Source organism: Biomphalaria glabrata, chromosome 4, assembly GCF_947242115.1.
Source record: "Biomphalaria glabrata chromosome 4, xgBioGlab47.1, whole genome shotgun sequence".
NCBI classification, from domain to species: Eukaryota; Metazoa; Mollusca; class Gastropoda; family Planorbidae; genus Biomphalaria; species Biomphalaria glabrata.
The window spans coordinates 42,216,253-42,338,909 of NC_074714.1; the positions used below are offsets into that span (position 1 = coordinate 42,216,253).

The following is a 122,657-nucleotide window of genomic DNA, read 5'->3' on the forward strand; positions in this document are numbered from 1 at the left end:
CGAGGATGGAGCAAAGTGTGTTCTTACAAAGTTGTCCCAATGGCTTACTGAATTTGAAAGAGACACAATTCATTTATTGATCGAGGCGTATTTTTAATCAGCAGCTTGGCTTTTAAGTTAGTGCATACGCCCCTGTTATGTGCGCAAGTAATTTGTGAAAGACGTTTCTCCAAGTTGAAATGTCTAAAGAATAGGCTGTCAAGCATCATGACAAGAAAACGTTTGATACAGACTTTCTATAAGAAATTGTTTTGGATACTAATCAGTAATTAATCAACATTAGTGAAATTAGTTTATTGTTAGCGAATTTCTTATCACTTGATTCCTGATATGTTAACTCTTTCTCTCCTAACTGACGATAGCAACGTTTATTTGACCCCCATCAGTTTACATTTATTTTTGGTTTTATCAACTTTAATTTGTGTTATATAAAAAGAGCACGCATTCTTCTATAATTCTATACCTAATGTAACATTTCTTGATGACATGCAAAAAAGTTATTGAAGTTTAATCATAACAGGATAGTGAAACACAAATGAGTTAAAGAATAATTCAGTCGAAACGTGGAAAATAATTACGGAGAGAAAGAGTTAATGTAGACAGTTGCAAGAACTTTAATTATTATGAGGGCATGTACCAATAGATGCACATCATAATGGCAAGCAATTTGTGTGCCGGATCGTATGGTTACCTACGCCAGGGCCGATTTCGACACCCAGTAACCCTATAGCTGTATAATAGCTCTATAGTTAATCCTAAAGCGTTGCTGTTTCTCCGACATTTAATCTCCCCTCTTTAAATTTTTTTTATTATCGATGATGAAGCAGTGGCAGCTCAACTTGACAATAGCTTTGAATAGACAATAAAAGCAATATTCCAATTTAATTTCTTCCTCCAGGCTCAAGTATCTGTAGCTACCGGTACATCAATTTGTGAATCCATGGGAGGGAATGCTGTAATAATAAGCGAAGACAGAATTACTCTCCGTGTTACTTCTCTTGCCTCGAAAAAAAAAAGTTCCCGTTTACCTCGCTGAAATGGCGTAATGTTTTCTTAAATTAGAAATACATGTATTACCATAAGAAAATGACTAAAGTACACTACAGTTAGAGTTTAAACTAGATTTATAGGCAGGGGCGGACTGGCTTAGTCTGGCTATATGGGCCTTCGGGCAAATGCCCGGTGGGCCGCTACCCCATTGGGTCATTGCTTGAATACCAGTACATTTTTAAAAAAGATTTTTTAATATTCTCTTTAAAAGTGGCACTCTGAGCATCGTGATTAAAAAAAACATTTTTAATCTTTAAAGTCTAATACTAATCTAAAGCATTGTCCTAATTACCCAAATATCCTTATATAGTGCTTCTAGAAGAAGTTAATTCCTAATAGCCTACAATCTGTTCTAAATGATAAACTAGAATCTTAAGGCCTTTATTTCTTATAGAGATATGGAATACACGTTAGTGTGGATATATACAGATAAACCTATAAAGGGACCAACATTGGTTTGATGGAGTTGTATGATCTCAAGTTGGCCTTGCTACGAAGTCCTTGATAAATCACAATTATTAGGCTATCTTGAACAGTGTGGCAATGTGTTGATTGCAGTCAAAACCCAAAAGAATAGAAAAGAAGGTGCAGAAAATAAGTAAGATAGAAACAACTATTATCTTATCTTATAATATACAGAGGTTACTTAAAAAAAGATGATTACATCCTACGCGTTATGCATCTAGTCTTGCATGTTAACCAATGACTTAAATTCTGCCAAGTCACTGGTTTTCCTGGCTGGCTCAGGAAACAAACACATTCCATGCTTAAATAGCACTAGGGAAGAAAGAGCACTTGCACAAATTGGTCATGGCATATGGAACGAGGAATGTGCCTTTATCTTTGTGTCTTTCTGAGTATTTTATTAGTTTTTTTTTTTTTGTAATTGAAGATTATGGTTCTGTGTTTTATGTATAATTGATACATTACTTTTAAGTCTCCTAACCCTAAGGCTTTCTAAATTTAGTGATTTTACTAAAGATGTTACTCTAGTCAAATGCGAATATTCGTTTATTATGAATCTCACTGCTCTATTTTGTGTGTTTTATTCTAATGTTGCTTTTTTTTTTTTTGAGTTGAGGAGTCCTATTGCGGGAATCCTGTACCTTTAATGTAGTAAAGTTATTGTTTTCTCACAAGCACCATCCATATGGTGACAGTTATTTTAATTTTAGGAATAGCCTAAATTATATTATGGACTACTACAGAAGGAAAAACTATTCAAATATGTTTAAGAAAAAAGACAAAAAAGGTCCATAAAAGGTATCCCATAATTCTGAACACCTTACCAAAAACAGCTGCAGAGTGAAAAAAAATGAACAATGGAATTTCTAAAGACAACAATAAAAAAATCTATTGTCATCTAGGAAATGGAGAAAAAAAATTAGAATGGCCCCTTTGAAAGGAGAAGATAACCTAATACATTATTACAATGAAACTAAAACAAACACTTAAAATAAAAGCTGCATGAAACAAAGACATATCGCTTAATTCAAACCAACCAAATCGAGCCTATATCAACCAGAGTTAATGTCATTAATTGACATGCAAGACCAGATTTACGAACGGGCGTAATTTTATTAAAGGAGCGTCTTCAACTTACAAGATAAAATGTTATATCTATTAAACTATAGTAAGTTATTTATAAATATATATATATATATATAGATTGTTCATTAAAAAAAAAGAAAAGGCAAATTTGTCCAAACAGACTGCATATACAAAAAAAAGTTATCGCTATAATGAAGATAGAAAAATGACTTTTTAAATAGAGTCAAATTGCAACACGTTAAAAAAAAACTTTTGTTTAACAACCTTTTAGTCTGTTCTGTTCAAAATGTATTTTTAAACATTAATTTTATTTCTCTCTGTGGAATGTTCCTTCTATATTATTATCAGCAGGATCGATATGGTAACTATACAGATTTTCCATTACCCTGGCAAAGTTCAAGGACTAATTTAAATCATTTAGCGCTGGTAAACTAATGAAGTCATTTGATTGAAGAGAATAATAAAAGAACTATAATACTTTTAGGAACCTTTATGACTATCGACACTCTTTCAATATCCTTTTGTTTTCGCAGACAAAAGATCAATACAGACCAGCAATAAATTTTAAGATTAGACTCTCTCTCTCTCTCTCTCTTACTCTCTCTCACACTCTCTCTCTCTTCAAGGGAGTCTGGTTGAAGACTTACTTCCACAAAATATTTATAGATATTGATACCTTGAGAGAGGTATGAAGGAAAACAAACTTTTGTACAGAGAAAATATTAAACAATAAAATTAAAGGACTAAAAAAAAAAAGGATTGTAAAAATTCGATCTATTTTTGTTTTCTACTAAAGTTATAATTGTCAACACAATCCAATGGCAATAAAATCATTAAGTACATTCAACTATTTGATAAAAACATTTCACATGTGACATGTAAATTTTGAGTCAGTCTGTTGTGAATGTACATTTTGGTTTTCCATACTTACAATATGTATTTGTGTAATTCTCAAATTGTAAGATAAATTTCCTGATGGATAATAAAGATTATTATTATTATCATCAAATACTCGAATGCGATCTCTGCGCCCGCTTTCTGAAGACTCTAACAGTTCCGCTACCACAGGGTTCAGTATCATCGCTTATCTTCTATAATAAATTTATTAAGTTTAAAATTTTTTTACTTAGTAAAATTTTTTTACATAATAAGAATAAAAAATAATGTATCAATAATACATAAAACATTGAATCATAATTTACAAATACAAAACCTTACAAAAAAGGCCTTCTCAGATTTATTTCTTATTTCACATGCTAGCACTAATTCGTACAAGTGCTCCTTATTCCCTAGTGCCTCTAGAATGGAATGACTTGCCTGAATCAGCCAGGAAAATTAACGAATTAGCAGAGCTTAAGTCACATGACTAGATAAACACATATTTCTCTTTTGAAGTGACGTCTGTTATATATAAGATAGATTTTAAATAGGTACCTTTCAGATGACCCTAAGGAGCTTTTCAACAATAAAGAATTCATAAAATAGGGTTTTAAAATTATTTTTTTTTAATCAACTCTGTATCTAATGTACACGTTCTTTCTCCTATTCTTGGATCAAGTTGCAGTTTACACAGCCATTCACTGTGTCCATGACAACATAGGAATCAATAACAAAAAATAGAAAATATAAAAATACATTAGTCGTAATTTTTTAATTTTTGTTTTATATAACGACAGTGAGGACTGCTAAACTCAGGGAGATAAACTTAGTGCAAAAAATTAGGTCGTTTGATAAAATTTTAAAACTAAAAATATAGTTTAAGCCTACTATTATAAGTACTTGGATAGCTCAGTGGCTAAAAGTCGGTTCTCCTTCGAGGGGGCTCGAATTGGAATTGAGACTCTATCAACATTTGTAGCACGGAAACCTTCTCCCAGATATCCCCTACTCCCTTGGCCCACAAAAAAGATTGGGCCATTTCTCACTGAGCACGCTGAGCTGCGAAAGGCCCAAACAAAATTAATTAATAAACAATATTTCCAACCGCACAAATATATTATTAACCCTTAAAACGCGTGTGGTAGTTTAGCCTCTAAACATCAGAATTGTTATTCCATTTTGTATGAACTCATTGTAAAACAGCTCAGCACTTTAAGGGTTAATAGTGTCACGTAACATAAAGCAGCTGGTGCATTAGTTTATTTTTAGATTGTATTCCTGCAGCGCAAGGTCATTTAGAATAATATCAAATTATTAATGCTTTCATTGGTTGAATATTTGCATCATGACAAGTTAATTCCAGACCATAAAAGGAGCGGTGGAGAAATTCAAGGGAGTGAGAGAGGTGATTGGTTGTTTCCAAAGACGTAGATGGTGAAACGTATTTAAAGGAAGGAGATATTCAGTTGGGGGCTTGAACGACGACAGTAACTTTGTTTAATTAAATTGCATTGTACAGTGTGTATATCATTATAATTATGTAAGTGATTCCAAGTTCCAGAATTATATTTATTGTTAAAGGATCTCATTTTGTTTCAATGTATAGTTTACCTTTGTATCTCCGACATCACGAGATTGTTTGAGTGTCCAGTCACTATTGAAAAGGAGAGAAGTATACCAAATTAGAACATTCAAAACGCATTGTCTGATCAACACAATTTCATCGTAACATCCAGACATCTTTGTCATCTGGCACTCTAAAGGTATCATCACATCTAGCACTCAAATATATCATATATGTCATCACAGTTAGTATAGATCTACTAAAAATAATTTATCTAATCAATTCAAAATAATTGATGCAATGTCACTCAATATAAAATTAGTTTTTTTTTTAAAGTAGCCTACGTTTATATTTTCCTTTATTATTATTATGATTATATTTTGTTGTTAGAAAATAAACTACATTGTGGGAAGTTTGGCTAAAATTACAATTTCACAAGTTGTACCCAGATGTTAAGCTGCTAGTCTGTCTCGGTAGGCCTATTGTTTGAACAGGTTCCCACATTGGTGATAAGGTTAGGGAAAAAATTTATTACGACGTGAAATCAATAAGCTAGATGTCATTGTGTCATCGGGGGTAAAGTCTGTATATGTAAATATGACATTTTAAAGTGTATTTGTGGGGTAACGCCCTGTGCGACCCATCTTATATTTAAACTATAAAAAAGATAAAAGATTCTTCTATCATGTTTCTCTTTCTTCTACAATGTAAGATATATTTACATGACTGACTGACTGATTCATTCATCGCTAATTCTCCTACTTGCAAATAACGAAAAAAAAATTAGCCTGTTATTACTGACCGTGTAAACAGAACAGCTAAGCAATTTTCACAATAGAAACGACAGCCGTTAAATTTACCGAAAATGATTTTTTATTCACAATTTCGATTCAATATGTTAATTTATTACCGAAATATAAAAAAGTACAAGATTAGACTTTCTTACGATTGTAAGCATTGTTTGAAATCTTGTTGTGTTTAACTAGCTTTTTGCAGACATTGTTGTTTTTGTCAGTCAAACCTGGGACAGTGTTCATGTTTTTATAAGGCTGGCATAGACTGAATATGTGTTTTTTAGTGTAAAAAGTTATAAAAACACAATGAAATGTAAGTATAACCATATTCATTTATGTGTTGAGTGTTGGATTAAACATAAATACTAGCATTCTTGAGTGAGAAAGTCTACGATCCCAGAGTGAGGTAAAAAGGGATGGGTACGATCAAAAAGCAGCACAGAGCTTATGAAATATTTTAGTATTGAATTAAGAAGCGGAAAAAAAAAGTCATTGAGTGTACATAGAATTATTTGTTTGTATGAATGTGACGCTGGGGGAGGGAGAAAGTATTACTAGAATACTCAGGCAAGAAGTATTTGTTTGTATGAATGTGATGCTGGGGGAGGGAGAAAGTATTACTAGAATACTCAGGCCAGAAGTATTTGTTTGTATGAATGTGACGCTGGGGGAGGGAGAAAGTATTACTAGAATACTCAGGCCAGAAGTATTTGTTTGTATGTTGGGGGGGGGGGCGTTCTAATTCAACGTCACTACAAACGTCACATTCTTTGGCCTAAATTATGTTACGAGAGCGTTGAAATGGGGGGCGGGGGGGGGGGTGAAATTCAGACCAAAATATTATGTGAGCGTTCGATGCGCTCGATGCTATAAAAATGTCTCTGTCCAAAAGACATTATAGAGCCTTTCAATTATTTCGAAAAAGAACTGGAAAGGCGAATAATAATCAGAAATTGATGTAGGACTATTTTTTAAGGCGTATGGTGCGAGGGCCAAACGTATTTGTTTGGAGGGTGGGGCGTTATAAAGTGAACAGTTTCAATTCGACACAGTATATGCTAAAATTCTTGTTTTTTTTTAAAGTGAAACAAGGATTCGCAGGCCAGAAGTTTGTTTGAAAGCGTTTCAAAGAGGGAAGGAAAAAAAAGCAATTTATAGGATGGAAAAAAATTAATGGGCGTAGTCGGTGGGCAAAGCTAGTATTTTATATTTGTGTGTATGTTATAGTAAATCGCATTACATTTTTTCCGCTTATTTTTTGTCGAGCGATTCTTTATACAATAAAAAATATTATTTAAGATTAAAAAAATAGTATCAAATATAAATTTAATTTAGGCTACATTAGTTTAAAAACATACAATACATAAGAAACGAATTGTTTTAACTCATAAGTGTCTTTATGAAATGGCTAGGGGCTGGCAAGGCGATATATCCCTTCTGGACCACTCTATACTGTCACCATTTTTTTTTCAAGTGGAGGGGGGAACTCTATTACGGGTACATTAAAAGAATCAATAAATAATTTTAAGTATTATATATAATTTAAAGTTTATGGGGAAAATAGACCAATCCTAGATCCGTCAGTGTCTAGACTTAAGTTTATCCAATGGTAAAACGCATGTCAGACAATGTCAACTCTTTAGACAAAAAAAAATGTATGACATAAATAGAACAAGCATTTAATATAATACACTCTACTTATACCCCATTACTTTAAAATCTGATAGCGCTGTTGACGCGTTTATACATTAAGCATTTCCTGTATTTGCCAGGCCTGTCTAACCACAGCTTTAATCTAAAAGAGGTGACTTGAGAGATATCCCATATCCTAGGACATGCATGTGTAGTAGAAGTAGGAAGTCTAAACAGTCTTTTTGTTTCTTTTCATTCTAAAAGTTAGTTACATTGCTCATATCTTTTTATTGTCTTTGATATTGATGTAATAAATAGAGACCAAAAAGGAATTTTACTGCCGAAGACTGACTTAGACGGCGAAAAGAGAGCCTAACACTGATGCCAGGGGCGTAGCTAGGAATTTTCCATCTTTTGGGGGCCCTGGGGCTTGATCTCTTTGGGAGCCCCTGCATTTTCGTAATATTTAACATTTAATGTAAAAAACAGTAATTTGGGACCCCCTCAAGTGGGGGCCCGGGGGATTTTCAGATTCTTCCCCCTCATCCCCCCACCCTAGCTACGCCACTGACTGATGCACTGATGTGGCAAAATATGTAGGTCGCATCTGAGACTGCGTAGCAACCTGAAATACTGCTCTTTTCTTTAATCTTCGGACTCAAAGACAAGCCTTATTAGTATTATTATGTTAGAGACGAACGAGTATTCATTCTCTGGCACTGCCAGGGTCGAGTTTCGTTAAAGGGAAATAAAATTCACAGTAGTCCCTTTAACAGTTTCCACTGAGGTATTTTCTGTTGATGTGGCAGATCTGCAGCAGTACTGCCATCTGACAGGCAATGAGAATCTCTCTAGGAATGTTAAGGGCCTTGAAGGTATATATGAAATCAGTTGTTATTATCCCCTCGGTTGATATAACACTGGGATATATTGTTATTTTAGATAACTTCCATAAATGCTTAATCTCCAAGCCTAGGTTCCCATATTTTCGTTGTTTTTCTATCTCAGTTTTTCTTAAATTATGAGACAGTGGTACGGCGATGTCGATAATGGTAGCGTTTTTTTTTTCAGGGCGATTGAAATCTACCGTTTTGTCGGTCAGAATAGGCCTATCCTATTACAGCAGATGTTCAGTAGACTCGAATACCTCTTTGGCGAGTATTTATAATAAGGCGGAGTATCCTTACCGATCAAATTGTTTGTCAAAGTGCTAATGTATAATATTGCAACTATTAACTTTGCAACTTGGTTAAGGCTGATTCTGATAGGGCTGAACATCCTGCCATAATATGTATGATGAACTCACCCACATTTCCACATTTTCGGCATTTGTCGACAACATTGAGTTTTAGGATATGCTTCTCGTAATTGTATTATTATTATTATTATTATTTATAAAAAAAAAAGAGCGTTGTCCTTATGATACTTATTATTTTCTGCAGAAACAGCAATGATATTCAATCACTTTTAATCACAGATGTTTTCCACTTCTTTGTGTTGTTGTACTTTCTTAATTTGCCTAAACTCAACTCTTCTGTTAAACTCAACTCTTCTGTTAAAGCTGAACATTTTTTTCAATTGAACAAGTTTGTCAAGTCTTGAAGTTGTCAACCTTTGCTTGTTCTGTACCTTACTCTGCTACTACACTCACATACCTTTCACTTCTGCTTACCTCCCTTCGTTGTATTTAATGAAACTGTATTCATATATTGTAATATTGATTCGTTAAAGTTTCAATGTGTACATTCTCTATTCCATTTTTTTTTGTTATGCGACAAGAAAAATAAACAATAAATTAGTTTGATAAAATGTATGGCTAAGATTCTTTTTCAACACAGTATTACAGCGGGAAAATCAGAAACTCGCTACAGCGACCAAGACGGAGGTCTACAAGCATGTGTTCTCAGCACGCTTCTGTACGGCAGTGAGTCATGAACTACTTACACAGAGCAAGAGAGGAAACTAAACTCATTTCCCTTGCGCAGCCTCCGAAGGATCTTGAAAATCACAAGGCTAGAGAGAGTGTGCAATACTGAAATCCTTGCGCGAAAGGGTCTTCCAGCATCTTTACAGTCCTCAACAAGGCTGGCTTGGTCATGTTCGCCGGATGGATGACAATCGCATCCCGAAAATCATTCTTTAAAGGCAACTCGTGTCTGGCTCAAGAAAAACTGGTAGCCCCCACCTCCGTTACGTGGATGTAATCAAACGGGACCTAAAAAAAAGTGAACATTGAAACTGACTTTTGGGAAGTCGTAGCCCTAGACCGCACTACGCGGAGAGACATTGTCACCAAGAAAGCTATGGACAGCAAAAAAACATGGGCAACAGAAATAGATAACTTTTATATCATCTATCTCTCAGATGGTAATAATCATTTTGTATAGAGGGATTTTCAGAAACTGATTAACATTCCCCCATATTTGGTGAGTTTAGATTCGATTATTTATGCATATCCTCGCTGTCCTCTCCAAACTTTTTGACTGTCTTCTATTAATCGTAACATTAAACGTGTCAAGAAAATTGATTGATTTAAAATTTAAAAAACCCACAAAACTTTAGCATCAAATTCAGTTAAGTTTTCCCCTTGCAGCCACTACTTCTACATACAGAAGGTCCTTAATAAATGCGTCAAATATAGAACAGTAGACTGAAAAGAGAAAGCACTCTATGAAAAGGGGGCAAATCAAAGCACCGCCGTTTGAAACCGTTAACACTATTTTATGACCCGCAATCCAATAAAAGAAATGCCCTTTAATGCTGCACGGATCGACATTAAAAATAAACAAAAGAATAAAAGAAACAAAAAAAGAAACGCGTAGTAAATCTAAGTTGTAATAAGATCTGCTGGAAGAGAAATATCGCATTGGAACTAAAAGGCGATACAAGTTTGGTACGTTTCCACAACAGAATGTCAATACATACAGAAAAAAAAAAAAAAAACCTTCCTCAACCTTACTAGGGCTTCACACCTGGAGAGAAAATCTCTGGAAGTAAAATTAATTGTTTGCCCCGAAGTGGGGGTGGGGTGGGGGTGGAGTATTATATATATATGATGTGAACGGCAAGTATGACATCATCATTTTACGTTTTTTTACCCTCATATCATTATACTACACACATATACACACATACACACACATATACACACATACACAATTAACAAAAAATATATGTGTGTGTTCACTATATAGATTGTCTAGACATCCTGACAAAATTTAATAGACCTTGCTTTTAATGATTTAACTGTATGGAATTTAGCTCTAGTGATATGAAGGGAGAGTAATCCTTGAAGGATTACGGCACGACATGGCCTAAATTGTGCCGATGTGCCTAAAACTCAAAACTAATCTAAACTAAACAAAATTTAATTTTAAGAAGATTTTTTTTTAAATTATATCGGACAAACCGGAGTTTTCCTGTGTGGCCAATTATTTTTTAAAAATATTTTACAAATTTAATGAATAAAAAAAACGTCATCGAACGGGTACAAACACGAGGATTCCGGGAATAAAAACAAACTTAGCAACGTAGATCAATTAATAGAATATAAGGGTTCTTGGCGTTCAGTCGTAAGGAGCATTCCTTAACAGACGTAAATTCCTAGAAATAATTCTTTCTAACCAATCCCTCGTGCCCATCAGTCACGTGATTGGTTCAGACCTGCAATCTGTGGGGAAAAGTTTTCACTTCTTTAAATTGCTTTTATATATTTTTATATTATACAGCGAAGGAAATAAATAACTTTATTATTAACTATCAGGTGATGTACGTGATATTAACAAACGAACTGCTTAGTATACCATTCAAAATTAAAAGGGAAGGAGAACTCGTCAAACATGGAAAAAAAGTTAAATAAAAAAAAAGAATATTATTTTCAAGTTTTTGCTTTTTGGCTATCTTCCGTTAGGATTTTGGCTACAATTTAAAAAAAGTATGGAGGGGTTATAAAATACTATTACAGAAACTCAACAATACATAAAGCTTCTAAAGTCTGTGTCTCCCATGTAGAAAATAACAAAGTAATGTTCATGTACTTTAATTAATAACCACACCCTTCCTTTCCCGGTTATTTTAAGACTTGTCTTTCATAAACGCTTACCAATAATCCAGTTGTTTGTTAAACCCAAACACACACACACTCACAAAACTGTCAGCTTATATTCCACCGCCTCTCCCCCACTCCCGCTGCTGTTCATATCTCGCAAAGTACTCCAGTCTTTAGGACTTAATGTAAACCCACACCATGTTCCAAAGAACTTAACTATCTCTGTCAATAAAACAGTTCGCCTGTAAGCGTATGTCTAAGTAAATAAACAGAGCCGAGACTTAAGGCGTTGAATACTTCACACTGTCGTAAATTTCTTTCAATCCATTTGTGTGTGTGTGTGTTCTTGCTGTTCTTCTTAAGGTGATCCCCCCCCCCTTTCCATCCCTTGTTTCCCCTATCTGCACCTAACTACCTCCCAAAGCATTGCCAAGTTTATCATTTATTTGTAGTTAGTTATGGTCGCTAGGAGGCGGAGCCCTCAGCTGATTTATCTCCGGCACTAACTTGGGAAGTGGATCGATGGTTACCTCGACTAACCAGGGAGTAGACTGTTGAATTGATCTGTTGATGAGATACCAAACATGGGTACTAGACTTGTTTACCTTTCAACTGAAATGTTCAAAGTAGAAAAAATGCTTACAATTAAAAGTGTTTACAGAGTACAGTTTAAAGAACAGTCAAATTGTTAAACTCATGGAGTGAACACGGGGAAATAAAGGATGGAGAGAGAGAAGATGGAGAGACAAATAGAGAGAGAGAGAGAGAAATAGAGAAACAAAGCAACATATGGGGAAAATAGAAACTAAGACATACAGTAAGTGAGGGAGACAGAGAGTAGGAGAGAAAGATAGATATTTTGAGAGAGAGATAGAGAGAGATTGAGGGGGGACAGAGAGAGAGAGAGAGACAGACAGACAGACAGACAGAAAGAATGAAATAGTCGACAGACAATTTATCACTATCATAGACACTATGAGAATTAAGATATGAGACAGTAGGTTTACGTTAATACTCTCATCATATGTAGCCTAACACAGCACTGTGACAGCAGGACACATAACATAAAATCTAGATACAGGTACAGAAGTATTTAGTGTTTCTAAACTGTAGCTGCTACAATAACTTGTTTAGTCCATAGTCCCTCCCACCAGTATTTCTGAGAATCCCTGCTAATACCGTGACGCAAGCCCCTCGTACCAGAAGTTCTGAGAATCACTGCTAATACCGTGACGCAAGGCACGCAGTGAAAACGTTTGACTGAATTTGGCTCCCATTCTTGAAGTGCGCTGAACCATTGTTGCGGCTCTGGAAAACTGATCTGCTGATGATTAATCGCGAGCGGCTGTATACCTGTATTGATTTAGTCATTCTATGACACTCTGTGACCCGTACACTTCATGTCCTAACAATGAGTGTCACACGTAATAGAAGCCAAAAAAAAAGTTTTTCTGAAGAAATTCTTAACTAAGATAGATGGCGCTGCTCTCTGAGCACTTCACTTGCACGCGACAGTAGTTATACCGCTCTGTGCTAAAATAAGATCTTAAAATAAAAATCTAGGCCTATATAAAAAAAAACAATGTCGCTGTGACTTGCACTTTGTTCTATCTCTAAAATATGTATAAATTCTTCTAAAATGTCTTACTCTAAGTTTGTGAATGGTTGTTTGGTCGTGTGATTAGCGCTCTAGAATGTAATTTGATTTATCCGGGTTCGAAACCTGTCTCTGCCATCTCCCGACGTCAGCAGGACTTTCGAGCACAGATGAATGGATAATTATCGCTGAGCCTGAAGGGACATCCAGAACATGTCAAACAAACAAACAAATAGTCCAGCGTTTAAACCTGCTGGGGGACTAAATACTCTAAAGTACTTTTGTCTTTATTTTGATGGCTTAGCTTTCGAACCGAGGAGTCACGGGCGAACATTTCATTGAATTTTGAACTTCGGGAAGGGACGTCCTGAGATCACACAGCTTTAACAATTACCTGGTATTAGACTTTAAAAGCGTGTGTTTGCTGTGGTAGTCACATGACGTCCTCGTGAGAAAGAGAAGAGTTCTACATCATATGCCCCCTACCCGCCCACACAAACACTGCAAGGTCTAAAAGGGAGACTTTACTTTTTTCCTACTTTTATACATTTCTGTACTAAGTCCAAACGCTGAATTATGTAAACTTCTAGATATGATTTAAAATATTTTAATTTTACTAAGTTTAGAGGCGCCATACAATTTACCGCTTGTGTGTGTGTGTGTGTGTCTTTTTTTCTTTATTTCAAGAACAAACAAATGTATCATTCGTTATGTGAGTAGCATTGCCCAGACCACAGATTACACACTCATTGAGCTGAGGATAACTCAGTACTCAGACGGACACAAAGTCTGAAGCACTGGCGGATCCAGGGGGGATCGCCCCCACCCAAAGGGGCGGGGCGGACGAATTTTAGTATAGAATTCATACAATTTGTATACGAATTTATTACTTATGTTAATAATATATACTAATTATTTATATTTCAACCTATTTTTAAGATTATTTTACCCCCCCCCCCTCTAGTATGTTGGCGGATTTGGTGGGGTCAAGAAGGGGCAATGGCATCAATCCCGCCCCCCCCTTAAACTTTCGAGTGGGAGGGGCGGTCCAATTTATTTGTAGAGATCACAGCTTGCTAACAGAATCATATAAATATCTATATGATTAGAACATGTTATTGATCCTTATATTGTGTCATTCCCCTGTTGGCGATTGGGGGGGGGGGGGCGAATACCTCTACTGCCCTTCCCACCCTTTGAGTGGGGGGGGGCGGTCCTACTTTTATGGAGAAATCATAGTTTGTGAACAAAATTAGTTGAATATCTATATAATATAAGCTAAGTATTGATATGTGAACCTATCAAAATTTATCATTAGTAAATATAAATGAAAAATGGTTATACCTGGTGGGAGGGGCGATACATGCAATCGCCTACCGCCCATCGGACTAACCAATACTTTTTCTGTTTGTAATATAGTTAGAAATTACAAAATAAAAAAAAAAGAATATTCTGTCACTAATATAATTTATATATTTTGTAAAAAAAATTAGGTTCCAGTACTCAGTGATAGATTGCCTAAATTTTAACTATTAATAAATAAATAATAAACGTTAAAATACAAGAAAAGTAATAACTTTTTCCCCACATTGAAAAAGGTGCCGGTACACCGCCGTACCGTGCGTACCGTCACAAAAAAGGCACTGCTATAAATTAAATTCTTATATCGAGTCGCCCTCCCATATTCTTTAATGCCTAATGCAATCATTAGCAGAAATTATAAAAAGGAGCGAGGATTGTTTTCACTCTACTGCCCCTTTTACCACATGAATTGATCATAATTTTCTAAGAAAGTCTTGGCATTGGAAAATTTAGGATTCATTCGAAAATTTTCCGTATATGAGTAACGATTGAGATGAGTTCTGAACCCAAATATTCTTTTCCTAGTAGCCTTTCTCCAACCTTTACCCAATCTGATATTTTTCTAATTCAATAAATTTGGGATTATAGCTCACAATTTACACCTCAATCCTAACAAAGTTGCAAACATGCCTATTGAACAAAATGTATCACTTACAAATGAGCTTTTTTTTTTTAAATATTATTTTTTGAATAATTTTTTTTCCCGCGGCGATCCTAAAAGCCTTAATCTAAATATGTGGGGTATCTTGAAATCGATTTATTTGCAATGTATTAAGGGCCTATAAATTCATATTATAATATTTTCCAAGTAAAACATTATTCAAAGGGTCCTTTTTTAATAGGATGAATAGTGAGCTGTAGATGTAAGGAGAATGCGTTTCTACAGTAACGAATGCAAGAAAACTCTTTTGGCGTCGTGGCTTCGCCCGAACCCCGCTGATGAATAATGAGCTGTAGATGTCAGGAGAATACGTTTCTGCAGTGAAAAATGTAAGAAAACGCTTTTGGCGTCAGGGCTTCTCCCCGAACAGCACTGATGAATAATGAACTGAACATGTCAGGAGAATGCGTATCCGCAGTGAAAAATGCTAGAAAACGCTTTTGGCGTCAGGGCTCCGCCCCTAACACCACTGGGGAGTCTTACAGCGCTCCTCCAAACCCCCAAGCTATCAAGAGAAAGGCCTCAACGTGACTGGTTTGTTTTTTTTTCGCCGAAGGTTGAGAAGCACTGCTTTTTTTATTCTCTCTCTCTCTCTCTCACACAAACACACACACATGTGTATATATATATATATATATATGCTGTACTCACGTATATGCTTAGGGTTAGGATTTACTGGGCGTTAGGGTTACGGTTTGGAAAAAAATCGAATCCCCCCCCCCACTCCAAAGTTTTGGATCAGCTATTGGTCTGAAGTGCTTATTTGTTATGATCGCATTCTTAAGTGACTTTAAATCTTGGACTCAACAGAGTTGGTAAGAGAGTTCAAGCCAGAGAGTTTATATGCTTGAAGAAGTTTAGCTTTCATTCAATGCTTGACAAATGAGGTATTTTACAACAGGGCTGAAAATTGGAATGGTTTTAAAAAATTCCGTTTCCACGACACTTACCCACTCACCCTTAAAACTTCTGTTCATTCCCTTATTATAAAACCGTCGTGCAAAGCCCTTTAGCTTATGTTTGCATTTAAAATTACTTGGTTACTTGCGTAACTTAGAAACGATGTAAACTTCAGACTTGGAAACTAAAGTCTTCACATCTTTCATGTCTCAAACTAATAAACTAATGTGCTCTATCGTTCTCATAGCTTACTTCCCCTTCTCCTCTTCTTGTTATAAACAAGTGATTATCCAATGATATACAATAATCCAGCCACCAAATTATAGATTTATATTTACATAACTATAGTAACAAAGGATTTATTATTGATATATCAAAGTATTTTCCTAAATCCATTTTATCATTATAAAAAAACGAGACATTGTTTGCTCTGTAACTTGTAACTTCCCTTAGGGTAAACGTAACCTACGCTGTTTCCAGAGGGACTAGAAGGGTTAAATAGTGCAAGTGTGACCCTTTTGACACTCTGCATGAGTGTAGTAGCTCAATAAAACAACTTTTTATGGGAAAAAAATTGCACTGAATAACTCGATATTGAAGTTTGGTTTCAGACAGGAATACAAACAGATTTGGAGTTCTTAGGTAGAAAAAACAACATTATTGTAATCAAAACTCTGTGCGACACTTCGTTTAATGTCCATCACTGCTTTCAATGTCAGAGAAGCAAGAGACACTATTAGAGTATTAGAAAGCTTTAGTGTGAAGTAATTGCAGTGCAAGGAAAGATAGTAACTAATATAGTCAATATAGTAAGTGTAGGCTACTTTCAGATAACTACAGACGTTGTTCTTCCCGTCTATGTACATTATATTATTATACAGTAATGCACATTTCAAACTCTTCTGAACGAGTCCTGTTTTATGTTTTGTTTTCTCATATCAAAACAAATGTTTATGTTGATATTGATTGTTAATGTTGATATTGATTGTTAATGTATAGAGTTCAACGTTTTGTTGAACTACTAATAATACAATTAGAAGAATATCTTTTAATCAAAGGCAACAAATAATATATTTATTTACCCTACTCAATACAATAAAAGTCTAGTCTAGTTATCATGGGCGCAGCTAGGGAGGGGGTTGAAAAGGGGGGTTCAACAGAGGGGGGGGGAGTGGAACTTTGTGACTGATTTTTTGCTTTAATTTTGTTTATTTAAGGTGAGATTTTAATATTAAAACATCACTTCCCTATCGTAGCCAAGGGGGGTTTTGAGTTTAAAACCCCCTTCCAGTGAGTTTTCTGGTTAAAACCCCGATCTTCTATAAAACAAAACAAAAAAAATAATACTGCAAACGACAATCCCCAAATTCCGAGAGCATAGCTAAGGAAGATTTTGATTTTAAAACCCCCTCCGAAATTTTGTTTACGATAAAACCCCATCTTCAATATAAGACTAAAGCATACATCCGTCATCAGATTCTATGAGCATAGCCAAGAGGAGCTTTGTGTTTAAAACCCCCTCCAGCGGGGTTTGAAGCTAAAAACTACCTCTTCAATATAAAAAAACAAATTACACATTCAAAATTCTATGAGCGTAGCCAAGGGATTTTTAAGTTTAAATCCTCCTCATCCAGAGGGCTTTAAATTAAAAACCCTCCAGATAACTTTGACTTTAAAACTTCCTCCACAGGGGTTTGAAGCAAAAACCACATCTTCAATATAAAAAAAAAAAAGCAAATTACACACTCAAAAATCTATGAGCGTAGCGAAAGGGGGTTTTGAATTTAAACCCCCCTCTAGCGGCGTTTGAAGCTATAAACTACCTTTTCAAAATAAAAAATAAGCAAATTACGCATTCAAAATTCTATGAGCGTAGCCTAGGGGCGTTTTGAGTTTAAACCACCCTCCTCCAGATGGCTTTAAGTTTAAACCCCCCACCAGATGGTTTTGAGTTTACAATCCCCCTACAGATAGTTTTGAGTTTGAAAACCCCTCTCTTCAATATTATTCTAAAGCAAACTACAGTTATCAAATTTTGGGGTTTTGAATTTGTAAAAAAAAACAAAAAAAATCAGAGATTTTTTAGTTTATCCCCGTCTCTCTTCCAACAGATGATTTTGACGATAAAACTTTGCATTTCTATATAAAATCTAAAGCAAACCAAATTCCAAGAGCGTAGCCAAGAGAGGTTACAAATTTCTACCAGTAGCTGGGCTCCATTAATTAAGGGCAGTGAATAGTCATCTGCTGAAATTGAAAAAAGACTAAATGTGGCTCAACAAAGATAGCTAAGACAAATATTAGGAGTCAGTTATAGAGATCAGGTATCAATCAAGGAAATCCTATGTTGAAATGGAAATCGATCCTTAAAAGCTTCGCATGAGGTTTGCGGGACAAAATGACAAAATGAATTACGCATACTAAGAGTTGCGATGACATGGATGCCATTACGAGGAAAGCGCAAACAGGGACGTCCTAGTTCAACTTGGTGCCACACTTTCATGGAGGTCCTAAGAGCAGTGGACACCAGATGGAAAGTTAAGACATTGCCAGTTTCAGATTTTTGTGGAGGCAGCTTGCCGCCCAATGCGGCGAACGGCGTGGGAGGATCTAAGTCCTAAGTAAATAAAAATAGCAGATTAGGTTTTTGAACTAAAACTTTTAATACCAGAAATAGGAACTAAGTCCTAAGTAAATAAGAATAGCAGATTAGGTTTTTGAACTAAAACGTTTAATACCGCCTCGAACCCAGCTGGAGGAGCTTTCAGCGCTACCCCAGAACCCCTTGCTGACAAGGGCGGGGTGTATACAATGTTTCCACTAAATCCATGAAGAACATTTTCTAGGGTACAATAAATAAACATCTACCGAAAGAATGAAGGGTCAGAATGTTATAAAGATTAATTATATATATACACACACACACAAACACACAGACACACATATATATATATGGAAAAAAAAAAGGGGGGGGGGGAGAAAAAAAATCCTGGCTACGCACATGCTATTTATAGTTCTAGTTTTTGACTGCTATTGGGGATTTTTTCTTCTTCTAGTTTATATAAATATATAACACAAATCAGACTAGAATCTGCCTGCATTAATCCTCGGCCCACGTGATTGGGCAATGAAATTCTCGAGACCGCAAATGTTTTCATACATTGGTCCGTTTCCCACCTAGAGAGTCATTCGGCTATGGGAAAGATTAAAGAAAGTGTTGGAGTGTGAAGGACTCGATTTCTTTTCAGTGGAGATCAATCCCCCACGGAGCTATCGACTTCTATTGTCACGCTGGAACGTTTATTTAGCTCTCAGCCTAGAAAGGCATGTACGTTTCCAGTGGGTTAATAGACACACATTCCTGAATAGCACCTTAATCTTTTCATATTGTATAAATATCCTTCTCTTTCAAAAAAAAAAAATCCCCCCTAAGCCTGTCGTATTAGAAAAATAAAAAAATAATATTAAATTATTTTTTTTGCAACCAGACTTTAGCAAATTAATTGATTAAACATTTTGATTTAATAAAGATACACATAAAAGTCTATATTTAAGGAAAAAAACAACAACAACAGATTATTGAAAAATGAAACCAAATAGCAACTAAAATTAATACCCAACAAGGAGAAAAAGCCGCTATTGGTTTAGACTGTCTGTCTGTCCGTCCGTCCGTCGGTCACAATAAAATCTAAAAAAACTAAAAAATGTATTGATTTAGATTTTAGACTCACGTGAAAGCGGGGAAACTTACTTATATCTTACTATTTAAATGTTTGGAAAGTAATGTTTTACCATCACCATACTTTCCTATCTTAAAAGAACAATTCTTTGAACAATGTTATAAGTATTAATACAATACTTTTTTATAAACAAGATATATTAAGCATGTAATGAGAGCATCTCATGACATGAAATCCTTACCTGCTGCGACTTTCACAGCCATTCTTGTTTACTTCAGTAAAACAATAAATTTAAACAGTACTTACAACATATATTACAAAGAGTGACCGACTTGCAAATTAGCGACGCCTTGTACAAAGACCAATACATTGTTTCAAGGTGGAGTATGACTTCTAGAGGACATATTAATCATAATTATGTCGTACCATATAATAGTAGAGCAGTCTATAACAACTTTACATCATTAGTAGAATAAAAAAAACCTTCATATTTTTGTTGCAAGTATAGTGTCTAAATTTATTATTTTCCTACATAGCAAAAAGCAATTTATTTGAAATGCTGTTAAGCTAGTACGTATAGAGTATAAAACAAATTATATCACAAAATTCTTTTAAATGTTTGTTGGCCTATTTGACATGGCGTTTTTATTTCAGCGTTACATAAAATGCCAAATTGCTGTGTTAGTATAATTATCGGCTACTATGAAACAGAGCATAAGGGTTAATTAGATACTAGAAAGTATATTGAAAATCTATTTTCCCTATATTTAGCATCTTGGAAAGTTTAGGTGTAACGGCTACATTTTATTTTCTGAAAGCGAACCGTTTTGTTTATACAATTAAATATGTAAGCCATGTTGTAATACACGATTTTTAAATATCAAGGTTTTGTTACATACTTACAAATCACATAAGGCCTACGCATACATACAATTAACAATAATTATACTTATTATGTACATTGACAGACTTACAGATCTAAATAATTACATTTTATCCAAATATTCCTCAGACATTAATAATATTTTTAAAAGTTTAAGTCAATGTTTCTCAAATTATTTGTTTGTTTTGTTTTACATGTTTCGGATGTTTTACATGTTTCGCAGGTTCCTTCAGAGTTGAAGATAATCCACTTCCTAGTTCAAACCTCCCTCCGAACGACATTGGGCAGGATATGAACTGGGGACCATTAAGACAAACAAACGACAGTACAGTGAGTACACCGCACGACCCAGAGTTGTCTTAAAAAAGATCGACTCTAACTTTCTTTTTAAAAAAAATTCACTACGCCTCTGCCAAAGTGATTCTCCCCGTCTTTCCAACGTCACAATTGTCAAAGTTCTCTCCCAAGTGTCTTGCCATCGTTCAGTTGACGTGTTTTGCTTTACAAAAACAAAAGCAAACAAAAAAACTAAACAAACCCTCTTCAAGATCAGTTGCTTGACAAGAAGTTGATTCCAATACAAACCTACGTACGTTATATATACCTCGAATGTTCCTCATATAATTGTATCAGGCTTGCATCCTCCAATGATTTACTTATTGACCTACTCCCCCCCCCCCCCGATGAATATATACTGTAGACGCCAATAGAATTCATTTCTGAAGCACATAATGCAGTAAAACACTGGGAAAGTATACAGTTCTCTTCCCCCCCCCCAGCTATTTAGGAGGGTTCGGAAGTATTTCGTGTGGCGGGGGGTGTGTGTGTGGCGTCGAAAGTCCAATGTTCGGGAACACTGTAGTACAGGCAAGTAATAATCTCTGTTTTTATACGTACTAGCAGTTCTAAAAGAATGTTAATGAATGATGCTGTGCTTTTTAAGATAACAAAAAATGATAAGATATAGATGCGGTTCACGCTGCAAGTAAATCAACAGAACATTGCCATTTGGTGGTGACTGCAAGTAAATAATGAACTCAACTCCTCAAGACTTCCTCTTAGTATTGTCATATTGATTTGCGATCATAGTGAAGAAAACGCGGAATGTACAGCTGGTCTCAGCCACCATCATCCAGTCGATACTTCGATACGATCCGTTTAGGGTCGAATGTATTGATAGATCTAAAATTGCATCTGGAAAGATTTTTCCCCCACATTGTTTGAACTCTGTTTGTACAAGTCTTTCGACAAAGTTGTACACAATGTACACTTAAATGTACAAACATTGGAAATAGTTGTTTTTTTATGTCAGTAATGTATTTTTTTTTTTCAATCTGACTTGAAAGTACTCAGAAGACGATTGTAACTAGAATACCTATCTATCTATCTATCTATCTATCTTTCTATCTATCTATCTATCTATCTATCTATCTATCTATCTATCTATCTATCTATCTATCTATCTATCTATCTATCTATCTATCTATCTATCTATCTATCTGTTCCATATGTTAGGACAAATCCGTGCAAGTGCTACTTCTTCCTTAGAGAGTGGAATGGGCCGCTGAATAAAAAAAAAATTCCTAGTCTTCAACATCCAAAACGAGTCAGACACTTATGCCAATTAAAAATAATGTCCCCTCAGGTATATACATTATTTCTTTCTAATGAGGCAAAAAATAAATAAATAATTTCGAAACTAACACAATATAACTCTTAGAAAATTGATTTAAAAATGTTTAATTTCCAATTGACATTGAATAAATTAAGTTTAATAACGTCATTCAGCCTTTTATTCATTCATTACCTACTGGCCATACCCGGTATTTTGAAGTAGATCACACAATGTTAACATTAAAAATACATTTTTTAAAAAGACATTACCTTCGTTATACAACTTCAAATAGAACAAAATATAAACACGAATAGTTAAAAAGTAATTTGTTCAAACCGTGATTTGACACTGCCAGATGCGTGACTATATGTGTTTATTCATTCTGCCTGCTGGAATTCGTACGTTAGGTGATTATTTATTGATATTATAATTATAACGGTCAAACTAGAGTTTTTCCCATGTGGCAAACGAGCTGTTAAATTTTCTAGGAAAATCGTTAGAGCCATTTTTGAGATAAGCTGTACAAGTTTCACGAAGGAGTGACTAGAGGAAGTGTAAAAAAAAAAAAGGCAATGAAAAAAAGAACAGGGGAGGGTGACTAAGCAAAATGGGGGCTATAAATTGAACTAATCAACATTGGCAGGGCATGGTCATGCTATCCCCCCTCGCCATCCACCCCCCCCCCTCTCATTTCCTTGTTTTTTTTTATTGTTTTTTTTTTATTTCTAGGATGTATAGAAATATATAAACCTAAATCATGATTCAGTTGGTCTTTTAAAGATCTCGTCGTGTCTTCATGCAAAACAGATGGTGGCCTAGACTCTTTTATTACATCGCATAAGTTTCGACAATGTTAACTAAATGATTAAGTTCGTACATCTACCCCCAGCAACTGCGTCTGAAAGTTGTATACGAGTTAAAACAGGTACATATATACAAGGACAGATCTACACCCTTAATTCAAATGTACATATGCACGATGTTGAATGGTACAGAATATTTATACATTTGAATGATCATGCACTATACATAATGCTCATGCACATAAAATAGAAGTTACTAACAGCCTTGCTGCAGTCCGTTTTGTTGTTCTTAGTCTATTGATGCACCCACAAAAAAAAACAACATAGGCAAAAATTATAAACATTATTAATATCACAATGTTAAATAAACAAAATATGATAAACAAGGAGATCTCTATATGACGAGATCATAACATTGTTCTGCATAATATAATAATTGTACATAGGTCAAAGATGACCCGAATGGCCACTATATCACAGATTCTTATAAAGTTTTGATTGTTTCTTTGGCTGATGTTTTTGAGGAAATAAGTTCCTTTAGATAAAGTGCTGTCATGAATAGAATATTAATTAGTCACCTATAGTCAATGAATTAGTCACCTATAGTTGATGAATAAGTCACCTATTGTCGATGTATGAGTCACCTATAGTCGATGAATGAGTCACCTATAGTTGATGAATGAGTCACCTATAGTTGATGAATGAGTCACCTATAATCGATGAATGAGTCACCTATAGTCTATGAATTAATCACCTATAGTTGATGAATAAGTCACCTATTGTCGATGAATGAGTTACCGATAGTTGATGAATAAGTCACCTATTGTCGACGAATTAGTCATCTATAGTTGATGAATAAGTCACGTATTGTCGATGAATTAGTCACCTATAATCGATGAATTAGTCACCTATAGTCGATGGTCTTGGTTGGGCTCCGGACGCTCGGCTACTGAGTTTGTCTTCCAGGTAATCGCTTTCATACTTATAGTGGCCCAGCTCGGGGCTACACCTATGTGACGTGTACTGCTGCTCCACATTCTGGGACCCGTAGTTGGCGTACGTGTCTAAAGGCTTGGGGCGAGTCTTCGACAAACTCTTCTCCCCGGCGTGGGGTTGCCACGGAGCATGTGGCGCCCAAGGTCCTTTTGGTTTATCCTTGGTCGGCGGCCTCCTGCCCACGTGCACCGGGGTCTGAATAGATTTCTCTTGGTTTTCCTCATCGTCGTACAGGGGCGTCGCCGGAAGGACGGGTCTGATCATTGTAGGCTGGTTACCTTTCGTCTGAGTAAATTTTTCTTTCGCGTTGTAAGGCCGAAGCGGGTGGACTTTATGCACGTTTTTCTTGCCTGGCACAAATGACATCCACCTATTGGAGCGTCCAAAGATGACCTTTTCAAGATAGGGGGGCGCGGGCTCACCCGTCTGTGAGTATCGTGTATTATCGTAATAAATAACTTTTGTTAGATTTGTCTTCCTTGGGGGAATGCCTGAAAAGACAAAAATAAGATGCAAAAATGAAACAAATATGTCTTTAAAATTCAGTTTCTATAAGCACAAAATTTGATGCAGAATACATTTACACTAGCTTTCTAAACAATTTCTTATTTTTGAAACTGAGATCTGCATTTCAATTTGAATGATATGGCCGCCATAGTGACAACATATGATCTCCTAACAATCCCCACCCCTTTATTTAGACACATATTTTTTTTTTATAAAATTAAATTCTCCACATTAAGACTTGATCCGTAATGTGAATTTTATAGTCCCATGTAAAAGAAACACGTCTGGTCAAAATAGTATCATAAAGCTGATAAGACCGTCTCTTTCACAATAATAATGAAAACTCAACACGCGTTTAATGATTCTGTCTTTAAATACATTATCCTGCAGTTACAGACTAGATCTGCATGAAAACAATTTCAAAGTGAATGTGAAGTCATCCACCTTGACCTTGACTAAGTTGGCTCTTTTTTTTTTTTTTGGCTCGGTCACGAGAACATGAAAAAAAACAAACAAACTCATTTGGCTTGGCTGGATGTAGAAAAAATTATCCACTTTCCAGTTGGTTCTTCAAATCAGGGCCGGCCCTACCAATTGCGGGGCCCTATGCGAAAATGATTGCGCGGGGGCCCTATCTGTATAGGAATAAGCATAATGTTAAAATAAAGATTTTGTATTAGAAAATACATTCGTCTTTGCAATAATTTTTTATTAAATGAAAGCTGACAAAGCATTTTTTTTAAATCGCGCATACAATTGGCATCCCAAAAGGACAATTTTGTCTATTTTTCAGGAATTTTTTAATGAGTTTTCAAAAGCTTTTAATAATTTCAGGAGATTTCAAGAACTTTTTCATATATTTTGCGATTTCTATAGATTTCCGGATACCCTGAAAAATCAGGAGGCCGCAGAAACCCTGTTATTATATATAAGTTATAATGGTTTAATTCAATAATTTCCACATAGAATTAGCGCGGGGCCTATGAAAGTGCGGTGCCCACTGCGACCGCATAGGTTGCAGTGGCCGAAGGACGGCCCTGCTTCAAATATATAGTTTCTCAAAGTTAATGGACAGTTAAACCTATCTCTATGAACACAGAGTTCCTATTTGATTGATTTTGTTTGACTACTTAACAAATGTTGTTATCTTGGTTTTAAAGACGATTACGTCGCAAGGCGTAGGACATAAAAAAAAAACAACAACAAAAAAAAACAAAAACTCGAACATTACATCGGAAGCCACATGGTGAGCTCTGACTTACTGTTCAAAACCATGACATCCGTGTGTTCCGTGGTGGTGCTCTCCATGTCGCTTGTCTTCTTCCTCCTCTTGTTTCTCTTGTGGCAGCAGTAGATAAGGAGGGCGATGAGCAGGATTAGGATGAGAACAGCTAGTGCCACAGACACGCCTATGGCTATGGCGTCAGTACTGTGGAATAAGATGCGATGTCAGTACCTTTGATTGAGACTCAATATTTAATAGTACAAAGAAATAATGATATAAAATGAAAAATCTCAACAAAGAACACACACAGATACAAAGAAGTGACATATAAGGAGTGTCTATGTGTAATATTACCCCCCTCATTCGACCTCATGGGGAGATGATGAGAAGTTTGTTTCAATGGCCCATGATTAACTAGTGAGTTATGTGGCCAGCATAATGACCAACCGCCTCTATATCCCAAACTTACGCCAGATAACCATTTGCTTGGGTTAACTCATGGATGTCCTAAAGATCCTGAATTTCAATGATCATAGATTCGAACTTGTGCATTCGCGGTTTGGACGTCAAGCACTTTAACGGCCATCACGCCCATACTATCTCTACTCTATAACAGCGTCTATCTACGTTTTTTTTTTTCTTTTCTTTATCACATCCGGAGTTTCGTATTTTGAAGTAAGCCCTCCTTTTCCATCTGTTATTATCTGTCATGTCCATCATTATCCAAATGTCCACTGAGTATCTCCAAACGATACTTTAACTAGTCAAAGGGCTACGCAACGCTCATTGTTGAGAAGCGCTGCTCTTAGCTATCTCCCAGTGACTAAAATTCATGGTCGTTACCTCGATGTCTAGTTCTATCTCTGAGTAACAGCACTTGGGAACCCCTGTCACCAACATTGGTTGTACTTACTCGACAGAGTTTGTAGTGCAGCACTTGTTGCTGCAACAGCCGTTCTCACAGTAGATGGCGATGTTTGTTGAACTCTGGGTAAATGTGCACGTCTGCCCAGCGGACGCCATGTTGACTGTAGAAATAAAGGCATCACATTAGTCTTCAAGCATGAGATGTAGACTAAGACATGCGCAAATAGGGAAAATAATTGCGTACATTGATTTTAGAGATAAAATATTGTTTTCAATATAATAATTAAATGTCAATACACAAATGTCACCATCTTGTAGGGTCTAAACTCGAAGTAGACAGAAACTGTTGGATTGGAAATGTAGCTGCGAAAGAAACTTACGGAAAGCTTGCTTGCAGTCATCTTATGCTAACAGAAAAAAAAATCCCCCCCCCCCAAAAAAAAAAGAAACAAAACAATAAAAAACAAAGCTTTCATTAAGGAAAGAACTGCACATTTACAGTCCTATATCTCAATGCAGTGACATTTATTTCCATTTTCAATATAAAACACTATTAATTAATTACACTACTTAATTAATTAGTTAGTTAATGTTTTGATTGATTCCCGTTCCCAAAAATGTAACGAATACGTGTGAAAAGTACGGATAGTGCGAGAAATAACTTGTACAAAATTTGTAGATGACAGACGAGTGAGTTGGTATGTTTTGTAAAAAAAAAATAATTAAAAATTTGGATGAAAAATCTCAAGATAAAACAGATCTGTATTGTTTAAATAAGGAAATAGAATTTGCTGAAATAAATGTAATTAAACAATGTCTAAAGTCATGGTAAATTTACTGCTATTCTTGACTTTTTGAAAGTTCTATTATTCATTAAATGGTCACAGCGACTTACAATGTTATTATGTTTTATACGTTTTGGACTTTCCTTTAGAAATACCAATTAAACGTCTTACCATAAACCTCCCGTCTGACCACAGGGAATGGTAGCGGTTGGGGTTCAAACTCAAGACTATCGAGTCTACGTTCTAACCCCATACCTTACGACCAAGTAGCCACCTATCTTGAAGTACAGATACTATGAAATGTCTTTTTCGATAGTAAATAAATAAAACTATTATTAGATTATTACATTGAAGCAAATAACTCAGTAAATCTTAAGGGCCTGTTTACTCATGCTGCCAACTACGATTCAATTTCACATGTATTGAAAGCAAAATGGATTTTAAGTGTTTGGGCCAACGCGATATGTAATATGATCCTTGTGTAATCAGCAAATACAGATCTGACGAATGGAAGCTCGAGCCATGGCCATTTAAATGTAAAAGCCATGCAACAAAAGTCGAATGTATTTAAAACCTCAAACATACGGTTACGTCTTTCCATGTGTGTTTTGGTCTGTGGAATTATGGTTACAACGAAATGTCAACTTGAGGTTCTTAACTTAATAGCGATACTTTGCATTTTTTTAGTTTAAAGTAAATATAACGTTTGCTAGATCGTGACTGATATGGTGAATAGAATTTTTTCTTAAAAAAAGGGAATAAACTGTTTAAAGCTACTTAAGTTTGTTATGTTATTTAAGTATCAAATTGTTTTAAGATATTCCTTTGTGAGATCAATACTTGTTTAGGAGATGAAAACTGAAAAGTATTCATTGATTCCTATTAAGACAGACAGTAGCATCAATAAATACCTACAATGGAAATGTGACGTTACTATTTCAATACACTAATACAGTGGTGTCCAAACTGTGTTCCACGAGGCTTGACTAGGTTTTCTGTTCCGCGAGGCCTGACTAGGTGTTCCACGAGGCATGACTAGGTGTTCCACGAGGCATGACTAGGTGTTCCACGAGGCCTGACTAAGTGTTCCACGAGGCCTGACTAGGTGTTCCACGAGGCATGACTAGGTGTTCCACGAGGCCTGACTAAGTGTTCCACGAGGCCTGACTAAGTGTTCCACAAGGCATGACTAGGTGTTCCAGGAGGCCTGACTAAGTGTTCCGCGAGGCCTGACTAGGTGTTCCACGAGGCATGACTAGGTGTTTCACGAGGCATGACTTAGTGTTCCACGAGGCATGACTAGGTGTTCAACGAGGCCTGACTAAGTGTTCCACAAGGCCTGACTAAGTGTTCCACGAGGCATGACTAGGTGTTCCGCGAGGCCTGACTAAGTGTTCCACGAGGCATGACTAGGTGTTCCACGAGACCTGACTAAGTGTTCCACGAGACCTAACTAGGTGTTCCACGAGACCTGACTAAGTGTTCCACGAGACCTGACTAAGTGTTCCACGAGGCCTGACTAAGTGTTCCACGAGGCATGACTAAGTGTTCCACGAGGCATGACTAGGTGTTCCACGAGACCTGACTAGGTGTTTCACGAGGCATGACTAGGTGTTCCACGAGGCCTGACTAAGTGTTCCACGAGGCCTGACTAGGTGTTCCACGAGGCATGACTAGGTGTTCCACGAGGCCTGACTAAGTGTTCCACAAGGCCTGACTAAGTGTTCCACAAGGCATGACTAGGTGTTCCACGAGGCCTGACTAAGTGTTCCGCGAGGCCTGACTAGGTGTTCCACGAGGCCTGACTAAGTGTTCCACGAGGCATGACTAGGTGTTCCACGAGGCCTGACTAAGTGTTCCACGAGGCATGACTAAGTGTTCCACGAGGCATGACTAAGTGTTCCACGAGGCCTGACTAAGTGTTCCACGAGACCTGACTAGGTGTTCCACGAGACCAGTCTAAGTGTTCCACGAGACCTGACTAGGTGTTTCACGAGGCATGACTAGGTGTTCCACGAGGCCTGACTAAGTGTTCCACGAGGCCTGACTAGGTGTTCCACGAGGCATGACTAGGTGTTCCACGAGGCCTGACTAAGTGTTCCACAAGGCCTGACTAAGTGTTCCACAAGGCATGACTAGGTGTTCCACGAGGCCTGACTAAGTGTTCCGCGAGGCCTGACTAGGTGTTCCACGAGGCCTGACTAAGTGTTCCACGAGGCATGACTGGGTGTTCCACGAGGCCTGACTAAGTGTTCCACGAGGCATGACTAAGTGTTCCACGAGGCATGACTAAGTGTTCCACGAGGCCTGACTAAGTGTTCCACGAGACCTGACTAGGTGTTCCACGAGACCTGACTAAGTGTTCCACGAGACCTGACTAAGTGTTCCACGAGGCCTGACTAAGTGTTCCACGAGGCATGACTAAGTGTTCCACGAGGCATGACTAGGTGTTCCACGAGACCTGACTAGGTGTTTCACGAGGCATGACTAGGTGTTCCACGAGGCCTGACTAAGTGTTCCACGAGGCCTGACTAGGTGTTCCACGAGGCATGACTAGGTGTTCCACGAGGCCTGACTAAGTGTTCCACAAGGCCTGACTAAGTGTTCCACAAGGCATGACTAGGTGTTCCACGAGGCCTGACTAAGTGTTCCGCGAGGCCTGACTAGGTGTTCCACGAGGCCTGACTAAGTGTTCCACGAGGCATGACTAGGTGTTCCACGAGGCCTGACTAAGTGTTCCACGAGGCATGACTAAGTGTTCCACGAGGCATGACTAAGTGTTCCACGAGGCCTGACTAAGTGTTCCACGAGACCTGACTAGGTGTTCCACGAGACCTGTCTAAGTGTTCCACGAGACCTGACTAAGTGTTCCACGAGGCCTGACTAAGTGTTCCACGAGGCATGACTAAGTGTTCCACGAGGCATGACTAGGTGTTCCACGAGACCTGACTAGGTGTTCCACGAGACCTGACTAAGTGTTCCACGAGGCATGACTAGGTGTTCCACGAGACCTGACTAAGTGTTCCACGAGACCTGACTAAGTGTTCCACGAGACCTGACTAAGTGTTCCACGAGGCATGACTAGGTGTTCCACGAGGCATGACTAGGTGTTTCACGAGGCATGACTAGGTGTTCCACGAGGCCTGACTAAGTGTTCCACGAGGCCTGACTAGGTGTTCCACGAGGCATGACTAGGTGTTCCACGAGGCCTGACTAAGTGTTACACGAGGCCTGACTAAGTGTTCCACAAGGCATGACTAGGTGTTCCACGAGGCCTGACTAAGTGTTCCGCGAGGCCTGACTAGGTGTTCCACGAGGCCTGACTAAGTGTTCCACGAGGCATGATTAGGTGTTCCACGAGGCCTGACTAAGTGTTCCACGAGGCATGACTAAGTGTTCCACGAGGCATGACTAAGTGTTCCACGAGGCCTGACTAAGTGTTCCACGAGACCTGACTAGGTGTTCCACGAGACCTGTCTAAGTGTTCCACGAGACCTGACTAAGTGTTCCACGAGGCCTGACTAAGTGTTCCACGAGGCATGACTAAGTGTTCCACGAGGCATGACTAGGTGTTCCACGAGACCTGACTAGGTGTTCCACGAGACCTGACTAAGTGTTCCACGAGGCATGACTAGGTGTTCCACGAGACCTGACTAAGTGTTCCACGAGACCTGACTAGGTGTTCCACGAGACCTGACTAAGTGTTCCACGAGGCATGACTAGGTGTTCCACGAGGCATGACTAGGTGTTCCACGAGACCTGACTAAGTGTTCCACGAGGCATGACTAGGTGTTCCACGAGACCTGACTAAGTGTTCCACGAGGCATGACTAGGTGTTCCACGAGGCCTGACTAGGTGTTCCACGAGGCCTGACTAGGTGTTCCTTGAGGCCTGACTAGGTGTTCCAGGAGGCCTGACTAGGTGTTCCACGAGACCTGATTAGGTGTTCCGCAAGGCCTGACTAGGTGTTCCACAAACTTCTAGAATTATTTACTAGTAGGCCACCATGTGAATTAATATCTCTAAAATCAAAAGTGTTCCGCTAAATACTCAGAATGTGCGAAGTGTTCCATTAAGGAAAAAGTTTGGGAAACATTGCACTAACAAAACTCGTTCTATACTTATAATCAGTTAGATAGTATGTAAAGCAATGCATGGAACGCTGGCTTTAATTCTTTAAAAAAGCTTCTTGTGTTAACAACAAACTAGATCAGAAAGTTGATTCCTGGGGCGTCCATTTTTAAATGCAAATGTGTAGATTCTGTAGTGCATTTCAACAGGGCTTTGTATGTAGGTGTTTAAGTAATACTTGTATTTAGATCGTGCTACACCGCTGAACATCACGCTATTCAAACTTCTTCATTGAATAGATCCACAACGAACTTGATACAAGTTTCAATATAGTCGCGAAAGATAGCATTAGGTTTAAAGACTAAAACAAAACGACACACACACATCTTATGACTCAAAGTAAGGCAAAAAGAAAAACAACAAAAAAAAAACAACAACAAAAAACCAACAACAAATAAAAACAAAACAAAACAAAAAAAAAAAACTAACAAAAAATCGGCGTATTTATAGATGGAGTGAGCATTCTATTAACTGCCATAGTAAGTCGTTTAGACTCTATGCACATGTTGCCCTTAAGAAACATTTTATTTACTCTAAAAAAGCCCAAGTTGTAACTAAATAAAGTAAAAACTAAATAAATTACCCACTTTTAGTTACATATAGGGCAGAAAAGGTAAAGGCCATCTGTGGCCAGCACAACGACCAACCGCCTTTACCTCCCTAACTAAAGTCAGGTACCCATTAGAGTTGGTTGGACTGGGGGAGGGTGTTCTTAAAATCCCAAAATTAAAAATAAAAAATCCCAATGTTTACCAAGGTTCAAACCCGCGATCTCTCGGTTCGAAAGCCTAGCGCTTCACCACGTACCCACCAGTCCCCCTGTGTTACTATCACAGACCTATATTTCTATGCCCATGCTTGTTGGATCCATTCTTAATCTTTATAAAACGTTACGCAATCTCGTACAATTCTTTTTACATTTGTTCTGATAGTAAAAAAAGTGAGTTTTAAGTTTATCCTATTATAAGGAGACGTCAGCTCATTAGGCAGTGAAATGAGACACCTTGACTACATAGTCACATCGGTTGCTGCGGACAGCGCACAGGTCTTTGGAACCAGATCCGCATTCATAAACAGAAGAATTAATCAAAGGATAGAGAAAAACCTCATGAGTGCCATTAGGGAAAGGTCCACTTCGACATCGTGTTGACTCTCTCTTCAATTTCACAGGCTCTTGAATTTGACACGTAGAAATAAGAAATGGATTTTAAGAACTAAATGTGATGAATGAAAACCGTGGAGGTGATTGATTTTAGCAGTCTTGCAATAACACTTCAGTGTCCTACTTTTTAGCAAGTTCTTTAAATCAATATGAATAGTACTACTTATAGATTTGGATAATGCTTCCATTTTAACATTGTCTGCGACTATTTCCTGTTTAGAGGGCTAGTACTACTAAACGTCCAAAATTGGGTCAAAACAGTCACCCTTTTTAAAAAAACAAAGCTTATATCAACTCTGTCTGTCTGTCGGTCTGTCTGGTACATTATTTTTTTCCACTTCCCATTCTCGAAACAAGTAAAAACTTTACACAATTATTCATTGTTCTTAACAAACAATAAAAAAAAATTAATTAGTGATAATTAATTAATTTAGTTAAATATTGATTAAGGGAAATAAATCTTACAGTATTAATAGATATGGCTATAAATGTACCGTTATTTACTTTATATTTACTTTGTTTCTTAAAGCACTTTTAATATTTTGGTTGTTAAAAAAAGGGTGTAACTATTTTTTACAAAAGTGATTTTTTTTACGACCTTACGACCTAAACTTGTACGGATCAGATAATGCGTCAACCGGTTAACGAGAGGCGTATGGGGATAGCACAATGAACTACCGCTATTAGCTTTTCACAACACACACTTAATAGGGTGTAGTCAGGGATGTTTTTAAAACTCTAATTATAAATCCAAGCCTCAGGCAATAAAAACTCAAAACCGTTGGTTTGTCAGTCAAGAGATTTATTACCCTGCCACCTTGTGTTCACACAGAAATAGTAAAGTACCCTTTTCGATCTCTAAGGCAGATGATGTAGTTCATCTGTTTCTATGGTCGACGGTTAAGGAGCGTGTCATGTGACCAGTACACCTAACAATCTCCTTTACTTTCCCCAACTAATGTCAGGTATCCGTTAGAGTTGGGTGGACTCAGAGGAGTCCTTTAAAAATCCTGAAATTTCAAATCGACAAGACTCAAACCTAAGACCACTGAGTTTGGAAGCAAAGCGCTTTACAACTCAGCCATCACGCCCCCTCCACAGAAATAGAGTAAAGAATATTTTTATGACAACGCTTATATGAACTCACGCTGTCTGGTACAGAGTTTGTACATGTGATTTCTCTCAATTCCTGGATCAAGTTAAAACTTAGCATATTCAATCATTGTTGTAACCAACATATGCATCAATAAAAAAATTCAACCTATAAGTTAATTAATTGGTGGGGATTAACACATTTTGCTTTATATAGGAAAGGGAGATAAATCATGCAGTTGTTTCCCTTATAAATCATGCAGTTGTTTCCCTTATAGAAGCTCTGTTGTTGTTGTTTTTTTTTATTTTTTTTTTAAAAATAGCTGTTAACTGATTATCTTTTTAATTTGTTCACAATGCCTATAAAATAAATTGAAACGATGTGACCTTCAGTTTAAAGCTCACCTTGCTCAGCAGAAACAAGCTACTTAAACACACTATGTCCTTGAAACGCAAATAAGTATACATCATATCCCAAGACTGAGCTAAACTAGAATTCTATGGTGTCCCCTTTACGAAGGAAAAGGTAGAAGGCATACGGGTGACCAAAATCACAGCACAAGAATGACTTGCTAACAACTAGAGACTGAAGATTGCAGAGAGATAACTACATAGAAAGTCATCTGCCTTGGCGCCCCTGGTTGAAGACGCCGAGTGACCAACTAGCTAACTAAAATACCGAACTGCTAAAAAAAGGGTTTTAGTTTTGTGGGGTCCGTCTGTCAGTCTGTCACGTTTAGATCTCAAAAAGCTAGAAGTAGCTGTAAAGGCCTTTTTTTGTGAGGGGGGAGTTAATAAAAATAGTCATGCGAAAGTAAATCAAACCAACTTTTTTGAAGCTTGCTTTCCTAAATCAAATCATAAGCCCATAGTAACTAACGCAGAGACCGGATACTGCAGTATTCCAACATATATATTAGTATATTATCTAGGTTTAAACATATGTCCACATCTTTCAATGAAATGTTTTGTAAAATGTTTTACATGTTTCGGATGTTCCTTCAGAGTTGAAGATAATTACTTCCTAGTCCAAACCTCCCACAGGACGACTGGGGATGGGAGCGGGCAGGGTTTGAACCCTGGACCATCGATAAATCTGAACGACAGTCCAGCGCGCAAACCGACGACCAGGCAGCTGTTTGTGTATGGCTGTCGTGTCATTTGGTAAGAAAAACGTAAATATGTAACAAAGACGTTTAATTTATAACAATTTGTTTTCAATCTATGTTTATTTTCAATATGTTGTTATCGTCAAAAATTTCCAGGATTTTTAGGGCCTGCTGGCAAATATTAGAAACAAGTGACAGAAATGTTGTGAAAATAACTTTAAGAAATTTGTACCGCACATTTAAAAATCTAGCCGTAACTGGCTTTAATTATAAGGATTATTGCAATGAATGTTTGTCTGTGTGTTGTATGAAAATACGGAGCCCTCATTATGAGGAACGATTTAGTTTCCATCTTGTGTTTATCTTTCTTCAATTTCCGTCGGTTCATATTGATTTTCTTTTTATTGGCGAGCCCTTATCGGGCCTCAAGTCACTGACCCGTATTTGAAGGATTATTTAATGACCTTAGATTGTGTTGTTATATTAAAATGAATGCAATTCTTCCATCATTGTAATCTCTTTTGGAAAACTCGATCCAAAAAATCGAAGACAATAGTTGACTTACCTTAACATTTAAATTATTTCTAATTCTATCAGTGATTAGTGAGTGCAATTGATACCGATAATTACAAGTAATTGTTGTGTTTATAAACCATTCTAGAAGTTATTTTATTTTCCAAACAAATAATATGTTATTAACAATCTATTATGTGATTACACGAAACAAAATTTTAACTATTTAAATTTTTAACTTTTAAATAGATAAAACTATTGTATTTTTACAAATCAGAAAAAAACATACAACTAAAAGTATATTAGTAATTCACTAAATGTAGAGGCACTTCAGGACAGAAATAAAGTAGCAATACAACAATAAAAATTGAACCATAACTTACAAACCTAATAAAATATGCATCTAGACACGATTATAAAGGTACATTTCTTATTCCATATACCAGAACTAACTCCCGTAAGTTCTCATTCTTCTCTAGAGACATTGGAGTATGGAATGGGCTGCATGAAAAGTCTCTAACTATAATATACTAGATTAACCCATGGATATGCGTAGGACATAATTATCTTCTGTTTTGAAGGAACATCTGTAAGTTATAAGATTACACGAATTTTTTTTTTAATGACAAGACACATTATCCTAACACCTATGATTAATGCAAGTATCAGACGTCCATTCAGAAATGAGGATCATCACGTCCCAGCCTACATTCCAAATGTATACGCCATGTCCAGACAACCTACGTACACTGAGCATTGAAGACTAAAACAGAACTACCATTTCCAGCTCTATTCAGTGAGCAGACGATAATAAAGAGGACGCCATCTTTGTTTCTAGTGTATACGTTTAGTTGAATCCACAAAAGAAATAGATGTTTAAGACGTCTGAGTAAAAAAAATTAACATGATTTAAAAAAAAAAGGTTTCAAAGACAGTTTGTGCGGAAACACAAACTAAAAATCAGCCCCCGAAGTGGCAGGTTTCAATATTTTCAGAAAGACTATCAAAAACTGTGAACTACAAACTATCAACAACTACAAACTATCAACAACTACAAACTATCAACAACTACAAACCCTATCTCCGTAGATACAAGAAGAGCCGGGCTCGTGTCTAAAGTGTTGCCGATACTGCTGTATTGTTAGTTCGACTAACGACTTGATACCACAGGATACGGAGATTTATTAATGTTTTTATTATTAAATTGTTAATATTCACATGTACTCAATGAACTGATAGTTATGAAGATATAGTTCAAACTAAACCTGGTCTAACTGGTGTTATTGGATGATTATCTAATTGACCTAATTGTTTTTTGAAGGGGCCGATCTCCCATTGAAAGCCTCTACATAGAAACGTTTCCCTTCAGTTTTGCATCCATTGGAGATTGTGGACACTGCACGTGGATATGAAAAACTACTTATTCATTGTTGTTTTAACTTATATTCGACTTATATGCATACTAAATCGATTTGTTTCTCTTAAAAAGAAATGGAAATATTTTGTTTTAAATGTAAGTAGCTATTATTACAGAAAATACTTGAGTTAGTAATACACGTTTTAAAACACTTTTTGACAAAAAAATCTAAAACCATAGGTTTAAAAAAAACAACAACCACTTTAATAAGTAAAATAAAGGCTGGAAAAAATTAACGGACTTAATCACTGTGTATTGTTACATAATAATGAAGACATTCAGCAAGGAAAAGGAAAAGAAGTAAAATATAAAAAAAATGCTTTAAAAAAAACAAAACTTACATTTGGTTTAATTGTATCCAATTATTTCGACTCAATCAAGAAATTAATTTGTGGTATATCTAGAATAACAATAATACATTTTTGCGATTGGAATTTTTTTTACCACCAATTTCATATTTTAGCATGCTCCATGCGCTATGGTCCGATCACATTTGTGGGCCAATTGGGGTGTGGGAAGAGTGGAGGTCAGGGGTCTTGGAGAAGGTTTCCGTGCTCGCTTTCTAAAGCAATTTTAAAAAAGTTGATTGACTTGAATTCCAACCCCAGGGCTCAGTACTAATTGACATAATGATAGGACGCTAGTAACTGATCTAGACAAGTGCTTAGGTAATAAAAAAGATCTTTAATTATCTTTTGTTAGTTCCAAATTTTTAGGGGACGACATAAGTTTTACATGAGGCTTATCCCCTTTAGCTAGTACCATCTCTATACAAATCAAAATTAATTAGTTACGACTAATTGATAAAATAATTGGTCAATTATTTTCTTATAGATTCATGTGTTGTTAAGGATAATGAATAATTGTACAAAGTTTCAACTTAATCCGAGAATGGGAAGTGGAAGAAATAACGCGTGAAGAAAAATGTGTACCAGACAGACAGAGTGAGTTGATATAAGCTTTGTGAAATAAAAATAAACAAAATCCTACAAAATATTGTTAGTAGAAATTATCTATTAGAATCCATTTTGTTAATTGTACGAAGACCAAATCCACCATGGAAAGCTTTGCCATAAGTTCATATGGTAGGCTTAGTTGGACGGGTTTTTAGGTTTTGTTTTATTTTAATGGCCAGCATTACAGTGCAACAACTATTGTTTTTTTGCACTTTATATGCTTTAAATTTAATATAATTGTTCTAAAGTGATAGTTTCACTTGTAGGGCTTTCAAATAGTACCGTTTCCATTTGAGCCAAAGAGTTAGTAAAGTAGGTCATAACACTACAGAGCCAAAGAAAGCTGTGTACACGACATCAAATCATGTCTATGTGTATGTGTGTGGTGAATGTATAGGTGTTAATAAGCTAGTCTTGACATGGTTCGGTTACTGACACAAAGATCTACACACAAAGTTGTGGTTGCTTCTGAAGTATGAATAGACAACACTTTCTCCCATTGAGACTGGAAGGAGACTTGTAAAAGAATCAACACTTGCCCTAATCAGATAGATATGAGACCAGGACTTAGAACTTTGAACTCTCTAAAAGAAATAAATAATGGAATTTCTACACACACAATTCTCAGAGTCTACCCAGTAAACTATGTTCCTATTTTTCCCCATTCCTACTAATCTACATAAGAAATAAAAAAAAAATACTCATGGAACCCTTTTTTCCCATCATACAATAAATGCACCTGGTGAATTTTGTTCTTTGGGGGTGAGCCATAGGCAGGATAAGGAAGGAAGGAAGGAAGGGATGGCTAAAAATAAAATCCAAAACACAGGAGTATACTCTGCTCAGGCTTGCTCCTCATTGTAGGAAATAAAAGGACCAACAGTGAACAGTCGGTAGTGTCCCTTGTACTCAAGTGATGTAGACTTTCTTGCAGGCATATTGACCCTAAGTAACAATAAATGAGTTCTCCATGAGTATTCGCCCATGCTCTCAGGTGTGTACCCCCCTAATCCCTAACTCCCCGAATTAATATTTATTAGTTACAGTCTTCTCCAGACACTTACTAGATTATAAATATTCCGAGGAGTACGTGAAAATAAAAGTGTATTAGAATTTGTTAATCAGAATAGTGGATTATCAGAATATTCGCTTATTCAAACCAAATCATAATGCATCAAACACAGGAGATATTCTGCACGTTCATTTTATCAGACCAGTCGGTTATTAGGGCCGAAATTATGTCTCCTCAATATGTTCAATTTAACTGCAAGCTAATGTATATCGCTACACACTTTGACGTTAGCGCTTCGAAACTGTACTAGAAATATATTTATGTGTTAGATTTAAAAATTTAATAACTAATCTTCATGGAGAAATAATTCTTTTTTATTATCTTGGCCTACTGCGTTTTTTTTTTTGTCTTTCTACCAAGGAATGGGAAGCTTATTTATAAGCTTTTCGTGTTAGGGATATGACATAAAGTTATAAAGTGAATTAAATAAGGGCAAAGGTTAGAGGGCAGCACAGGCCAGAACTTGAAATGTTTCTTGGGAGTCTAAATACCTTCATTCATATATTTCTCGCAATATGTCTTAACAGTCACTAAATGAAGACAAGGTATTTGAATATTTGGTGTCGCGGTGGCTGAGTGGTTTAAGCTCTTGGCTTCCGAACCTGTGTCCTGGGTTAGAACCTCGTTGAAGACTGGGATTTTGATTATCGGGATTTTTAGGGTGCCTCTGAGTCCATCCAACTCTAATGGGTAACTGATTTAGTTGGGAAGAGTAAAGGCGGTTGGTCGTTGTGCTGGCCACATGACACCCTGCTGGTTAACCGTTGGCCAAAGTAACAGAAGACCTTTACATCTGCCCTATAGATCGCAAGGTCTGAAGGGGGAACTTAATTTGAATATTTAAGATCAAGCTTTGTTTTAGACTTTCGCAGCGTTACTTTTAAAAACATTTTGACTAAAATGTAATTTCATTAATATACAATGTATGCAGCCTTAATTATAAAAGACATTTTGTTGAATATAACAAATGTGATTATTAGAGTGTAAGAAAAAATAAACAGCATATAAAATTTCGCCACGTGTTTTTGCTTTTTTACAAACTCACTGTGTCTGTCTGGTAAAAAGTTTGAACACGTTATTGCTCCCACACCCATCCTCGGATCAAGCTGAAACTTCGCACAATTATTCATTGACATAGACAAGACATGAATCCATTTTGAAAAGTAACCAATTAGACAATTGATTGCTGGTAATTCATTATTTTGTTTAATTTTGGTATATTCAACAAGGGAGACTAATACTTCACAGATATGACTATATTTTTTGGGTTTAGTCCCCTTAAATAATTGTTAACGCTATTTCTCCATCACGCATTCTCCGATCAAGTTGATAGGCTACTTTAAATAATTATTTATTGTACCAAACAAAACATGAATAAAAAAAAATACTCCATTAGTCAATTAATTATCGGTAATTAATTATTTTTGTTTGATATCAAATAAGGGAAATAACTTGTACTTTATTGGTAGATATAGTCTTAAGTTTTTCCCCTTTTGATAAGCTTTTTTTTTTAAAAAAAGATTTTTTATATTTTGCTTGTTTTTTTGTTTATTTTATAATTTCTATGCGTGAGTCACATACTGAAACAACGAGCATACTTCTTTTAATGTCTTCGGTCGGTCATTGTGTTAACTAATTGACACTCTTGTTAATAATTGGACTTAACATCAAGAGACCTAGTGGACTACAAGCAGAACCTCTTTTTTATCAAAACAATATCCTCTGCCCTCTAGGTTCCCTGAATACTTTGTATAAATGTCGTAACTATCAATTAATCAGTCCCTTTGAAATGTCTCTTATAAGTATAGTGTGCTTGTGTCTATATGCAAGCAATGTTCTTGTTCTTTTACGTATATGTAACAGTATTAAATGTTTTTTAAAAAATATTCTTCAATTCCTGTCCACGGAAGCTCAGTTACATTTTTAATCGTTTTTTTTTTTGGCTGTGATGCGGTCGGTGACTCGGGTGTCGGAAATTTATATGGGCCAAAAATAGTTTGCCGTTCCAGAAGTTTGTATCGTAGTTTTTTTTAAATTTGACAAGAAAGTGTCTTAACTATTCCTATACATACAAGAGCTGTGAAATAACTTACTCCTATACATACAAGAGCTGTGAAATAACTTATTCCTATACATACAAGAGCTGTGAAATAACTTATTCCTATACATACAAGAGCTGTGAAATAACTTATTCCTATACATACAAGAGCTGTGAAATAACTTATTCCTATACATACAAGAGCTGTAAAATAACTTATTCCTATACATACAAGAGCTGTGTAATAACTTATTCCTATACATACAGGAGCTGTGAAATAACTTATTCCTATACATACAAGAGCTGTGAAATAACTTATTCTTATACATACAAAAGCTGTGAAATAATTTACTCCTATACATACAAGAGCTGTGAAATAACTTATTCCTATACATACAAGAGCTCTGAAATAACTTATTCCTATACATACAAGAGCTCTGAAATAACGTATTCCTATACATACAAGAGCTATGAAATAACTTATTCCTATACATACAATAGCTGTGAAATAACTTATTCCTATACATACAAGAGCTGTGAAATAACTTATTCCTATACATACAAGAGCTGTGAAATAACTTATTCCTATACATACAAGAGCTGTGAAATAACTTACTCCTATACATACAAAAGCTGTGAAATAACTTACTCCTATACATACAAGAGCTGTGAAATAACTTATTCCTATACATACAAAAGCTGTGAAATAACTTACTCCTATACATACAAAAGCTGTGAAATAACTTACTCCTATACATACAAGAGCTGTGAAATAAATTACTCCTATACATACAAGAGCTGTGAAATAACTTATTCCTATACATACAAGAGCTGTGAAATAACTTACTCCTATACATACAAAAGCTGTGAAATAACTTACTCCTATACATACAAGAGCTGTGAAATAAATTACTCCTATACATACAAGAGCTGTGAAATAACTTATTCCTATACATACAAGAGCTGTGAAATTACTTATTCCTATACATACAAGAGCTGTGAAATAACTTACTCCTATACATACAAGAGCTGTGAAATAACTTATTCCTATACATACAAGAGCTCTGAAATAACTTATTCCTATACATACAAGAGCTATGAAATAACTTATTCCTATACATACAATAGCTGTGAAATAACTTATTCCTATACATACAAAAGCTGTGAAATAACTTATTCCTATACATACAAGAGCTGTGAAATAACTTACTCCTATATATACAAGAGCTGTGAAATAACTTATTCCTATATATACAAGAGCTGTGAAATAACTTATTCCTATACATACAAGAGCTGTGAAATAACCTATTCCTATACATACAAAAGCTGTGAAATAACCTATTCCTATACATACAAAAGCTGTGAAATAACTTATTCCTATACATACAAGAGCTGTGAAATAACCTATTCCTATACATACAAAAGCTGTGAAATAACTTATTCCTATACATACAAAAGCCGTGAAATAACTTATTCCTATACATACAAGAGCTGTGAAATAACTTATTCCTATACATACAAGAGCTGTGAAACAACTTATTCCTATACATAAAAGCTGTGAAATAACTTATTCCTATACATACAAGAGCTGTGAAATAACCTATTCCTATACATACAAAAGCTGTGAAATTACTTACTCCTATACATACAAGAGCTGTGAAATAACTTACTCCTATACATACAAGAGCTCTGAAATAACTTACTCCTATACATACAAGAGCTGTGAAATAACCTATTCCTATACATACAAGAGCTGTGAAATTACTTACTCCTATACATACAAGAGCTGTGAAATAACTTATTTCTGTACATAAAAGAGCTGTGAAATAACTTATTCCTATACATACAAGAGCTGTGAAATAACTTATTTCTGTACATAAAAGAGCTGTGAAATAACTTATTCCTATACATACAAGAGCTGTAAAATAACTTATTTCTGTACATAAAAGAGCTGTGAAATAACTTATTCCTATACATACAAGAGCTATGAAATAACTTACCCACAACAGTGAAAATCGTTAGTGCGATGTAAAAAGGTAGTCCATAAATTCCCATGATGATTTATGTTTTGTGTTTCAAATATCCAACACAAATTTTATTTTTTAAATTCCATATTTAATCATTAGCACACACACAGATTAGAAATAAAATAGTTTCCTGTCTTCTTTCAAACTTGTTTTGCTCAATCTGTGAATTAAAAAAAAAACAAGCTGATGACGGCAACGTATAATTATGCTATATTTTAAATTTCTTTGAGCTAAAAAATATATGGGAAGCGCGGTGGCAGAGTGTTAAAGGGCTTGGCTTCCGAATCCGGGGTCCCGGGTTCAAACCTTGACGAAGACTGGGATTTTCATTTGGGGATCTCTAAGGTGCATTTGAATCATCCAGCTCTGATAGGTACCTTCCAATAGTTGGGGAAAGAAAAGGCAGTGTGTCGTTGTGCTGGCTACATCTTACCCTCATTAACCGTTAGTCACATAAACAGATGACCTTACATCATCTGCCCAATAGAACGCATGATCTGAAAAGGGAACTTAAAAAAACAATATATGGGTTTATTGACTAGAGTTGCATCTCATCGTTTTCGTTATTAGAGAGTGTCACGTGACCAGACAATGTCACATTTTAATGTTACCAACCAAATAAAGAAACTTTGAGCTATTTATATTCTAAATATAGTTTTGTTTTTAATCAATTTGGCCTGTAATTTTAAAACGCACATTTGCCTGATTTGTTTTATAATGAGTTTTAAATCGCGCGACTGTCATAGAGTAAAATTAGTTTGTGTTACAAAGGGAACTGCTTCAAAATTTGATTCAGTAGTTCTAAAAAAGTGCACAAAAATTGTACACGCCTAGCGTATTTACACATCCTTTAGTTCGAGCACTGCTACACTAGCTACACAGCTACACTAGCTAGACTACTACACTAGCTACACAAAAGAGCTAGCTATTAATAGTTTGCTGCCATGTATGGAAATATCGTTTCAAGGTAGCATAGATGTCTCAAAAAATGTATTTGAATAACTTATTATTTTGTTATATTTGTGGTACCATTGTATGTGAGGGGGAGAGAAGGGGGCTCCAAACTAAAAAAAAAACACATTGTAACGGAACCTCTAATCGTGTGCCACAATTTTAAATGTCCTGGGATAATAATTTATTAGACTTCTCAGGATATTTCTTCACTATAAATACTTCGAGTAGTATCATTGGCAATGAGAGGAGATACAACATTGAATCCAGTTAATAAGAACACCGGTTAACTGCACTAGCTGCTTATTCGAAGTCCCTAATCATCACAATCATCTTATAACACAGGAGAATTTTTTAAATGATTATTTTTATTATTTTTGTTGTCTAACATTTAGCACTGATCTAAAGAGCGTTGCATTGCGTGCACTCTGACGTTGATTAACACAAGAGAGAGGAGTAGGGTCAAAGTGTAATCTTTCTCGATCTAAACTTATATCGAAAGCTATGTACAGGCCGAACAAATGTCTTTAGCTATGTACAGCCCCACCAAATATCTTCTCTAGCTATGTAAAGGCCCACCAAGTATCTTTTCTAGCTATTTACAGGCCCACCAAATATCTTTTCTAGCTATGTACAGGCCTACCAAATATCTTTTCTAGCTATGTAAAGGCCCACCAAATATCTTTTCTAGCAATGTACAGGCCCATAAAATTTACAATAATGTTAGCCTACTATCTTCTGTGTATATAAAAATAGAACTAATAAAACATTGCTTCACGCTGCCATTGCAACTTTAGTTTAGTATACAATATGCAAATTTTTCCGCCTGGTGTTGACACATCTGCTATGTCACCAAAATCAGGCTGATTCGCTCCCTGGTCATGGCCATATTTTTATATTTACGAGAATCTTGGACGCTGACTGCAGAGCTAGAGAGGAGGATCCTAGCAATGGAATTGAAATGCTACAGAAGGATTCTACGTAGACTGCTTCACAAATAAAAAAGATTAGAGACTGAGTTATTAAGGGGATTGGACCCCACGATGACCTGACCTAATAACTATTGTAAAAAAATTCAAACTCTATGGCTATATTACAAGATATTTGGGGCTCGCAAAGACCTTCCGTCAGGGAATAGTACAATGCAGACAGAGAAAGTGATGGGAAGACAATATAAAAGAATGGATGGGCCTGTCATTGAAAGATGTTCTATCTAAGGCAAAGGATTAGAGGAATGGAGAAAGATGGTCGACAAATCTTGTGTGGTGCCCCCAACATGTAGGGATAGGTGAAAGTGTTTCTTGCTGAATAAACACCTCTCTTTTTCATGTACACACACAAAGCACAAGCGTCTGTAGAGATCTAAGAGTCAAGGGTTATGATTACAAAAAAAAAAAAGAATTTCAACAATGTTTTCGGAATTGAGATGATTAGAAAGTGGAGTAGACCAAAATAAATAGAGCAACCGAAAGCATGAGGTGTGGTCAGGAACTCTGATAATGATCACACAATGAACCTGTTCTGATTCGTATTGGTTGTAGATAACCATTAGGCGACAGTAGATAACAAATCTAAATCTAGAACTCAGCTTTATTTTAACAAACTCAAGACAAACATTGGAGCAAACCTTATTATTATCATTATTTTTGACTACGAGTTGGAGTTAGGGTTAGATCGATACGTCAGCAACAGATTGTAATATTCTCTGAATTACTTTAGTCTGTTTTATTTCCCCCTCTTAGACGTCTGATGGCGTTACCATGACGTCATTGTGGTCATGGTAGAGTGAGATTGTATGGTGATACTTGAACGCCAATCGTTGACCCGACAAACTGAAGCACTGATTGACACGATTGATTTTGTTTTGTCTCCCTACCACTACACAATAATGAAACCACGTTCACTACATTCTAATAATCGAAACTACCCCGAAGCATGGTGAACAGCAGCGGTTCTCAAGGCGTGCTTCGTGTGAGACAGGTGGTACGTATTCCTGTCCCTGGTGGATTTAAAGGGACGGGGAGGGGGGGGGGCAGGCGGGGGCTAGAGCCATGGGGCCTCTACAAGAGAGGGGCCTCCAAAAAAGAGATACAAATGTATTCGAATTTTCTACGGGTCAGAAACTTAAGAGAGTTTTTTTTTTCTAACATTTTTTTTCGCATTTTTACGGCTGGCAAACTATGATAAAGAAGTGTCCACTTGTAGCAAGCTTGGGACTAAGTCAATACAGCTCCAGATTTACCACACGACGTCTATCAAGGGCCTAAACTCTAAAATATACACTTTTTAAAACTAAAATATGCTTAGAAATATTTGTTTAAAGGACAATGATATTAAATTAACAAGAACTTTCTTTCTTCTAAAATAAAGCAGCGTTTAGATTTAAGTATTCTCATTCATAAGCTTTGGAACAATTCCTGCCCTGGGGCCTCCACGTACTTAAATCCGGCCTGCTCGGTGATCATTGATTTTCTTACTGTATATGCTAGGAGGAGTCTCATGGGTAGTCCCTGTGGGTATGTCACAATCGTATTGGCAAGCCTTACATCTCTCTTGAAGATCACATAAATCTCGACAATTCCCATGGTTGTGTCAAATCATTTCTTTGGTGACTCGCGACATTCTCATTGGTATTACGACAATCTAAGTCTAAGTAGTGATCTGCCACAACCTTACCATAACCCTCGTGTATTAACCTGGCAGTTCGTGAAATATTTTTTTTAGACATTTGCATCAGAATACTAAAGCTTGAAAAGATCTACAGTCTTAAAATTTAAGAAGCTCTGTTGTATAAACCGCAGCACACCATCGCATTCCCTTTCCTTTTCTTTTGTTTCTGTTTTTATTTGCTTTGTTTTTTCTTTCTTTGTTTTCTTTTTTCTTTGTTTTCATTTGTTTTTGAGGTCTCTTTCTTTCTTGCTTGCTTACTTTCAAAGAATATATAAATATTGAAAATGATTTTAAAACAAATAATCCCATTCGGTACTAACAAATTACTGTTTGAAATCTAAAACTTTCAGTTCTAACTATTGAATATTTTTGGTGTGTGGCGTGTATTTAACATAACCACGCTTTACAAAAATTGTTGACTTAGTTGCCTAGGCTACAGTGTTTACAAGTACGGTAGTTCTATAAATATCTCTTATCAATCCCCCCCCTCCCCCTTTCCAGCACACCTTTCTCATCTCGTGGTCAGAAAATAAAACCATGGTTGAACATCGTATTGAGCATTGAACCTTTGTATTTCATCACCTCAGTTTCTTAGATTCACTTTTAGACTATCTATTCGTATATCACATCTCACATATATCACATATATCACATCAATTAAAGTATGATTCAATTCTTATATTCACATTTAGACCATTGATTCGTATGTCACATCAATTAAAGTATGATTATAAAAGATCGTCAAGGGAATAGCGTTCCAAAACAAGAAATGACTACTGCTGGATTTGAGTCATTATCATTGCTTTTGACAAGCCAAAGTTCTAGCCTAATGTCAAGCTTGCCAATAGCTGGCATTCTTAATAATATACAACTGTTGTGAGACATTCTAGTGTCAAAGTGAAGAAGGAGATTACATAACCGGGCGATAGTTAGATTTGTTGAGATTGGTGCTGAAGTACCTTGTGTCGTACTAAAGGTCATCGGCAAGAATGGCACCCGGGTACGACGTTAGGAAGCTGAGCCCCAGACACACTGTGTATTTAGTGCAAACGTACGACTTTTAGAAAGAGAAAGTTAGAGTTATTAGATGAAGACTTTACTTTATAATCAAAACATGTCGCTGCGAGTGAATAAGAAATTTAACTTGAACTAAAACAGTCTTCTGACGAAATACAATGGAGCAGTCTAAAAAAGGAAGAAACTCAAAGACAATAAGATTATAAAACAGATACTCTAGAATAATCTAAATCTTAAAAATCATTATTCAGTTATTCATAAACATAGATTTATATATAACTTTTTTATACTTGGTATAATAAACTATAATCAAAACAAAATAGATCTGATTATTTGAAGATTATTTTTTTTAGCCATAAACAATCTTGGGTGTTTATGTATCGGATTAATTTTTTTCCCCTAAAAATGGTAAAATATCGTGCATTAACAATATAAGGCCTTGGTTGATCAATACATGTATTACATTTAAATGATAATGGCAATAATTCTAGTAATAAAATAGTCTTACATTTTAACATTTCTAGGTTACTGTGATAAGGTTTTAAAATATTTCTATAAATTTACAATAAACACAAAAATAGGTAAAATATTGGACCAAATTAGGCCTCGTGAAATAAAATTTGAATTTTTGATTAACTTTTTAACAAACAAAAAAAATGATTGAAATAAATCACTCAACATTTCCCAAACCATCTGCTTTAAAAGAGACTAAAAAAAAAAGATTCTACTCTACATGCTACACTACTGTCTGCAGTGTAAGTACTTTTACCTTTGTCTCACTAACAAATATGGCGTTGCCAGCTCGCATTAATCCAGCTCTGAAAAGTCTAGAATAATCCCAAGTGCTACCACAAGAAACGTCAGTGAGTTATGAACTAGTGATATGTGTCCCACAGTCAATCAGCCGTCTCAATTAAACCCTTACCCCTACATTGACTTCGTGCCTCTTGCCACAAGTGAATGCAAAGTCACAACCGGATCTGAAGATGACGCACCCCCCTAGAGACTTAACAAACAAAAAGACACACACACACTCATAAAATCGAATGCGATTATCAATGAAAATATTAGTGCAGTTCTACACCATTGTCGAATAAGTCTTTGATTAGTCACGGTTCTGTTATTGAGCATTCGCTTGAACGACTCCCATGACAGAGTGTGTCCCACTCTCACTAGTAGTCATTCGCGTCTTCCAGTCTTGACTTCCCCCCTCCACCCCCGCCACCTGGCTTTGAACTCTTCCCCTTCCTTTTTTTAAAAAGTGTGCGTCAATTCCTGATTCTAAGCACTTCGGGAGGGGGGGGGGGGGGTGGAAATATTCGACCTCAACTAACATAAAAAGACGCTCTGTGTCACACGGCTTAAAGAATTTATTGAAATCAAAGATTTCATTTATTTGAAAAGCGGATAACGTCTATTTCTTGATTAGGCTTATATGTTTGTATGGGAACCATAGCTGTGTGTGTATAGTAATGCGATACGTGTAAATATGTGTGTGTGTGTGGGGGATACGTGTAAATATGTGTGTGTGGGGGGGGGAGGATATTCAAACATCTCAATAGGATAGTTTTCCTTAGAGAGTTTTCATTTAATTTCGATTGTTGACTAGAGTTTGTTGACATTGGTGACCGTTGCTGTGATAAGATTAAAGCGACAGGTGGTGACTATATACTTGATGAGTGGTAAATGGGGGGGGGGGGGGAGGGGGTCTGGGTTGTCAGAATGTGAATGGGCTCAAGCCAGCCAGTCACTTTCACACGCGAAATTTCCACGCTATTCCTTTTAAAATAAAAGACTGAATATAAGAAAATTGATACCTTTAAATTGATTGATTTTATCCGTTAAGCGAAAGGTGTTTATTATCGACACAGGTTGCAAGGTTGCAGGTCAGTGTTTAGGCCTTCTCTGACGATTGGGCTCGATCAGACACTCCTCAATTTCATGTAGTCGTTGTCGGTGCGTAGGTTATGGCATTCTAGCACCAATGTGTATTAAGTGCACAATTTTTGAACGCACTTTCTTTTTGTTGCCTTGCTTGTAAGCTGATGGAGTGTTTTTTTGTTATGCTGGTGTAACGTTTGTTGAGATTCTTCTGTGTTCCCCTGTTTAAGGAAGTTAGTATGGGATTGGAGTTCTACACTAAGGTCTAGATTCAGCAGTGTGTTTTGGTGTGATTGCGAGTATTTATGTGTCACGTGGTCGGATAGCAAATGTGTAGAATTATTGTTTAATTAATAGATTCACAATATTAGAATGTTCCAAATTCAATGTCATTACTCCATCAGTTTGTCATCATAACTTATATTCATATCATTAAATATTTACATTGTCAACAGTGAGTCACTTATTTATTGCAAGCACGAAGGTGCCTGGTTGAATGTCAGGGGCCCGGGCAAACGAGCTAAGGCCTTAACATAACGTTGACAGCCGTGAATTGTACAGATGGACATGTTTACTTTTGCAGTCTTAAAAAAAAGCAGCGTCGATAACCACACCCCCAGCCTTACCTCATTTTGGATGGGCTTTTTAGACAACTATGTCTCAGCAAAGTTGGACAAATTTTAGAAGACAGCCGTCATCCAATACATCATAACTAAACTAAGTGATATTTTTACATTAAGACAAGAACTGAATTAAGAAAAATAAAAAAAAATACTTAAAAAAAAACTTATAGTAAGCGTGTTGGTATTAATTAGTTTGGATCAATCATGTAATTAAATTTGTAATAGATAACTAGCAATAATAAATATGTGCAATTGGAAATATTTTTACCAATTGTTATAGTTTAGAGCTATTTCATGCTTTTAGCTTTCTCAAAGAAGGGAGTATCTGGGCAATCGCTTTTTAAATGCAATTATATATATTGTTATGACATGATTAGGAATTAGTTATTTGTTTCGGGAATAAGGCGAAAGTTTTAATTAGCGACAAGTGACGTGACAGATCTTTACAAAATAAGAACGATCTAAGCGACGCTAAAAGGAAGACGCTTCTTGTAGAGTAGTAGACTTGATTACAATAGAATAGATACAGATTTACGGACATAGCTGACAGCAGACGATTCCCTTCTTGATTATTAAACATATTTGTAGAACAACATATCAGCGTCGACTACATATTTGATTGTTTCGGCCTTTCGCCGGTGTTACTGAATTAGTTGAGTTCAGCGTTACTTCCAGTCAGATCTACACTAGACATATTGCCAAGCATCAACATCGCGCGGAAGCCTTAACAATATATATAAAAAGGTGAACGACCTGAATTCAAACTCGAAGCTCCTAAGCCTCCTCCAGCTAATACACTAACCACTGTGACAGAGAAGTGCTTATGAAAATAGAAGCTTTCATCTATTGATAGTTTCAAACTTTTCTATCTACACAGTATAAAGGGGACTAATTCCCCTAATATCACCTTATCAGTGAAGTACAATTTATTTCCTTTTTTCGAGATACCAAACAAAATAATTAACCGTCAATATTTAATTGACTAATTGTTTTTTGTTGTTTTTTTTTTTGTATTGATTCTTGTTTTGTCAGGTAAAAGAAATAAATGAGATCGGGTATGGGAGAAATAACGCGTAAAAAAGTTTTACCAAGCAGACAGACAGACAGCCAGAGTGAGTTGATATAAGCTTTGTAAAAAAAATCATATATTCCTTACTCTTTGAGACGGTAACAGCGCTGCCCTTTGGCTAGGAAGGTAAAACAGATAGTTGTGTGTTGTGTACTTCTCTTTGCGTGTTTTTCTATTGAATGTTATCTTTTATTGAAAATAGCACCAGTCTATCGCAATCATAACACAGTTACAATTATGATCAATAAAGCACTAAAGGAGGGGCGCTACCGATGGAAAGAACATATTTTAAACCTGCTATTTAGTTTGATTCTCATTGCAAATGATACTCCTACCCCCTCTCAATCTCTTTATTCCAATCTCATCTTAGTGTGAATTAACAACCTTTCCAACTCTTTGATGTTGATGATTTAGTGGACATTTTCTTTTGAAACTTCGTCTCCGCCCCTTTAAACGCGGCAGCATATTCGTCTCAATATATTGATATTTGTTGTATTTAACCCGCTAGGCGTGAGTTTTTTTTTTGTTTGCCCAAAAAGCGGAAGCCTTGTAATTGTACTTTAAGATATGCAAATAAGCAACACAAGAATACCAATACCTTGTAAAAGTACACTGAAACATAGTAAACAACTAAGGCACCGACACATATATACAATGTTAAAAACAGTTCCTTCCAGATTTTGCGATCTATAGGGCAGATGATGTAAAAGTCATCTGTTTGGTGGCCCACAGTTAACGAGTGTGGCATGTGACAAGCACAACGACCAAAAGCCTTTACGTTTCCACAACTAATGTCAGGTAGCCATTAGAGCTGGGTGGGCTCAGAGGCGCTCTTAACATCCTGAAATTCAAAATACAAGTATTCAAAGAGATTCCAACCCATGACCTCCAGTTCGAAAGTCAAATGCTTTACCACTCAGCCACCTAGCCTCTGTATGTTTAGCCTCTATACGTTGTTGTGGTATACTATATAAAGCTTGTCTTCGAGTCCGAATATTAAAGGAGAGTGCAGCTTTTCACAAGGTCCTAGCTGAGAACTACATATTTTGTCACATCCGGCGCTGACATAGTTGCTATCAGCTGGTGGTCTTTTAAATTTTCTTTTCACTCTCTACGCGTGTCCTCTGCAGTAGATTCCATTTTGGTCACTTTGATCTATTATAAAGGCTGCATCATATATGTTTGAGCCCATTTAGTGATATATTAAGAATAAGATACAGGCAAACAACTAGAGCTTTGTTAAGGTTTAATGCTTTCGCATTTGTAATTTAAAATTTCAGCGAATTAAATTTCTATAGGAGATTGTCATAAATTTGATTCTACAGTGAAAAAAATATACTACGGTTTTAAAAGATGATAAGCTTATTAATACTTTCGTATTCTGTACGCCGGATACACCAATTAAGCTTGCTATTAATAGATGGACCTCCATTTTATTAAAATCTCCCATATAAGCGTGCATGTGTTCAGGTCCGGATTCGGACTTGATAAGGCTCTAATCTGTTTGAGATATGAAGCCCTGTGAAATCAACATTAGGCTTTCCTTTTTCTTCAAAATTATAGAAAACATAACAGGAAGCATTTTTGGGGGGAGGGCCCCCAAACAAGTAGGGTCCTAGGCTATGGCTTATGTTGTTTCTAGGGGTAAATCCGGTAATGTTTGTGTGGAATAACACAGACATACGCAAAAGTTCAAACTAAGATTATAGTTCTTGTCCTGGTGGCTCATCAGAGTTTTAGCTCCAGTGGTCATCATGACCCATTCTGTTGGTATTCTTTATGAAGGGTACTAAATGTAGACTCTTTTCGTGCATTTTAAGAAATTAACACAAATAGCAAGACTGCAGACGTGAAACTTTTAGATTATTTACTTAGCGATACGTAGCCAGGTAATTACATTGTTTCAACAGCAAAGTAAAGCCAAACAAAATTTACAGCTTGTCATTCGTCTATATAAAATACAATGTGATTTTTTATTAAGTTTCTGTGTTCACGTGACTATCCAACCATTTAGGGCTTATGCAGAAAACAAGTCTAATCTGAAAAATGTATTTTTTACTCTCTCGAGGCTATAACAGAAGATCGGTACGTTTTGCTGGTAAGCCAGCCTTCCCCACTCTGAAATCCTCTACTTATAGTCTAAAACTAAATGGAAATATTTTTACAGAAATTATTTTTATTATCCAGGGACATAATTGAGGTCGTCAATGTATATTTTGAGTTATTCCCCCTACTTTAACCAGGTAAACATTCTGCGGAACTTACTTAAGATTCTTAGGCGTAATAAGGGACATATTTTATAGTAAATAAGTCCTACAATATGGACTCGACTTAATGCTCATCTAATCTGTGCATGCTGGCTGGAAGTCTTCAAACCTAACACATGCGTGTCCAAGTCCAAATGCGGTTTGTTGTTTTTAAAAGCTCAAGAAGAACGTAAACAGATATGTTTTTTTTTTAATGTATCAAAGGATAAAAATGTTTGTTTACAAGTGTTGTACCTGGTATTTCGAATACAATTAAATTTTTTTTGTTTTGTTGGTTTCGGAGGTTACTTCAGAAGTAAAAATTATTGCATTTAAGCGCCAAACCTCCAATAAGATTTCAGGAATATCGAGAAGGCAGCAGCCAGGCTTTGAACTCGGAATCATTGTGACCACAGTTCAAAGCGCATTCCACTATCAAACCTATAATACTATATATCATTAAATTAGAAATGAAAGTTCTAGAAACACATGTATACATTTTTATTAAATCAAACATTACAGTAACAAGGTGCCAACTAACACTGATGAATAGAGTACATACATAAACAAAACATGATCTGACGTGCACATTTGCTTTGCGCCATTTTCAAAATGCTGTAGTTTTTTTTTAACCTGTTTACCAGGAACAGTTTTATTGGAATTTCCCGAAAGTGTAGGCTGAATTATTTCCGACTTTCTTGTGGTCGTAGGTGGTTGCGTGGATCTATTGGTTGTGGGTATAGTAGATTTATTGTTCGAACTTAAAACTTTTTGTGTTTCTGAGGCTGCTGTGGTGTTGTCAGTACACGAGTTTGGTATGAAAGAAAGTAGGAAATGGGCGTGGACTTCTCCGAGGCCACTCCCACACGATGTTGACAGAGCCTCTTTCTGACAGGCTGCAAGAGCATTAAAGAAACTGAAAAAGAAACAAACAAAAAAGTTCTAATTGAAGAAATTACTTCGCATCATGGAACCGAGTTCATTGCACTTGGCGGTGTTAAAAGAAAGATGATTAGTCTGTTACTAGCCTCGATACCTTCCTCTAATCCACATCGTTTCAATTTATTTTATATATCTATCAGTCTGTTACATAAAAATCTCATAGCATAAATTAGAAGAGTCAATGAAAACCTTATTTCACTACATATTATGGCTTGCAAAGGTTAGGTGCCATCTAATTCACATAATTGAATGTAATGTATATGTATGTCCTGGATAGAAATCAAAACCGTTTGGCCAATCTTGATAATAATTGGCATAAATGTTCCTTAGATCATTTCGAAGATCGTAGATCGTAGTGTATGTTTTATGTCCCTCCCACAACCCGAGGACCCTAAAAAACAATAACTCAATTTATCTCTATTAAAGAACGAAACTTTTTAACAAACAGGGTTAACCCGTTTTCCCAGTATTGTAGGCTATATCTGATATCAATAAGTCGGCTAACCTGGTAAACCCATTTTTCACACTCTACTTTCAAAAAAAAGTGAATTGAATGTTCACCATGTTTGACATAGATCTAAATCCGATCCGCTAGAATCGCTAGATCAGTAATACCCAAATTAAGACCCGCAGGCAGCGAGTCATATCCGCATTGTTTATTAATAAAATACACATCTTTTAAAACAATACATAAATATAAAGGAGATTATATTATGAAAGAAAGTATGTTGTATTTCTTTCTGTAACATTTATACATTGTTTTTGTCAATAGTCAAAGTAATTTTACACAAATATATTTGTATTATTTATTTGCTTGTCTTCTGATGTGTCAACTAGTAACAATGATAAGAAAACGTTTATCACTATTTTAAAATGTCACCTAGCATAAAGCAGCTGTTGCATTAAGTTTATTTTTAGATTTCTGCAAGCGCCTGTAGAGCAAGGTCATTGTTAATTGTCACCAAGTTCTTGAAACAAGCATGCTTACTTAGAACAGAAGAGTACAAGTTAATTCCATGACCATAAAATGAAATTCAGCGGGGGGAAAGGTGTTTGATTGGTTTTGAAAATGCAGAACGGATAGACGGGAGAAAATATGTCAAGAATGAAATATTATGGTCGTTGAGAGCTTGAACGAAGACAGTAAACTTGTTTGATTAAATTGTATTGTAGAGTGTGTATATTTTATTAGAAGTGAATCCTAGTTCCAGAACTAAAACTTTGTATTTATTGTTGAAGTATCTTTATTGTAGTATATTCGTTGTTTGAATTAATAGTTTACATTTGAGTCTCCGCCATAATGATATTGTTTGAGTGTTCAGTAATTGTTTAAAAGAAGAAATCTAAAGTAAATAGTAACATCGGAAACGCATTGTCTGATCAACACAATCTCCACGTAACATCAAGACATATTCACATCTAGCACTCAAATAGAAATGATCGTTACAAAAATATAAGATTGTACATTGTTATATCTCTTTACTAGATTTCTTTACTCAAATTCAAAGGGATATAAAATATGCAGTGATTCGTTCATTTATTAGTGGCATGCTGCACTGCTTCTTAAATATCAATGGAGTCGTGCCAAAGGCCCGTGAGACGATTGACATCAGAATGATTTCTTCCAGATGTCAGGACTAACAGATAGAGCAAAATCCTCTGTCCAAAGGGCCCCATTTAATAGATGATCATTTAATCGCATCCGATATTATGATAATACAAACTCTCTGTGTAATCTTTTCTTTTATTAAGATCAATTTCATTGCTGTTATAAAGAACCGATCTAAGTTTAGTGCACCCTATTTAATATTGGTTCTAAATAAAAGAGGAGATCACTAAGAGAGGAGTTTAAATAGACTAAAGTATGGCCCTTTGCTGAAAGTATGATACCAGCAGATCTTTAAGCAGTTCCTACTATTTGAGCTTTAGTTTCCGTTCTCTTCATAGGTTCAAAAAGATTAATAAACAAGGTAACAAAACTCAATATCGGGCCCCGAAGTGGTCCACCCAGGCAGGCTTCAATATTTTTAGAAAGAACATCCGAATGAAATTATATCAAAGACAAATAAGAGATAAGAATGGAGAAAGAAGGTTAACAGATCTTGTGTAGTGCCCCAAAGGTCCCGCAGATCAAAGATAGGTGAAAGTGAATGTAAAGTTAGATGTGAACCTAGCCTAACTAGTTCCCCTTTCAGACCTTGTGGTCTATAGGGCAGATGATGTAAAGTTCATGTTTTTGTGGCCTACGGTTAACGAGGGTGTCATGTAGCCAGCACAACGACCAACCGCCGTTACTTTTCCCCAACTAACGTCAGGTACCCATTAGAGCTGAGTGGACTCAGGGGTAAAAAAGATTCCAAAGTTGAAAATTCCAGTCATCACCAGGATTCGAACCCGGGACCCCCTGTTCGGAGGCAAGCGCTTTACTGCTGAGCCACCGCGCCTTCCCTGGCCTAACTGATGTGTTATAATTGATCTAATTGTTTTGAAAAAGCTCAATCTCTTATTCGAATCATCAAAAAAAAAATAATAATAATCCCGCAATAGAAAAAAAAGATCAGAAAAATAATGTTTACAAGATTACTATTTTTTCTACATGAGGTCTAACCTATAATGCATACTAATTAGCTTTTTCTCTTTAAAAAACTGCTTGCATAACTGATTTTAAAAATTAGATTTTTCGCTTTCAGAAAAAAAAAGTAGCCGTTGCATCAGAACTTTGAATGGTCTAAAATATTGTGATGTCGGAGTTTTACTATCTTCTCTAGTTTACGAGATCTAAACTGGACAGACGGACAGACATTTCGCACAAAACAAATAGCGTCTTTTCCCCTTTCGGGGGCCGCTAAAAAATGAATGAAAACTGGGAAAGGGGGGGATAGTTTTTCAAAAACAACTCTAAATTTTAATTTTTAGAAACTTGACTGTATGTATCTCTTTGGGAAAACAGAATATTACCTAACTTGCCTCACAGTGAAAACACTGGTTTGACCGTTATAAGTTTTTAAAAAATAATCAGCAAATGTTTCTTTGTATTCGATACTGATTTGAATTAATGAACAAAAGTACATGAACATTTTGACATCATCTTGTGTAGACTTGAATTTCCAGTGGTGATGAAGAGCAGAACTAGATTGTGAAGCAGAAATAGATTTAGAAGCAGAACTAGATTGTGAAACAGAACTACATTATGAAGCAGAACTAGATTTAGAAGCAGAACTAGATTGTGAAGCAGAACTAGATTGTGAAGCAGAACTAGATTTAGAAGCAGAACTAGATTTAGAAGCAGAACTAGATTTAGAAGCAGAACTAGATTGTGAAGCAGAACTAGATTTAGAAGCAGAACTAGATTTAGAAGCAGAACTAGATTGTGAAGCAGAACTAGATTTAGAAGCAGAACTAGATTTAGAAGCAGAACTAGATTTAGAAGCAGAACTAGATTGTGAAGCAGAACTAGATTGTGAAGCAGAACTAGATTGTGAAGCAGAACTAGATTTAGAAGCAGAACTAGATTTAGAAGCAGAACTAGATTTAGAAGCAGAACTAGATTTAGAAGCAGAACTAGATTTAGAAGCAGAACTAGATTTAGAAGCAGAACTAGATTTAGAAGCAGAACTAGATTTAGAAGCAGAACTAGATTTAGAAGCAGAACTAGATTTAGAAGCAGAACTAGATTGTGAAGCAGAACTAAATTGTGAAGCAGAACTAGACTGCGCTAAGCTCAAAGACGTCTATCAATAATGAAGTATTACAATAGATAAAAAGAAAAGAACTAAAAATAAAAAAAAAATACCTGCACTGTATCAGAAACGTCAACGTTACATTTCGGATGGATTTAGACATTTCTAATTTGACCTTGTCGTAAGCCTGGTTCTTGCATTGAGAGTCTTGCCCCATCACTGTGTTCATACATTCGCCGGCTTTCTCAATATCTGGAAGAAATAGATGCAATTTAGCTGTAACACTGTAACTTTCATTATAAATATTATATACTAGGTGATTAGGACATTCTTTCTGAAAATATTAAAATCTGCGGACCACTTTGGGGGCCGATTTTGAGTTTGTGTTTACACACAAACTGTTTTTGTAACATTGTTTTACTTACCATCTTGTTTCTGACACAATAATGGAACAGCAGCCTTAACTCTGGCAGGACTGACCAGTCTGTCTAATAGAGTAGTTTGTGTGGCATTCTGGCAGTGGGCAGTAACATCTTCGACACACTGGACGAACTGACTGATCAAGCCTTCCCTGCAAGTGCAATACGTTGCCCATAACACCAAGTGATTTAAATTTCTATTACATTATTCAATCTTGACTTCATTAAATTCTTTACCATGCAATGTCAATCCATTACGTTGTGTGAGACATAACAGATCGATGTGAATAAGAAGCACACGTTGGTTAAAAATATTTTCTTAAAGGAAATTGAACAATTAAAGAGCACCTACATCAATCATAGTACATAGACTATACAGAAATAAATAAAGATAAGTAAGTTTGTATTAAGTAAATAAAGAATAAATATCAACAGGTTTGACTCTATAGATGTACTAGCCCCCTCTGTCAGTATGACTGGATTCTTTTACACGTTTGTCTCCCCTTTCCCATTCTTGGATCAAGATGAAACTTTACACAACTATCCAATGTCGATTACAACACTTGAATGAATAAGAAAAATTAACCAATTAGTAATTAATTAGTGGTAATTAATTATTTGTTTTTTAGCGGCCCCAGTAAGGGGAAAAAGCCGCTATTAGGTTTGTGCAAAATGTCCGTCTGTCCGTCTGTCCGTTTGTCCGTCTGTCCGTCTGTCCGTCTGTCACACTCAGATCTCGAAAACTAGAAGAGATATGAAAAATATTATTTCATCATTAAATGCGGCTTGAAAAGTTTAGGTGCAACGGCTACTTTTGGTTTTCTAAAAGCAAACCGTTTAATTTATAAAATTAATTATGCAAGCGATTTTTTCATAAAAATACACCAATTCTAAAACAATTACGTAAATGTAAGGGAGGCAATGTTACAATATGCTAACAAAGATGGATAATTTTTGTGTATTTTCAGTATCACTAAGTCAAATATATTTTTAAAATGTACAGAAAATGTTTACAACAAATATAAATAATAGTTAAAGATGTTTTTTCTGGTCAACTAGCTGCTAAAATTAAAAGAAAACATTTCTGTTTGTTTATAAAGGCTAATAATGCATTTTTTATGTAAATATCACGCACATTTTTTTAAATGGACTTTTTATGAAGCGATTTTCGTGCAGTTGCTACATGGCATGGTGCTAAACCAATTCCTTAAACTTTTTAAAAAAATCAGATTTTATTTATTTTTTGTTTAGTGCTCCCATCCGAATAAAAGAAGATTATTTTTGTGCGTTTTGTCTGTTGGTCGGTCTGTCCGTCACGATTAGATTAAAAAAAACTAGAACTCTAAAAGTTATTAAAAATCTGATTTACCCTTTAATGTTCCTCCCGTAACATCTCAATAGTTTTAAGTATCTAAAAATTGATTGTTCCGGATTTTTTTGTGCAAAACTAATCAACCCCAACAAATGTTTGTTTGCTCTTCTAATTTATATTACATTCAATTTCCATGCTTAAACGTTGCAAAAACACATTATCAATAATATGTTGTTCCGTTTTTTATGTAAATAGCATATTAATGCTAAATCAAAATCTCTATACTGACTTATATTTCATTAAGTGTAAACATGTTCCGGATATTGTTTTATAAAACATGAATTATGCCTAATGATTGTTTGAAATCGCATAATTTACTAAAATTACACTTATATTATTTGACTTATATTATTTCATCTTTAAACAAATTTTAAAAATATCGACAATAGGTTGTTCAGGGCTTTAAAAAAAAGTAATTTACTAGAATTGATTACTGAAAATTACTTTTTAGACATTTAATTTTCTTGCTAAGACATAACATAGAAGTTTTGTAATCGATAAAGAAAGTTCCGGATTTTGTTTCTTACAAATCGTCGCCAGAAATTTCCGAATTTATTTAAAAATCTACTAACGCCAAATAATTGTTTGAACTCCCTCTTCTAATTAATAAACAAAAAATCTTCTCATTTACGAAATAATGTTTTTACGGATTTTTATGAAAAATATTTTAACTCACTACTCTCTTACAGTACATTTAACTTTCAACCTAAAACATTAAAAAATAATTATCGTTAATATTATGTTCCGATTTTTAAGGAAAACAGAATTCAAACACCAAAGTAAGGTATGAAAATCTCTCCACATGGCTGTAGTATATTTAATTTTTATACGAGACCATCCAAAAAATTTAATTAACGGTATTACATTTATCTGAAATTCTCTTTTTCTTTTACTATTTATACAAACATCCGGAACAATCTATTATATAAACTTTTCAATTGTGTTCATACCTAAAAATTATTGCGTTGTTTTAAAACGTAAAATAAAGGTTAATCAATTTTTAATAACTTTTAGTTGTTGTTTTTTTATATCAAGATGACGGACAGACCGACTGACAGACAAAACGCAAAAACAATGTGGCTTTGATCCATTTTAAATAAATTCTATTAGAACTCAGTGCACCAATGTCTATGAACCCTTGTTAAATATATTGTGTAAATAAAGACATTTTTATATGGTACCGGTACTAGCCTATTGTGAGGTAATGGAATTTTTTTTCTTTGACGTCATATGAATGGACTCTTTAAATGTAATGTTAAAAGAACACACTCGATGCACCAATGTCTATTAACCCTCGAAAAATTGCTCGTATTAATGAAAACATATTTTAGTCAAACTAAGCCGCGTGACGTATTGTTTTTTTTTCCTTTGACGTCATATGGAATGAATTCTTTAAATGAAATGCTAAAAGAACGCACTCGGTGCACCAGTGTCTATGAACACTCGATAAATGGCTCGTATTGATGAAGGTGATTTTTATTCTAGCTAGGCCGTGTGACGTAGTGTTTTTTTTTTCCTTTGACGTCATATGGAATGAATTCTTTAAATGAAATGTTAAAAGAACGCACTCGGTGCACCAATGTCTATGAACACTCGATAAATGGATCGTATTGATGAAGGTGATTTTTAGTCTAGCTAGGCCGTGTGACGTAGTGTTTTTTTTTCCTTTGACGTCATATGGAATGAATTCTTCAAAAGAAAAAAAGGAATGATATCTTGATTTAGATCTAATCTAGATTTTTAAAACTAGATCTAGATTTTTATTACAGTATAGCTAGATCTGGATTTATATTCTAATTAAAATTATTTTAGAGTCTAGATCTAGAATTTCTAGATCTAGTTTAGACTAAAATAGACTAGATTAAGATGTAGAATTTCAATTTCTAAACTTAAAGTGTAAAAAAAAAGTGTAGATTTTCATTTCCAAACGTTTTGATCAATATTGTAATGAATCTTTGAAACATTATTACTTTTGACCATCAAAATTAAATCACCTCTTGAATATTATTTGCGAATATGCAGATCCGACAGGGATCCGACTTCGACGGGAGCCGTCTCTGAGTTTGTAACTCTCTTTGTAATCTTGTTTTATATAAATATTGCTGTAACTCTAGGTTAGGCACTCAACGAATAGGCATGCAACTCAACACAGTTTAACAGGAAATAATAGTTGTGTTTATTCACTAGGGTAAACACATCACGTGATGATTTATCCTTCAGCTTCCTCAGTACTACTAAGTATACCAGTCCTTTGCTACTTAACCCGAATGTGGACCAACGACAGCCTTCCCCGCCTCGCTCCAGGTCCTTACTACAACCTTCAGGCAGCATAAAAGTTGGCCTCTTAGTTTCCCAAACATTCACACTCTCCACAATCCCTGATGCACTGTTATTCTCTCCGTTCTAGTCTCTTCTTGATTACGTTCCCTAGTGCGCTAGTGCGCACCTCAAGCACTGGTGCAAGACAGGGTTACAACACTACCTCCACATTAGTCTTTTCGTCCCGAAAAGAAACATGTTCACGGTTGGCCAGTGCAGGTGGAGGTCGGTCAGTGGGAGTCACAGATTGCATTGATCGTGCTCCCCACAAAGCAATCCACACTGCTCTCTGCAGGTGCCGCTTTCTCCTTCTGCTCCAATTAATCTGCCTTTGGTTAAGGGGAAGTCGTTTTCGTTGTCTAGCCTTTCTCTTAGTTACCACCGACGGCATACTCATGGCAAGAAGCGATGCTGTGGATGTCATAGCGTAGGTCATCAAGACCATTTCTCTTACACGTTGCTCCAGCAGGCTTTCTCGATGTGCCGTGGGCCCCCTGGAGGCCAGGTTGTCAAACACGGAATAATATTCAAGCGTGTCTGAAAGACATATCTGTGGGGCACGTTTACAACGTCCTATGTGTCCATCTGCTGTACCACCATCAGCGCTTCTCTTGCTGATACTGGTATCAGGACAAATACTTAGTTGGCAGGTCTTCCGGTGCTCGTATTTTCCCTTTGAGGAGGTCCCGTCATCACAGTTATTGTTCAACGTCTGAGTGTAGGCAGGAATCACGATAGCATGATCAGATCTGTGCTCAGTGCTTTCACAACAAATGCTAGGATTCTTGTCATAGGAGCCAAGCTTGCACGGCTCGCTATTACAGTCATAGACAGCGCCACCATCAACGGCGTCTCCGTTGAGTAACGGATTGTTTATACCTGTCGACAGCCATCTGATCGTCGGTCTTGCTCATCACGGTATCAAACGTTTCATCAGTCTTGTTCAGCGTGGTACTGATACCTATCTGTTTAATCATGGTACAGATCTCCTCGTTGACCTCTTTTAGCTGTACCTGGAACGAGTTCATCTGATCTGTCACGGTATTCATGAGCTCTCTGATATCTGGTTGTACTTCGAACAGATACGAGTCCGGATCTTCATCTTCGTCCAGCAAGGCTTGTCGAAGGCGTTCTCTCATCTTTTCTTTGGCAAAATCGATCTTCAACTCTCTGTCTCGGAGCTCTTCCTTCAACTGTTTGTAGCTCAGTTCGTCTAACTTCTTCAGCGTTGTCATTCTTTCCTTTCGTTGAGCTGCCCAAATCCCACTTCTGACACCAATTGCTGTAACTCTAGGTTAGGCACTCAACGAATAGGCATGCAACTCAACACAGTTTAACAGGAAATAATAGTTGTGTTTATTCACTAGGGTAAACACGTCACATGATGATTCATCCTTCAGCTTCCTCAGTACTACTAAGTATACCAGTCCTTTGCTACTTAACCCGAATGTGGACCAACGACAGCCTTCCCCGCTTCGCTCCAGGTCCTTACTACAACCTTCAGGCAGCACAAAAGTTGGCCTCTTAGTTTCCCAAACATTCACACTCTCCACAATCCCTGATGCACTGTTATTCTCTCCGTTCTAGTCTCTTCTTGTTTACGTTCACTAGTGCGCTAGTGCGCACCTCAAGCACTGGTGCAATGCAGGGTTACAACAATATATATTAAAGAAAAAAAACTAGCAGTATTTAAATATATATTTTAAATGTGCAGTTCTTTCCTTTATTTAAGCTTTCTATTGTTAAAAAGTATTTTATATATTTTGCATGTTTGATATTTTGAAATTTGAAAAGGGTCATTTGGAACCCTAATTATTACTCAGACATAACAAGCAATAAGTTTATCAGTTATATATATATATATATATATATCAATGTAATTAAAATGTCTAAATAATCTTGTTTCTATGAAACTGTATTGTTTAGAAACAATATTTTCTAAAACTATTCAATGTTTATCTCTTTCATTAGAGAACTTTAGAAAAGTAATAAAGTTCTCTCCCTTCCTTTCGATACCTAGTGATCCATCCATTGGGTAAGTGAGGTAACTATCACCTTTTATAGTCTTACGGTTAACGAGGGTGTTAGAAAGCCAGCACAATGACGAACAGCCATAGCTTTCTCTAACAGTGGCAAGAATCGGTGAACTTTGAGAGCTCAAATTACGAATAAAATCAACGTGACCTGTCTGGTGTTTGACTCGACCCCCTCCACACCACCCCCAGGGCTACTTCCACATCTTGACTTTCGTTTTTTACTATTAGGGCCTACTGAAACTTAAGTTTTTAAATGTAAAGCTATTTATTATTTTTTCACTAGATATAAACAAATTAATTTACTGACTCTACACAGTATCTCTTTATTTGCTTGTAGTCTAGTGTCATAGTTCCAGACTGGGCCACTGGGCCAGACTCCAGTTGTACAGCTTGAGCCATTTCGGTGAAGCAGTTCTGTGTTTCTTTCACAAGATCATCTGGGCAGAGATCAGTCTTAGCTCTGACATCTACGAGTAGGAAAATAGAAATAACAGCAGTTGTTTAATTTCAAGAATGAAATATCTATCTGATAGCATCATTTAGCTCTATAAACTGTCAGAAAGAAATGAGCTTTCTTAGCGTCGATCAAGAGAAAAATTAGAAGGTCCTACAATTTATTTTGCAAAAAAATAATAGATCAAAAGTTATAAATCGTTCAACGTTAGTCTGGCATAAAGAAAAAAAGAAACAAGATGACTTTGATACTACCGTCAAACCCAGTTTATATGTCAATCATATTAAACCTAGTACGTTGGAGTAAAAAAACAACAACACATGTATATTCATCAGTGTTTCCAAAACTTTTTCCTTTATTTAGATAGTTTAATTCACGTGGTGGCCTACTAGTTAATTATTTCAGTAGTTCGTGGAGCGTCACGGAACACTGGGGTTGAACAGAACACAGTTTGGGAACCACTGCTCTGTTTCCATGTGATCGCTATGAAGAAGTTATGCAGAAAACAAACAATAAATCTATAAGCAAAGCAGGCGAAGCATTATTAACACCCTCTAGTAAGAAATACTCATCAAGAGATTAACGACAACATATCACTTGTGGAGGCTAATCTAGTTAGTGGCTGTCACAATGTTTAATGGGAACATACCTAAGCGTGGGTTTATTCGTTTGAAAATCTTACCTCTAAGACCGTTCAAGGCCAAAACTGCGATCAAAATCCACATGTTTTGAGCACCTGGTCAAATTCCACTGACCTTGATATTTTGAGCTAGATCTTGTTAAGACAACCAAGGACAACCAACTTAAAACACAATTGGTAAGAAGTGACAATATTTGTCCACATGTTAACCTAATGACATTAGCTTAATGATCCAGTCATCAACTTCGCTGACCGTCTGTAACAATTATTTGTAAGTCATTTTACCAAAGTGTCCACTTTATGGAGAAAAAAAAAACAAACTCAAAAAGAGTACATCACAACTTCCTGTACAGTATTGAGAGACACTGGTCTGATCCCTTTCCGATGGCAGGTTGTTCGTGCACTGAGACATTGTTTAATTTGTTGGCCCAAAGATCAGATGAAAGCTTTGGTCAAAGCAGCAAACAGTGGACTTTTTTTTTAAAGCGCGATTGTTTGCTGTATTCATCCGCTGGTCCTGTAATAGTGATTTTAACAGAAGTGACAAAAAAATGGGGGCATCGTCACCAGCTTAGTTATTGTTAGTTATAAGTTCAACAGGGGAAAAAAAAGCATGGACATTAATGTTATAATGTTAAAAATATCTGAATCGCAGTCGACTTTCGTCAAAGCTTATCAGGTGTCTTTTTCTTGTTAAACATACCATCATCCAACCATTTTTTATTAAACAAACACACACACATAAACAAATTAATAGCTAAGTCTCTAACGTTAAATAATTTCTATTGAACTTAGCTTTTCTGAGCGAATAATGTCAAGGTCACTTCTGATTACCTGGGATTCAATCGATTGATCTTATTGCTTTGTATCACGCAAAGTAAGTGTTTAATCTTGTTCCTGTTAACTTTCAGTTTTTTCATCGCTTCAGCCCTTTATATATATATATATATATATATATATATATATATATATATATATATATATATATATATATAAAGCCCTATATGTTTATATAGGGCTTTCGTGGTCTATGTAACTATAATCGTATAATCGAGGGAGTTTTTGTTGTTTTTATAGATAAAGTGGTATATATTTTAAATAGAGATTAAACCAAGAGAGTCTTCATTTAACTAATTACCTTTATGGAATCACGAGATATTCCTATGATAAACCCTAGATATAAGTGTGTGTGTGTTCACCTGACATGAAAAGAACGATGACATTGTCTTTTAAACAATTTGTTGAAAGTCGTAGAATTTAATCCGTTTTTTTCTGCTGCCACTTTGTTTTTTTTTTAAATCTCTAATTTGTACCTCTCACTTAGAAATATCATGCGGTTGCTGAGTGGTTAAGCGCTTGGCTTCCGAACCTTAGAAGTTTTATGGAGCTAGTTCTAACTTAAAACAGTAGACTTCATTTCTATCTTTGTTTCTATTACAATATTTGATAGTTCAGAGCGAAAAAGTTTTACAGGCTAAAACCTCAAATATCAAGGTGTAATAATAAATGGAAAGTTATCACTGAGCCCCCGAAATAATTGAAATAAAAAAAAAACAGGCGTTTGGTGGAGGAGTGGTTAAGCGCTTGTTTTTCGGGATTTTCGGGCCTCACTGAGTCCAACCAATTCTAATGGGTACCTGACTTTAGTTGGAGAACATAACGGCAATTGGTCTTTGTGCTGGCCACATAGCACCCTGCTCGTTAACCGTTGGCTAAGAACTTTATTTTTTTTTATTTTAGAAATCTAATAAAACATTAGGGTTTATCAAAATTAATTTTTACAATATTTTAAAATAATTTACAAATAGAAAAAAAAACAACTAATGAAATGCTCAGAAAGACACAAAGATATAGGCACATTTTTATACGCTATAACAAATCCGTACAAGAGCTCCTTCTTCCCTAGTGCCATTAGAGCATGGAATGTGCTGGCTAAATCAGCCAGGAAAACCAACAACTTGGTAGAATTTAAGTCATTGATTAACATGCATAACTAGATTGACACTTGAATTGCATTGGTCGTAATTATCACATTTTTTTTTGAAGTTACGTCTGTAATTTATAGGATAAGAAGATAAAAGTGACTTATCTGGAGGGACGGAGTTTATCCCAACATTATCTAAATTAATAAACACTTGTGTGTGTGTGTGTGTGTGTGTTAGTGTTTTTTTTTTTTAAAGAAAGATGAAGAGCGAGTTAAGGCAGGAAGTGACCTATAATAGGGGAAGGGTTAATGGGGGCAGAGGTGAGGGGCCAGAGATCCGTTTGTTTACAGTTGTGCAAATTTTGTCATGGGGTCCCCAGGGCTTTGTGAACTCATCCAGACCCAGAACAATACACATGTTGTTTTACACTGGACATTGCACGGCCTGTTCCCGCCTAGAAAAAAAAAACGCCTGGTTCGTTTGCTCAAGGGGAATTCCCAATTCACAAGTCGCCTCCCCATCTCGTTGTGGTACTCCGAGCAGCATTATTTCAAGCATTTTGTGTGCCGAAATGCACTGTTTGGGTTAGGAGTAGTATAAAACCTGAGCATGTTCTAAGTTTAAGGAGAGAGGGACAGGGGCTGGGAAATAGAGGACTCCCATTTCTGTAAGAAGAAAAGTAAAATGTAAAATAGAGGTAAATTTAGGTAACATTAGTCATGGAGTGACATTCATTAACATTTTGGCAAGCCTATGAGTACTCTCCTCTAAAATAGTAACTTTAAAAATTAATTGTAATCCATTACTTAAGTCCTTCAAAATCCAGAGCTATACAAGCCAAAATATAATAATTGGTTGCATTAGAGAATGGAATGGGTTGCCTGAATTAGACAGGAAAACAAACGACTTTGGTAGAGTAAATAATTTAATATCCTCGTCTCCTGATATCAATTATTTCTTCATTCTGATTCATTGTGTCATTGCTTACATTATCACAACGCTGGATGCCAGTATAAGAAAACGAATACTCTTTTATTACTGTCTATATAGATAAAAAAAAGATAAAGACAGTAGATTTTTGAAAATTATTTATATGGACTACGTACACATACTTGGAAACCGCCTGAAACGTTTTAGTTTGTATATTTTATTATGTAAATGTAAATCAGTGTCTTAACCCATGCTGTCAATAGTGTGTAAAGATTGACAGCACACAAAAACGGTTGTCCGTATTACTAGGTCACATTGCATGTGCGTGGGAAAATAAAAGAAGTCCCTTCTAGATAACCTTGATTTGCATAAACATGATGTAGAGGCAAGGTGGAATTATAAGAAGCTGAAAGAACGTGCTATAAGGGAAATAATCCAGACAGATCGATAGGCGATTTTATATGAAGAACGTGGAGATAGTTATCAGTCCTGGGTGGATAGTCAATGGAGTGTTCACAGTCGCGGGTCATTAGTCATTGTTCTAAGTCAGCAATTCTCAACCTTTTCAGCTCGGCGACCCCCTAATACGATTCTCCACTAGACGGCGACCATCAACCATAAAATTTGTTTCGGCCTTAGGCCTAAGTAGGCCCTCAATTATATTTTGCTAACGTTATACAATCATAATCAAATATAAAACTTATGATGTATTTTAGCTTTGTATTATTGTATAAAAAATGTGTGCTTAAATAACTAACAAAAACTACTGTTATGTTCATGGGATGTTTTGTAATGAATACATCATGAGATATTTTGTAATGAATACATCATGAGATATTTTGTAATGAATACATCATGAGATATTTTGTAATGAATACATCATGAGATATTTTGTGATGAATACATCATGAGATATTTTGTAATGAATACATCATGAGATATTTTGTAATGAATACATTCTCTTCAATAGCATGGACCAGAAAACGATTACGTATTAATAGTTTCAAAACTAGCTCAAATCTTCACTACTGAAATGTTTGATTTCGCAATAGAGTTAAGCAAAGAGTTGGAAAAAAAGGTTCCCAATGGAATTAAGCAAAGAATTATAAAATGGAAGTAACTACCAATGGAAAAATATGTCTACTTTCAAGCAATGATGTTACACTCACTATAGGTGCCCTCGAGTTCGCATTCTTAAATATGTCTCTTCCTATTTTTATTTAATGTAATTGACACTTCACAATCGTTTAATGAGTTATTTACATAATTTCAATCTGAGTAATATCCCTCTAATTCCCGCATCTGGTTTCAATTGTCTACCAACTCTGGTACAAATATGTTTGTTACAACAGGTAAGAATTTACTAAAAAAATAAATAAATAAATTACAATGTAAAATTAACGAAAAAACAAAATTTCCGATGGTCTTAGGTGCCCCGGCAAATGGTCATTGGAACCCCAAAGGGGCCGCGATCCACAGGTTGAGAACCACTGTTCTAAGTAGATTGTTTAACGTGCTTATTCAATATTACATAATTATCGTTCGACCAGTAGCGTAGCTAGGGTTAAAAAAAAAAAGATTTGCCATGAACTGGGGTCCAGGAGGTTTGACCCCTTTGGGGGCCCTTTCAATTTGACATTCAGCATCATGATATGAGATAATGGAATGGAGTAATATTTATTATAAACAAAATTCGAACACTGATTTGGGGGCCCCCCTCAAGTGGGCGCCCGGGGTGATTTTCAAACTCTCCACCTCCCCCACCCACCCACCCTAGCTATGCCACTGTGTTCGACTGTATTTTCACTGTATTTTAGTTCACTATAATATTTATATCAGTGAAGTCATCCTAGTACAAGTGAGTTATACTTTGAATTATTTATTTTATTGAACGGGGCTCAAGCATTAAACGCATGAAAAATATATTCAGCGCTGTTTTACTTCAGTTGATCCTAGTATTGAGTTTCAATAGATGTATAGGTACTTCCCATTAAGTGTATGCCATATGATTGTGGAGACAATAAACAGCTCACCTCGAACTCGAAGACAAGCCTTATTATTGTTATTCATATATATCTGTAAAATGAACATCACATTTTCACAACAAATATAAATATAAGTTAACTGTGATTTTTCTTGTACATTTATGTTTGTTTATAAAAGCCAAGAATGCACTTTGTAAGTAAATGGTCGCATGGTATCTAATTAATCCCCTTAAAAAGTTTTAAATAAACAGATTTAATATAGTGCTATATTGATAATATTTCTAGAAACCTTCATGCATATAGTCTCTCGGTCTGTCTGTCCGTCACATTTAGATCGGACAATAAATATAAGACTATTGTAAATCTGATTACACTTTTCATTTTCATTCTAAAACATCGCAATAATTTTATACCTAGAATAAGTTGTTCAGGATATTTTTGTGAAAAGCAAATTAATGCCAACGAATGTTTGGTATTGCTCTTCTAGCTTATAGTACATTTAATGTTCTTGCTTAAACGGCTCAAAAACTCATGGTCGAAAATGTGTTGTTCAGATTTTTTAAATAAATAGCATATTTATTTAGCTAAATGAAAATATGTATACAGACTTATATTTCATTATCTATAAAGTTATTCCGGATATAGTTTTATTTTAAAAAAAAATTACGTCAAATGATTGTTTGAAATCGCATATCTCACTTATATGACATCTAATATTCTTGGACAATTTATAGATTTTCAACTTAAAACAAATTTATGTCAAATGAATTATTTTTAAAATATCAGCAATTGCTCGTTCAGAATTTCAAAAGGAGAAAGTATTTACTATAAACAATTGTTGAAAATCTCTCTTTAGACTAATTTTACATTTAATTTTCTTGCTGAAACTTCACAAAAGACCTTTTATCGGTAAAAGAATGTTCCAGGTTTTTATTTTAAAAAAATGAAATTGACCTATATTACTTCAATTTTCTTATCAATCGTCGCTTAAATTTAATTATCCTAGAAAGATTGTTCCGAATTTTTTTATGAAAATTCTACTAACGTTACGTAAAATGACTGTGAGAAATCGCTCTTCTAAATATATATATCAATTAATATTGTTGCTAAAACGTCACAAAAATTCATCAAAAATTTGTTATTCCGGATATTTTATGAAAAACATATTAACTCTAAATAGTTATTTCTACATTAAATTTTCTTGATAAAACGTCTCAAAAATATCATTATTGTTAATATTATATTCCGGATTCCGGAAAGCAACTATTTAACACCAAATAATTGTATAAAAATTTCTCCACAAAGCTATGGTACATTCCATAGCCACATTGGACCATCTCAAAAATTTAATTATCGCATTTAAATTATTCCTGGATTCTGAATATATATTGTCGCCAAGGCTATAAAAACGTGCGCACTGTTTCGTAGCCCTCGTCAATTCTCACTCTGTTGAAAAAAAGCATTTTTAGTCTCACTAAGCCGAGTGACGTAAAGTTTTTTCTCATTTGATGCTATATGGAATGAATTATTTCAATGAAATGCTATAAAAATCCGGTGCTCCAAAGTCTATTTACCCTTATCAGCTCCCTCGTGTTTAAAAATACATTTTTGTTTATCTAGGCCGTGTGACATAGTTAAAACTTTTGACGTCATCTAAAATGATTTTATTAAATGAAATGCTACAAGAACTCGCACGTCAATGTCTATTAACCTTCGACAACTTTCTCGTATTAAAAAAGTCTAAGTCTTATGAGGTAGTGAAAAGTTTGCTTTTCTTAGACGTCATTCAGAATATTTCTTATGTATCGTCAATCGGGGACGCCTCTGAGTTTGTGGGATGACACAAACTCTCTTTGTAATCTTGTTTAGTTTTGAGTTAGTGTCATCTGTTTTTTTAAGTGTGTGTGTATGTGCCATGTTAAAAACGTGTGCACTGTCCTTTATCATGACATAAACGTAGGAATATGGTAGGAAGCAGGGAGCGAAGGAATTCATTCCGATCTGGCCCACGACGGGCCATTATAAAGGAAAACAATGCGTTTCAAATTCTTACACAATTTTACTAAGAACCATTGTAGATTCATTGTTCAATTCAATTTCGGATATACCAAGCAAATCAATGTGAACCATATTACTGTATTCAATATGAAAGCTATGAAAGAAAGATAACTCTTACATTATCAAAGAATATTCAGTACACATTCAAACATGATATAATAATAATAATAATAATAAAATAGTTCAACAATGTCAAATATTCAAGAAGATAAATTACGTTTGAGTTCTGTTGTTTTTTGTTTTTTTTTTTGGTTTACTTGTAATTTCATTGATTAATATTACGGTTAATACTCACTATTTAAGATACATAAATTAATGTTATGACATAACAAAATCAATTATTCTTTTAGTTTTGATCCGTCATGCATTTTGCATAATAATTTAAAGGTAAAAGCGTATAAGAAAAAAAAATTATAAGTAATTCTACATTATTTTGAATTTTCTCATTGTGTAAGCTAAGTAATTTGATTTTCAAGTCATTTGTATTAAAAGTAGTAATATCATGTATGGTGCAACTTATAATAATAAAATGATATGGCAACCTTAATGCCAACATTTTTGTTTCACCTTATAATTTATTTTAAATTGTAACTATTTAAGATAATCACCTTTCTAATTCCGTATGGTGAATGAAAATCGTTGAGTACACGTCCTTGGAAGAATTATTACTCGATTCTTTTATGTTGCATATTTTGAGTCACACCCACAATGACTCTCAGTTATTCAACGAAGTTTAGATGTTTGCACATACGTACCAACATGAAGATACGATTGACCCTTTGGTGATTAGAATAAACAAAAATCTTAAATTTGCGTCAAGACCCTTTGTCTCTTGTGAGGTTGATGTAAAACTGTTCCGATGCAATGTCAGAAGTCTTCAGGACCTTGTCATTTTATCCTGTACCCGTTAGAACCATTCCTACAGGCTCCTATACTTGTTGCAAACAATATTCATTCAGAATATAGGAAGATTCAACTCGTGACTCGGAATCCAAGCAAGCTATACGCTTGACCATCGACATTAACATTTCAAATGAGCCGAAGCTTGAGGACCTCACTCTCGCTTACCCCATGAGGAACGTGAGTACCTTGTGTAGTGTTGTTGATACTCTCGGCCGTTGGCTTGTATCTCCAGACAGCTTGCCCAACTAAACCGTTGTAGGCATATTGTATTCTAAATGTTGAGCTTGAGTAAAACTAAACAAAATATTTTTTAAAACAAAAAAAAAAAAAAAACAAGCAAAATATAAAAATACTTAAAAACAACAACAACAAAAAAAAAACAAGCAAAATATAAAAATACTTTTGTATAAGGAATAAGTGTGGGAGAAATAACGTGCACAAAAATTGTTCCAGAAATACAGACAGACAGAGTGAGTTGATATAAACTTAGTAACAAGAAAAACTTTTTAAAAAATACTTTAAAAAAAACAACAAAGCTAATACGAAGTGTAATTGTATCACTTAGTTGGGATCAGCCATTTAATTAAATTTGTAATAGATCTAGACCAACACCAATTACACCATTACATCTGTGCAAGAAATAATATTTTTACCAATTGTTTTTGTTTAGCGCTATTTCATGTGTTTAGCTTTCTCAATTCGCCAAGATCTGGTTGGAGGTTACCGTAATTGGTTTTTAAAAGCATATTTAAAAAATAAAATGGAGTATGAACTGAATACGAACTCGTGGCACACACCTCCTCGGCCCGACGTGCTAACCACTCTGCTAGTGAGGTACTTAAAAATCTTGTTTCGACCGGCGACCTACAAAGGGGACTAATTCAGCTTATATCACCACTTCAGTCAAGTACAATTTCTTTCCCTTGTTCGAGATACCAAACAAAATAATGAATTTTGGATCGTCTTTAACTAAATCTTTGTTCAGACATATTGGCGCCATATTTGCCATTTACCCTCTACGTCACGATTTCGGAGTCTCGACCTAGATCTAGCTGTAAACTTATAATGAGCTTTATGATGGGCTCTATAGCTTTGGTCGGCAGCTAATCTAGGAGACGGAAACTATGATATAAAATCTACGACTATCTGTTGTTCACAGCCGTCCCAGGCTTCCGTGCCACTGTGGACTACATTTAGTTTAAAGAGTGGTATCGGCCTGCGCGAGCCATTTATCACTTTACAGTACTATTTTTTAAAATTCATTTTTGTGTTGTCAGGTAAAATAAATAATTGTGCAAAATTTAGCTTCATTGGGTGTCGGAGAAATAACGTGTACAAACTTTTGACCAGACAGACGGACAAAGTGAGTTAATATAAGTTTTGTAAAAAGGTGATTGGTTTAGCAGATAGTAGGAATAGATTTGTTGCTTTAAAAAAAAATTACAAACTTGTCAAATATTTTGTGCATAAAATATTTTCAAAGTAATTAAACACACATATAGGCACACAAAAACTACGAAATGTTTATAACTTCTGCTTTTATTTCTATGTTTGAGAATTTTTTTGTTTATAATACAAAAATAATTCAACCAAAAAAAAAATACAAATAGTAAAAATAGTAACGCTAAATATGTGTATATATAGGTCAAGTGGAATGTTATATAAATAGTTTAACCAAGAAACAAGAAAGACACATAGTCATTCACATAGAGAGGGTTGACAGGGTTAACAATAAGAAACACTATACATGATACATCAGACGTGTTGCTTGACTTCAGTCATGCAGACATTGAAATAATGACATTTTGACTCAACTCATAAATGACATTTTAACAGCAATTAAGTTATTAAAAAAAAAAATTTACGAAGAAAAATAAACTCGCCAACTGCCTTATATTTGAAAGGGAATGGGTTAATTGTAATATTTTTAGTGCGATTAAAGGAGTTACGATTGTAATGTTTTAAATGGTTGTAAAGTTTATATCAAATAGATGTTTTATAGTTTGCCAGCTTTAATAGAATGCCTGGATTTGCCTTTTTGCCGATAACATATGCACACTATTTGTATTATGGTTTGATCCAACTTCCTATCCAGTGCAGGATTTACGTATAGGCTACATACACAAGTTCTAGCTTTAGGAACCCATTTTGTTTTAGAAATAGTCTGAGTGACTTTGTTATTAGTAATAAAGATTTGAAGTTAAAGGTGTTGTATTTCACTTTGTATGTACGTTTTCATTTTATATCCCCATTTAACCTGATAGGTACCCGAAAGCCATATTTGCATATTTGGCATTTACATATATAATATCTGGAGGAGGCGCTGTGACCTGGGTTCGAATCCTGATGAGGACTTGGATTTTTAACTTCGGGATCTTTAGTGCGCCTCTGAGTCCACCTAGTTCTATTGGGTACCTGACGTTATTTAAGGAAAAGTAAAGGCCGTAGTGCTTGCCACGTGACACCCTCGTTTACCGTAGGTCGCGAAACAGATGGTCTGAAAGGGGAGCTATAATATCTGGGCGTAAATAAAGGATCCCATCTCTCACATACCTTATAGCACTATCAGCTCCAAATCCGGTCCTTGGGTCTCTGCCTTAAAAGGGAAATTTATTTTGTCTTTGTATGCTCTATACGCAGTGCATAATTTATATACAGAAGGAAAATGTGTTCACCAATTCATGTCTCTAAGATTATTTTCTTTAATCTGATAAGATAATCAGTAATCCAACTTAATCATAAAGGTACACATACGTGTATAAATATATGGTATTCATAAAAAAAAGTTTGATCTGCATCACTTTAAGGACTATTCTTTAATGGAAAGCTGCTTTGTATGTCATTTTCCACATACATTGAAGCAAAGAATGTTGTACTTATCATTTCATATTATTAAACTATACAAGGGGGGTAGCCAGACACAAAAAAATGAATCTGTAGACTATTATTGATTGTGTTCTGGTTTTGTCCTCGCTACATACTCTAGAGTCTCGAGACATTGAAGACACATTGCTGTATCACATGACTTTGAAAGCTCTTGTTAGCGGGTATAAAGAAATGACAATATTTAGACCAGTGTTTCTCAAACTTTTTTGTCTGCCGGCACAGTAAAAAAAACTACAAAAATTTCGCGGCACACCACGAAGAGCAACAGTTGTTTTATAATAAAAAGAAAAAAAGATTTTACCTGTTTTGAAGTATTACATTTAATGTGAAGGGTGTGCCAGTTTTTGAGAGCAAATGCGACCTAATCAAGGCTCCAAAGTCGACAAACAAACTCACATTTCATCGTCTATTGTAATAAAACTCTCTCTTTTCTTAGACTTGATTTCAGTCAGTACTGAAAATCCAAACTCACATAACCATTATGATGCAAATGGAAGAATTATTTTCTTTGTTTTTAAACTGATTGCAGGATATAACTTGTTGATTGAAATCCAAAACATGTCCTGGCTGTTTTCCCCAAAAATTTGACTTTAGACTTTTTTAAATCAATGAGCTGCTCTTCTTCTTCATTTTGTAAGATTTGTAGCTTCATTGTTTCCAAATGGAGAGCTGACCCATCCATACCCATTACTTCAAACTGTGCCAAAGTGGCCATAATTTCGGGGGGGGGGATTTCTTTATTTGAAGCACATTCATTGTAAGTAGGAAAGCAGTTGAAGACTCCTTTCGAGATCTTACTTTGCCACAAAGACAATTTTTCACCAAATGACTTCAGTTTTGAGGATGCAGTGATGATGGTTTTCGATGGTCCTTTAAGACTTTAATTCAGTGAATTTAATTTGTCAAATAAATCAGAGAGAAATGTCACCTTAACCCACCAGATCACGTCAAGAATAGAAAATCCAAAGTCTTTTTTTTCAGCCTCCAAGAATGAAATCAGCTCAGCCTTGAGTTGGACGACACACTTTAACACTTTAACCCTGAAGAGCCTACGAACGTTGGTGTGATACAGGAGACATTTGTAGTCTGAATCCATTGCTTCACAAAGCTCTGAGAAAAGTCGGGATGCTAGCGGTCGAGATTTGATGAAGTTTACAACTTCAATAACTTGATACAGAACAGACATCAAATCTTTCAGCAAAGATTTGAGACAAGAGCTTCTCTGTGGATCATGCAGAGAACAACTAATACATTTGGATTTTCTTGACGCACAATAGTGACGAATCCCTTTCTATTTCCCTGCATGGAAGGACAGCCATAGGTGCAAATGCTGACACACTTTTTCCACTGTAATTTGAATAGCAAAATGTTTTCGTTCACCACTTTAAAAATATCTTCGGCTTTAGTCGTAGTTGGTAGGTCTTTGCAAAAAAATAATTCGTCGACACATTTTTCATCCTTTATGAACCGAATAAAAGCTAGCAGCTGGGCTTTGCCGCTAACGTCAGTGGATTCATCAACTTTAATAGACAACAGCAGAAACACTTCATCATCAGTCACGTCGAAGTGTTTGCAGATTTGATCTTGTAAATCTGACGATAAGTCTGCGCGAGATAGTATCCTTTGACAAAGGAACTTTTCTAACTTTTTCGGCGGCATCGGGTCCATGGATAGTTTCAGCAATTATTGCTAAAGCTGGTGCAATGACTGATTCAGCCTCTGTGTGTGCTTTCTTGCGTTTTGCTAATAACTGAGCAACCTTATAACTTGCAATTAATCCCTTTTCTGGCAGCTTTAGGTAGCTTATTTATTTTGTTGAGCCCTGATGTTTTCGAAGTATTCCTTCGGTTGCGCTTTTAAAACTGGATGTTTTGTTTCCAAGTGTCTCTTCAATTTGTTTGGAACAAGCGCCTCATTCGATAGAGTTGCATTGCAGATCATACAGAATGACAATGGAGCATCTTCAGGTCCTGAAGATATGAAACCATATCCAATGTAATATCCTTTGTACCTTCGTTTGGTTCCTTGCTCTTCATTTAACACTTTCGCAGTTTCATTCTTGCTAACGTATTTCTCCATGGATAACAATGAATAATGCTTAGTAATAATTTGTTATTATTAGCATACACCTAAAAAATTTACATGAAACACATCGCTTATTATTATAGTTACCAATTCAAGAACTGCTGTGCGTCTGCTAAGGCTACTATTACTGGTCGTTGCAAGTGGGGATGTCATCGCAACGTAAAATAAAAATGTACTAGTAGACAGACCTGTGTAACGCTGCACGCGTGGCGTTCTGAAAACTCCCGCGGCACACCAGCATATCTTCGGCGGCAGTGTGCCGCGGCACACAGTTTGAGAAACACTGATTTAGACACTGCATTAACATGGAAACATACTCTGAGTTCTACATAGTTTCAACTACAGTGAAAAATATTTTGTCAAAGTGTATTAACACATCTGATATTCACAATTTTTTCCGCCACACTCTCACTCGGAGGTGCTACTAGCCTTGGCTAGACGGTTACATCCCTTCTTTCGACTTGGTGGCGGATAGACATTTATAAGCTAGTTCTATAACATATTGCATTGCCGCTAGCCTGCACTGAGTATTTTAAAAGTGATATGGTAATGACATAACTATTAGAGTGAAATGTTTTTATTAAATATATACATTAAATTTCATTTCACTGAGCTTTTACCATTCACTTTTTTATACAGTAATTCTCAATATAAACAAGCAATGGGTTATTAGGGACATTTTGACGGCATTGCAACAGATGTTGTTTACACAAAACACAAATAGGCTGTATTCACAGGTCAAGATTTGAAGATTTAAACAATAATATTTTATACATTTTTATGTTTTGAGACCAAACATTAACATCGCATAAAAATGTATATGAATAATATTACATTTTATATTTATTTAAAAATATAGCGTGATATAAAACACAATTATAAAAAATGCACATGCAATGATTTTGTATGTAAACAGAAAGATATAAAAAAAATTTAACTTTCAATTCTTATAGCTCATATTATGCACATATTTTGCACCCAATTTAGTTATATCCTGAGAACATATAAAGATTATGTAATAGTAAATGTCCATATAGTGGCGTGATTGCCGTGATTGCTTGGTGAAGCGTTTAATGAGAAAATTATATCAATAATAATAATAATAATATTTATTATCCATGAGGAAATTCGTCTTACAATTAGTGCTTTAAAGATAACACTATTTCTATAAAAGGGCATTCTCTCTCTCTCTCTTTATATATATATATATATATATATATATATATATATATATATATATATATATATATATATATATATATATATATATATATATATATATATATTCCACAATAAATAAATAAGTTTGATCGTTTACATTTTACATTTTATTGTACTCGAATTAATTTTATTTTGCTGTTTAGTTTTTTTTTTTGTTTGTTTTTCGTTTACACTGATCTAATAAAACAAACATTCACCGCACATTAGATCAGATTATTTGCAAACCTAAAACATCGTGTTAACATGAGGAGCTAATTCCGCTACTATCGAAAATTGAGCTACGAAGGACAAAAGAATAACTCATACATAGCAAAACAAAATAAAAATAATAGTAATAATAATCAAAGGAAAATGTCGAGACCTACTAGGGATGTTCGGTCTTCGGCCTCGCCCTTATTCTCGAATGTTTTAGTGACATACCTTCCCCTCCCCCAGCACGAAAAAAAAATTTGACGATTTGCACCTGCTTAGAACCTCTTCCGAGAGAACAATTGTTCGTAAAGGCCGATGGAGGGGAACTTTCAACAGACTAGAGTTTCAAGTGACCCAGTCTCAACTCTAATGTCAAAAAACAAATATTGTGAGACTGTCGCACAATTGTACCCCTGTGGGATACTTGAATGACATCATTATCTGTACATAGATCTATATTCTCAAAATGTTACTTAATCAGAGGACGGTATATAAACACTAGGCTTGAGTATGACATATAGAATTATAAATGTATTCAATATGTTATATTACGTTTGAGATCATTCAGACTAGATCTGTTCAAATGCAACATATTGGAAATAGTTTTTATTGCATCAATGATTTAACGCTAAGGCACACGGACACTATATATTTAAAACAAGACTGAAGGTTTTATGTTTTGGTCGAACTAAAATCAATATACGAACAATGTGTGTAATATAAACAATGAACATGACTCCTGACAGGCTGTGCATTAGTTACAAATTGGACACATCTTGAGATCCAATCAATTCCCTTCATTTTGGTATGCTGCAAGTAAGGTTCTGTTGGACAGAAATAGCGAGTCAGACTTCTGGAACTAAAAACCTGTTCTCAAGAGTTAAAGAAGTCCTAATGATATCTTGACTCCATCCAACAATCTACCCAGTTGGTTAGCAAGCTGAAAAACAAACAAACGATAGTGTTACGTTCTAAAAATATGTTTCGGAACTCAAAAGTAACAGTCACAACAATAATTTGACAAACTAAAATAAAACGTCATGACTGTGTCTGAGAAATAAAAAGGTGATTGGGGAGCTAACTCTTTTTATGTTAACCCTTTAAGTGAGTGAATGCGTTGTCTTTCCTTGTTAATCTTTCATTGTTCAGTCAATGGCTAATTAAAATAAAGGTTTAATTTGACATGCATCTGGTATTTCCATATGAAACTTCACATTCTCCCTCAAAATCCATTATTGAAAACTATGTCTTCTGTTAAGATGGGCTTATTTGAGAGGAAAGGAGGGGAAACTGTTACTGCCCCTGTTCTTACGCCTCGATATTCCAATGTTGTCTCACTCTAATCAAACTGATCATAAGATGTATCAGAATCGCATTGCATTACATATATTATTGCAATTGCCGGGTTTCGTAAACATTCATAGCTGTGACAGTTTTGAATGCCCGAGGCTTCAATTTAACTATGTTGGCAATATGTATGATAATGACCGAGAACAGGGTTCTATTCAAGTTATCTTTATATATTCTTGCTTAGATATGTAGACTATGGCCTAAAGAATGTTTGCATATCTAATTAAACTAAATCATCACTATTAATATGGTCTGGACATACTGGAATAAAAAAGTCATTTTAAAAAAGGTTAAAATTTTTTTTATACGGTTGTGGTAAATATATTTTTAGGGACTATAAGACTTGTGATAATGTTACCCCCCCCCCCACCAAAACAATCCCTTTTAACTGTGTCATGAATATTTGTTTGTTTGTTTCGATTGTTTCCCCTAGTATTTGTTTACATTTGTGAATTCACTTGAGATTGCGTACTGACCATATTCCGTGTCTTGAACTTTACTGTGTGTGTAGTTATTTTCATCATTCAGTGTAATAAAGCTTTAGATGTTAACCCCCCCCCCCCTCCTTTTTTTTTTGTTATATTAAAGGGAAACTCCGATAGTTTTTCAAATTTTAGTTATTGACTTATTTAAATTCTGCGTAAAAAGTTGTAATAGTAAACATTATATCGTTTTTTATTTAAATACTCAGAAAATTTTATATTTAATAAATTAGACAGAAAATTCTTCACGCCCCCCAAAAAACGGGGTTCTGCGACATTTTGTTTTAAGTTATTTCATGCGTCACTTCCCTAAACAGTACTGAAAGAGAAACTTGATTTAACCAATCGTATCGCGTCATTCTTACAGTAGCTGTTAGGCTTAGTGACGGCCTAGTCCAGAGCTATGATACAGTTATATATATAAACATGTTTAGATAGATCAAAAAGCATTAGGATAACCAACTCGAGGAAAAAAAAGTAACATTTTCATCTAAGCCTCTCCCTATCCCAAGAAGTAAATAGATCGTGTGTCTGAATGATTCGAACAAGCTGGTCAGTGTAAGGCTAGTCATGACAAGACAACCAAGCGATAGTGTTTGTTGTGAGTTGAGTGGTCTGGCGAGAAAATACACACTGCCGTGATTAGTCAAGCATGTAAATCTACTTTTAATACGCATTTTTTCTTTGCTTACAAGATCCTAGATCTAACTGCATAGACAAAGATATATTTCTTTTACGAGAATGTAAACTTTGCTGTATGGTCTCCTGTTATACAATAAGTCAGTAGATTAAAACACCTTTGTGACGTCACATCGAAACCTGGTGAAAGTCTGACTGTTTTGGATGCGCAGGAAAATTACGTCGGAAAAACATCAATTATTAAGTTATTATTGCAAATTTAAAAAAAAAAGAAGAATATACTCATTATCTGTTAATCAAAACACATACTATATAAAAAATTGTCAAAACCATCGGAGTTTCCCTTTAAAGTACGACAGACAGCAAATGGTGAAATGATAAAAAAGTGTCACTTCCTCTATCCGTCACCTAAACTATACAACTCACTCTTCAGCCAAACTTTTTTGATTCAAGAAATAAAGAAACTGCTCACGTTACTAGGATCTTCTTACCGACCACTGTGGACACCGGTCATCTTGCATCCAGCCAGAGATATCCGTGTACACCTGGGCCGGTTTGGACTTGTTGTGCAGCGCCTCACACAGGTCGCACCACCACTTCCGCCTGGCCGGCAACTCGCTGTACACGTCGTGGTCCACGGTCCAGTCCAGGTACTCGTTGTAGGCCGTCTCGTTCTGGTCGAGGTAGCGCAGGTAGTCCACCAGCGACTTCACGTCTTTAAAGTCCTTCACGCGGATGTACGAGTGGGGTGGGGCGATTTTGGCGTAGTCTAGGGACGAGCTGCCACCGAAGACGACCGGAACCTGCCGCCTGAGAAGTGCAGCCCAGAACTTCTCCGTGATGTAGTCCTTGCAGTTGCAGTTCTCAAAAGTGAAGAAGAACTTGTAGTTTGAGAGTGTGTCGTAACAGATGGTCTCCGGGCATTTCTTGCCGCCACACTTGCCATACAGGTCCAGGTCTTGACCCAAATAGGACTAAGAATTTAAAAACATTTGTATACTATAACTGTGCTCAAAGTATGGCTAGCCTTTTTATCTTTCAGCTCTTAAACAGGTCTTGCAAAACATTATTAACTGTTAGAAAAAGAAACATTCTAAGAACCTAACTCTCTAACTATACATAACTAGGTTATTCTTTTATTTTTTTTTCAATTCTCTCTGTCTGTCTGTCTGGTAAAAAGTTGGTACACATTATTTCTCCCACACCCATTTCTCGGATCAAATATGAAATATTGAACAATGATTTCTTATACCTGACAAAACAACAATCAATTAAAAATATAACCAAGTAGTTAATTAGCTATTGGCAACTAATTATTTTGTTTGATATTGAACAAAGGAAAGATATTGTACTTGACTCATGTGGTGGTATAAGTTCAATTAGTCCCCTTGAGGACGATTGAGCCCTCGAATTCGAATTCAACTTGTACAACTTTAAAAAAAAATACTCTTTAAAAAGCGATCACCGTAACATTACATATCAATAAATATGTTGTTCCGTTTTTTTTTTAAATAACATATAAATGCTAAATCAAAATCTCTATACTGACTTATATTTCATTAACTGTAAAAATGTTCCTGATATTGTTTTATAAAAACTGAATTATGTCAAATGATTGTTTGAAATCGCATAATTGACTAAAATAACACTTATATTCTTTGACAATGTGTCACTATAAATTGATTATCAATATCAAATTGTTCCGTATTTTCATCTTTAAACAAATTTTAAAAATATCGACAATAGGTTGTTCAGGGCTTTAAAAAAATAAAGTAATTTACTAGAAAACGATTATTGAAAAGAACTTTTTTATTTAATCGGCTACTGTTACCCTTATGTCGCTCTTTCGTAAAATATTGAAAAAAAGAGGGGGGGGGGGGGAAGAGTAGAACAAGTAGTATTCACCCGTCACTAAATAGCAGAGCCGGACTTAACCATTGTGGTGTCGTAAGCAAAAAAGATTTCTCGGGGCCAAGTTTGGGTAGGGAAGAGGGTAATAAGTGAAATTAGAGAGTTTGTATTTGAAAATAAATTCGTCTATTCATTTTATTTATTCTTTATTACGTACAGAATTACTTTACGAGCCTTGCGTGTAGCGAAGTCATACAGTATATCATAATAATTCTGTTTCCTACTTAGATCACGCTCAATAGCAAGAATTACCAAATGTTTCAATGTATCTTTGAGAATTGTTGACCTCAAGTAATTCTTCATTAGTTTGAGGCGCGAGATGCTTCTTTCACCAGATTACACAATTACGGCTAATGCATAGTGCCGTTTTTATTTCTCGCGTAGGATTGGCGTTTTCCATATTGAATGACACCCCAAAATGACAACTTGTCTATATATTTCCGTATATTTTAAGGACGTTTTCGTATCTTTTGTAATTTCGGAGATTTCCAGGAGCTCCTGATAAATCGAGAGGAGGGCGCGGGAAATTAGTTATAAGTTATAAAATGGTTTAATTTAATAATTTATACACCTAGAATCAGCGCGGGTCCAATGAAAGTGTGGGTCCTATGAAAGTCCAGGGCCCACTGCGATCGCATAGTTTGCAGTGGCCTAAAGCAGGTCCTGCAAAATAGCGGCGTATGCAACGCCGATGGTCGGCTAGTATATAGATAATAGCATTCTGCATGATGTTTTCCGAAATACTGTTTATCAAACAGAAGTAAATGTCATTATAGACCGACATTCTGGACTTTTGTATACACTCTTAACAAAGAGAATATCATTAGACCTGCTTGTTTCAAACATGTAGGCTAAATAACTGTTTTTCTGAGATGTACAGTTTGAATATAGGATTACGGTGAAGAACTATATTAATAACATTAACTATTTGTTACTTGTATGGCGTAGTGTTTTGAAGAATACAGCCATTGTATTTTGTAATTGGAAAATAAATGCCAATGTTTATGGTCAAAGAGCTTTCACTAAAATAACGTTACCTTCAGTTCTTTGATGACCAGTTGCCTCCTATTATAATCAAAACAATTGCTGGACATCCATGCTGAGAAGCGGTTGTTCTCCTTGGCCCAATTGGTCTTCAAAGATTTGTTAAATTTGATGCTGGGCGGAAGTGATAGGCTGGTATAACCCCCGTACGAGACCGGGACATCAGAATCTCTATAACCAAACACAAACACAAACATTAGAATGTATAACTACTGACTTTGTCTTTGCGTTGTCCTTATAACAATGTTTGAAGACAACAATAAGAGCATTGAAAGCACAAAGTTCTAAAGACTAATCGTGTGTCAGTCAAAAGAAATTAGAAAATTAAAAGACAATTTAGAAAATCAATGAATTTATTATTGCACCTATTATTGCAAGTATTATTGACCTATTAAAGACAACCGCGCTTCTTCGTCAAAACCGCTGCATTAAAAAAAAATAGGCTCCATAATCTGAATTCTTTAGTCAACCTTTCTCCTTGATGAAAGAGTGTTTCCAGTGAACAATACTTGTCAAGTCTTTGTCAAAACATAGGCATGTACATAATTACTAATGTCTTTATGTGGATTTACCAAATAGAGTTTGGGTTGAAAGCATGGAATTTGGAACCCCTCCCCCCCCCCCACCCGAAATTAAATCCCCCCCCCCCCCGGAATTTAGTGACTGATTATTCTGCTTTGATTTTGTTTATTTTATGTGTTTTTTTCATACTGACCTTCTGTACCAAGCAGTCCAGTTAAAAACTCCGTAAAATGGAATTAAATTCAGTGGCACTTTGGGCGGAGGCTCCAAGTTATGTAGAATCCAGGTCTTCAAATAAAAACAGGTTTTAAAAGGCTAACGTTATAACTGTTTGTTTATAAGATATTGAAAAACAATTTAATACTTACAGTGACTAACAATAATGTAATAGCTTAATAGACAAAATGTTTAGAAATTTAACACAAAAACAGCTATTTATTCAATGTGGAAGGGATGTCAAACCCCGATAAAAAAATCAAAGTTTTCAAAGATCGAAATTAGGAACATGTTGAATACATTCTTGAAATATTTCAAGTAGCCAGCGTAACAATATGTAACAGTGGGGGAGTCAAACAACTTGTCTTATATCTCATATGAACCAAGTCCATGAGTTGTTTTCAGGTCAAATAGTTCTCCATTAGATTCATATTAGGAAGGATTACCTTTTTGATGGTGATCCTATGATTTTACCATGCATCGATTTTTATCCAAATCCAAATTTCTCTGTCTGATACATATTTTGTACACATTTCACCCACACAAATTATTGGATCAAGCTGAAACTTTACACAATTATTTGTTGTACCTAAGAAAGCATAAATTTATTAAATTGATTAAAAATTTAACAATTAGGTAGGCCTAATTAATTATTTGTTATATTTTATTTTTTTGGTATCGAAAAAGGAAATAAAGATGTGGCTGTTTACGTGGAGTTATTCCCTCCATTACACTTTTACATGTATTTTTTTCTCCCACTTCCTTTTCTCGGATCGAGTTGAAATGTTACAAAATTATTTATTGTCGATGACAACACACGAATCGATAAAAAAAACAACAACAAATAATCAAATATGGGTAACGGACTAATTGAGCTTATTCCTGCTGCATTGATACATATGGCAGTGATATTGTCGCTCTTCCCCTTTTTTAAAAAGATTTCTAGTGTACTTTGCTTGTTACTGTAATATATCTTTTATGATAAAGAAGAGTTGTCATTTTTGTTGAAAATGTTACAAATATTTGTCATTGGGAGAAGGAGACCTGTAAAGACTTTCACCAAACCAAAATATTCAAGTGCACCAATGTATATGAACCCTCGTAAAACTGGCTCGTATTGATGAAGACATTTATAGTCTGACTAGGCCGTGTGACGTAGTGGATTTTTGTCCTTTGACATCAAATGGAATGAATTCTTCAAATAAAATGCTAAAACAACTCGGTATAGTAATGTTTATTAACCTTGTTATGACTCGTTTTTTAAAAAGGCATGTTAGCTAGATTTAGATCTAATCTAGATTTTTAAAACTAGATCTAGATTTTTTTCGTATATCTAGATTTTTTAAAACTAGATCTGGATTTATATTCTAATTGAAATTGTTGTAGAGTTTAGATCTAGAATTTCTAGATCTAGTTTAGACTGATATAGACTAGATCAAGATATAGGATTTTAATTTCTAGACTTAAAGTGTAGATTTTGATTTCCAAACGTCTTGATCTATATTGCAATGTTATAAAATGCTAAAACTAATCTACTATTTTTGACTGTTGCATTCAGTCTATTGATAAATTTTCTAGGATTTTTTATTACCATAAATCTAACCTAAATTACATTCTAAATTATTCCAAATTTTTATTATAGATCTAGATCTAGTAGATATAGATCTATAGAGTGCTAAATCAGAAGTTTAGTTTATGTAGATCTACATCCTTATTCTAGTTCCGTTAAAATGAAAGCCAATAGCACTGTTGATAGCCGTGCTGAGACACCGAAGTACAAGCACGATATTTCAATGCTGAAAGATTATCTAAAATCGCTCGTCTGAAATATTGTACATATCCGGTAGAGATGTCATGCCATAATGTGTAATATATCTCTTTATCAATAATAGGCTATTCGTTTGTAACCAGTTTGTTATTAAGCTAAGAGCAATGCCTGGTCGTGCGGTTAGCATGCTGAACTGATTATTTCAACGGTCCCGGGTTTTTTGTTTGTTTTAATGTTTCGGATGTTCCTTCAGAGTTGAAGATAGTTTACTTCCTATTCCAAATCGTCCACATGACGACGGGGGATGGGAGCGGGCAGGTTTTGAACCAGGGACCATTGAACGACAGTCAACTTCTGTTTCTAACACAAAACGGGATTTCTATCGTTGTAGACAAAGTATGGACGTTATCACATCTGGACTGTTAACATCAAAAAGAAAGTCAAACTTTTATTCTCACCCTAAACACTAGTAAGTATATCACATTCACCTGGTAAGCGTGACGCTTGCTTGGCATGCGGATTCCTTTCCAAAAATTCCATAGAGCACCTACGTGAAAGAGCAGGGCATCACTTTGGTCAAACAATGTCCGGTCGTTGGTCATCGTGCATTTTTTGACCTGTTGATCAGAGTAAAAGAGACAGTATGGTTTGGTTTATACAGACTATCGACATAAGTAAATAGCCTCAGCGCACAAACAGCATAGGCAACTGAACAACAAATATGTCTTAAAAGTGAATAATTACGGTATAGTTTGACTTTTTATTTTTAAGGCTGCATTATTTTCCTATGGGAACTCCCACATCCCAGATTATCTGATCAAATGATGTAATGCAAGGTAAAACATAGACAAGAATAGTGGAGTTTTGTTTTCAATTTTTCAATTTCCTTGTCATTTAGAAACACGACTGTCTAAAATAATATATTATTTGATTCACACATTTTTTCTTCGTTCCAGAAAATGAATACTCATTCGTTTCTCATATAATAATAATAATAATAAGCAAGATATAATATTATCAATGCCAGATAATTGTCTGTAAGGTAGATCAAACATAATTTTTTAGAAGGTAGTCTAACGAATCTTTACAACAATCACTAAATAAAATTCCTACACAAATAAACTAAAACTTTCAATGTAAATACTGACAATGCTCCTACTTTACAAGGCTTGAAATAAGAGTCGTCTGTGTCCTCCCACGTCACGTCATCAAAGAATCCAGTCCACCTCAAAATTCTTTTCACTTCCGAGTTTGGTCTGATCACTCTTTCAGGGAGTTTTTGTATGAACTCGCCTGGCTGACCGCAGCCCTCTGGTGGACACATCTGTTCAGTTGAGGCAATGACCAATAGAAAGAAGAAGCTGACAATGACAGAGCTGAGCAGAAACTTCAAAAACTTCTTCCATTTTCTTCTAATCATGTTGGTGCGACAGAAACTCAGACGAAGATGCATCATCTCTGGTCATTCGTGCAACTTGAAAAAAAAAAAGTCATTTCTACTTTTAGGTTGGCCATAATCGTAAATACAAAAGAGATGAATTGACAGCATGATAAAAACAATTACGGGTATTTCCGGGTTAAAGTTGGTAGATGTTTTTGTTCCTGTGATGCGACATGTGAACAGTAATGGCCCCTCCCCACCCGCCACTGGTACTACAGTTAAAAATGATTTTACAGAAAAAAAAAATGCAGGAATGAAAGTTTTTTTTCTAACGTATGAATTACATTTCCAATTTTATTTCTTAAAAAATAATTTAGTAATACGATATTTTGTAAGTCATTTTTTTTTAACTAATCATCTAAACATAAGATATATATATATATATATATATATATATATATATATATATATATATATATATATATATATATATATATATATAGAACATAAGATATATATATATATATATATATATTGATAGATAGATAGAACATAAAATATATATATAGATTTTGTTGGCTTTCAATACCAGAAATAGTGCTCGGCGGCCGGGCTTCGCCCCGCGCTGGGGGAGCGCTGCGAACTCCCCCAGACCCCTTGCTAGCAAGGGCGGGGAGTCTACAATAAACAATAAACGTCTTCCGAAAGGGTCAGAATGTAATAAAGATTAATTATGTACACACACACATATATATATATATATATATATATATATATAATTCTTTTTCGCGGGGGGGGGGGAGGTCGGGGGGGGGGGCAAAACCCTCCCCGAAAAAAAATCCTGGCTACGCCCATGAGATAGATAGATAGATAGATAGATAGATAGATAGATAGATAGAGTTATATATAGATATAGATATAAACAGTGGCGTAGCAAGGTACCCGTGGGCCCGGGTTCAAGAATATTTTGGTGGGCTCCCCTCCCCCAAAAAGACAAATGTAGTGTGCGACAAAAATTAAGTAATCGGGATGTATTAGTACATTAACCAAAAGACATTCCAATACAAGTAAAAATGTCATTACGTTTGATTTAGTTAGGACTCCATACCAGTCTTGAAGGTCAATGTTTGTACGGTACAACTTCTTAACTAAATAAAACCACTTAAGATGTTTCCAACGAAAATGTCATCATCTTGTTCTATGTCAATTATTAAACAGTAAATAGATCTAATATTTATTAACTAAAACTGCGTTTTTCTGGCCTTCTAACTAGCAAGGTCAGAAACCATTGTATCTATTTCTAAACTTCTGTCTGTTTCTCGTCCAATGGATAGAACATCAAGTGAAGCCAACCAGCTTTGTGTCATAAAAACTCTTAGGTTTCGATCAATTTCGAGAATGGCCTGCTGAACTATCAACTCTTCTTTGCATTTTGTGATTTATTTTTCACACTAGTTAATGGTAGGCTTTTAACTTTCCGAAAATGTGTAGAGCGAAAAAACTGGATTACACTGCAAGATCGATCTACTTAAATCATTTCATTTTTACACTCTCGAAGTTATTATTTCTAGATCTTCTCCAGTGGATTTTGTTTTATTTATATAGATCTTGTTGTTCACTTTACAACATTTTCGAAATAATGATTGCTCTTACAATTTTTTACTCGACAATATGCAGAACAATAGTAGTGAATGTTTCTAATTTTCACATAAGTGGCTCAAAGTAATTTGTCTTAGCATCTTTCATTAGTTCATCAAAATATCAAAATCTCATTCCTTGATGCCACAATGTAGGTACAATTTAGTGAGTGTCCTATAAACTATGCTCTCACAATCGGACTCAAAAGGGGCCTGTAAGCTAAAGAGACTCACCACATACCACGTCATAGAAATCTGCAATGTCTTGAACACTGCTGACGGAAACATTGCAGACCAAGTATACGTTGTAGTCACCACAGGGAACGTCAGCGCTAGCGGCCTCTCTATCCACTGTACTATCCACTCAAATTAGAAGCACCATTATAGTATTAGCTACGCAGTTTATTTAAGGATAAATGGGAAATGTTCATCGCTTGGAGAATTCCTTCAGCTATTTGTCACAAATATGAAAACATAAAAATGGTTCTCTAATTCTTTGGGTATTTGTCATCGATGATCACAAATTATGCTAATTTGATTAATGTTTCATATTATTGAGTGATGTCACCAATTAAAAAGAAAAATAGAGCGGATTGGATCTGTATTTTTGCTAGAACTGAATTGTCTGAAATCAAGGGCGTGTTTCGCACTGTAAAATTTCAGTATTTATGGCCATTTTAAATAAAATTCAGGCCTGAGGCTTTTGCATAAATATAGTGGTGTTAACGTTCTTTAAGAACTATCAATTCAGTTTCAATCGAATACTCTCCCATGATCAATTGTCCTCTCTCTATTATCAAAATTTTTGTTATAATCGGTTTCGTCTTTCATTTCAATTAGCACAAAAAAATTCAACATCTTTAACGATTGCAACAGAATATGATTTTTTTTTTTGCTTGCTTAATGTTTAGTGTTGAGTCTAGATCTAGAAGAATGATTAGCAGCTGTGTTGCAGTTTAATTCGTGATCCACAGAACATAATTATCCCCCCCCTCCTTTATTTCTGTGATGTTCATATATAGTTTGATATGAAATTTAGGACATTTTGAGGGAACTATTTTAGATTCTATTTTTTATCTGTTTTTATAAAAGTGTTATTATTTTTATTCACTTTGATGTCATCTCCAAATTCTCATTTGGGCCCCAACTGGTCATGAGTCACAGGCCCAAGCGCAATGAGTCCCTTTGAGGCATGGTTGCTACACTCCAGGCTATGGGCCCCTAATGGTCGTGGGCCCGGGTTCATTGAACCCCTTCGTGCCATGAATGCTACGCCATTGGATATAAACAAACATAAATACATGCATACATACACACGTACATACATACATACATACATACATACATACATACATACATACATACATACATACACACAACACAAACTGAAAATCGGCCCCCAAAGTGGTCTACCTAGAGTTTCACCAGGATTCGAACACGGGACTTCTGGTCTGGTTCCAAGTGCTTTACCACTCAGCCACAGCATCTCCATATATTCATTTAGCGTACACTTATATTTTTACAATAATAATTATTAACCTTATCCATACATTCAAAATTAATAACATGTTACATGTAATAAATTACAAAATTAGATAAATTGGCGACACGAAAAAAAAATTCTTGACCAATTTTAGTTAGGTAGTGAGCTAGTAGAATGACTTGAAAGACTAACAGTAGGTATACTTGGACCAGACATTCCCCTCGCAAAATAAAAATTAATATCTCCATTGTATTGTCATTTTTCATACAAACTAGACATGGATTTAGCTAGATCTAGACCTAGTTTTAGATCTAAATCTATATTCAAGATATAGGCCTAAGTCTAGGTCTAGAGTTAGATCTAAGTCTAGATCTAGATCTAAGTGTAGATTTAATTATAGATCGAGATATAGAATCCTTATATACTATATACTACTATATCTAGACTAGAAATCGTATGAATTTACACGTTTAATTAATCTCAAAATTACTAGACCTAGGCCAATGTTATGATCATTAATAGTAGGCCTTATCTTAACGGGTAATGCCAATACTAATGGTGTACTATGCTGTTCGTATCCGATTCATTTCTTAATGTTATACTATAGTTTACATAATAAATTTGCACTCCAAAGCTCTCAGAAGATAAGTTATTGCCTTAATAATTAAAATTGTGTTCAAATTATTAATGCATTTATTATAAATAATATAAATATATCTAGATCTGGGCTCTATTTAATCTTATTTAGACTCTCAAGTGTACGCCCCTATAATGAGGATATGTCAAAACTGCGCTTTAAAAATATTTCGTTATTTTTTAAACTTATAACTAAAACGAAGTTTGTATCAGAATTCTTTTTTTTTTTAAACAACATTTGAATCCGTATTCCAGTGGCGTAGCTAGCAGTGTGCGGGTGGTGCGGGCCGCACAGGGCATCAAGTGATAAGGGGCATGAAGCCGAGGATAAACTTTGTCAGTAAAATCTACACATTGGTTTAACAAAGTAAGAAACACTAACAAATGTATTTATTTCGCTGCTTTGTTTTTCTCCTATATGCTTCCTTACAATACATTTAAGCTGCAAATTATCTTGAATCAATTTAATTACATTTGTTTAAAGCTCTGAAGCCAACGCACTTTTACACTTTCTTCAGAGTCACATGGTACATTCATTGTTCAATGCTTCATATCAAAACAAGGGAAAAAGTTGTGTTGGTACATTTTTTTTTATTAAATTATCAGTACACGGGTTTCATCTAAATCTAGATTTTATTAATATGCCTCTTGACTCTAGTTAACTTTTATAGCTTATTTTCATTTCATTGTGATTCTTTTTAGTTTTAGTTATTCTGGAAAGAATGCACTACTTCTTATCAATTTTAATGCCCATATTTTTACATTTTGACTTTTATTTTCGGCGCATTTTTTGTTTCATCTCGAGATCATTGTAATGTTGAAATGTAAACACAAACTCAGCAATAGGACATGCAAGAAAGCTTTGGAAAGTCTCCTTCTTCCAGCTAATGCCAAAGTTTTGAGAAAGTGGATGTATTACTAAACAAAATTTTTTTTTTGCTACGCCTGCTTACTCTTCTCAACAAGGTAAAGTACTACATCTACATTTAAATTCAACGACAGATTCAATGAGTAATGGAGGTTATCTATAAAATGGAAAACTATAAATGAGACCAACAGAGCTCACATTCAGCAATCGCTTGGAGGGAACTTTTAGTTGTCTGCGAGTAGGGAACTGTATTGACAGCAAGGCGCCAAGGCGCAAGATTTAATTAAAGAATAGGGAAAGAGTACAGAGATTATCTAAAGAGAATCGTTGAACATCATTCGTTTTCTCTCAAAGCAAAATCTGGCACTCCGTGTACATCGCTAATTTAAAGAAGTATTGGAGGGTCAAAAATGAAAGCAATTTCTTGGATTTGGTGAAACCATAATCCAAGAACAAACCACTCCTGATATAACATGTGCTTCAAACCAAGCTTAGTTCCACACCGAATGCGTAAATGTCCTCTTAAATACAAAACGAGTTTATTGTAATTTTGTACGATTACGAAATCAAATCCTACAGCAAGTGAAACAATTTTTAAAAAAATCATATTTATTGGACAGTAGCCTACACCTGACATGTCAAGGCTAGATTAAAATTCCTAACTTATTGCAATATTGAAAAAAAAAACAGGATAAAGCCACGAAGATTCTGTAGAAACACACATATAAGTTCTACGGGTGTTTTTTTTTTATTGGACCAAATTCTTCTAGAAATTGTCATCAAATTTTAGCAATATGCGGTATGAATTTGTGTCGCTTTCCCTACTATTGAATCCTCAGATGAAAACAAAACTTGATGGTATTCATAGAAATATTGACAAAAACAAATTTCCTATGAATAGAAAGAGACATCAACGTTGTCGTAGTTTGTTCAGAAGAATCCAACTAACAAACAATGGTCGTTGAGATCTACAATTGTATAAAAACCTATTCGCTAGATGAATCAATCTTGAATATCGCCATCTTGATTTGCATATTTCTGACAACTGTGGCACTGGCGGATCCAGGGGGGGGGCCGTAGGGGCGATCGCCCCCCCCCACTCCGCCGACCCCCCCCCCAAGGGGGGGGGCGGACGAATTTTAGTATAGAATTCACACAATTTGTATACGAATTCATTACTTATGTTAATAATATATACTAATTATTTATATTTCAACCTATTTTTAGATTATTTCGCCCCCCACCCTCTAATATGTTGGCCGATTTGGTGGGGTCGGGAGGGGGCGATGGTATCAATACCGCCCCCCCCCCCCCGATAAACTTTCGAGTGGGGGGGCGGTCCAATTTCTTTGTAGCTTGCTAACAGAATCAATTACATATCTATGTGATTAAAACTTGTTATTGATATTTTAACCGATCTTTGTATTATGTCGTTCCCTGTTTGCCAATTTATCTCTACTGCCCTTCCCATCTAAACCTTTTGAGGGGGGGGGGGGGCCGGTCCTACTTTAATGGAGAAATAATAGTTTGTGAACAAAATTAGATGAATTAATATATAGATTTATATTAGTCGCTCGCCTTCTTGTATCTTGGCTGTTTCGGTGAGGTTGGGGGAGGGGGAAATTGCATGTACTGCCCTCCCCACTCTAGCCCTCTGAGTGGGGGGGGGGGCGGTCCTATTTTTGTTGAGAATCATAGTTTGTGAACAAAATTAGTTGAATATCTATATAATATAAACTACATATTGATATGTGAACTCATTGTATATTATGTCGTACCACACTCTAATCTCAAATTTTATCATTAGTAAAATTTAAATGAAAAAGGGTTGTACCAGGTGGGAGGGGCGATTCATGCAATCGCCTTTCCCCCATCGGACAAACCAATACTTTTTCTTTTTATATTACAGTTAGGAAATTACAAAACAAAAACATCTGTCACTAATATAATTTATATATACTATAAATTAAATTCTTACATCGAGTCGCCACACCCATATTCTTTAATGCCAAATGCAATCTTTAGCAGAAATTATTAAAGGAGCGAGGATTAATCGTTTTCACTCTACCGCCCCTCCCATTTCCAGACAGAGTTTATGTAATTTCACATGAATTTATCATAACTATTTTAAGAAAGACTTTGCATTCAAAAAATTAGAATTCAAACGAAATTTTTCAGTATAAGAGTCACGATTGAGATGAGTTCTAAACTCAATCTGATATTTTTCTAGTTAAATAAATTTGGGACTATAATTCACAATTTATACTTTGATTTTATTGAATATTATTTATCGAATAATTTTTTTTCGGCGGAGATCCTCAAAGCCAAAATCTAAATATGTGGGGCATCTTATCTTTTCAAGGAACAAATCGGATTTTTTGCAATGTATTAAGGGCCTATAAATTCATATTAGAATATTATAAGTACAACATTATTCAAAGGGTCCTTTTTTAATAGTATGAATAATGAGTTTTAGGTCAGGAGAATACCTTTCTTCTGTGAAGTATGCAAGAAAACTCTTTTGGCGGCGGGGCTTCGCCCCGAACTCATTGGTTGAATAATGAGCTGTAGATGTTAGGAGAATGCGTTACTGCAATGAAGAATGCAACAAAACGCTTTTGTCGTCGGGGCTTCGCCCCCAACTCCATTGATGAATAATGAGTTGTAGATGTCAGGAGAATGCGTTTCTACAGTGAAGAATGCAAGAAAACGCTTTTGGCGGCGGGGCTTCGCCCCGAACTCCACTGATGGATAATGAGCTGTAAATGTCAGGAGAATACTTTTCTGCAGTGAAAAAAGCAAGAAAACACTTTTGGCGTCGGGGCTTCGCCCCGAACTCCATTGATAAATAATGATTGTAGATGTCAGGAGAATGCGTTTCTACAGTGAAGAATGCAAGAAAACGCTTTTGGCGGCGGCCGAACTCCACTGTTGGATAATGAGCTGTAAATGTCAAGAGAATACTTTTCTGCAGTGAAAAAAGCAAGAAAACGCTTTTGTCGTCGGGGCTTCGCCCCGAACACCATTGATGAATAATGAGTTGTAGATGTCAGGAGAATGCGTTACTGCAATGACTAATGCAAGAAAACACTTTTGGCGTCGGGGCTTCGCCCCGAACTCCATTGATAAATAATGATTGTAGATGTCAGGAGAATACTTTTCTGCAGTGAAAAAAGCAAGAAAACGCTTTTGTCGTCGGGGCTTCGCCCCGAACCCCACTTGAAAATCTTATAGCGATGCCCCAGTTGTTTTGTTTTTCACCAAAATTCTCATATATATATATTTATTATATTATATATATATATATATATATATATATATATATATATATATATATATATATATATATATATATGCACGTTTATGCATAGGGTTAGGGTTTACTGGGCATTAGGGTTAGGGTTTGTAAAAAAATCGCCCCCCCCACTCAAAAGTTCTGGATCCGCCAGTGAACTGTGGTAAGTGTGGCTACATGCAAGCGAAATAGTTCTAAACCTCAGTTGAACAAGAATTACTTTCGATCGACTGATAACATATTTACGACTAACTCATTTGGCAATTTCATTAATTGAACAAAAGCTGGTAGAAAAACAAGGTTACAAAGAAAGTTTGTGTGAAAACACAAACTCAAAATCGGCCCCCGAAGTGGTGCACCCAGGCAGGTAAAAAGTCAGGTAGCAATATTTTTGAAAAGAACATCAGAATGAAATTCTATCAAAAACAAATGACAGAGAAGAATGGAGAAAGAAGGTTGACAAATCTTTAACGGTCCAGCAGACCAAAGGATAGGTGAAAGTTAATGTGAAGTTAAATGTGAACCTGGCCTAACTGATGTCTTATAATGAATATCTAATTGATCTAATTGTTTTGTAAAGGGCCAATCTCTTATTGAAATCCTAAAAAACAAAAACAATTCCGTAATTTTTGTTTTCCTTTAGTTCAGTGTTCTACAGCAATGAGACAGTGCTGCAGTTCACACGATAATATGAAAAAACTGCTTATTAATTGTTGTTTTAAATTATGTCCAACTTATATGCATACTAAATAGATGTTTTCTCTTTTAAAAAAGTAAACATTTTGTATGTGTGTTAATGCAGTAGTTAGTATGACAGAACTAACATAAATTAGAAATATAAATGTAAAAAATATTTATCAAAAAAAAAATCTAAAATCATTTGCATAAATGAGTTAAAAATATGATATATAGCAATCTCCCATACTAACGAGCCTTCCATGTTCGTTATTATGAATAGTGAATAGTTGTAAAAGTGGTGTATTTTTATTTTTAAAAATATGTTTGCATAAGTGATTTAAAAAATTAGATTTTTCGCTTTCAAAAAAGAAAAAAGTAGCCATTGCATTAGAACTTTGAATGGTCTAAAATATTATGATGTCGGATTTTCACTATCTTTTCTAGTCTAAACGGGACGGACGGATGTACAGACTTTCAACACAAATTAATAGCGTCTTTTCCCTTTTCGGGGGCCGCTAAAATATGTTGACCGATCTTGTGTGGTGCCCCAACGGTTCAACAGACTAAAGGATCGGTGAAGCTGAACCTTTTGCATAGAAAAGAAATTCGATTGCAAAAATATCAACTCATAAATATCTAAACAAAATGTTCCACTGTCAGACCTAAGTGAATATACAGGTCAAGCTTCAATAAACTCATGTCACGTCTGCGGCTTACTGGTCGATGACGTCAATTTCCTTGCTTTGTACTACAAACTGGATGGTAACTGGAAAGTTCTGGAAATCTCCGAGAGAATCTGCTTGACAGTGCATCTCTTTCTGTTTGCTGGTACGTACTTCAACTCCAGACTCTGAGAGCAGCAATTGATTTCTATCTCAGAGAATCCATTGTAGTCTACAGTCAGAGACGCAAACTGCGATCAATGTTCAAGGGATAATTCTATAGAGTCAGGTTACAACTATGGTCTGCAGTGAATTGATCGATAGTTCAGAGAAATGTTCACATAGCTGTTTCACGTCTCTAGAAAGTAGAGCAAAGAGCTGGAAGAAGTACTGAACAAGATGAGGAGGGACATGTAGGACATGTAGGACATTTTGAACACATAGGACACGAATGAAGTGATTGTGCGTATAACAAATGTAAACACTGAAATGAAATAATTAGGACAACATTGTCTTGTTCCATTTTTTTTTTGTTGTTTTTTAAATTCAAAGTACTGGTACTGGTACTGTACATTTGTGGCACCAATCCATTCTTGAATCTAAATTAAAAAATCAATTTTTTTAAAGATAACAAAAAGTACAGCATTCATATTTTTTATATCAAAGAAGAGAGAGAGCGAGAGAGAGAAACAGAGTGAGAGAAAGACAGAGAGAGATGTAAAGACAAAGAGAGAGAGAGAGAGAGAGAGAGGTAAAGACAGAGAGAGAGACATAAAGAGAGACAAAGACAGAGAGACAGACAAAGACAGAGAGACAGAGAGAGACAGAGACAAAATAGAGAGACACAGAGAGAGAGAGATACAAAGACTGAAAGAGAGACAGAGAGACAGACAAAGACACATAGAGAGAGAGAGACAAAGACAAGAGACAAAGAGAGATAGAGACACAGAGAAAGAGAGAGAGAGAGAGACAGACAAAGACAGAGAGATAGAGAGGGAGTGATAGATAGGTAGAGAGAGAGAGAGAGAGAGAGAGGGGAATCTTTGTAAAAGACAGAAAAAGGAAAGAGGCGCAAGAGAGACGCCCTGTGTTGGCGGGGGATGTTGGGCTGAACGAGACACAGAGAGATAGAGACAGGGAGACAGAAAGATAGAGAGATAACAGAAAAGAAAAAAAAAAGAAAGATCGATTGGGGATGTTATGATGTACAATATTGGTCATATGATTGTATTGAAATTACAACATCACCGAAAGTGGTAAAAGGTCATGGACAACACTCAGGTAAATATACAGTACTCCAAAATACATTGATTATACTTGCAGAGATGTTACATCACATGAGTACTAATTAGTATAAGTTAATGTTCAGAAATTCTGTATTAGCAAGTTATGTGTTGAGATGACATGTATTTTTCAGTTTTGTTAAGTTTTATCATTTTGATATTTTCTTAAGTTACGAAAGTTGGAAAAGTTCATACTCATGTAGTGACAAGTAATGTATGGAATTAAGATGTATTTTGTAATAATTATGTATGCTGTGTACAATATTTTGAGTTTAGAATTATGTAAATGTAATGAAACAAATTTGAGATATGAGTATTGTAAATTTATGAGAAATTTTATCAGGTTTTTATGCAGATGTTACAATAATGATATTGTTATTGTGCGCATTTTTTATTGCATACAAAATGCTAAAAAGGCATCATAGCATGACCCAGATTAACTTCACACAATGTTTCTTATTTTTCTCTCTCTCTTTCTCTCTCTCTCTCCCTGTCATCCTTTATTTCCCCGTGTTCACTCCATGAGTTGTACTATTTGACTGTTCTTTAAACTTGTACTCTTAACACTTTTATTTGTTGCCATTTTGTCTACTTTGAACAGTTCATGTTAAAAGGTAAAGAAGTCTAGTACCCATGATTGGTGTCTCATTAATAGATCAACAGTCTGCTCCCTGGTTAGTCGGGGAAGCCATCGATCTATTTCCCAAGTTAGTGCAGATATAAATCGGCTGAGGGCTCCGTCTTCTAGCGACAAGAACTAACTACAAAGAAATGATCAACTTGGCAATGTTTAGGGAGGTAGTTAGGTGGAGATAGGGGAAACAAAGGATTGGGGGGGGGAGGCGAAATCTCTTTAGGAAGAACACACAAACACACACACACACAAAGATTGAAAGAAATTTACGACAGTGTGAAGTATTCAACGCCTTACATCTTCAACCACTCATTGCAAACGTGCGTAATTCCACACATCTGGAAAACTTCAGAGATCATACCAGTGCCTAAGAAACCAAAAATAGATTGCTTAAATGATTTCCGCCCAGTAGCACTAACACCTATTGTTATGAAATGTTTTGAAAAATATATGCTTAAACAACTTGTAGCAAAAGTCAATAACAGCCTAGACCCTTACCAATTGGCATACAAAGCAGCTAGAGGAACCGAGGATGCCATTCTATTGCTTTTGGACCAGCTTTATAAGCATCTCGATATACCCAAAACATATGCACGAGTCCTCTTCGTAGATTTCTCCTCGGCTTTCAATACCATACAGCCACATCTAATGATAAACAAACTCAGTAACTTAAATGTAACCCTTACGTACAAGCATGGGTTCTAAACTTTTTAACCCAACGGCCCCAGTATGTTAAAGTCAACAACACCAAATCGTCAACTCGAGTACTATGTACGGGTGCTCCACAAGGTTGTGTACTTTCTCCTGTACTATACACTCTTTACACTAATGATATAAGAAGCATCTATGACTCAGTTAAACTGATTAAATTCGCTGATGATACTGCCATAGTCGGTCTTATTTCAGGATTCGAAACTCAGTATCGTAGCTCGATAGAAGAGTTTACAAACTGGTGCACCGACAACTTTCTAGAACTGAATGTCACAAAAACTGAAGAACTTATTATAGATTTTAGAAAGAAAAAACAAACTATACGTGAACTGCAAATAAACACTACATCTAAATAACAAGTAAACGCATATAAATATCTAGGCTTATCATCAACAACAAGCTTTCATGGGAAGACCACCTTGGAACTCTGACAAAGAAAACAGCCCAGCGACTCTTTTTTCTATAGAAACTCAATAGCTTTAAACTAAACAAGAAGATCCTTGAGACTTTTTACGGCGCGACTATACGGAATAACTTGTTGGCAAGGCAACGCCTCATCTAAACTGTTGCAACGTCTAGAAAACATTATTAAAAAAGCATCAAAAATTACACTCACAACATTACCACATTTAAAGGAACGTTTTGAACAAAAGTGCCTAAGAAAAATCGAAAAATCATGGAAGACAACGGCCACCCGATCCATCAGAACTACGTCAGGTCGTCGCGAAGTAGGCGACTGCTGTCAATCAAAACAAGAACGGAGCGGTACAAAACTCGTTCGTACCTCACTTGGTCAGACTCTATCACCGCCACTCATTGATCAGGGAACATGAAATGCACCAAGATACCTGTGTGTAGTCGCTGAATGAACTCTTTATGTTGTCTAATGTATTTATTGTGTATTTTTCTGTTGTGTTGTCTGTATATGAGAAAAGAGTCCTTGTAATCACAACAAATTTCCGTAAGGATCAATAAAGCAGTCTTAGTCTTAGTCTTAGTCTTAAGTCTCGGCTCTGTTTATGTAGGCTACTTGGATGTACGCTTACAGACGAACTGTTTTATTGAGAGAGATAGTTAAGTTCTTTGGAACAAGGTGTGGGTTTACATTAAGTCCTAAAAGACTGGAGTACTTTGCGAGATATGAACATCAGAGAGAGTGGGGTAGAGGCGGTGGAATATATGGCTGACAGTTTTGTGTGTGTGCGTGTGTGTGTTTGTGGTTAACAAACAACTGGATTATTGGTAAGCGTTTATGAAAGACAAGTCTTTCAATAACAGGGCATGGAAGGGTGTGGTTACTAATTAAAGTACATGAACATTACTTTGTTATTTTTTACATGGAAGACACAGACTTTAGAAGCTTTATGTATTGTTCAGTTTCTGTAATAGTATCTTATAACCCCTCCATACAAAATTGTAGCTAAAATCTTGACCCATTTTGTTTTGATGTAAAACGGAAGATAGCCAAAAACAAAAATTTCATATTTAATTTATTATTATAATTTATTTTATTATATTTTTGCATGTTTGAAAAGTTCCTTTCCCCCTTTAATTTTTTATGGAATTAATTAATTATTTTTTAAAATTATTTTAGGAAACCTTAGAGTTTACGCTATCCAATATTAGCTTTATCATCATAGGAATCATGGGCGTAGCCCGGATTTTTTTTCGGGGGAGGGGATTTGGGGGGGGGGGATTTTTTTCTCCCCCCCCCCCCCCGAAAAAAAAAATATATGTGTGTGTGTTTATATGGATGTATGTGTTTGTGTGCGTATATAATTAATCTCTATTACATTCTGAACCTTCATTCTTTTGGAAGACGTTTATTGTGCCATAGAATAGGTTCTTCCTGGAGTTGTAAAAATTGTAGACTCCTCGCCTTTGCCAGCAAGAGGTCTGGGGGAGCGCTGAGAGCTCCTCCAGCGCGGGGCTCCGCCCCGCCACCAAACCCTATTTTTGGTATTGAAAGTCAACTAAATGCATATTCTGAGGTACCTACATTGCATTATTTTGCTATTAAAAAGTTTTATTTCAAAAACCTAATGTGCTATTCTTATTGACTTAGACCCTTCAGCGCCGTTCGGCGCATTTGCCGTCAAGCTGTTTCCACAAAAATCTTTCACTGGCAATGTCTGAAGCCTCTTTCCACCTGCTCTGAGGACCTCCATGAAAGTGTGGCGCCAAGTTGTACTAGGATGTCATCGCAACTCTTATTATGCGCAATTCATTTTGTCGGAGAACATGTCCCGCAAATCTCATGCGACGCTCTGTCACAACCTTACTAAGGTGTCGACTCCCACTTCGGCATAGGATTTCCTTGATTTAGACCCGATCTCTATAACTGACTCCTAAAATCCGTCTTAGCCATCTTTGTAGAGCCATATTTAGTGCTTTTCAATTTCATTCCACTTTATTAATGGAGCCCAGCCACTGGTAGTCATGTGTAATTTCTCTTGACTACGATCTTGCAATTAGGTGACTATTTTGCTTTAGATGTTATATCGAAAAGGTAAAATTTAACGTCAAAAGCATCTGTTGGGGGGGGGGGGGTTTAAACTAAAATATATCTGGAGTTGTTGTTGCTTTTTAATTCAAAACCACATTTAGCTACGGTCATAGAATTTGATGACTGTAGTTTGCTTTAGAAATAATATTGAAGTGAGAGGCTCTCAACCTTAAAACGCTTTGTAGGGCGATTTTAAACTCAAAACTATCTTGAGGGTTTTAAACTTTTAAAAAGCCATCTGGTGGAGAGGGGTTGAAACTCAAAACCCCCGATTTTAGTGTGTAATTTGCTTTTTTTTTTCAATATTGAAGAGGTATTTTTTAGCATTAAACTCCTCTGAAGGAAAATTTAAACTCAAAACACTTAATAGGCTTGGCTACGCTCGTAGCATTTTGATTGCGAATTATTTATTTTTTTTATTTTGAAGATTAAGTTTTTAGCTTCAAACCCCGCTGGCGGGGGTTTAAACTAAAATACCTTTGGCTATGCTCATAGCATTCTAAGTACGTAATTTGCTTTTTTTTTTTATATTGAAGAGGTATTTTTAGCTTCAAACCCAGATGAACAGGGGTTTAAACTCAAAACCCCTTTAGCTACGCTCATACAATTTTGAGAGTGTAATTTGCTTTTTTTATATTGAAGACGGGTTTATCGTAAATTTGGGAGAGGGGTTTAAACTCAAAATCTTCCTTAGATGTGCTCTTGGAATTTGGGGTTTGTCGTTTGCATTTTTTTTTTGTTTTATAGTAGGGGGTTTTAAACTCAAAACCCTTGGTAGGGGTTTTTAAACTCAAAACCCCTTGGTAGGGGGTTTCAAACTCAAAACCCTTCAAAACCCCCTGGTATGGGGTTTTAAACTCAAAACCCCCTTGGCTGTGCTGGGTCTAGTTTAGTATTACAATTTCACATAAAATTAACAAAATTAAAGCAAAAGATAAGTCACCAAACGCCGACACACACACACACCCCTGCGGAAGGGGGGGATTTCATTTCGGGGGCAGTTTGAACCCCAGCCCCCCCCCCGGCCACGCCCATAATAGGAATCCTTGGGCATTAAGCCTCTTTTCATTGCCTCTTTTTGGGGCTTTATATGACTCTTTTATGGGCCCTCTTGCTTCTTTTGTGGGCTTTTTTTTTTTTACATTTTTATTTGTAAGTTCTCATAATTCACAAGTATTAAATAATAAACATAAACAATTGAATGGCATCAATTTAAGCAGTTCGTTTTTTAATGTCACGTGATTGTCACGCGTGCATCACGTGACAGTTAATAAGTTAATACTTTATTTCCTTGACTTTCGGGTATGTACAAAAGTAACAAGACCATTCTTCCATACATCTATTGTAATAGCCAGGGTTATCTTGTCAGCAAACTTTGGAATATCAAAGCAATTTAAAGAAGTGGAAACTTGTCCCCATAGATTGCACTTTCTGAAACGTTAAGGATTTGTTAGAAATAATTATTTTTAGGAATTTACTTTTGTTAAACAAGGCTACGCTCGACTGAACGCCATGAACCCTTAAGTTCCATAGATCTAAGCGGCAAGGTTTGTTTTTATTCCGAGAATTCTAGTGTTTGTACCCGTTCAATTGCGTTTTGTTTTAATCATTAATTTTATAAAATACTGTTAAAAATAATTAGTCACACAGGAAAACTCTGGTTTGACCGTTATAATTTTTCAAAATAAATCTTCTTAAATGAAATTTTGTAAGGCGGTCTAGACAATCTATATCTTGAACACACACATAAATTTCTGAATCTGTATTACCTAATTATATTTCATATTTTCGGAGGGGGGTGAATTGGAGGCGGGATTAAAAAATCTTTTTTTTTAATCTTATATTTATCAGCCTCATAAAAAAATATAGTCTTTAAAAAAAAAACAAAAAAAACTTTTTACTATTGTATGTGTGTGTGTGTGCGTATGTATGTAGTATAATGACATAAGAGGAAAAACGTCCAATGGTGTCATACTTGCCGTTTATTTGACTCCCTGTAACTTCTATATGTTTATAATTAGATTCTCATTACGAACGTCGTGGTTCAGTGTAGAGCTTGTGTCTTAACAGCACAACAAACAGTCAAATGCGCCGAATAACACACTCGTCAGCAGACAATACGTTTATTTAACAAAATAAATCACTTGGGAATTAATCCAGCCCTAAAGGTGTAGTACACATTTGAATAATAGTTTCAAGAACAAAGTACAAGTCCAACTTCTGAATACACTTACGATGATACATAATGTTAATTTGCGCCTTACAACAAATAACTTTTCTATCATATGGACCAAGTTATAACTGCAGCTTTACCTCGTGGTTTCAGTCAGAGGCGTAGTTAGAAATTATTCGGGGGCCCTGGGGGGGCTTGACCTCTTTGGGGCCCCTGAGTATTGCGTTATATTTAATGTAAAAAAACAACTAATTTTGGGTCCCCCCTCAGGGGGGATTTTCAAATTCTCCCCCTCCTCCCCCCACCATAATTACTCCACTGGTTTCAGCTCAGACTGAGCATTTTCCCCATTCTTAGGCTATGTGATCAAAAATCACCACATGTCACCATGAGTCTCAAACGAGGTTGTGATACCCCCCCCCTCCTCCTCGAAGGTGCCGTTCCAGAGATTTTCTCTCCAAGTGTGAAGCCCTAGTAAACTTAAGGAATGTTGTTGTTTTTTCTGTATGTATTGACATTCTGTTGTGGAAACGTGCCACGCTTTTTTCGCCTTTTAGTTCCAGTGCTCATGGGAGTATGAGATTCGGCCGGGGTGGGGGTCGGGTCGACATTTAATGACTGATTTTTTTTGCTTTGATTTTGTTATTTTTAGGTGAGATTTTAATATTAAACCATCACTTGTCTCAGCGCAGCGAAATGGGATTTTGAGTGTTAACCCCTCCCCCCTCTTCTTTAAAACCAAAAAAAAAAAAATTAATGCAAACGAACATCACCAAATTCCAAGATCATAGCTAAGGAAGATTTTGATTTTAAAACCACCTTCGAAATATTTTTTTACAATAAAACCCCGTCTTCAATATAAGACTAAAGAATAAATCAGTCACCAGATTCTATGAGCGAAGCAAAGAGGGGGTTGTGTTTTAAAGCCCCATCTAGCGGGGTTTGAAGCTAAAAACCACCTCTCAATATAAAAAAAAGGAAATTAAACACTCAAAATTCTATGACCGTAGCCAAGAGGGGGTTTTGAGTTTAAACCCCCCCCCCCCCCGTCCTCCAGTGAGCTTTAAATTTAAATCCCAATCAGATGGTTTTGAGTTTAAAATTCCTCTATAGATAGTTTTGAGGATGCAAAACCCGTCTCTTCAATGTTATTCTAAAGCAAACTACAGTCACCAAATTCTATGAGCGTAGCTGAAGGAATTTTTAATTTGTTTAAAAACAACCCAGCGATTTTTTAGTTTAAACTCCCCCCCCCCCCCCCAACAGATGATTTTGAGATACAAATTCCCTTTTTGATATAAATTCTAAAGCAAAATACATTCACTGAAGTTCAAGAGCGTAGCCAAGAGAGGTTACAAGTTTCTACCAGTCGCTGGGCTCCATTAATAAAGTGCAGTGAATAGTCATCAGCCGAAATGGAAAAAAGCTAAATGTGGCTCAACAAACATGGCTAAGACGAATTTTATGAGTCAGTTATAGAGATCGGGTCTCAATCAAGGAAATCAAGGAAATCCTATCTCGAAATGGAGGTCGATCCCTTAGTAAGGCTGTGACAGAGCGTCGAATGAGGTTTGCGGGAAATGTTGTCCGACAAAATGAATTACACATACTAAGAGTTGCGATGATATGGAGGCCATTACGAGGAAAGCGCAAACAGGGACATCCTAGTACAACTTGGTGCCACACTTTCATGGAGGTCATCAGAGCAGTGCATGTGGGAGGAGGCTTCAGACATTTACAGTGACAGATTTGTGTGGAGGCAGCTTGCCGCCCATTGTGCCGAACAGCGCGGATGGATCTAAGTCCTAAGTATGTATGAATAGCAGATTTGGTTTTTGAACTAAAAATTTTTAATAGCAGAATACTGCACTGTACCATAGACTATATATTACATGGACTGCCAACTCTACGCACTAAACCTATATTTTTCAATAAACAAGTCCCGTTCACGGAGGCGTCCTTGGTTGCGTGGTAAATTGACTTCCGGTAGATTTTTTTTTACGTATAAAGAAACCATTCTCGAAGATTTTTACCACCACTTTTACAGCAAATCATGAATGGAAACTGAATTGTTAAAGAAGATGTTACAGAGGTAAGTGTGCACAAATCAATTTCTATAACTGTAAAGCTTTATAGCTGATTTTCTTAGCCAATATAGACTAATTAGCCAAGCCTGTATTTCGTGTATTTTCTTGTTTACGACATTGATTGAATTGAGGTTCTTGTGAGAGCATAGCCTATATATATATATATATATATATATATATATATATATATATATATATATATATATATATATATATATATATATATATATATATATATAAACCAAATAGTAAGACTTATTCAGAAGGATAACCCGGTAAATTTAGATCTATATGCTCTTACTATAATAGGCTAAAATGACCTTTCGTTTATAAGTTGTAAAAAAGTCCTATATTATGTGTAGGCCTAAAGTAAAAGTAATAAGTCTAGATGTAAAGTTTTCTCCGAGTTGAAAAATGTAAGAAAAGTATGTTTGGCAATTAGATTCTGTCGTTGATAAAATAGAAATAGAAAAAGTACATTCTGTGATGTTTTATGGCAAGTTATTATAACACAGTGCAGGACAGGCCACTGTCCTGTTGCCTCATGTTTCTCACGGCTATGGCCAAATTTCGAATCCTGGTGCCCCCGTGCCTCATTTTCTGTTTGACTGCCCCAGACTTGCTGATCTCCGTCTCAACAGGTCAGAACCAAAAATTATCGATCTGTATGGTGAGATGTATGCACTACGCAATACAGCAGGGTTTCTGTCCAGGGCTTTTGCAAGAGAAGATTTGAGCCTCTCAAGCCCTCACTCAAATGGAGTTTGATGATGTTGACTTTTTATGCCCTTTTTTCTGTCTTGGTGAGAGTTATTGTAAGACTGAACTATTGACCTGCAGCTGTCGAAGTATTGACTAGCCTTTGTAATAATTACTGCGAAAGGTAGTGAGAGCAGCATCGTCGTCAAACATCAGTTCCCTAATCAGGTTATGTAGTTTCCTCGTTTTGGTCAAGCCAGTTTAAGAAGCCTTCCATCCGATCTACTGTGGATATATAGGGCCTACTCCATCTTCCAAGGCGCTATGATAGTACAGACGAAACAATTCCGAATAGTGTTGATGGCCAAAACCCATCCTTGTTTTACCCTGCTCTTGATAGATAATACCGGTACCTAAAAGTCTTAGAGGAAGAACTGTCAAACTTTACAGTTCATATCATGTGAAGCTAACAGTAGTTTCAATAGCTTATTTGGACAGACAATTTTCACTAGTAAAAACCATTTCTGCTAGTGTGAGCATATTGCTAAATGAAGTTCATATTTCTATTACTTTCTACTCAAGTCACCCAAGAGAAATTTTATTTAAAGCGAAAACTTTTTATAATGCATTTTTCATTGTTTTTTTTGTTTTTTTACTTAAGCAGCATACTACTTCCACAAACCTGATTTGATTGTCACTAACTTTCAAATTGAAAGGGATCTACTACAAGTGAGATTTTTTTTTACTTTCTCCAATAACATTGTGTTATCAATACATGTATCACTTTAAATTACTTGTAATTGTGAAATAATAGGTAAAAAATCTCCTTAAGTACATGTTATATTTAATCCTATGCATAAAATTTATTTACATAAAAAAAAAATCATTAAAGCAGGCCTAATTGTAGAGAAAAAATTATTTCTTGTGATTGCATTGAAATCAACTTTAAAGATGCTGTCCATTGTTGTAACATAAAGTAGTCTTACATTTTTTAATTAGCAAATATATATATTTATAACATGTCTAAACTAGTTTGAATTTCTTTTCTTTTTTTGTCAGCTGCTCATGAATTTCGAGATTTTACAGCTAATAGAGGAACAAATTTTATCTGCTTCCACTTAGCCAAACAGCATGGAAATATGCTATTGTAATGAGTAGAAGATATTTGTCATTTAGAGTATCATGCAACAGCTAATTATCAGTCCACACATTTCAAGATGAGGAAAAGAACAGTATAAGCTACATTCATTGATGCATTATTTATACAAAAATGTATAGTCAACCCAGTCATCACTCCATTTTTTTATGAAGCCAGTTACAGTTACCATGAAGGGATGAAATTTCAGATAATATTCTGTTTATTTCATGAAATGAGAATAGGCCTACATCAGAAATTGAAATGGTCATCTTCAGTATTTAATGTTTCATCTAAAAATGATAATTATATTAATACATATTTGATGTACAAACAAATGAAAACCATTCAAACACTTTTTTTTTGTGAAGTATAGATGATTAAACTTGTAAGTGTCTGAACAATACTACATCGACATTAACTTATTATTATAGACTTTTTACAGGAATGTATCTTAAGCTGGACTGAAAGAGAAAGTTGCTATAATTTAAATAATAAAATTCAATAGTTTGAACATGTAACTAAAAATTGAATAATGCTAACATTTATTGACAAGTGAATATTGGTAATGATGTGCTTTCTATTTTAATAAGTCAATAATATTAGTAAGAACAATATTATCTTCACTTTCTTAATATTATAAACACAATATTTCCTGAAAAGATTTTTTTAAATTATAGAAATAATGCTCAAGTCTTCAGAAATGGTAGTTTTCAGAATCATCAAATCAAGGACAACATAGTATTCATGAACTTCCAGCTATCAGACCAGTATCACTTACCAGCATCACATGTAAAATCCTAGAACACATAATATGTAGCAACATCATAAACCACTTAGACAAACATAATGTCCTCACACCATACCAACATGGCTTTAGGAAATATAGATCATGTGAAACACAACTAATAGGACTAATTGATGATTTTTCAAAAGGTTTAGATAATAGTGAACAAATAGATGCTATCTTACTAGATTTTTCTAAGGCTTTTGACAAAGTTCACCACCATAGTTTGCTTAAAAAATTAAAATATTTCGGCATTAATGGTCCACTGCATCAGTGGATTAAAGACTTTCTGATAGGGAGAGAACAAACTGTAATAATAAATGGCTCTAAATCAACACCGATAACAGTAAACTCAGGTGTACCTCAAGGTACAGTCTTGGGTCCACTACTATTTTTAATTTACATAAATGATTTACCAAATTGCATTAGTTCAGGAACAAAAGTCAGATTATTTGCAGACGATTGCATAATATATAGAACAATAAAAACAACACAAGACACAGATATTTTACAAAGAGAATTAGATGAATTACAGAAATGGGAATCAAATTGGAGCATGTCTTTCCACCCAGAAAAATGTCAGTTGTTAAGAGTAACAAAAAAACTAAAACAAATTAATTCCACTTATCTTATTCATGGCAAACCAGTATCACAGACTAAAAACGCAAAATACCTAGGTGTTATAATAAATGAAAAACTATCATGGAATCCACATATTGATGAAACTACAAAAAAATCAAACAAAGCATTAGGATTTATTAAAAGAAATTTCTATAAATCAAATAAGAACATAAAACTAAAATGTTACTTAACCTTGGTTAGGCCAATAATAGAATATGCATCCTCCGTTTGGGACCCCTCAACTCAAGAAAACATTAAGAAACTGGAACAGACACAAAATAGAGCAGTGAGATTCATAACAAACGAATATTCACATTTGACTAGAGTAACACCTTTAGTAAAATCACTAAATTTAGAAAGCCTTCAGGACAGAAGGCTCAAAAGTAAAGTAGCAATCATACATAAAACACTGAACCATAATCTTCAAATACAAAAACAAAATTTAATAAAATACTCTGAAAGACACAAAGATAAAGGCACATTCCTCGTCCCATATGCTAGGACAAATTTGTACAAATACTCCTTCTTCCCTAGTGCTATTAGAGCATGGAATGGGTTGCCTGAGCTAGCCAGGAAAACCAGTGACTTGGCAGAATTTAAGTCATTGGTTAATATGCATGACTAAATGCATGACGCGTAGGACGTAATCATCTTCTTTTTTGAAGTAACGTCTGTATTATATAAGATAAGATAAGAAACAACATACATTAAATTCATAACAAGTCACCAATTCAATCTTAGTTTCATATAGTACCAAACTTCCATATGTTCAAGTCCTTTACGGATAAAATCAATTCTGAAAACATCTAACAAAACAGTTCCTTAAAAAGTATATTAGGAGTATAGTAAAGTATATTAGAGGTTTTACACAAAAAATGCTATGGGAACATATTATGAAACTAAAATATTACAAAAAAAAGGAATAGTATAATAATAACAATATTTAATCTTTGACATTATATTCAGTAATATTATGAAAATTTAATGAATGATTAAATGCACTTGAAAGTGAAGGGAACAGATTTTTAAAAAAATTCAGGAAATTTTCTGCACAAGCATGCTGAGGTCACCCAAATAAAGAGAGTCATTGAATATTGTACTGAGTGTTTGAAACATAATTTTTTACTGCATACATTAAATTATAAACATATCTTTGCAAATTTAAAGGGAGAATTTGAAGACAGCTTTTATTCTTTTTGCACTAAGATAAAAGTATTAAATTTTAAGCTGCCCTACTTACTGGAAGGAGGCCTGGTGGCTTAGCGGTAAAGCACTTGGCTTCCGAACCGGGGAGCGGGGTTCAAATCCTGGTGAAGACTGGAATTTTTAATTTGAGTCTGAGTCCACTCAGCTCTAATGGGTATCTGACATTAGTTGGGGAAAGTAATGGCGGTTGGTCACTGTGCTGGCCACATGACACCCTCGTTAACCGTAGGCAACAGAATGGTCAGAAACAGATGATCTTTACATCATCTGCCCTATCGATCACAAGGTCTGAAAGGGAAACTTTACTTTTTTTTTTACTTACTGGAAGTTTCGTAGGAAGAGTTTCTGGCATAACAAGTGAGTTTTGTGGCATTCATCCTATTGATAAACTCTTAGAAATAAGAAAGCATCATTTCTTCTTGAAATATACATCTGCGGAAAAGAAAAGAACAATTGCTTTTAATGTGAGCAATAATAAAATTCTAATTAAATTTTAAAAATCTCCAAAATATTTATAGTGACTTAGTTCAAAGAATTATGTAAAGACTTTCTTTAAGCATTTTCTCAACTCATCTGACATCCTTTTCCACCAAGATAACTGGTTAATCTGTACTTCTAATTGAGAATTGTTGCATAATATATTTAATTCTTATGCAAGAAAGTATAATTTGAAGGATAACACCTTAGATAACAAAAGAGTGGTATTGGCCTGCATGAGAAAATTATCACTTTAGAAATACCCTGCACAGGCTGGAGGGAATATAATATGTTTTATTTACAACATAACAACAATATTGTGTAAATATTCACCTATAAGTTAGCTTTAAATAAAATAGCACATGGATTCTTACAATTAAAATAGACTTACATAACGTTTAAAAATAAATGATTAATTACTTAAAAACTTACTGTTAAATGTATTTATACAGCTTCTGGCACTGTGTGAAAACTCCTTTGAAAACAATAAGAGCATATTGTGGCAGTATCTGGGTAAATACTTGATTCCACACATTGAATGGTAGCAATTAGAGCCCTTTGGGTACCTTTCAACATCCTTTGTGTACTTCTTTGGTAGTTAAGAGAAAAGTTAAGATCTAGATCTACAGTGAATAAATAGCACAATTTGGTACCTATTGCCTACTAGAATATGTGAGAATAATGAAAAACAAAAATAGAACCGATTAGAATGTCTAGTCCAATCTAGTACAGTTGTTTATATCTAGGCAAGATATGAGTTGTGATCAAAAGAGCTAGATCTAGTACATGAGTAGGGCCTATGTTAATGGGCATGGCTGTAGATAGTAGTATTGTTCATCAGAAACATTAAATCTGTAGTGTATAATCAGTGTATAAATCACAAATGGGAATAGATCTAGATACAGATTCTAGATCTTATAACTTTGTCTTTATTATAAGTATAAGAGTCTAGGTCTATTATTATCATATAAAATATAGATATAAACTAGATATAGATTAGAGTCGTTAGTAAAGATAAAGTAGATCTTCAAATAGTTTAAAGAACGATCTGTGACACTGTGAGCCAAGCACTTCCATTCATGAATCACATATCATATATGAAGAAGCTAAGGCTTAGGCGCCTAATGCTAAGGGCTAAGTAAGACGAAGTTTAAGTTAACAAGTCAGGAAGTCAGATTAAAATTAATCATCATGATCAAGGTAAGATGAAGCTGAACATCTAGACTTGAAATTATCCTAGATCTAGTCTAGAGTCAACTAGAGCTAGATTCTATATAATAGGGGGCCTATATAGATTCTATATCTTCATTCTCTGGGTTTATCAGACACACAAAGATGATGAATCTAGAGACTCGACGTTCATAATATTTTTAGTCATAATTTTGTTAAGAGTACTATAGGCATAGCCAGATTTTAAAAAAAAACAAATTATTATTTTACAAACTTAAAAATGGGCATTTACATAAATAGTGTTTAGTGTTCTATTATATATATAGTAGTGTGTTGTGTGTAAGTTCGTATTTGTAGATAAAGTTTATAGCCATAGGTCACTACATCTGGGTGAAAGTCTACATGTTTATGTGTACAATCACTTTCTAGTGAAGTAGAGCCTAATGATTCTAAAATAAATTTTATTGGGCGAATATATTCGAAACAATATCAGATCTTTTTATAGCTTTTAGAAGAATTGGATGTTATTTGGGATTCTAGTTAGTTAAAAAAACAAAACACTAAAAACTTGAAGGCCGAAATTTTTATGCAGATTTTTCAGTTAGTCATACATACATCGTTGATTTTTTTTTATGGTTGATTTTCCATTACTATAGATAAAAATGCACATTATCTTGAAATTAAAATCAAATTGAATAAAAAAAATATTTGTAGATCTGAACAAAAGTTGGTAAAGATGTAAGATTGTAGGCTTATTGACTCACTATATTGTTATTTTATTTAGACTGACTCATTCACAGACTTAACTTAGGCCTATATCACCCATTATATACAAAATTAATAAATGACACTCTCAGAAATGTATTGACTCTTTCAGTAAATCGCTTATCACATTTAAAATATACATTGTAAAAATAATGATAATAATTATCAAATGTGATGAAAAAAAAAAGAAAAACAAATAATCCAAACTGGCAGCACCAATTAGCAGACAATTAATGTCGTAAACAAGAATACACGAAATACAGGCTTGGCTAATTATCTATATTGGCTAAGAACATCAGTTACAAGGCTTTATAGTCATAGATCTATGTCACAAATTGATTTGTGCACACTTACCTCTGTAACATCGTATATGACAATTAAGTTTCCATTTATGATTTGCTGTAAAAGTGATGGTAAAAATCTTCGGGAATAGTTTCTTTATATAGTAACAAATTCTACCGGAAGTCAATTTACCACGCAACCAAGGACACCTCGGTGAATGGAACTTATGCTTAGTTTCCTTAGTGTTGGCAGTCCATGTAATATATAGTCTATGACTGTACATAACTGAGAATATGCACTTTTTTGGCTTTGGCTTTAACAACTGCCAATAGTACTTTAACTCCGCCCCGAACCTTGCTAAGGGAGCTCTTAACGCTCCTCATACCCTATTGCTGTCAAGGGCAGGGTGTGAACAATTTTTACACTAACCCCAAGGGTACAATAAACGTCTTCCGAAAGAATGAAATGTCAGAATGTAATAAAGATTAATTACGTACACACACACACACATTATATATATATGGCGGGAGGGGAAAAAATTTCCCCCAACGTCTCCCCCTCCCCCCCCCCCCACGAAAGAAACAGTGCTATATTGCTCTTCCAAAAGATCTTATTACAACTTAAATTTATTTAGCGTTTTTAGCGGCTCCCGAAAGGGGAAAAGACGCTATTAGTTTTGTGTGGCCTGTCTATCCGTCTGACCTTCTGTCCATCTGTCCCGTTTAGATCTCAGAAACTAGTAAGAGAAAATGAAAATCGGACATCATGATATTTTAGATCATTTAAAGTTGTGATGCAAGGGTTACTTTTTTCTTTTCCAAAAGTGAACCATCTAATTTTTAAAATTATATATGCAAGCAGATTTTTCCAAAAATTACATCACTATTCAATGAAAAACTTCAGGGGAAATAAATCTTATTTAAAAGTTCACAAGCTTCATTCATAGATTCGCGCATTGGTACAAAACAAAAATTAAACTAAGGTCACAATTGACAATGTATCAATGGATCATTATAAAAAAGATTTTCTATTTATTAACTAACTCATGGAATAGAATACTGATTCAAATGTTGTTTTGAAAAAGAATTTTTATACGAACTTCATTTCCATTGTAAGTTAAAAAAAAAAAAAACAAAACTATTACTTTTTACCGCGCAGTTTTCACACATCCTCATTAGGGTCGGTGTCACCCGGTGCGGTAAGTTCAGGGTGTCACCCCCACCCCTTCCACAACAGTCTCCAAACATTTCCCAAAATTATTACGAAAATGTAAAATTAGTATCTATTCTATTTTAACTGTGTTTGATTGTGACATTTTATCCATGGTTATTACATGTATGAAAATGTACGTGTATTAAATAAGAAACAGACTTAACATCAGCTTAGACTTTAAAGACTTTTACATATTACGGAAACTGTTTAACATTGTGCTCACCTTATTCATCTCAAATATTTTAGAATCTAGGCCAAAAAATGTTCGTCATTTAGTCATTTATTGGTGAAACTTTTTTTCAATGCATCTGAGCTTCAGAAACTCACTTTCTTTGGTTTAAGATCGCTTCTTTTCTCTTTGTAAGAAATCGCAGGTTAAGAAAATAAATTATAAGAAGAGGTGAACGGACTGAATCTGAAGTGTGAGAAACATTGGAGGCAATGAGCAGTGTTTCTCAAACTTTAACCTTTGGTTTTTCGCTAGACATTTTTTTTATCCCACCCCCTTAGTAAGCTGGGTACCTAAAAGGGGGAGTCACTGATGGCTCACACATTGGGTTTCAGAAGGCTTTTAAGAAAGGTAATGAAAAAGAAAAGATACTTAAGTATGAAAGACTTAAAATTATGACACATTTTTTATATTGTATGAATATTCACATTGTGTTTAGAATCGAAATGTACAAAGTGAATGTTACAAGCTAGTCCGTTTTGCCTTTAGTTTCGTAAATATTGTTTTGTAGATAATTATAATTCTTTTGTAGATTCAAACAGGTTCGTAGCCTACTGGAAATAGCGTAAGAAGAGCGAAAAGATCTAGGGAAAGCGCCGAATGCTTTGCCGGGCGTTTTCCTGCGTTCTGGGCTTCATAATATATATATTTATTTTTGGGTCTACATAGCGCTTTTTTTCTGGTAGTATGCAGCGCCCATGTAAAAACACAACGCTAGAAGGACGTTCTGATATTGAAGTGTTTTCTTGCCATCAGAATGCACACTATTCATTCATTCAAAAAAGTAAAAGCTGCACGCCAAGCTAAGTCTAAAGAAGGAATCAACATTGATCAATACTGTTGATACTGTTATGCGAGGGATATTCGAGCTACACATAGCGCACGCATGTCTGTAGTGGGCGTGATGGTCTTAAGATCATTTTCTTGTTCAGTACGAACTTACGCTGCTAAGCATTTAGTTTTGTCACACAAAAATCGTCAAAAAAAACGACATTCAACAGTTGCGAGAATTTCTGGTCTAAGAAAGACATTTGACTGGATTAACATTAAGACATTGATTAATAACTACAACAAAAAAAAATTAAAAGGCTTCTCCCCATCCAAATTTGTCATTCCTTCCACAGTTTGAGAAACACTCAAGTTTTTAATGGGCTTGATCTTCATTTGATCATATTCGTGTTTAGCTAGAGGGCTTGTAGCAGGCCTGTTCTGTTCATGTATCATACGTCAAAAGTGCGATTGTACGTCAGTCGTGACAAATTTATCAGTTCTGAAATATGAAGCAGAAGTCATTAGAATTGCGTTGTTAAAGACTTTTAAAAATAAACGATTGAATCGATATTGTAGTTAAAAGGGAAAGGTTCTATTTATAAAAATTAAATTTCTTTTATTTTGGCAATAATGCCGTTTTTACTTGATTAATAATAAAATTTAAATGAATTACAATGCAAATACAACAGACTTTTGTCTTTAAAAGAAAGACCACCTTTGCCTCCCCATTTTCAACACTTAGCTTTTTGGACATTTGTAGGCCTTCAAAAATAAAGTTAATTAATATACATTTGTCAAGTTATGTTTATGTATTTAGCTAATCACTTATTTTTGTCTAAGTTGTCTCCCTTTTTCCAAAGTACAACTCTTTTCACTTGGATGTCACCTCCCTAGTGGGTGCCACCCGGTGCGGACCGCACCTGCCTAGTGACGCCACTGTTAGAGACTTAGATCTATTTCTAGATCTAGGTTAGAGACTTAGATCTATTTCTAGATCTAGGCTTAGACTTAGATCTTCAATCTAGATTTAGTCTAAAACTAGGTCTAGATTATTATAGATGCACATCGGAGACAGTACAAGAGCAGCCTTAATGAGTTTGAAATGAATATATTGTTATATCTCCTACGTTGAAGCATATGGCGCTGTTAAAGTCAAACAAAATGGTGGACTGTTGATTTTAACATTTAGTATGCAAATTTTAGTTTTAAGAAGTGTATAATTTTGATTTTGTGGAGGGTAAGGGCCGGTAAGGCCCTTGGTAGACGTAGGCTACTGCTGTAATTCCTGAGATGCTTTCATATATTACAGACATGCAGACGGACTGAGTTTATATAAGCTGTGTAAAAAGGGTATTGGCTTAGCAGATAGTAGGAATTGATTTGTAGCTTTAATAAAAATTACAAACTTGTTAAATATTTTCAAAATAATTAAACACATATACACACACACACACAAACAAAGCAATGTTTTAAACGTCGGCTTTTATTTCCATGTTTGCGTAGTTAATTGTTATATCAAAAATAATACACACACAAAAATACAAAAAGTAAAGATAGTAATGCTAAATATGTGTGTATAAAGGTCAAGTGGAATGTTATATCAATATTTGTTAAAGAAACAAGAAAGACACATACGCCTTCACATAGAGAGGGTTGACAAGGTTAACAATAAGAAGTACTACCCATGATATAGCAGACATGTTGCTTGATCTCAGTCAAACATGCAAACATCGAAATAATGACATTTTAACAGCATTAAGTTATTCAAAAAAAAATAAAAACATATATTCAAAGAAAAATAAACACCTTATCTGTCTTACAATTGAAAGGGAATGGGTTAAATTTAAATATGTTTAGTGCGATTAAAGGGATTACGGTTTAATGCTTTATACGGGGGTGGGGAGAGTTTATTTTAAATAGAGGTTTTATAGTTTACAAGCTTTAATAAACTGCCTGGATTTGGCACTAGGTCTATAACAGATACACACACTATTTGTATTATGTTTTGGTCCACCCCCCTATCCAGAGCATGATTTACGTATAGGCAAGCTCTAGCTTAGGGACTCCATTTTTTGTTAGAACTAGTCCGAGTGAATTAGTTATAAGTAATATGGATTTGAAATTAAAGATGTATTCTTTCTCTATCGTATACGTCTTCATGGTATATCCCCATTTAACCCTTAAAGTGCTAAGCTGTTTTACAATGATTGCATACAAAATGAAATTACAATTCTGATGTTTGGAGGCTAAACTACCACACGTGTTTTAAGGGTTAACTCGATAGGTATCTGAAGGCCATGCTTGTATATTGGGCACTAACATATATCACCTGGAGGAGGCGCTGTGTCCTGGGTTCCTGGTGAAGACATGGATTTTTAACTTCGGGATATTTAGTACGCCTCTGAGTCCACCTAGCTCTAATGGGTACCTGAAGTTAGTTAAGGAAACAGATGACCTTTACATTATCTGCCCTATAAACCTCATAGTCTGAAAGGGGAACTATAATATCTGGACAAAAATAAAGGACCCTATATCTCACATAGCTTTTAGTATTATCAGCTCTAAATCCGTGCCTTGGGTCCCTGACTCAAAATGGAAATTTATTTTGTCTCTCTATGCACTATATGCAGTTCATAGTTCATAATTTATATACATAAGGAAAATATATGCACTTAGTCATGTCTGTAAGATTACGTTCTTTAATCTGATAATCAGGAATCCTACTTACTCATAAAAGTATACAGTATACATACATGTATAAATATATGGTATACATTTAAAAAATTGTTAAATCTGCGTAACTGTAAGGACTATTCTTTAATGGAAATCTGCTTTAGGCTATATCTATATATATAATTCTCTTCATGGCTCAAGAGTTTGGACGAGAAGAAGAAGTGTAGGAAAGATTACTCTTTTATTTCTGCTGATAGTTACCTCACAAAAAAACTAGAGGGGGTGGGGGAGAACACGTTTTCACTAAATAGCAGGACCGGACCGTTCTAACCAAGAAATATCCCCTTCGTCCTTCGGGAGGTTTGAACTAGGAAGTAAACTATCTTCAACATCCAAAACATGTAAAACATTTTACAAACAAAAATTTTACAAAAACTAAATAGCAGGGCCGGACTTAACCATTGTGGGGCCCTATGCGAAACGGATTTCGCGGGGCCAAGTTTGGGTAGAGACGCTGATAATAAGTGAAATTTTAGAGTTTGTATTAGAAAATTAATTCGTCTATGCATTTTATTCATTCTTTACTACGTACAGAATTACTTTACGAGCCTTGCGTGTAGCAAAGTCATACAGTATATCACAATAATTCTGTTTCCTACATAGACCACGCTCAATAGCATGAATTACCAAATGTTTCAATCTTTCTTCGAGAATAGTTAACCTTAAGTAATTCGTCATTAGTTTGAGGCGCGAGAAGCTTCTTTCACCAGATTACACAATTACGCAGATGCATAATGCCGCGCGTAGGATTGACGTTTTCCATATTGAATGACACCCCAAAATGATTATTGCTGTCTGTATATTTCCGTATATTTGAAGAACTTTTTGTATATTTTGCAATTTCGGGAGATTTCCAGGAGCTCCTGATAAATCGACAGAAGGGCGCGGGAAATCTGTTTTAAGTTATAAAATGATTTAATTTAATAATTGATACACCTTGAATTAGTGCGGGTCCTATAAAAGTGCGGGGTCCACTGCGGTCACATGGGTTGCAGTGGCCTAAGGCCAGCACTGCAAAATAGCGGCGTATGCTACGCCACCGGTCGACTAGTGTTTAATATTGTATGTCATTTAAAACATACATAGAAGCAAAGAATTTGTACACATCATTTCAAATTATGGGGTTATCCAGACACAAGGATGAATTTGTTGACTATTATTGATTGTGTTTTGGTCTTGTCCTTGCGACATATTTTCGAGACATTGAGGACAAATCGCTGTATCACGTGAATTTGAAAGCTCTTGTAAGAGGGTACTAAAAAATACACACTGATGGTGCGCATGAGAGCACCATAGAACACATGAGAAGACATGTTGATATAAGATAGGAAGAAGGACTGTTGTGGATCCGGCTGGAGTGATCTGCAAGTTATGGAGGTCTAAGCTGTCTTGACTCGAGATTACCTCCCTTGTGCTATCTATGAACTGTGTTGAGGACCTGGGGCGGCACTGGGAAGTGTGTTGGTAGTCTGTATTGAAGGTAAAGTAGCAAATGACTGGTGGCACTTGAGATTGGACATTCTGGGACTAATAGCTGAAGTCCATGCCTGTCTGTACTATAAATAAATACTTTGTTTATTGTTACCTCCTGATGTTCGTTGAGTGCCTACCTTAGAGTTACAAAAATTTTTAGACACTGCATTAACTTTAACTTATAACATAATCTGAGTTCTACATAATTTCAAATAAATTAAATCATATTTTGTTACAGTTTATAAACTGTTTTAATATTCATAATTTTTTTCATCATGCTCTCACTAGGAGGCTTCCAAAAGCGCTACTAGCCATAGCAAAACTGTTATATCCTTTTATTTTATCCTTAGTTTCGGATAGACATTTGTAAGCTAGTTCTATAACATATTGCTTTGCCTCCATCCTGCACTGAATATTTTAAAAGTGATATGATAATGAAATAACTATTAGAGATAAATGTTTCTATTAAATATATACATTAAATGTTGTTTCACTGAGCTTTTACCATTCACTTTTTTATACAAGTTTTACTCAACGCAACAAACATAGGATATTAGTGGCAATTTTAAGGGCATTAGAACAGATGTTGTTTTCACAAAACACAAAGTAGGCTGTATTCACATGTCAATATTTTGAGATTTAAACAATAATATTTTATACATTTTTATGTTTTGAGAACCAGCGTTAACATCGCATAAAAATGTATAAGAATAAAAGAACATCTTCTATTTATTTACAAATATAGCGTAATATGAAACACAGTTATATAAAATACAATTATTTTGTAAGTATACAGAAAGATAGAAAAGAAATTAAACATTCAATTCTTATAGTTCCTATTATGTACATATGTTGAATCCAATTTTGTTACAGGCTGTGTACATTTCGAGATTTTTGTAATAGAAAGTGTCTATATAGTGACATGTTGGCTTAGTAAAGTGTGTACGTGTTCACTTTTGTGAATAATAATAATAATTATTATCTTTATTATCATTGACGAAATTTGTATTACAATCAGTGCACTATTACCATAAAGTGCATACTCCACAATAAATAAATAAATTTGATCGTTAACATTTGATTATACTCAAATTTTATTTTGCTGCTGTGTTGTTGTTGGGTTTTTTTTACTTTGAACTAATAAAACAAACATTCACCTCCCATTAGATCAGATTATTCACAAACCTAAAACGTTATATTAACAAGGGAGTTAATTTCCCTTATCATTGAAAATTGAGCAATGAAGGGCAAAAAATAGCTCCCACATAGCAAGGCAAAATAACAATAATAATAGTAATAACACATTGTCAGAAAGATAAATCTAATACAAAATAAATTCAGACTAACCTATACATACAGTCAACTTTAAATAAAAAACTTATGTTTTTAGAATACAATATTAAACAAATTATCAGTCTCTAATCAAGATAATTAAAGTATTTTCAAGAATAGTATCGTAACATATACACTATTATACTAGGCACTGCTGTATTTTACATTCAGTTGAATTATATTTTTCCACGAAGGCTAATAAGGAACAGAGTCCATTGCACTGGCGGAGATGGATAGACCCCGCATGACCGATATGTTTCAACAAAGGAAACGTCGAGGCCTGCTTGGAATTGCTCGGTCTTCGGTCTCGCCCTTAGTTTCAAATGTCTTAGTGACATACCTCCCCCCCCCTACCGCACGGAAAAAAAAGCATTTGTAA

The 122,657-nt window shown here is 35.3% G+C and overlaps 3 protein-coding genes and 1 long non-coding RNA gene across 4 annotated transcripts; 1 reads left to right on the forward strand and 3 right to left on the reverse strand.

Moving 5' to 3' along the window:
* Window positions 1-23,146: 23,146 nt before the first annotated feature.
* On the reverse strand, window positions 23,147-48,698 carry LOC106054177 (uncharacterized). The gene is made up of 5 exons (XM_056027875.1): window positions 48,324-48,698; window positions 42,890-43,076; window positions 26,661-26,775; window positions 25,785-25,951; window positions 23,147-24,506 (listed from the first exon to the last, which is right to left on the reverse strand). Exons 2-5 carry the CDS (start codon window positions 42,942-42,944, stop codon window positions 23,920-23,922), a joined length of 924 nt encoding a protein of 307 aa, XP_055883850.1. The 5' UTR covers window positions 42,945-43,076; window positions 48,324-48,698; the 3' UTR covers window positions 23,147-23,919.
* Window positions 48,699-53,718: 5,020 nt separating this feature from the next.
* Window positions 53,719-65,614, reverse strand: LOC106071734 (uncharacterized). The gene is made up of 5 exons (XM_013231893.2): window positions 65,278-65,614; window positions 64,449-64,608; window positions 58,421-58,566; window positions 58,109-58,247; window positions 53,719-54,289 (listed from the first exon to the last, which is right to left on the reverse strand). Exons 1-5 carry the CDS (start codon window positions 65,318-65,320, stop codon window positions 53,890-53,892), a joined length of 888 nt encoding a protein of 295 aa, XP_013087347.2. The 5' UTR covers window positions 65,321-65,614; the 3' UTR covers window positions 53,719-53,889.
* A 14,450-nt stretch (window positions 65,615-80,064) lies between these two features.
* LOC129925664 (alpha-(1,3)-fucosyltransferase C-like) lies at window positions 80,065-105,397 on the reverse strand. Its single transcript, XM_056025506.1, has 7 exons — window positions 105,102-105,397; window positions 88,512-88,826; window positions 87,841-87,969; window positions 85,562-85,656; window positions 84,840-85,017; window positions 82,383-82,865; window positions 80,065-80,360 (listed from the first exon to the last, which is right to left on the reverse strand). The coding sequence occupies exons 2-7, from the start codon at window positions 88,806-88,808 to the stop codon at window positions 80,301-80,303; spliced, it is 1,242 nt and encodes a 413-aa protein (XP_055881481.1). The 5' UTR covers window positions 88,809-88,826; window positions 105,102-105,397; the 3' UTR covers window positions 80,065-80,300.
* Window positions 105,398-107,857: 2,460 nt separating this feature from the next.
* LOC129926085 (uncharacterized) lies at window positions 107,858-109,626 on the forward strand. Its single transcript, XR_008777766.1, has 2 exons — window positions 107,858-108,814; window positions 109,145-109,626. It is a non-coding gene; the product is annotated as an uncharacterized LOC129926085 (long non-coding RNA).
* The last annotated feature ends 13,031 nt before the right edge of the window (window positions 109,627-122,657 follow it).

What these genes read in the sequence shown, in the direction of transcription:
- LOC106071734 (XM_013231893.2), bottom strand. Translation starts at nt 65,320, where the DNA reads ATGTGGATTTTGATCGCAGTTTTGGCCTTGAACGGTCTTAGAG. An exon ending in GGCCTTGAACGGTCTTAGAG is followed by an intron (nt 64,609 to 65,277) that starts GTAAGATTTTCA and finishes TCCTACTCGTAG; the next exon opens with ATGTCAGAGCTAAGACTGAT. An exon ending in ATTGTGTCAGAAACAAGATG is followed by an intron (nt 58,248 to 58,420) that starts GTAAGTAAAACA and finishes TATTTCTTCCAG; the next exon opens with ATATTGAGAAAGCCGGCGAA.
- LOC106054177 (XM_056027875.1), bottom strand. Translation starts at nt 42,944, where the DNA reads ATGGGAATTTATGGACTACCTTTTTACATCGCACTAACGATTTTCACT. An exon ending in AACGATTTTCACTGTTGTGG is followed by an intron (nt 26,776 to 42,889) that starts GTAAGTTATTTC and finishes TTATTTCTACAG; the next exon opens with TCAACATGGCGTCCGCTGGG. An exon ending in GGATGTCATGGTTTTGAACA is followed by an intron (nt 24,507 to 25,784) that starts GTAAGTCAGAGC and finishes TTGTCTTTTCAG; the next exon opens with GCATTCCCCCAAGGAAGACA.
- LOC129925664 (XM_056025506.1), bottom strand. Translation starts at nt 88,808, where the DNA reads ATGATGCATCTTCGTCTGAGTTTCTGTCGCACCAACATGATTAGAAGA. An exon ending in GCAAGCGTCACGCTTACCAG is followed by an intron (nt 85,657 to 87,840) that starts GTGAATGTGATA and finishes TTTTATTTGAAG; the next exon opens with ACCTGGATTCTACATAACTT. An exon ending in TGGTCATCAAAGAACTGAAG is followed by an intron (nt 82,866 to 84,839) that starts GTAACGTTATTT and finishes TTAAATTCTTAG; the next exon opens with TCCTATTTGGGTCAAGACCT.